The sequence below is a fragment of the Centroberyx affinis genome, unplaced genomic scaffold, assembly GCF_046629955.1.
Source record: "Centroberyx affinis isolate AG114_WGS23_722 - 3 ecotype Tasmania unplaced genomic scaffold, CSIRO-AGI_Caff_v1 ptg001145l_1, whole genome shotgun sequence".
Lineage (NCBI taxonomy): Eukaryota > Metazoa > Chordata > Actinopteri > Beryciformes > Berycidae > Centroberyx > Centroberyx affinis.
Window position 1 is genome coordinate 1 of NW_027279679.1, and position 134054 is coordinate 134054.

At 41.5% G+C, this 134054-nt stretch overlaps 4 protein-coding genes across 5 annotated transcripts; all 4 read left to right on the forward strand.

Moving 5' to 3' along the window:
* Positions 1 to 10116: 10116 nt before the first annotated feature.
* Positions 10117 to 70837, forward strand: LOC139648035 (1,4-alpha-glucan-branching enzyme-like; the record flags this gene model as incomplete). Its single annotated transcript, XM_071524080.1, has 13 exons — positions 10117 to 10242; positions 11626 to 11761; positions 17544 to 17634; positions 21760 to 21969; positions 32896 to 33011; positions 34123 to 34250; positions 35157 to 35255; positions 41195 to 41305; positions 42004 to 42175; positions 46883 to 47067; positions 50383 to 50513; positions 64576 to 64693; positions 70588 to 70837. Coding segments are annotated over 13 exons (1689 nt in total), but the record flags the coding sequence as incomplete, so codon positions are not given.
* Positions 70838 to 72339: 1502 nt separating this feature from the next.
* paxbp1 (PAX3 and PAX7 binding protein 1) lies at positions 72340 to 82092 on the forward strand. 2 transcript variants are annotated; one of them, XM_071524081.1, is made up of 18 exons: positions 72340 to 72752; positions 72962 to 73087; positions 73515 to 73727; positions 74172 to 74396; positions 74510 to 74610; positions 75149 to 75372; positions 75803 to 75992; positions 77201 to 77324; positions 78029 to 78131; positions 78347 to 78462; positions 78615 to 78814; positions 78929 to 79076; positions 79198 to 79319; positions 79516 to 79592; positions 79700 to 79766; positions 79950 to 80096; positions 80730 to 80884; positions 81181 to 82092. In XM_071524081.1, the coding sequence occupies exons 1-18, from the start codon at positions 72446 to 72448 to the stop codon at positions 81299 to 81301; spliced, it is 2766 nt and encodes a 921-aa protein (XP_071380182.1). In that variant the 5' UTR covers positions 72340 to 72445; the 3' UTR covers positions 81302 to 82092. The 2 variants fall into 2 exon arrangements, with proteins under 2 accessions (XP_071380182.1, XP_071380183.1); XM_071524082.1 differs by having other exon boundaries at positions 72965 to 73087.
* Positions 82093 to 93876: 11784 nt separating this feature from the next.
* Positions 93877 to 104582, forward strand: slc7a1a (solute carrier family 7 member 1a). Its single transcript, XM_071524083.1, has 12 exons — positions 93877 to 94087; positions 94944 to 95126; positions 95518 to 95676; positions 96133 to 96307; positions 96481 to 96614; positions 99061 to 99283; positions 99914 to 100053; positions 102137 to 102239; positions 102403 to 102608; positions 103080 to 103231; positions 103332 to 103440; positions 104398 to 104582. The coding sequence occupies exons 1-12, from the start codon at positions 93901 to 93903 to the stop codon at positions 104580 to 104582; spliced, it is 1956 nt and encodes a 651-aa protein (XP_071380184.1). The 5' UTR covers positions 93877 to 93900.
* An 18750-nt stretch (positions 104583 to 123332) lies between these two features.
* Positions 123333 to 131918, forward strand: LOC139648039 (microtubule-associated tumor suppressor candidate 2-like; the record flags this gene model as incomplete). The annotated part of the gene is made up of 3 exons (XM_071524085.1): positions 123333 to 125459; positions 127255 to 127432; positions 131652 to 131918. Coding segments are annotated over exons 1-3 (2572 nt in total), but the record flags the coding sequence as incomplete, so codon positions are not given.
* Positions 131919 to 134054: the final 2136 nt, after the last annotated feature.

Below are 134054 nucleotides of genomic sequence, written 5' to 3' on the forward strand. Positions count from 1 at the left end.
CTCCTCTCCTTCCTCTCTTCCCCCGACTGTCTGTCCATCTCTTCTACATCTGTCTTCTACTTGGACACATGCCTCCTCTGCAGTAGAGATGGGTAAAGGCATTGCTTTGGGCTTCTTCTTACAACTCTGTAATCACCGCTGAAAACATCCTTTTTTACCACTTCCTAGACCAGGAGGTTAAAATAGTGGATGGAGGAAGGAGAAAGAAAAAGAGGGAAAGCGAGAGGAGGTAAAAATGTATTGGACACTAATAGCTTTGAGATAATTTAAATTCGCCTGGAGTGATGGGGAAATGTAGAGATTTGAATGATAATGCAGTGCAACTCTGTTTGGAAGGAGGTTGCCTGCGGTGGATGGTGAACATATGGTTGGGATTTGAAGTGCCACATTGAAATCTTCCCCAACAATCAAATGTTAAACTGCTGTGTGCCAAGTTGTTTTCTAATAGCCAGTGCCTAACCATGAACACAATCTTCACTATATCTGACTTCTTTGTTTACCTAATGTTAAAGAGCGATTAGATGAGATGAGAGGTTGTTGCAGTAGAAAAGAGTAATAGGATGCATCAAAGAAGAAGAGGATATGAATAAGAATAGATGGGGTCAGTGTGTAGGTTGGAGGAGGCTGGGGAGGTTGAGATTAGGATGCTTGGATAGAAGGATAGGAGTGGTGTAGCTGCATCCTTAACATTTGCATACAGCAACTCAAGTGTCTTTTTCAATCAATTTAATTATGGCTCAACACACGCAAGTACTAAGGCCCCCCCAAAAAATTGGCCATTATTTCAGCGTTTTTCACAAAAATTATAAAAATGGAAAATAACCAATGTCCCACTTTGAAAATCAAATATGTTTCCTTTGCAGTAATCTTTGAGGCGATCGCCACCTCTGGTGGGTTTGTTCACTACCTCTATGGCCACTATTGTCTATTGCCCATGTCTAGCCTCTCTGCAATGAACTGGCATAGGGCAGTTGGGGTTGTGGGTGTGGATAGTGTTCTTGTGTGCTCTGCAAGTCTGTCCTTGAGTCGTCTTTTTGTTCTGCCCACATAGAAATGTCCACAGGGACATTCAAAACCATAAACTACAAAGGTTCTATTGCAACTGGCAAAATTTGGGATATTTGGGATCATCATAGAAAATGCACAATTTTTACTTGAAATGTTATTTATCCAACATTGTTGAAATCGTTGTCTTACATTTGTCAACACATTTAGGCATCAGTAAGAAAGTGGTGGGGAATTGCTAAGGGGAAGGACTGTGGGAAATTGAAGAAGTTGCTGGCAAGCCAAAAAAAATAATAAAAAAAACCTTTTACTGGTCAGCTGCAAACTCTGCAAGTGTGTAAAAGGCTGCAGCTAAGTGGACATCGTTCCTGAAGCACATTCAGGATTTCCATGTACAAGATGATCCCCTGTTCCCTGAGTGCCTGCATGGACCTTCCACAGACCTGCAGACCGGTATGCACTGAATTACATAATTCATTTCATGAATTATCTATCCAGCATATGCTTGTATTTCCATTTATATTTTCTTTTTTTTTTTGCATGTTAAAAAAATCTAGCTACCAAGGCTTTCTGTAGTGGAAGTGTTCCCTAGTTTGATCTTTGCGGTTTCCCCGAACAGTGTTGCATTTTCCGACCATGGGATGCTGTGCAGGTAGATTGAAAGAGGTCATAAAATTCTATAATGTTCAATAAACAGTGCTATTCCTTATAAAAAACGGTAACCCTTCATTTTACAGGTCCCTAACAACATATGAACTATTTCTAAGTAGATGTTAACAAAAAAAAACTATTACACAATAACGTGGCTAATAATTACACAACAACATATTTGCGTTCATATATAATTACGTAGTACCTGACCTGTAAAGTGAAGCGTGTCTATTTTCTACAATTCAATAGTAATTCCTATGTATTTACATGGTACCGGACCTGTAAAGTGAAGCGTGTCTTTTTTCTACAATTCAATAGTAATTGCAATGTATTTACATGGTACCGGACCTGTAAAGTGAAGCGTGTCTTTTTTCTACAATTCAATAGTAATTGCAATGTATTTACATGGTACCGGACTTGTAAAGTGAAGCGTGTCTATTTTCTACAATTCAATGGTAATTGCAATGTATTTACATGGTACCGGACCTGTAAAGTGAAGCGGGTGTAATTGGACAATAAATCATACAATTTTTCATACAAACACTTACGGTCTGGTCTGTATGGAATGTAAGCTGCTGTCTGTTTGTACCATTTTCAATAAAGAAAATAAATATGGTCACATTGTATGATTTATTGTCCAATTACACCCGCTTCACTTTACAGATCCGGTACCATGTAAATACATAGGAATTACTTTTGAATTGTAGAAAATAGACACACTTCATTTAACAGGTCCGGTACCATGTAAATACATAGGAATTACTATTGAATTGTAGAAAATAGAGACGCTTCACTTTACAGGTCTGGTAGTACGTAATTATATATGAACGCAAATATGTTGTTGTGTAATAGGTTGTTTGCATATGACGTCACGTCACTGCATTGCTGTGGCGCGAACTGCAGATGGAGGGCAGGAAGTGATTTTCTACATAAGAAGCACTATCACAAGCTCTCAAAATGCCTATGGTTTGCGTCGTTTACGGTTGCTCAAATCGATCAAACCGAGAAACCATGAGGTGCTTTTATCGAGTACCAAAAGTTGTTGTTCATAAGGGGGAAAATGCAACAAATTGACCGAAAAACGCTGGCAAAAATGGCTTGTGAACCTTCGTCTGCGGTCGGGAGGAGCGGAGTCGGATAATGCTCGTGTGTGCAGTGACCACTTCGTCAAAGGTAACGTAACTTATATGGATGTTTCCTTAGTTTGTAATGTTAAAGTTATTGTTTTTTCTTTGCTTTGTTGGAGTTTGTACCCCTGTAACTGAAAAACAATACGTAGCAACGATAACTAAAGCTAGCTAACTACAAAGTGTTTTGCAGGGTGGAACCTTATTGCTAAGCATTTCATTATAACTAAGTTCTTAATGAACTCACCTGGTTAAATACGGTTATAAAAAAATAAGAATCTGCAAATAAACCAGACCAGATAACTAACCTTTGTAAGAATGTTGACAACTAAGAAGATAACTAGACAACAACAATTCACATCATGAATAATTTGGAGAGTAATTTTAATAACTAATCCCTCTCCCTACTGCCATATTGTATGCAGATGCAGGATGCCAGACAGACCTAACCATGGATGACATTGAGAGGATGGAGGATTTTCTGAAGCAAACCACAACAGAGCTGGATGATCTTCGGACTAAAGCACCGGACACACAGTTTAGCCAAGAGTCTTTTCAGAAGAATGAAGACAAGACAAAGTTTTACACTGGGCTCCCCAACTTCTTAGTTTTAATGCAGGTTTTTCAACTGTGTGAGCCTTATATCACCTGTGGCCATTTGTCTGTGCTTTCTAAATTTGAACAAGTAATTTTAGTTTTTCTGAGGTTGAGACTAAATCTTCCTCTGAAAGATTTGGCTTTCAGATTCAACGTCTCTTACTCCACTGTTCCTAGAGTTTGGCACAAGTTAATTGGCATACTTCATGAGAGATTGCCAAACGACAGTCATTGTGGAGCACCTTGGTACCGAGGTCGTGGACCCAACCGCTAACAGAAAAGTTGTATGCCTTTCATTTGTTTTCTTGAGTAGAAGGATGTCTGGAGGACAAGGTAGTTGCTTATATCTACTGCCTCGATAGCAGGCAAGTCTTTCAATTCAGTTGAAAAATCGCTCCTCTTCATAACATAAGGATCACGTCCAACATATGTTGTGAGTTTCTGTTTATACCTTTCTCTCGTAATATCGTCTAAACTCGCACAGTACGGGCTTTCCTCCATCTCATCCATTCTGCTTTTCACTTCCTGCCCTCCATCTGGATTTCGCACGTCATCGGAATCACGTGACTGCAAACAACCTATTATTAGCCATGTTACTGTGTAATAGTTTTTATTAACGTCTACTTAGAAATAGTTCATATGTTGTTAGGGACCTGTAAAATGAAGGGTTATATTTCAGGCTTTACCTGACAGCATTCCACTTCAATGAGAATACAGGACTCCCAAGGATGAACTGCGGTACACAGTCCGCTTCCCCAAGGCCATTGAGCCAGTGAAGAACACCATGTTGTTGTGAGTAGAAATTGTCACATTTTGACTAGATAACTTTCCTTCAAAATGTTGTTTGATTGATTGATTCATTCATTCATTCATTCATTCTAAAAACTTTGACCAAATATTAACTGAATGTACTTACTAGGTTATATTGACAAGCTTCTGAACCTCATCTTCATTAAGACCCTGTTCCCTTTGTGGTGGAGCTGAACCAGTGTAATCACCGTCTCATCAGGATACTCGCACTGGATTCTCAGCATCACACAGGAAGGTAAGAAAACCCTGTTGCGTCTTCCTATCCTAAGTAGCCCCAGCAACAGCTTACTAACTGCCTGTAGGCCAGGTAGCAGGCACGCCTGTAGTAAAACAGTAAATTTTTAATGCTCAAATGTTTTGTGAAAAACTCACAACCAGTTGTCCATCCCTCCCTCTGCTTTTGTCTTAGATTTGTCTTACATTGCTGTCAGAAGAAGGATGAAAGGAGGATGAAGCCCTACTGGTCTGCCCAGCCTCTCTTCAGCTGACAGCCTTTCTACTCTAGATTACATCAAAATGCTTAGTGGGTGAAGCCTCCTTTGCACTATTCAGCTTGTGTTGCAGTCCATCTCCAATGCTGTAAGTAGCTTATTCATTCATTATCTGATCAAATGTTGTGTGAGAAATGCAACACATGTTTTTGACCTGTCTTCCCTCTCTCCCTCTGCTTTTGTCTTAACAGTCAAATACTTAATCGCTGTCAGGAAGAAGTCCCACTGTCACTGTCCTTCACTGGAACCAAGTGATGAGGACTGTAACTCTATGCTTTGATTAAAATAGTCATGGTTAATGTGAAAGTCTCCTTTTCTTCATTCAAAATTGTGTGTTCACACACACTTATTGTTGTTTGTATACACTCAATATTTATTTGACTCTTTTGAACTAATTAAAGACAGTATGAGGGATTTATGTGGGATTTTACACTTTAAATTCTTGGATTTATTAAATTTCTAAATTGCAATGATAAATCAAGAAGGATCTGTGCATGTGCACCTCAATGACAGCTGCCAGTTTTATGAGGATTAGAAAAGCTTTACAATAAAGCAGTAGTTACAGTGGAGATTCAGCATTATGAGTAGCTTTTAATACAAATCAGGTGTCTTTGCTAACATTGTATGTGTATGATTGTTATTGTATCAATGAATGATATGGCTAGTGGCATGTATTGTGTAACTCCCTATTCAGTAAGCATCTGATCGAAGTTGCTGGAGGGAGGATCTCGACCTTGGTCTTTACAACATCTGAATCAGAGGGTTCATAAATATAGTAGGTATGTTTCATAAACGCTGAATCATACCAATTCTCCCTGCTTGTGCCATCTCTCCGGTCTCTGGTGAGATAATTTGTGTGACACAGTTAAGATTGGACAGTGAGATGTCAATCAAGTGTCACTTGACCACGCCCTCACATTCCTGACAAAATGGTCTGATCAGCCAGATGAGCTGTTTTTGCTTAATATGCTCACCTCCCCATCTGATCCAAAACTAGAAACTGGAGAAAAATTCCTTATCTGTAATGTCATAGTAATGTACAGTAAGGAGCTACTCTATTATACAATGAATAAAATATTTTGTGGACTTATGTAATGTTTATCTAAACCTTTACAGACTGTTGAGCTTCATGTAATAGTAGTGCTATCTGACCCTAATTAGACTCCTTATCCAAAGAAAATCATCTCAAGCACTGTCATTATCACATTTAACATATTTTCCAGTTCTTTATCATCTTGTCTCATTGCTGACCATGGGAGACAGTGGGAATGTTAACTAGTAAAAACTTAAAGGAAAAGTCCATACATAATATACTCAACACTGCTGGCGATGCATTGCATTTCTGGGCCCATTTTGTTGTTTGGTGGTGTATTTGTCTTGTTCCTGCGGTTAACTGGCTTTCTAAACAGGTGTCAGTCCCTCAGAACCAGATGAAATCAGCCTAAAATCAAGTGTGATTTTAGGGTGCAAAGGTTAATCACATTCATTTACATTCAGCAAGGTGTCCTGACCACATTTTGCTGGGGAGTTTCACAACTGCAATTCTCCCTAAGCAGCTGCTTTAAACCTTTTAATCAGTCAGGTTTGCAGCGTTTGATTGATACACCTTCTGCCAGCAGCTTTGCCTCATTTGATATTGGATAGCTGTTGTTTCCAATCAGGGATACAATATTTTACTGGTGCGTGCAAGTGGATTTAATACTCAAGATATTCATGAAATGCCTCGTTTAACTAAATCAAATTTGATTGAAAAACAACATGAAGTATATTATTCTCATCCTTAGAAAGTGTTTATTATAATAAAAATTTATGAAACTTAAACTTACGTTAGGCCTACTAGAAATTGAAAAAGAAAAGTGGGTTTGAACCTCATAAATACAAAATGATGTCAACAGCTATTTGGCCTATTGGATCACAAATATTGGTGATATAAACTATATTTGTTGCTTCATATGACTATATAAGTGGGAACATTTCAGATGAATTCAGAGTAAATTGATTGCTACAGTCGTGGCAACACCTGGGGAACAAGGGATAGGAGTATTCGCCTGATGTGAGCAGTGTTGGGCGGTTATAGTAATGTGATTACTTTTTTCAGTAAGAAATAGTGTAAAGGATTACAATTTCAAATTCAGTAATTACATTACAGTACAAATCGCAGTAACGCTCCGTTACTGCGTTACTTAAACCACAACCACCCCTTCAACCTTTTCTTTTCTCTCTTTTGAAAATTTTGAAATTCCCTGTATGTTTTTTTCCCCCAAAATCCCTGTCTGTGTTTTTTCATCATAGGTACTACGTTAAGGACATGCACGCACAGGTTTACACCGGCTGTTAGCTAAAAAAAAAGATGGTGGGTGAGGGTGAGACGCAAACTTTCAGTAGCTGTAAGTATTTCCATTACTCTGAATTTATCTCAGTCAAGGATGCAAAGGACATCATTGTTCATTGTAACCTTTGTGTGGCAGAAAAACACTTTCCACAGTGAAAAACACATCATCCAATTTATCAAAGCGTCTAACAGCCTATGGCAACACAGCAATGTGAAACTCTACTGCCAACAAAACGTAAAGTAATGTAAGGAGTAATCCACCTAATACTGTTCCTGTTGAGTAATTAGTAAAGCAATGTGATTACTTTTTAAATGAGTAATAAGTAAAGAGTAATTGATTACATTTTCCGACTAACTTGCCCAACACTGGTTGTGAGACTGATGGATGGAAAGATACAGGCAAGGACAGCTAGACTGATGGGTAGGTGTATAGAGAGGTTGATGGATGAAGTGCTGACCTTTTGTGAATGTCAGTAACTATAGGTGTGTAATCCCACCTCTGTTCTCAGCCCTTCATTATGGAGACATTGGCTTTTCTAGATGCCTAGAAAGTGTTTACAAAGATCAAGATAAAGAAGAATTAGAGTGGTGCTGTTTCTGTTACTGACAACCTCATGCTCAGTCAAAGTGCACCGCTACATACATTATCACTGTTTCCAAGCTGCAGCAGACCTTTTATTGGGATTTCAGTGTTCAGGTGTTTATCAAGCCCAATTCCAGAGTCATAACATTTTCTTTTTAATATACTCGCATAGCACAGTACTTGCGAGAGGTCATTTTATACTTGCCAGACATATTCTATGAAATAGTATTGCTTAGCCAGTCTTTCAGATCAGAAGTTATTATTTGAACTCACCCATGGCTGCCCATCGTCACACAGTCGTCACCTTACCCACAACAGAAAATTTGTCCCATACAACAAAAATTCTTCCAGCCTGCATTCCAATAGTTCTCAGTGACATTCATTTTAGTGTGCATTACAAATTTAATTTGATATGATTTCTCATATTGTACTCTCGCATTTTGTTTTGTATGTGTCAATAATAATAGTGTCTGGTGTCTGTGCTGAAAGAGAGAAGCAAGCCATACCTCTTCTCAGACTGGACTCACATTTGTCAGTAGCAGGGGTGCAGTGGAGGGCTATTGCTTAATTTTGGAATGAGCTTGTACTTGGGATGATCAATCTTTTAACAAAATATAGCTGCATAAACCAGAGCATAAATAAGCCGGAGTGGAGGTTCAATATGTACATCCGCACATCCCGTACACACAGAATGAAGGAAAGAAAGAAGATGAGCATGCCTTGCTGTGCACAGGTTATACTTATGTGTTACTGTACAGACATCATCACAGTCTGACTCAACAGTGTGACGCAGTTGCTGCAGATTTTTCTGCGGCACATTCACGCCGACAAAAAACCCAAACCCCGCCCCGCATGGGCAAAGCCACAATGGGTGCTTCCCCATGTCCATAAATGACCCTAGAACAGTGGTCAGCATTGGGGTTGCAAAAGAGCACAGACATGTTTCTCACCTCTCACCATGAAAATTATGAGACAATTGTCTTGCTCTCTTATCTATTTTGTGTAGCAGAAAACCTCCAACTCCCTCACCTGTAATAACTGCCAATTGGTGAGGGAGAGGGATTTCATAATGCATTTCAAAGAATGGCCATGATCCTAAAACAATTTAAAGGCCTTTTAATTATTTTGCATGATTTTCACAACATTTAACTCACAGATTACATCTGCTTGGAGAATAGGCCAAATAGGCCAAAACATACTGTACAATATTTCAAAAGCAGTTGTTGATGTTGGTAACTTCAGCAAATAAGCTGAAGAAAATAAGATTTTTGGTGTTACTGTTTCTCACCTGGTGATAAGCCTGTTGTCTCTGCCTCTCTGCTCCGCCACTGGCCCACTCTCCTCATTTTGCTCTGGCCAATCAGATTGGAAGCCACCTCAGCCACGGATCCAGCAACTCGGAGAGTTGACAGCTACTTCAAGTTATGAAGTGAACAGAAAAATGTTCAAAGGTTTCTTCTTTTCGTCATGGAAGCAGTAGTTTCCTTGGGTTGAAATTGATGAATCAATCCCACGCTGTTTGTACCATTTGTCAGCAATTTCCAAATAAGGCGGATCAAGCTGGCTCATTTTTAAAGGCACCAACAGTTACCATGAACACACACTCCACATAAACAGCTGGCAGCACTTAGCATTTAACTTCGCAAAACGGGTAGATGACAGGTCAGGTCCGATTAATGTATTAGCAAGATGGATGAATGGAGACTTAGTGGCCTCATGAATTTGCCTTCTGGTTTTAGTTTTTTTTTTTTTTCCCATGTTATTGCTGATTACATTTACAGAAAAGCTTCTGTCAGTTAGTTATGAGGGCTCATCTATGAAGACAGTAAGTGCAACATGGGCCATTTTATACTTTGGAATTTTACAGCGTTGTTAAAAATCATAAATGTATTAAAAATCAATAAATTATTTAGTTTTTGTATATTTTTGTGTCATTTTGTCAATATACATCTATAATTCTAAATTTCTGAAAAGTGCATTTGTTTCTTCTTTCCATTTTTGCCTGCTGTGCCAGAGAAAATAAACTAGGAGCAAGTAAAGCAGTGCTCTGACATACTGTCCCGACCAAGCAAGTGGATAACATTCGTAACATCTAACACTGTAAAAACCTTGTGACATCAATTTTGGTGATTTTCATGTTTTATCTTCTTTATCACATGGTCTTCTAGGATGAGAAAATTATTCGACCCTTTGGTTGATGAAACCCTTTCAAAATCATTTGGGTAAACTCAAAAACAGATGGCCATTAAGCCAAAAACAAGGTTTTTCTTCACTACAGAAAAGTTGATATTCTGGAGATACAAGGTTTTTACCGACAGCAGTGTTTTTTAAGATAACTTACTTTAGTTCTCAAATAATCTGAATTTGCCTTATTGCTTCTAAAACACTATTGTGGGATGTGCTGAATCTCTTTCATCGAATACTCCTGTGGATTTGATGTTTTCGTCTAAGCGCTACAGTAAAGGCATTTGTTGCTTTCTTTCTCCCCATCTCTTCCCTCCCTGTGTTTCCCCCTCTCAGCTTGTGGTGGTGACTGCAGAGAAGGAAGAGCTGTTCAGGATCTCTCCCTGGGCCAAATATGTTAACAAGGGGCTAGACTCCAACACCTATGACTGGGTACACTGGGATCCTGTCCAACCATTCCTGGTAGCTATCCAGTTTGTTTGTACTGTATGTATATGAGTGCATGGGCATGCAGGAGGCTCACAGGTGTTGCATCCCTGTGCTTCCCTCGTCAAATGTGTCTCTCCAGAACTTTCTTCTTTCGCTGGACGATATTAACATTTTCTGAAGAGATCCTCTGGGTGGCTGCCACCCACTCTCCCTCTTTTTCTCTCTGTCTCTCTCCAACTGTCTCCTTTACACACACAGATACACTCTATCTCTTTTGTCAGTAAGTGTGTGGGCACAGACAGACATGAGTCACCTAATCAAATTAAACAGTGTCTGACAGCCATGAAAACATGATGACAACAGCAGCTTCTTGATGTTTGTGTTTTTTCCTCAAGGAGAATCTAGTTAACAGTGATGACGTAAAATGGACTAGAATTGGTGATGATAATTATGGTGATGATGATGATGATATTTTGAGTTTATAGATATTATTTTCTGAATTAAGTTATCTGTGTGTTGCAAATTATAAAATTTCAAGTCTGTAATGAAATTTAGTTTTTTGGAGTTTTAATGGCTAGATTTAACTACTTTTAAGTAAACTTGCAATTTCAAAACTACACTGACATACCTCCAGCTTTTGAAGGCACTCAGCATGATGCAAGACTTAACAGTGTGAAATAGACCTAGAAGCAGAATCTAGTTCCCCAGTTCCCAAGCAATATTGAAGTCATGCTTAGAGTAAGCTGCAATGCTGGCCGAAGGCGTGCAGATAAACTCTGTGTGAGTCAATGATCAGTGTTTCTCTCAGCCTTCCTTGTGGTACGTATGAGTGCAGCTAACCACACATTCTGCTCCTGCTTACCTCCACTCCTCCTCACTTTCTCCTCTATGTCTCCTCTCTTTCACACTAACCTTACCTTTTTTCCCCTCAAGTGCTTTTTTTTTTTTTAATCCTCCAGCAAACCTCACTTTCTCCATTGACCTTCATTTTCTCCTAAACCTAACCCCACTTTACCCCTGGTTTATGCTCTTTGTCCTCTAGCTATATAATATCTTCTTTTTTTTCCTGCTGTTTTCTCCCCAGCCTTACTGATCATGCTGTTGGAATGATGTAACATTGCTTGAGGTGTGTAACACAATGTCTTACGGGGGCTGAGAAAGACAAACAAACCTAACCGAATACATTTTTATCATTTTTCCAGGGTTCTCTATCCTTGTATATCCAGCTTGTTCAGCTTAGGAGGCATATGATGGTTTATTGAAGCTAACCTTCTCCATCTCTGCCCTGCTGTTCCCGTCTTTCTCTCCAAACTCTGAGTCATGAGTTCTGAATGTTTAATAGCCTTTCCCACTCTCTCTCCCCAACAAATTTTGAAATTTCTCTTCCCCTTTCCCCACCTCCGGCTTTCTCAACAGCATGAGCACTCTCGTCCAAAGCGTCCTCGCTCCCTGAAAATCTATGAGGCCCACGTTGGCATAGCCTCTCCTGAGGCAAAGATTGCCACCTACGAGAACTTCACCGTCGATGTCTTACCACGCATTAAGGACCTGGGTGAGCAGCTGTGTGTGTGTTGGGAGTCGGGGAAACGCTGGGATTATTCTCATGGCATTTCTACTTTTTTGGACAGCTTAGAGTGAAGAGTGACAGGAAAGATACACAGCACAACTCAAACTCACTACTTCATAAGTAGCATACACTGGTATGGCATGCAAACAATACAGTAGCCCACTACTGAGCACCAAGACTCTGTGTAATGGGCATTTCTGTGTTTATAGTAACAGGTAAAGGTTTGGGCAGGATGAATTTTTGGAAAGAAAGTAGGGCCAAAATAGCTTATTGTCTGCCACAGATTTGGACTAGTGGTAGTCAAGCACTTTATGGAAACAGACTGACAATTAGCCAGTTTGCTGATTGCCAGTTGCAAGGAGACAGACTGTTGACATCCAGTGGGAAAAGGCTCCTCTCTGGGCCCAAGCAACTGAAGACTGTGTGCAATCGCTGCTGGTACACAGCTCTCGTACTCAGAGTATTCTCTATTAACATCAGTGGGGAGGCTTTGTGCTGTGTGCCTTTGTCTCATAACATGGTTGCTCATTCTGCTTGAGCCAGCAGGTCTTTATATTGCAGACTTCCCAACAGTATCTCATCCAGAAGCCTTGTCCATTCTCCAACCCACTTCTTATTGGCCCAGCACAGTGTGGTGCTCGTTTCTCACATAGTTTCCAAAAGTCCAAAGCTGTATCCAGATTATGAAGTTACACATAAGTCTATCATGTAATACATACACATGCTGGCAGTGTATATTCCATCATTCTAACAGTTCTAACATTTTTTCGGGTTGGCAATAGATATTTTGACATTGTTCTTTAATTATTTTTTCTTGTAAGCTGATACCCAACGGGAAACTGCATCTTGCAAAAACAATCCTAGTGAGAGCTGTGCAAGCAACTACTGCACTTTACTAAAATTGCTGACATCACGTCCTGATGTCTCTGCAGGGCGTGGGGATTCAGAGGGATGAGAGGAAACATATAAAGACACTTACATGGCCTCCTGTGCTCCAAGGCGTCGTTCACTGGTAGAGTCTAGTGGATTCAAATTGAGAACCAAAGGATTCACAAAATTTAGGCAGGAGATAATAACTCACATTACATCACATCATTATTCTTCAGCTGGGGTTAGGGTTAGGTCTTCTACAAAGGAAACGTGTCTTATTAAATCAACCCATATTGATAACTTTGTGTGAATGTTAATACAGTCCACTAAGAAGGTCAAAGTTGCAATGTAATCATCATTGGAGTTCCACCGTGCGCAAATGTAAAACAAAATGGCATATCAGTGCAAAAAATATGTACAGTAATTAAGCAATATGTATTATATATTGATGTATTGAATATACTGTAGCTACAGGTCAACCGGGTGGGACAAAATCAATTTTTCTGTGTTCAGTTCTCTTATATAGAAAGCAGCCTCTTCACTTGCTTGAGTAGTTGTTGGAATATTCATAGTTTAGTAGATGAAATTACACAATACACTAGAATTTGGATTCACAAAGCTCAGGTTAATGTGTTTAGTCTTTTTCAAAAAGAAAAGCATTGAACTGAACCCCTCGTTCTGCTGACAGTTGTGATGCTTGCACCTGACATAAATGCTTTTGACTGGCAGGTCAGGCACCAATCTTTAATTCATGATTTGGTGTGTGCATGCATGTGTGAGCTGTTCGCTTTTATGTCGGGTGGTTAAAATACCCTTAAATTAGAAAATTGAGGTTTATTCTCCTGGCCTCATAAAGTAAAGTCTTATTTTTAGGTTTATGGTTAGAATTATGGATATGGGGTTGGGTCCAGGTTAAGGCTAGGGACATTTTACAGTTTTACTTTTTTTTTTAACATTTTACAGCACATTTTACACTTAACTAACACCTGACACTACCTGTAAGACATGCCATGTGTTCAGCACAGTGGATGCAGAGTGCAGGGTGTGAGCAGTGGTACAGAGCTGGACTGTGGCCTAGAGCAGTGATTCTCAACCTTTTTCATATCAAGGACCTCTAATTTAGTTCACATTAGGGCCACGGACCCCCATTTGATGAGATTTTGTCTCTCGGACCTAAATCTGAGAATATCTTCGTTGTTAGATATGATTTTTCCAGAATTCCATGACTAGCTGTATTGTAGATAGCGAGATAACAGTGAAACTATGACCAAAATAGTCATTCTTCTACATTCTCTAATTGTGTTAACTTCTTGTAAAAAGAAATAATGCTTAAAGTTTAACACTTCATCAGTTTGCTGGGGACCCACAGGAACCCCCTCAAGGACCCCTGGTGGTCCCCGGACCCCACGTTGAGAACCACTGGCCTAGAGGTAGGAGTCTGCGCTGCTACTTTTAAGCCTTGTAGGCCAGATCCAGAGAGCAGCAGGATGGCAAAGAGACTAAGGAGACTGTCCTGCAATCTGAGGACCCAGTTTCCACTCTGCTGAAGTGTCATTTAGCAAAATACTAAATCTCTATCAGTTCCTGTGGCGCCGTTCTATAGCTCACCTCCCTGCGCTCTGTGGGGAGTTACATGGGAAACATTTGGAGAGTTTATGACCAGGTGGGCTGGAAGAGTCGCAGGCAGTTGCAGGTGTTGCAGAGAGGACAGGGGGGAGCCAAACCAGCCATGAGCTGCTGTAGTATAGTTGGGAAAGGACGAGAGCTTGAGCAAGGAGCTTGGTCGAGCCGAACCAAGTCCCGGGTGAGGTTAGCTGGAGGACGACATCGTCTGGACAGAGAGGAGTGAGAGGAGTAATCAGCGAGGTTACACAAGTTTGTGGGAGAGTGGAGCGGGATCACGGTTATTTGGGAATAAGTGCTTCAGATGTCATCAACCCTCTTTTCAGACTAGCTGACAAAATACTCTAGTAGATAAAGAGGAGGGAGTGAAGGTGGAGAATAGCTTCCGGAAGGTAGAAGCAGAGGATTGGATTTAAGTGCTAGCCCGAGTTCACCCTAGCAAAGCTTAGGCATGACCATCTTTACTGCTCTATTGTCAACCACTTCAAAGGATCTTAAACTTCCTGGGACATGGCTAGCTATTCCGCATCTCAAAGTATTTACACTGTACAAATTGTCTCAATGTAAGTCCGTGTAATGGGCTGCTGTGGACATGAAATGAGTGCTAAGGAAAAGATGAAGGAAGCTGTAAAGTGGATTTGAGAAAGTGAATGTTCTCAGCATCTGAGGCTTTAGAGGGAGAGAGAGAGAGAGAGAGAGATTTTTTTCCTGTCCTGCTCTCCTCTCTCACTTGCACACTAACATTCAATGGATTATACACTCATTGATAATTGTGATAATAGTGTGTGTTTGCATTGTGCGTGTGTGTGTGTGTGTGTGCGCACGTGAGCATGCACGCACAGTTTTGTAGGCACTTTTCAAAGAGTTTTCAAATTGCTTTGTAGATACACCATAAAAGGAAGACATTACATCAATTGAATAAAAGAAATGGAATTGAATTTAAAAAATGAAAAAAGATAAAAAACGTCACACAAAAAGAACCAGGAAAGCACATTAAAACAATTACTCAAAAAACAAGCCTGTAAAAGTGAGAAACTCTCCAGGCAAGTTCTTCTTCAGACTGCTGCGTCTGCCTCACATCGGGTTAAAAGGTCTGTGATGAGCTAACCATGCCTTTTAAAATGATCAGCAAAATCTTCAAATTAATTCTAAAACTATTTGGTGGCATTGGTAAGGATGCCAAAACTTAGGGGTCAAAACTTAACGTCACTGTTAAAGTTAACCGTTAAATTTCTGACTCTCTATTGATTTACTAGTGTGGCAAACATTGTGGCAGTTTGATGACCAAATAGAGTGACTCAGGGTTTGACTTTATTGAGTTGTGACACATTTTGAGACAGACAGCACTTGATATCTACAAGGCATTTTTTGAACAATATCTTTGGGACACACTGACTTTTAATAATAATAATAACCTTTATTTGTACAGCACCTTTCATACACAACATGCAGCTCAAAGTGCTTTACATCAATAGAAGGCAGATAAAAGACAGATAAAAATTAATATAAAAGAACTTTTGACACGTACTTTGACGTACAGTATCGCCTAAAACCAATGGTAAGATGGATCAAAAATACCTGAATACAGCAGAATTTTTCAAAATAAGAGATAGTTCCCAGACAGGCAGTAGAATGTTCCACCTACAGTTCAACAAAAAATATCAGGTTAAGAAAACCCCCAGAAAATTCTCACACTACTTCTTCAGCAGTATGACTGGGGAGAGCTGCTAGTGTTATTACATCAATTAACACTAGAATTATGACACTCATATTCACTTAAATTAAGATTGTGTGAAATATGGTAAGAAGAGAAAGTGGCGTACTTTCATCTTTAAATGCTTTTTGACATTTCAACATTAGGTCTTTCAAAGCGCCATACACCTGTGGTAAGTCTTCGTTAAAGTGGATAATTCTTAAATTATGAGAAGCAGCCAATCTAGCGTGGTCCAAGAGAGTGACTTGCTGTTCAGCGTGTTTCTGAGATACCTTGCTAGCAATTACACTGGCAGCTGCCATAAAGGTTTCTAAAATATTACTGCTAGAGGTAGAGTCAGGAATATGACAGCAGGCAAATGCACAAAAGGAGAATTGAGGCATTAAATGTTAAAATAAACACCAAACATTATCATTGCCTCCCCCACCTGCCAAAACATGCAGTGCAGTTGATGAAGTTAAATTACTGTGCCTGGGAGAATGTGTGTGTGTGTGTGTGTGTGTCTAGTCTAGTCTAGTCTTGTTTTTATGTATAGCCCCTTATCATAAGCATGTCTCAAAGGGCTTTACATAGCATCATATACAGTATCATACTACATCATATATATATATATATATATCTACACACACCATATAGGTTACATACTTCATATACATACTACACATAATTTTACTAGATTATATACATTATATACGATACTGCACAAACACAGCTTGTCTGTGGACTATGGGAGGAGACCGGAGCACCCGGAGGAAACCCACGCAAACACGGGGAGAACATGCAAACTCCACACAGAAAGGACCTTCTTGCTGTGAGGCAACAGTACTAACCATTGAGCCACCGTTCTGCACAAGAACAGACAGAGAGGTGGATAGTCTATTCTTAATGCACATACATTGGCAGCGCTGTGCATTTTCATCTCAGGCTGGAGTAGGATTTTGGGCTTTGAAATTTGACTTGGCAGCTGCGCTTTGTTTGGTTCTGCTGTGAACATTATGGGCACAGACCAAGCTTAGGCTTCAACTTCAGTTCCGCACAGATCTCCAAAACACGGTGCTGAGAGGTTCATGGACTGTCCTGAGGGGCCCTCTGACAGTAGGTGGAGGAGGGGGGGGGGGGGGGGTGATAGCAGGCTGGAGTGACACCAGGGGCTGATAGCAGGAAAACCACTGACTCTCTACCTCTCTCACACACAAACGTACACACACACATACACACACATATGGTGCTGAAAGGAGGACAAAGCCTGAGGGTCTCAGTGGGGAATCCACTATTGGAAAGATGGATTTCTGAGTGGAGGCACCTCTCTCTCTCCCTCCCTCCCTCCCTCTCTCTCTCTCTCTCTCTCTCTCTCTCTCTCTTTTCCCCTCCCTTATCTCCTCCTCTTTCTTCATCCCTCTCTCAGAGCGCTGCAGGGTGAAAACTTGACCTGCTGCAATCAGGAAGAAATGTCAAATACACACACACACACACACACACACACACACACACACACACACACACACTCTTCTTGCACAAAGTGGATACTCACATGTTCTTTTTGCCAACCTTTCTACCTAGGGTACAACTGTATCCAGTTAATGGCCGTCATGGAGCATGCCTACTATGCCAGTTTTGGCTACCAAGTCACCAACTTTTTTGCTGCATCCAGGTAAAAGACAAGTAATCTAAGGAAATATATGCCTTACTACTATTTCATTTGTATGCACTATATCCACTAATATAGATTTTCTGTGTTTTTATTTTGACTGAGACCGAGGGGTGCGGTGAGAAAATGAAGGGTAGGGTACTTGGAGAGAGAAAGTGAGCAAGAGAGAGACAGAGTTAGGCACACACAGAAAAAGGAAAGAAAACAGGGTCATGTGGAAACTGACCACCAGTTGACCTGTATTTGAACACGTCCTAAGCAGACCTGGCACAAACACAAACACACACCCACACACACCTCTGTGAGACAACCCTAATTATAGCCTTATTGGTATAACAACAACACCAGCAGCTCTCTAATTGCCAATTAACTCAGGGTCACTGCTGTTATCTCTCAATCTCGCCGGCCTCCCTCCTATGGCCCCGACTCTTCCACTAGGAAAAGAGGGAGCTTTATTCCTCCCCTTCCCCATTCCCCCCATGTGTGTAGACCGAAAGCAAAGTGGTGTTTAATTTGTTGTAGTTCTGTTGAAAAGCTGTGCTATAGCAAGGGACATGACAATAAGTAAATGGTTATCGTTTTGCGTTTTACTACAGAATTGTCTGAGCTCCTGCTGCCTCGGCTGGTCTATATTCTGCTCGACTGCTACTAAATCACCTTAACCCTCTCCCAACAACAAACACACATAACCACATATAACATACACATACACACAGTGAGCCACTAAATCACACAAAGCAAATGTGACAGGATAGCTAATCTGACTGTAAACACATTTGCAGTTAATCCTGAAATAGAAAAGGCCCTAGAAAATACATAATAGTTATGGATAGAAAAAAACAAATTCATGTCTAGAGAGACAGAGAGTTTGAGTTGAGAGGATGGACCCGCTGTTTAATCCAAAATAACACAAACTCACATACAGACTCACAAATACACACACACATGCATATTTAAGGGTCTGCATGCCTGTTTGACAAGATATAGAAATGCACCTTACATAGATACGTGCATACACACACAAACCAGCAGTAGTAAGATATGAGCGATGTTCCCACGTGTGTCTGCGTGCACGTGTGCGCATATGTGTGAACGTGCACGTGCCTGTGTGTGTGGGTGGCCTTTTACCATACATTAATTGAAAGCAAGGGGGGCAGGTGAGGACAGCGAGGAAAGAAAAGGAGTGAGGAGGAGGAGAAGAAGAAGAAAAGAAAATAATGAGTTGAGTCTAGGCCATCATATGAGAGTAAAAAATGTCTTAAGGACTAAGCCTAATAAGGAACATAATGGTGAAACAGGCAAACTGCTCAGGGAAGTTTTTTTTTTTCTTTTAAGTTGGCTGCTTAGTATTTCAGAGGGGTCCTTTAAACATCTCCCTGAGAAAAGGAGGAATAGAGGGCAGGGTGGAGGGAGGGATGGGGAGAAGGGGGACCGAGCGAGAAAACCAGGGAGGGTGGAGGATTGGAGCGGACAGGAAAAAGGAGGTATTAGGGCAGTTATATTATGAAATGGCTTGCAGGGTCTTAGCAGTGAGAGGTAATGAGTAAATAGCTCTGTCTATATTAATTTTTCTCTCCCTGTTACTTTTTAAATGCATAAGCACATGGTCTTTTCCTTTGATCAGTGCCACTTGCCAGAAATAGGAAAGGTTAAAAGGATCAGTGGTTTTATAGCTACCCTCTCCATTCCATTACATAAGCTCCGTTTATTACTATCCTGGCTGGCTATCATAGCAAATATGATAGCTGTGATGATAAGGTTTATAAAACCTATATACAGTGTCAAAGTAATGTTCCCGGATCATTGAAATGGTCCCAGTTAGACTCCATGATTTGCCTCCCTGACCTCCAGTTCAAACCTATAGGGCTAGTAATACAATCAAAACACAGCAGGTCATGTGTTTTGCTTTTGTTTAACCAATGCAGTCACATTGAGATGAAAGTCACTTTTTCGGGAAATAGGCCTTCTAATGAAGTCGCGCCAGATTTATGCCAGCCGCACCATTAGAAGGCTGTGAAAAGACAATTGTACAGCATCACACTTGTGAGTTTTCTCACTCTACAGTATTGCTCAACCCACTCAGACTACAAGAGTTTAAATCAAATTGGTTTGATATCCTTGGAAACCCAGTTTGACTGTGTCACTTTCAAACTAAACAAAGATACACACTGAACAGGTGCCGACCATATCTCATTACTATGAAGCCATTAAAACAAGTCTGACTGCACTATAATAGTTTTTTGTCATATTTTGCATCAAACAATGGTTAGACTCCTCTCGAAAGGGTAGTATGAACAGGACTTACAGACCTGCAGCCTGCTGCACCAGTTAAACTTGGTGACACTGGGTTTTTCGGGAATCTAACCTGTGACATTTTGAGAACAGGACACTCCTTCTAGCCACCAGGCCCTAACCTTAATCCAATACATGTGTTTATATCCCACTCATTAAAATAATGGCAGGTAACAGGTGACAAACTGTAAGATGACAAGCTCATATGGAGGGTTGCTCATTTTCAGAATGTTTTTTATTTTTTATTTTTTTAGTTCTAACTGGATAAATTCTTATGTTTTTTTCTTTTCTTTTTTTTTCTTCAAACATCTCCAACAACACCCTAGCTTCCCTCCTGGGGAATGTGTTATATCGCATTGCTTTGTAATTTTGTAAAGAGTTCCATAATATTTACATGATGTGGACAAGAATGTCTGGGTTATGAGTTCTGTGTTTACTTGTGGATTTATGCTTTCATGGGTAATATACAGATCTTCCCTCAAGACATGGCTTTCACAGGAAATGAGATCGTATAACCGCATAACTTCTCTCTGTCTTTACTCTTCTGTCTTTTCTTTATTCTCAAGTGGTGTCAGTACCAATAATAGCCTGTCCAGAATAGATGAAAAAAGAAATGCAGCTGCAGTCCCTGTAGATGAGTAACTTAAAGGAGAATACCACTCCATTGTAGATCTTATATACATTGAGCTCCATAACTATTTGACACATTGAGACACATTGTTTGATGTTTTATAGCCCTGCACTCTTTTTACTTTATATAATAAGTGATATGAAATACACTTAAGTTTGTGTGACATGTGACTTGGTAGCAGTTTGACCTTTGTGTGTCCAGTATTTATTAATTTTACTTCAACAGTGTGAAGTACTAAACACTACATCAAACTTCGATCAAGCAGATCATTGCTAAGCCAGAAGTTGATGAAAGAGCTTATTTGCCAAAATGTCAGTGTATTTTTCTATTAAAACCATATTAAAAAGTGTATTATACAATTAAGTAGTAGTAGTATTTTTCATATGGAGTCAGAAAGCTTCAAACCATCATACTCCTGTTAAAGAGTTTTAAAGATAAGCATGCAATACTTTATTGATATGGAACCCAGGTTATCCAGCTGAAGGGTGTTTTCCGTTACCACTAGGAAACCCAAATAAGCATGAGTGACTAGCAGTGACCAGCTCTTTGGGACACTTGGTAGATGCGTGTAGATGCGCTAACTAAATACTTACGGGGCTCACTGTATGTCATTCCTTCCACTGAAGACATTCCAGTAAGTATCTGTGAACATGAACGGCTCCCTCACAAAGCCAGTAAGGGGCCAAAAGCAGAAGACTCTAATCTGCAATGTCATATCAAAGCGCAGCCTTGAAGCAGCTCCATTGAAAATGAATGAAGCACTGACTTTGTGGACATACAGTACGCTTGTCTAAACTTTTGCCGAATGAGGAATGAGCTTTCGGTCTTTCGGTCTCTCCCTTTCTGTCTCTCTAGTTCTCTCTCTCTCTGTCTCTCTCTCTCTCTCTCTCTCTCTCTCTCTCTCTCTCTCTCTCTCTCTCTCTCTCTCTCCCTCTCTCTCTCTCTCTGTCTGTCTCTCTCTCTTTCTATTTCTGTCTTACTTTCTCACACTCCCTCCTGACTTTGACTGATTTAATTTCTAATTGATTTCAACTCTAAATCTGTCTGCGTGTGAGTCAGCGCTGTCAGCGTTGTCTCACTGTTTCAGTTTGAACGATTGAAACTTTGAATAACTTTGAATCCCATATGCAGCCGCCCCCTACACACATACACACATTCACACACGCTGACACCCACTTATTTCCTCTCTCTCTCTCTTAATTCAGTCGTTTTGGTACCCCGGAAGATCTGAAGAGGCTGATTGATACTGCCCACTCTCTGGGGATCACTGTGCTGTTGGACGTGATCCACAGTCACGCCTCCAGTAACACTGCTGACGGACTAAATCAATTAGATGGCACAGATACCTGCTTCTTCCATGCTGGATCCAGAGGGGAGCACGCTCAGTGGGGCTCCCGTCTCTTCAACTACAACAGGTGACACCCACACACACACACACATGCACACACACACACACACACGCAGAAGCAGCAGTCCCATAAGCCCGGACATGTCTGATCTGAATAACAACAGCTCTAGAGAGATGGTTCCCATGGTTAAGTATTCTGGGTCCCACTGCTCCACATTTGATCGCCACCCTCCGGCCTGATATGAAAGCTAAACATTGGAATTGTTTATGAACAGACTTCTAACAAGCTCCAAACCACAAAGCAAACTGAACACCAAATACCCCCAGTAGCCCCCAGCCTGGCTTAATATGCAGATGCAATGGTCACTCATTTAGATATGCAAATCCTGGTCCGAACCGAACGTGGCCCCTGCAACCCACACATCACAACAATAGCCGTGGATAATGGAGACGTGTTCAAAGCGCTGTCGATATTTGTTCATACATTTAATTTGCGATTCCGGTTTTGATTTATTAATTGCTGTTTTCTGTGTGCGTGGAGGCTTTGTTATTGTTGTTGTCCTTTGGCTGTTTGTCTGGACCAATTATGGCTGATCCTTCCGGGAGCAGACTGGACTCTTCAGATGTCTGCTTATAATCTATTGATTCCTTTCATCTCGGGCTGCTGTTGCTGGTGTGTGTGTGTGTGTGTGTGCATGTATGTGTGTTTATCAAAGACAGATGGGGGGAGGGGTCGTGTCTATGTGTTGGAAATGAGTCGATCTCATTTACACAAGTCTCCTCAGCCGACAGTGGAGAGAGAGTCTGTAGCGCTTTCAATTATTGTCTGTCTTTCTTTCCTCTCTCTTTCTCTCTGTCTGAGTCTGTTTCTCACATATGCACATACACCCTGCTTCACACTCTGCCATTATCATTCTCCCTCTCATTTGTCTCACACTCTTCCCATCTTCCTTTGCCTCCCATCTTTGTGTTATATATCCCTCTCGCCCTCTCCCAGTCTGTCGATCTTTTGCCGTCTACTCATTCACTCTCAATTTCTGTCTTTGACTGTTTTCTATTATTCTGTCTATTTTTATTTCACTATCATTCACTCAGTATCCCTTTTAATCTCTCCCTCAATCACTCCTTTTCTCCATGTGCTTCCTCTCTCTCCATCACCATCTCTTCTTGTTTCTTTCCTTGTCTTTCAAATAGTCTTAATTTAAAATTACACTTGCCAAAATAGCAGGATGTAAAGGGGGGCAATGGATATCAATAAGGAAATTGGGCAATAATGGTCGATTATTAACTTAAAGTACAACAGTTTTAGATATACCTTATGTTATTCCCATGGGGATAAGACAGTCCAGTAAGTAGTTGAGCATATGAACTGCTGTCTCACAAAAACAAAGAACTGCAGAAGTAAGGATTGAATCTTATAGCATAGAGCAGCTCCATTGGAAATTAATACAGAACAGACTTCAATGATTTATACTGTAGAGTTTGTCTGAACTTTGTTTTTGAATGATCTTCATATTCCGAATCTCATGAAACCCTCAATACTATTTTTGATAGCAACTCTGCTGACACGTCAACAAGGGGGGAGGCTGTTGGTGGATAAAGGGCAGGGATTTGTCAAAATTTATGTTTGTGTTTTGCCCAATTTTCATTATAATGTTTTTCTTTTAAATCATCCTCTTTTCAAATGAGGCAGCTGGTCGATCACAAACCTCAGGTTGTCCATCCCTGAGGTACAGTAATGACACAACTTGTTAAAGTAATAATCAACAACATTTTCATACAGATAAATGTCAGTTTTGCATAATGATGCAACACAATTGTGATTCCACCTATACCTGCAGTAAAAGCTTTTAGATTTGCTGTTCTGAACACTGTTCTGATTTCCTCAAATGCTGCAGAACACAGGAAGTCAAAAATGCACTATAATAGGGATAAAACACACGCACACACAGACACACACACACACACACACACAGACACACACACACACACACACAGACACTAGACTAATGGCACTAGAACTGAAAAGTCAAAATGTTTTATGTTATTTCTGGTGTTAAACAAGGCGGTTACAGTGTTGCAGTTTGTGGCTATGTCTGATTAGAGGGGATAATGACAGCTATGGTAATCAGCCATCACATATGCATACACAGACACACACACACCCACACACACACACACACACACACATACACTCACACACAAATGAGCAGATGTACAATCTGCATTCTCTCTCTCTCTCCTCCCCACCTTCTCTATCTCCATATCTGTGTCTCGGTCTGTGTCTGTCTCCTGTGTTTCCGTCGGTATGAGCAGGTCTGATGTGAGTGGATAGATTTTGCTCCTACAGTAAATAGATGATATGACTTGAAGAGATAAGCTCTCAGAGTGGAGGATCAAACGCTGTCTGGTCTCTTTACCATGATCATGATCCCATCACCTCACATTCATTATACAATTTAGAACAGCCATTTCAATCAATCACAACCCATTGTAGCATCACTGTGGCAACCTTGAGGCTTTCAGAGTCTTGGGGCTTTCTAAATAACTGCCTTAGAGAGTGAATAGAGCCTCAATGATTCTGTCTGTCAAACATTTCGCCTCTGCGCTCTCACTCTTCTCCTCTGAGCGCTCAGTCTGGCTCTTCAGACAAAGGGGTTTTGAGCAGTAATTAACGATGAGCTGTGTGTGTCTGTGTGTGTACATGTACATTTGTGTATGTGCACATATGTGTGTGTGTGTGTGTGTGTGTGTATGTGTGTGTGTGCCCTATTATAGTGCATTTTTGACTGCTTTTCTGCTTCAGAGTCGCGACACCTTTATGTCCAGCTAATGCAGGTAATTGGGGTTCCTTTCACAATCCATGTCCATTAATACTACCGTGACAACCAGAGGAGGAAACAGAACATAATAAATTTGAAGTTTGTTTGTTTGTTTCTTTTGCTTTTGTCTCAACTTCAACTTTCTGACTTCCAGTTCAATTAAATTGTGTCCTTGTTTTTTTTTTTTCAAAAAGTTGTAAATTGCAAAGGAGCTGCCTGCTTAGATTTAGTCTTTCTAAAGTTTCAAGTTTAGATAAGGTGTTGTTGTTATTGTTAGACACAGAGCTGCATTAGCAGTAATTGCATTGTTTCACAGAGCTGCCTTAAAAGCAACTGTTTTGTTTCATAATGTTTTAAAGGCAAGCAGAAAGAGAGAGCGAATCAAACACCTTGGGGCAAGGCTTGCTTGTTCAGCAACAACAGCAAAAGGCATTGTGGCAAAGCAAAGCACCATTTCTAGACTGCAATTAGGGAGACTTTAATCACTTCTGACTGCTCACACCAATGAGTGTGTGTGTGTGTGTGTGTGTGTGTATGTGAGTATGTGTGTGTGCTACTTTTCCCACCTGCAATGACAGAGTCGTGTTATGAACAGCAGCATACAACCTCTGTCTTCCTCCTTCTCTTTTTCTTCATCCTGTGTGTGCATCGGTGCATATATACATGCGTGTGTGTGTGTGTGCGTGCCTGTGTGTACTTGTGCTCCCCTGGGCTTTAGGATGCATGGCATTGGGTTGGTAGGATTTTAATTGGAACTTTCTAATGAGGAGGTCATCTCACCCCAGAGAGAGAGAGAGAGAGAGAGAGAGAGAGAGAGAGAGAGACAGAGAGACAGAGACAGAGACAGAGAGAGAACCGTGGTATGATCCACATTTCCACAGACCCCAGGCTATCATTACAGGCCTAGTGACAGCATTGCCCTCAGTAAATGGATCTATGAAGTGGTTACAGTAGTTTTCGTCTGTTAGCAAAGCCTACATTATCACATACATAATCCACAATGACCAAAAATCATGAATCAGGCAGTATGACTTCTCTTTCTCTCTGGAACTTTCCTCCAACTTCTCCAGTGCTTCATCAAATGACAAACAAAACTTTGCTCCTGAGGTGTAGGAGGTGGAAGAAGAGCGTTATGAAAAAAAAAAAAAAAAAAAAAAAAACGGTTGGCAGAGGTGAGCAGTGGAAGAGGAAGTGGAACTGTTCTCTAAGAGAAAGTTGTGTTGTTTTATGGCTCTAGAAGAACAGAGTTTATAAAAATGTCAGCAATTCACTTTCTGAAAAGATTACTTTCTTTTTATTCTCTCTGGGGTTTAAAGCATACTGATGCCCTGAATTGCACATACTGAAAAAAAAAAAAACTTAACCAACTGAAAATCAGTCTAGATTGCTGCAGAATAGAAAGACATGAATTTTTAGTGATATTGTATTGATCCCTCAAGGAGAGATGTGTCCTTTGGCTTTCCCCCTATCTACAGGGAGGTTAAAGCTCAGGGTCAGGACCTGGGAGGGATTCAGGACACTTCAGGAAGGCAGAGGCTTGCTGTTGGGGTAATTGAACCCAGGCTCTCTTGTTGAAGGGCAACTCCCTAATAACTGTACCACTCTGCTGTGCTTGGTCAAATGAAATATTTTTAGAGGAGAAGTTACAGTATAGTATGAGCTGGTGAGCTGGGGACGCAGTTAGTTTGTTGTGCAGCGTGTTGTGCTTGGATTTGTCCCCATGAACTGAAATCCCATTACTTTGACTTCCTGGAAAACAGAGTATCTTTCATGGTGACCTCATGCTGCACTAGTAGGCGTAAATATACATTTCTAACAAATAAAAGCATAAGATTTGTAAACAGTCCTGCCCCTCCGCACCCCTCCCATCAAATATAACTGCCTTTCTCTCCCTGATTCAGTCCATTGGTTTAGACTTTAGACTTTTGAATGATCCCTCACTGCATTATGTCCCGCCCCAACATCCTGTTTCAACAGAAAATACATCAAATCAAGGAAGTAAAGATGCAATTTCATGGGGTCTTTAAGAGACGCCACACACTGGAACGTGGAAGAGAGTAAGCTTATGTTAATTGTCTTTCATATCAAATGCACGGGGTCTGTTGGCTTAAAGAATGTTCTATTTGTGACATTAGATGTAAAAGAAAATGATCCCCATGTTGGGTGAACATAAGTGAGTAAGATAATATCAGAATCCTGGTAATATTGATAGTGCCTCTGCTATTTGCTCTCAAAGTGAATTTTGACCAATTGAGCCAAACTGTGGCGCAGCAGGGCTTCGCTCTGAGTCGTCAGTCAGCTGGGTGCCGATTGCTACTGGCTTGCTGGTTTGCTTGGTAGGGGGGCTAAGTGCGTTAGTCTTCCTGATTCCCTTTTTTTCTTTACAAGACAGTTACACAGTGCAGGATAGATACACTACGTTCAGTACACCAGTGTGGAGGCGTTGCCATAGTCACAGATGAGGTAAAATACAAGTGGAATGACATAGCTAGTTATCCTAAATCGCTTATATCGGCATTGATGTGCAGATTAGCAGTTCAGTTCAGTTGGCACAAACAGGTGGAAGGGTGAAGGGAGGGGGTGTTGGGGAACAGGAAACCCCGGATTCAGCTGTGGTGACGCGTACCAGCCCCGATCCCCACCCACAAATCTTGTTCTACGGCTACAGAGCCGGGAGGCACGGTAGGGAGTCATCCCCTCCCCCAGAGCCATGCTCCACAGACTGGGCCACATGGTAGTTTTATATTTTCGTCTTCCTGCTTTCCTTATACACTCACCGGCCACTTCATTAGGTTCAATTAGGTTCATTAGGTTTGAACAGGTTCAACCTGTTCAACTGCTCGTTAACACAAATATCTAATCAGCCAATCACGTGGCAGCAACTCAATGCATTTAGGCATGTAGACATGGTCAAGACGATCTGCTGAAGTTCAAACCAAGCATCAGAATGGGGAACAAAGGTGATTTAAGTGACTTTGAACGTGGCATGGTTGCTTTGAGTATTTCAGAAACTGCTGATCTACTGGGATTTTCACGCACAACCATCTCTAGGGTTTACAGAGAATGGTCCGAAAAAGAGAAAATATCCAGTGAGTGGCAGTTCTCTGGGCAAAAATGCCTTGTTGATGGCAGAGGTCAGAGGAGAATGGCCAGACTGGTTCGAGCTGATAGAAAGGCAACAGTAACTCAAATAACCACTCGTTACAACCGAGGTCTGCAGAAGAGCATCTCTGAACGCACAACACGTCGAACCTTGAAGCAGATGGGCTGCAGCAGCAGAAGACCACACCGGGTGTCACTCCTGTCTGTCAGCTAAGAACAGGAAACTGAGTCTACAATTTGCACGGGCTCACCAAAATTGGACAATAGAAGATTGGAAAAACGTTGCCTGCTCTGATGAATCTCGATTTCTGCTGCGACATTCAGATGGTAGGGTCAGAATTTGGCGTAAACAACATGAAAGCATGGATCCATCCTGCCTTGTATCAACGGTTCATGCTGGTGGTGTTGGTGTAATGGTGTGGGGGATATTTTCTTGGCACACTTTGGGCCCCTTAGTACCAATTGAGCATTGATTAAACGCCACAGCCTACCTGAGTATTGTTGCTGACCATGTCCATCCCTTTATGACCACAGTGTACCCATCTTCTAATGGCTACTTCCAGCAGGATAACGCGCCATGTCACAAAGCTCAAATCATCTCAAACTGGTTTCTTGAACATGACAATGAGTTCACTGTACTCAAATGGCCTCCACAGTCACCAGATCTCAATCCAATAGAGCACCTTTGGGATGTGGTGGAACGGGAGATTTGCATCATGGATGTGCAGCCGACCAATCTGCAGCAACTGCGTGATGCTATCATGTCAATATGGACCAAAATCTCTGAGGAATGTTTCCAGCTTGATGAATCTATGCCACGAAGAATTAACCGCATTATATACTCCTCCTCCAACCAAACCCATAATCCCCTGTGATCCCCAACACCGTATAGGGAAGTCTCTGTGGAGATAACATCCATCATATTCACTCATTATATTCATTCATCATATATTCATCATACATATCATTTCTTTACTATTTCCTCTCCATTATTTATGTGTATTTGAGCATAGACACATTCTTGTGAACACAACTCAAGGAACAATACATGACATAAGCTTCTTACTTAAACCACAGATTCCCCTATAGAATAGACGATCGGATTAGATTCTGGAGCACCTTGCTGCATAAATTTACATATTAATAAAGAAAAACGGATTTTCCTCCTCCTCTTTAATGCTGTAAGACACGCAGTTCATATTAATACCACCAGCGCCAACACCAAGTATGTTGACGGAAATATTTGCTAAGTAATGCATTAATTATCTTAATGAATTACTATTCACTCATTAGGACAACTGGTTTATATATTGTGGTGATTATGGCGGAACACTAGGCAGCTCAAGAGTCATTTGTTTCTCACATTCCTCCGCTCTTTGTAGTCCTCCCTTCCCTCCCGTCTCTCCCGTCTCCTTCACTCCTTCCGAGGCTTTCTCCTCTTGTCTTTGATAGTCCTTCCTCTCTGTGATTCTGGTCCTCCCTCCATCCCTCCTCCGTCTTATTACAGCTTGGGTTGAGAACTCTGCTGTGGGATAACTTCATTACAAAGCAACCGGGGAAATAGAGAGAGGTAGACAGGGAGGAAGAGGAAGAAAGAGAGATGGAAGAGCTAAGTGGCAGTCTGGTTATAGAGCTGTCTTTCTTTTATGCCTTCATCTCATCCCTCTGCTCTTGTCCTTCACTAATAGAGAGATACTCTGGCATTAAATAAAGAGACACTCACCTCCTCCTGGGTACTACAATGGTAGAAATCTCAGTGCGCTCCTTTCATATAAAGGAACTAGCAGAAATAGGGATGTGAAGTTTTAAACTAAAGTTTTTATTATTATTATTATACTTTATATATGTGCATTTGAGAGAGAGAGAGAGACAGAGAGGAAGAGAGAGAGAGATTTGGGAAGGAGAGTGAGGAAGTAAGGAAGGGGAAAGCAGAAAGCTGGATCTTGAAAAAAGGCATATTTTCCCAAATGCTGAGACGTTGTGAGTGTCTGCCATGTGTGCATGTACGCATGTTTGCGTTTGATATTTCACTTAACCAACATTTGTGTATTTCTGCAATGATGAGATTCAGCCTTGGCTCCCTCAAGGAAAACATGATGCAACCAAAGATCAAATGTTTGTGCTTACTCTATAAAGTTTTTATGTTTTTTTGTTTATGAGCTGTCTACACACCAGTTACAGCATAGAGATGCCAGCTTGTAGTTCTCAAAGTTTAGTTTTCAGCACGTTTGTTTGTCCTTCCTGTGTCCGTCTGTCTCTGTCTTTATGCCCACCCCCCCACCCCTCCACCCTCCCGAGGCGTTGCGTTATTAATGAAAGATAATAGGGTAGAAGAGGAGATGTGTAAAGCTCAGCCCATTAGGCTCTGAAGCAGTCATCCCAGCATCATTTAACTGACTTTAATTGAATCCCAACAGGCAGAAGCAACTCTATGAAGTCAGCCTTTGGTCTGCGTATATGTGTGTGTGTGTGTGTGTGTGTGTGTGTGTGTGTGTGTGTGTGTGTGTCTGTGTGTGTGTGCGCGCGCGCGCACGTGTGTGTGTGCGCGCGCGCACGTGTGTGTGTGTGTGTGCGTGTGCGTGTGCGTGTGCGTGTGTGCGTCTGACAGAGTGAGAGAGAGAGAGCATGCATGTGTCTGTGGGTGCATGCATGTGTGTGTTTATCCTGTAGCTGCAGTGCCATATATATCCCTCTCTGGTTAAGAGTTATTTCTCTCACAAAAACAGGTCCGTAAACAAGAGGAACTCGAAGACAACTTGTTCCAAGGCAGCATGACTATCATCTCCCTCACTTACGTGCACAGTAGTGTTTTGGAGTTGTAGGGGTTATGGTTAAGTCAAGAGTGACAGGGATAGAAGCAAAGGTAGCTGAAGAGAATATAAGGCTTAGATGACCGGACTTACAATGTTAAAGGCAGGGCGTATTTTACCAGCATTAATATTCTTGTTTGATTGCTTTCTTCCTGTGTCATTTCAGAATTACTATTACTGACTTTTGCTGGATTGAGGCAAATTGTGTAACACTTGGGAGTTATTAATTGTGATCAGGCCTTGCATGAATAGGCAAAATGAGGCTATGAATAGCGGTGCACGACTCGCAAATTTCGAGTCTGACTCTGATTCTAATTGTGGCAGTCGCTGGAATTGATTAAAGATATATTAAACCATAGGAAGCTATATTTGACACTGCTGTGTGTGCGGCACCCGAAAGGCTAAACCATGGTAACTCTTTTGTGTGGGAAAGCCTATTTTTAATCCTCTTATACTTGTGCAACCAAGGTGCTATGGTTCTGCACCATGGACAGCGCTGTTATAAACAGAATTGCCATCTGCCTGTCATGTGCAGATAATCTGATGGTTGTGTAGCCTAATTTAGGTTTATGCTATTCTATTCAGGTTTTATTTGCACCAGGGAAATTATCAGTAGGTCTAGACAGGCCATAGGCTACACTCTCTCTCTCTCTGTCTCTCTCTGTCTCTCTCTCTCTCTCTCTCTCTCTCTCTCTCAGGCAAACTTTATTCAAACACATCCTTGGTCTGCATTACGATGTAATATATTTGCCAAAAAAATAAATAAAAAGGCTACGATCAGGGTTTGTGTCATATTCCCAAATTGTTTTGACTTTCAGACTGCCTAAGAAAAAATTGAATTGTGACATTGAGTTTGTTTTCCAAAAGGCATGTGGAGACTGTATGAGCATTCTTGAATTTGCTTGCCAGTTGGAAGAGTCAGGCTGATTGCTTGGAGCTCAGCGAGCTGCAGATATATCCTGACAGTTTTTTTAATGGGAGATTTAGATCAAATTAAAACCCCAGGTACTTTCTTTAGAGTTTTGGGGAGTAAATGAGCTTTTAATGAACATATTGGACATTTGTGTTATTGATCTTACTCTGTGTATTTGATGTCACTTACTTGTTTTGCACTGGTGTGTGTTTTGACGGTGTGAAGTGTCTCCATTTAAGATCAGACCTCAGATTTGTTTCATAAGTTAGATTTTGGTCAAACTTTCAGTGCACTTTGTATCTGCCCTCCCATGCTCTCCGTCTGCCTGTGATATGATCTCCTGTGTGCAGTGGGTTTTTCCAATTTAATTGTGCCTGCTCTCACGAAGGGGAGATGTGGATAGAATTAATGCCCGGGGTATTTTCTTTACAGTCTTGAGGAGTGAATGAGTCTAGAGTGGGTGGATTAGATGCTTTTGTTTTTGAGCCGACATAAATTGTTTAATGTCTCCCTGCAGCTTGGATATGGCTAGGCCATTTTGGACTGTTGTGAGCCCCCATTTTCAATATAGGCTTTATAAGAAGGCCTCAGATATCCTTCATATGTCATTTTTGCATAGTGTTAGAGTTGGAATAATGAGGCAAATATATAAATTAATATACAAATTAAAGAGATTTGGACTGCTTCATGCATCTGTTTTAGGCGATGGAAAGCCTACTCCATGCCAGTGCTGAGTCATTCGAATGACTTACAGGTGGAGCGTCAATGTATCTCATCCGAACAACTTAGTAACTCGTCCAAACGACCTATCCCGTCATCTGCAAATATGGCTGCAAATCTATTTGGCTGCAAATCTATTTTTTTTACGTTGCCTTTCGAGGCTTCCATATAAAACTCACAAACCCCATAGAAAAAAGTACTCAAGTGCTTATTAGCAGCTCTGACTTTGCAGTAATCATGTAGACTTTGGGATCTGTATCCCAAAAGACACTGTGTAAAACTCCTCCATTGCTCATTCAGTCATCAACTATATATACTCAACATTAATGTAATGTTTCGCATCTCCCTAAAATGGTTATTAATGGCATTTACACTAAATAAGGCAAACAGTCCAACAGTGTGCAATTGTGCATACTGCCAGTGGAATAGCAACAAAGAATACCAGGAATACCAGGTAAATATCCACTGCCTATAATATAACAATAATATAGTATTTACAGCACCCTTGGAAGGTGGTAGGGATTCAGTGTCTTGCTCAAGGGCACTTCATCAGGGCAGATGCTTGCTGACAAAGTGGTTATGTATGTTATGTATTCTCCCTCTGTGTCTCCCTGTCTGTGTTTTAGCTGGGAGGTGTTGCGCTTCCTCCTGTCAAACCTGCGCTGGTGGATGGAGGAGTATCGCTTTGATGGCTTCAGATTTGATGGGATCACCTCCATGCTCTATCACCATCATGGCATAGGTAATAAAGATACAGTTAGTTGTCTGGGTTTGTGTGTGTGTACGTGCGTGTGTGTGTGTGTGTGTGTGTGTGTGTGTGTGTGTGTGTGTGGGGGGGGGGGGGTTGGAGTTATATATCCAACCCAAGTAGACTGCACACTTATGGTAGTTTGGATTGATTAAATAGACACGTTGTGAATGTCAGGACACCAAGTTCAGAGCCAGATATCTGCAGAGATTGATTGAGTACAGATGACAGTGAGACGTGGAGTGAGAAAGAGAGAGAAAAGAGAACGACAGAGAATGGTGATGGACTTGCGTAAGAGACCTTGAGAGGAGTAATGAAAACACAGAAAATGTTCTTTATACATCTTGAGTATAAAGATTTGATTAAGCCAAGCCTTCTTTCCCAAGTTCACCTATTACTTGTGTTCTTTGTCTCACTCTGACTGCTGTCACACACTTACCAGTATTTTCTTTAGTAGCTTACGCTCCTATCCTTAAGACGTTTCATCTAGTCCACAAACCCATTTACCCAAGACAAGTCTGTATCTTTATCCACAGGCAATATTTAACAACTGTAATGTTCACACCAGAGTCAGTTCAAGTTGGAGTCAAGTGTGATTTTCCAGGTACGCAATTAAAGTGGAAAATAAGACAAAATATTGAAACTTAATAGAGAAAAAAAAAATAAGTGCGAAACCAGAAGGCAATCAGTAAAGCGCAAAAAGCCTCCGCCAACGCTGAACAATTCTCCTAGCAAAGAAGCTAGCAATGCTGTTTAGCAGCCCACCTGTAAGTCCCAGATGTCGGACATTCCCACCAGGACATGAATGTAGCATAATAGTTATGGATAAAAACCAATAATCGTATAATAAGGTAAATCCCAGATCCAGATCATTGCCAGAATCTAATCCACTGATCCTTGGGCCAAGGGATATCTGTCCAGCCAATTTAATTCCTCCCCCATCCATTTCTCTCAGTTTTGTTGTTGTTTAGTTGTATTTTACCTTCCTTTTCTCAGCCTCATGTTCCTGCACTCCAACCTCTGTGTCCAACGTTGTTTGTCTTTTCCGATCTGTCTCTCTTCTCATCATCGCTCTGTCTGTATCTGTTCTCTTTGTTCTGTCCAGGTGTGTCGTTTTCTGGCAGTTACAGTGACTACTTTGGGATGCACATCGATGAGGACGCCTTTGTCTATCTAATGATATCCAACCACATGCTTCACACCCTCTACCCCGGTTGCATCACCATCGCTGAGGTGACCAAACACGCGCACACACACACACACACACACACCTTTTCACAGTTTTCACCACTCTGCTGTTATTGAGGCAACCACTAATAGCAGATAAAAAATTGCATAAAATCTGACACATTCTGCAATAATAGTCATCTACTTCAGTGTAGGACAACCCAAATAGTTTCCTATCCAATTAGTCCAGTCTCTATAATTCAGTTCTAAATATAAGCCAAGTTGTCTCTTGGATCAAAAAGCATAGCAAGGCCTACGCCCTTTTAAACAGTTGCAGCCTAATTCTTGTGGCACTGTACAGGGAAGGCCTGATGATCAACGATCATCAGGGAAATGAGCACTACTGAGCTTTCTACTGTTCTACTGTTTTTGCTGTCTCTCTCCACTTTCTCTCCTGCTTCCTCACTCTAAGCTCTCTGAGAGTTCACTGAGCTGAGAGGAGGAGGAGAGAGAAGCAGGATAAGAGAGGCGTTAATCAAATACAGGTAATAATGGATAATTGAGACCCAGAGGTCTTGAAGCAGAGAAGGGATGTCCGCAAAGTCCCCCTGCTTTTCTGCTTTATCCCCAAAAGTTCTCACACTCAACCTAACACTCTCACCTCCAAAAGAACAAGGGCATGTTTTTTTTCCCTCCAACCTTTCAGGACGAAGAGCTAATCTCATCCATTATAGCTATTTTTTTCCTTTTATGGCGAGTTCCACGGCCATTTCTCTTCTCTCTTCTATTCTCCTCTCACATTTTTCCCACTTCCGATATATCTCTCCTTCCACATTATTAACATTATATAGAGATTCGCTCAGTTCAAAAGTAGAACAAAATGAAAATATATTGATAGAGAAGTGATTTCATTTTCTTTGTCTCCATCTTTGGCTTCATGTCCATCTCTTTCTCCATTTCTTCCATTTCTAGGATGTTTCTGGCATGCCAGGACTGTGTAAGCCCATCAGGGAGGGAGGAATGGGTTTTGACTACCGCCTGGCCATGGCTGTGCCTGACAAGTGGATCCAGGTGGGTGTGTGTGTGTGTGTGTGTGTGTGTCTGTGTGTGTGTGTGTGTGTGTGTGTGTGTGTGTGTGTGTGCTCGTGTATGTGTGTGTCTGTGAAAGAACAGTCAACACAAGAAGATAACTGCCTCCTTTCTGGAACCCACAGTTTAGTGGATCTATCAAAACCTTGAGCAGTAGAATGAATAAGGAACCACGGGAATGTAAAACATCTCTTATTCATCATCAGAAAATTATAACATTAATAATGATTTATTGTTATTATTAGTAGTGGTAGTAGTAGTAGAGGTGTTATTCCTGTGTATGTGTGTGTCCATTCCCCACCATTCATTGAATGTTGTTGTAGTGAAATTAGCAAAGGAAGAAGAAGAAGAAGCATGAGGCAGAGAATTACATTTTCTTTGTTTTCTCTTAAAAAAAACTTCTGTCCAGCATATCCTTTTAATGAGCGGCTATGAGTGTTGCTCTCCTTCCCATGGCCGTCTAGAGCCTGTTGAGAGGCGGTGGCACTTGAAAAACAGATAGGGCCATTAAGGTGCTTTCATGGTCTCCTCAACCATTATCTTTCTGATGCATATTCAGAGGCAGGTAGCGGCTACAGAATAGCTATGGCTGGGCTAATTCACTTAAGATAATTAACTGGAGTGGCTCTGTTGTGTGTCATTTCTGCTATCCCTCTTCCTCTCCATCCCTCCCTTTGCTGGCCAAACCCTCCAGAGGAACAATTAGGCTGGTGATCCATTGAGCAATACAGACGACATAACCACCCCCCCCCCCCACCCCACCCCCCTCCCCCCTCTGCTTCATTAGGAGAAATTGATGTTGTAGTTGCTTTTTAAATGTCTGAATGAAACTCTATGAGGTTACCATGGAGATAAAAGCTGTACCAGCAGCACATATAGCGTCTATATATGGTCTCTGATCATGAGAGCTGAGTGTGGTAGCATATACCATCGCTGTTTCACTCTTAGCTATGCAGCTGGCTGTATGTATGGCGTTGTTGTCCACTTTGTTATGTAGGCATGGTGCATAGTTTCTATTCTTTCACCCATCCATTCTCCTTCTTCCTCCTCTTTATCTGGGCTAATTCTGCCCCCTACTGGGTCTAGATGTTTTTTTATTTATTTATTTATTTACATTTTTTCCTTTTTTTTTTTTTTACAGCACAATAAGCAGCTGTTCAGTATAGCTTTCAATATGCAACCTTGTCTTTAACAAGAATTCATGTGCTCATCCATAGAGGTGGAGCTGCAGATTGTGCGCACATGATGTTAATAGTGTCCTTTCCTGTGTCAAGCGCAGTCAGGACGTAGCAGTTGTAGCCATCTGTCGGGACTTCACATGCGACGTGATTTCACAGGCTGCTTTTACGGCCTGAAATTATCCTAGCCTTCTCAGCCTGTCTTTATGAGACACACCAAGGACAACCAGCTAGTAAAGTGTAAAGTGTATGTGAATATATGCGTGTGTTTGTGAGGGGGAGATTGTGTGTGTGTATGTGAGAGAGAGAGAGAGAGAGAGAGAGAGAAAGAGAGAGAGAAAGAGAGAGGCCACCTTCTATTGGCCTGTAACAAAGGCTCCTGTTAAATCACCCAGCTGAATACTCATAAACACTGAAATGCATCATTTACAGAGGTGGGAGGGACACACTACCATTAATCCGTTCCAGCTACTTGAGTAGATTTTTCAAATATTTGTCCTCCTCTAAATAGCTGCGCTGGACTGTGGCAAGTGCTTACTCAAGTACATATTGAAATAAATTGTTTTACCATGAATATTTTTCGACAGCGAAATATTATGAATATTACGAATACGAATTCCATTCGTTTCAAAGTCCTTTCCAATCAGATTTTTCTTTTTTTCTGCACATTCTATTTGTCATCATTTTCTCCACTTATCTCTTCTCATGAGATCGAGATCTATCTTTCTTTTGGCACACAATTCTCCTTGCTGTGTTTCACAAGTCTAGCATAGTGATTTTTCATTGTTCATTAATTGTTTTACCTCAGGCCAAAAATATTAAGAATGAAAAACAGGGCACATGAAGTAACATACTACATTTAGTACTCTAAATTAGGGCTGGGCGATATGGTTGAAATCAATATCATGATAATCATAAGGAATTTTGTCAATATCAATATACATCACGACATGGTTCATGTATGTAAAATCATGTTAAATAATCAAATGAATGTTCATCTCATTGAACCGAATGGTAATGTTAGGTGTGATGTCAAACAAAACAGAAATATTCAAATAATATCCCTACCATACCTCGTTTTATGAGAGTTTTTAAGTAAAATTTGCTTGTCATCATCAATTTAGACAGCAGAAATGTGTGTCACGATATTAAAATATCTTCATATCATCACAATATGATTCCACTGAAAGACGATAAACGATATTATTGAATTATTGTCCAGCCCTACTCTAAATGCCTCAGTATACAAGAAGAAAAAGGAAGGAAGTGCTAAAAAGAAGAGAACTGTGGTTGGGTTTGGAGATCATCAGTGGGCTCTATCATCCATGTGTTGAAATCAGTTGCATTGGACACATTGGATATAGTTGGAATCCCAGTTCTGTGTATTCTGGCATTAGCTCTTTCATGGGATAGGATGTCTAGATTTTGACCCTCTGTGTTTTCACATATAGTGATCCTCCGTCCTTCACTACATGTTAAAACACACAGGATCACTTTATTTTCTTTTTTCTTTTTTTTTTAATGGAGAGTGGGCTCTCCTCTCAACTTTCGAATGTTGATTATTTATTGAGGCAGTGCAAAAGCAGTGAGAGACAGACTTACGGCCCTGCTCCACTACAGCCGTCAGCCATCGAATGAATGATTCCTTCACCAGCACTGAAAGATGCTCCACTGCTCGCGTTGCGTTCGTGTTGCGTTGCATCCGATGGCTTTGTCCTAGCTAAAAAATCACTGAGTGTCAATTCTCGATGGCTGAGGCATGCGTTCTCCCTCATTGAAATAAAGTTGAATTGATTGTTTTCTGGTGAATCCATTCAAAAGTCTCCGTGCTCAGTGGAGCAGGGAGAATGTCACGTTGGTGCAACGCTGATGGCGACGTGAAGCGACGCTGGTAGTGGAGCTCTAATGTAACGGACATGCAGGTGAGAAAGCTCTGGCACGACTCATTTCAGACATGTGACTCCAAAGGCAGGAACCACTTGACTGTCTCTGGGCACAAGGGTGCACTTTCAGCACACTTTCTCTTCTCTAAAATTAGAATGGATTGGAAGAAATTGGACAAAAAAAAAAACAACCAAAATGTGTGCCCTCTTCATTTTTACACAATAGTGATTCAAGGAGGATGATCTATTTTTCTTTTAAAACCCCAGGAGAATCAAGCTAGAATCCATAATGCCATCCATAATTGACAGAGGTATTCTGGAGCAGAGTACACCCTGTCTACACCCTAAAATCCCATTAAAAATTGAATTGAATTGAAGGGACCTGTCTGCTGATAGCTTCACTCTGATAGCAATGCCGCGTTCACATCATATCGGATTTACCATAAATACGAGCTGCCGACTGGGAAAAACTGTTCATGTCAGCCTCCTAGTGGTAATTACAGGTAGGACATGTGGGAATTTCTGTAGGCTCCGATATCTCCCACTTGGCATCACAAACTGCGGAAGCTTGTCAACACAGGTGGCAAACATGGCAACAAATCCATGTCAGCAATCCAAGGTAATAAAAATCAAAATTATCAGTTATATTCACACTAATACAATCAACAGTTAAATGCTTCCAAGTTGTAGCAACGAAGCGTCACCCCATTCTTCTGCTTATTCCTATATGATGTGAGCATAGCATATGGGACAAAGATTTCAGATTTCTATTGTGCAGCAGGGCCGGCCCAGATCAGGCCTGAGGCCAAAGTATTACCCAAAGTAACAGCTGGCCCCAATTGACTTTTTAATTGGGTTGAGTTAACTGTGGGGGAATGAGTTTTACACACCTGATTACATGTTTGATTACCTTGCACACCAAACAAATGAGAAAAGCACCAACCAAACTTTGGTGATATTTTTTTCTCTGCGACTGCCTCTATAATCTACTACAGGGACCGGCAACCATGTACCATGGAGGGACAAAAATATCCAGGTTTTCACTGATTAGCACCTTCAACAAGAGAGGGGGGGAACTAATCAGTGGAATCAGTGGGCATACTGTTGGGTGGGAATGAAAACCTGCATACTTTCGGCCCATCATGACACATGCCCATCCCTGAAACTACCATCCACAAAAAGATGTGACCACATGCAACATGAAAAATGTGCAGAAATGCAGAAAACCACATGGGGGTAAATCCTTTTTTACTGCATTGCATGTCTGGTAAATGTATGTTTATTTTAATTTATATGTTGCTACCTCACATGGGGACATCTTACTTGTTAATTATTACCTTTACAAAAATGCTTCCTGCTGTCTAACCGCAGCAGACGAGGACAGACTGATAGGAGCAGCTTCAGAAAGTGGTGGAAGGAAATGAAAGGTCTTTATCTTACTGTCACCTGACTGTCACAATCACACCTCACTCCTCAGTCAAGTCACACCTCAGACCTGACACCATCAACCTCCAAACACACACCCAAACACACTCACACACTGCTCATGTCACCCTATCTGAGACCATTTCAGTCCTGTCTGCACTGCGGACCCTCGCAGGTCAGAGTAAAACAATCCACAATCACAGTTGAAGCCAAACTTAACTCGCTTATCTGTAGCCTTGTAGCCTTCAGATCGTGCAGAATGTCAGTGGATCAGCTCTGCCAGTTCTTGTTGCAAGCCAACAATTTTGTGGGTGTCAGAGCTTAACCCTCCAACCCTCCCTGTAGATTTTTTTTTTTTAAAGTGTGAAAATAGCAGTCAATTTATATACAATTTAAGGGAGGACGATTCAATAATACAAGAGTATAGCCAATAAACACGGCCTCTTTGATCCAATACTAATCAACCGAATCTTCTGACTCTTCAGCTTGTCCTCTCCTGTTGTTTTCTCCCTGTCACTGCTGCCACTTGTTCCAAAGACAGATACGTCTAATTTCCTCTGCACTGTAGCTTACAGTTCTTCAAATACAGACAAATAACCTGATACAAAGTGGCACATTGTAATGCATGGGACCTTGCTGTTTTACTGACTGTGCGACAAGATGTGCATGAAATTTCCTCTAGTGAAATTGCCATGTAAACTTCTAACTGGGTTATTCTTACTCCAATTATGACCATACTCCAATTAAGACAATCAGATAAAGGCGTTTGCATGGCAGTTTCAATAGTCAGAGTATTGTCGTATTTGGCATACGGTTGAATTGATCAGGGTGCATGTAAACATACTATCAGCCAGTACAATCTATTTCTAAATCTAGACAAGACAAATTTGTTTTTTTTTCCTTTAGGATCAAAAAAGTAGAACGCCATACACTGCCTCTAGTGCTCCCACATTTACTTAATTATTATAAAACGTTTCGACCTGAGGTCTATCTGGAACAGTAAGAAACGGGTGTCCATTTCCGGAGTCAAATTCCTTGTATGTGTACATACTTGGCCAATAAAGCTGATTCTGATTCTGATTCTGATTTATAGTCAATCAACAGTGATCAATGACATCACTCCCTGACATAGAAAGTTCTTCATATGATTTGATACAAAGAAACAGATTACAATTCACACCATACAATCCCAGAATGTATCAGCATTATCCAGTGTAGCGGAGAAATCTTTATTTACTTATTCAGTATTAACCAACATCAACTTTCCATCTACTGAAAATATCATTTCCATGATAATATCCCCTTTTGGTCTTCTCATTTTATTACGTGATACTCTTTTCCCCTCAGTGATTTCTCCTGGCACCGCTTCTCTTTACTCTGTTTACCCAAAGTCTAGCCTACCAACTGTTCATTTCCCATCCCACCCTCTCTTTAGATTCTGAAAGAATGGAAAGACGAGCAATGGGACATGGGTAATATTGTCTACACCCTGACCAACAGGAGACAAGGAGAGGGCGTAATCTGCTATGCAGAGAGCCATGACCAGGTTGGTGCTTTACTGTGTCATTAATTCCTCCCTCTCCCTCTTCCACACACACACACACACACTCTCACTCAGAAAGCACTGCTTGTATCATCCTATCTCAGCCCATCCTTGCCAATAGCAGAGCTGGCATACAGCCATGGTACTGTGTTCTGGTAATACCCAACTAGCTAAAGTGCCAAAGGTGTTTCGACAGATTAGGATTATATTCAATAATGTAGTCATTTTTGTCAGAAGCCTATATTGCAGTAACTTCTAGAAGTCCTCAGTCCATAAACATCAGATTATTTATTTGCTAAGCTCGGCTGCTGGTGGATGCAATTAGCTTTGAAGTAAATAATAACTCAAATAACAAATTTCCTAATGACATAAATCGGCAACAGTTTAGTTGTAATGAATTGTGATGCATTACAAGGAGATTATAAACCCTTTAGAAGCATAGATAAACTTTTCTTACAAAATCATCAGAAAAACATCAGAAAATTAATTAAACTAATTTAATAACATGTCATTAATATAATTGATCCATAAAGAATTCCACTCCCTAATGTTTTTCTTTATGATAGATCTAGCTTGTGAAGAACATTTGAACATTTGAAACCGTCGTTTATCAAAAAAAATGAAGCACTTAGACATAGAAGCTGACAAATATTCGTCATTAAATGCTGGAAACTGTGGAACCCCGTCATGTGTATCTACAGGCCCTGGTGGGAGACAAGTCGCTGGCCTTCTGGCTGATGGATAAAGAGATGTACACCAACATGAGCTGTCTGATCCCGCTGACTCCTGTCATTGACCGGGGCCTTCAGCTCCACAAGATGATCCGACTCATCACGCACGCTCTAGGAGGGGAGGGCTACCTCAACTTCATGGGTGAGTCACTGTGTGTGTGTGTGTCTGAGGCCCGGTGGGTAAGTATTTATTTGTGCCTTTCTTTGTGTGACTACCTCCGCCTTTCATCACTTACCAAAGGACAGACTTAGCGGGCCTGTTTGGGTGGTTCTGCTTTGTGTTTCTGTGTCTGATCTGTCTGGCTCCCAGGAATGAAAAGGCTTTTTCAGGAATGTCCACTGAGGTCCCCCTTAAACACACAACACCTGAAAAACCTCTCTCTTTCTGTCTACTTGTTTCTCCTCTCTCTCTCTCTCTCTCTCTCTCTCTCTCTCTCTCTCTCATCCTGTTTTCTTGGTCTCTGTAAATATCTGTTCAGTCGGACTGTACTTCCTGACCTTGATAGTGAACTCTCCAGCACTGGCTGGGAATTAGAGGTAGCTGTAGAAAAAGAAAAAAAAAGAAAGAAAGAGAGAGACAAAGTTGAATCTCCCGAGTTGAATACTGAGCTGCACGCCAGGCTTAACCAGGGCAAGTGGAGAACGCATGCCACTGTTCAAAAATTCTCCTGACACATTCTCTGTAGTAATCCAACATGCATTTATTACACAAAGCACAACATTTAAAAATGGCATGAAAGAAATTTCCTTGTATGGAAAAACAGACTGCTGTGATCAGAATTAGTGCTCCACTTAACAATGCCAGTACTCACTGTTTGTGATAGATAACACTTGTTTCTCTCTAGTGAATGACAGGCAAAGTCCATGCTTGTCAACCATGCTTCACTGAAGGCGATACAGTAGCAATTATCAACATGACACCAACTTGAACCAGTACAGCAGCAGTTTTCTATTCATCTATGGCACTGTGCCAATGTGTTGCTACAGCAGTTGTTAATAGCAGTGTGCCAACGCGCTAATGTTGTCAAGTGAAATCACCTCAGATTGCAGTAGCTAGCCCACATGTAAATGTGTAAAGAAACGTTTCTGGTGAAACAGTGATGCAGTGTGACCACCTGCTTAGTGTTTAGCCCAGATGCAGCAGGGTCAAGTTAGAATGATTGGTGACATGTTGTCATAGATGGGAAAAGATAAGAATAAAAGCTTCACCCCGGCACTACCCAGAAGCCTTTTGGCTTCCCTGTGGTTCTGACCTGGAGAACAGAGGTGTGTGTGTGTGTGTGTGTGTGTGTGTGTGTGTGTGTGTGTGTGTGTGTGTGTGTACAGTATGTGTGTGTGTGTGTGTGTGTGTGCATTGCTCGACATTCCATCTTAGTGGCACGCATGGTGTACAAGTCATGGAAACACACAAACACAGACTTTAGCTGTGTTTGTGGGCAATCGCTCTATCAATCTAGAGCACATTGAAAACTAATGAACTTCCATCACTCTCCTATTTCACATTATGTCTTCATGCTGTAAGAAAAAGCAGTTATTCCAAGAACGTTGACACCATTTTTCTCAATTTTCATCAATTCACACATATTGCCACCATTTGTAATTTTCAATATTGTCTCCTCTCTCTGCAACTGAAAGATGTAAAGAAAAGAGGAACGCTGTAATCGCATGATGCTAAAGGAGCAAATTAATCTTAGAGTATTCTAGATTTTCTGTTCTCCATTTTCCTTTTTCTCCTGCATATGTGTGATTGAGAAAGAGTGATGCTAGCACAAAGTCGCCCAGCAAACTCCAAAGAGATTTAATGGCTGTGCCGTACGTGCAGGAGGCTCGGGAGAAATCCAACTTATAAAGTAACAGGTCAACGCTGTGGAAGTTGGGCACAATTATAAGGCAGTGTGCTTTGAATTTCTCCTCTCACAACTTTTCCTGACCCTGCTGCAGAAAGTACGATGGGTGTCAAGGAAGTTTCAGGGTAAAGAAAAAAGATTGCTATTTTTATACAGAACTCGTCTTTCTTTAATTGAAGTGGATAAGGAGACCATTTTGGTGTGTGTGTGTGCACACATAAACACATGCATTAGGCGGTCAGTGTTCTTTTGTATAGTTGTTAGTAGGTTAATGATTTTGCCTGTTTATACTTGTTTAGTCTTTTGTAGTTGGTTCTCTGCTTTCTTTCTCTGTTCCGTCTCTCGCTCTCTCTCTCTCTCTCTCTCTCTCTCTCTCTCTCTTTTTCTTTCTCTCTCTCTCTCTCTCTATCTCTCTCTTTCTCTCTCTCTCTCACACACACACACATGCATGCACACACACACACACACACACACACACACACACACACACACACACATACACACACACACACACACACAGCTGCCTATGAATCCCTGGAGACCAATTTGCTCCTGCAGCTGGCATACTGTAGGTGGTACAGGCCATGGGGCATTTACCCATTTACCAAAGTAATGAGGCTTACTACTATTCATGGGTCTCTTACTCCTCCTCCTTAAAAAAACTGAATGCCCCTCCATCTTCTCCCACACACAGGGAAGGAAAGTTTTTTTGTTGACTTAGGCTCAACTTTAGCTGAAGTGTGTCCTATAGCACCTGTCAACCTGGATTGTACTGCAGTTTATCCCTCTTATATCAGCATTCTAACTAGACTTTATTCAGTATTATGAGGTGTCATGATAATACAATCTCAATTCAAAATAGTTTCCCCACCCAGCACCTATACACATTGCTGTCTTTAATGTTAAAATTTCACTGCTCTTAAATGTGGACATCTGCTAACCTAAAATGTGAAGCACAATTGATTATCTTATTATTTTGTCTATAATCCATCTCATAATTTGTCTTTTCTTGTCTGTATGTACTTGTTTTTGGTCAAGTAAAACTGGAATTGATGCTTATAGACTCTGAACATATGGAAGCAAGAAGTGTAGCATCTTCTCTAGCAACTGGGCAGAAAATGAGGAACAGTTCATCAACCAAGGCCATTATGGGGCATGTGCAATAGGGCTGTAGTGATCCTGCGTTTGGCACAAGCACACCTGTATGGAACAAAACAACACCCTCATAAAAGAGGTAGTGCAGCAAATGCATCACCAGGAGGAACGTGTGCCAGTAAGTACTTTCTCAAGCTAAGTAGGGGCAATGGATGAGCTGTGAAAGTGCAGAGAAGAAGCGGTTTGTTGCAGCTGGAAAGAACTTTGTAAGATGGACTCTTTACGTGTTAGGAGAGAGAATCCTATGCATCAAATTAGCTTTATACGTGAATGTGGACAAGTCAGGGAGAATTTATTAATGAGTAGGCGTATGTTGAGGCAGCTAAAGCAGGCTAGGGATTGGGAAATGCATGCAGACATAGGCGAGCAGCTTGCAGTCCTGCCAGAGATAGTCAGCAGCAGATCTGAATGTGCATTATGGCCCAACACTCAGCCGTCTGTTTACTTGGTGGAGCTCACTGTGCAATGGGAAGACACGGCAGATGAGGCCTGATTTCGCTCTGTGGACGCTGGGTGCTGTGGATTTGTAGCCATATTTCTACCAGTTTACTCAGAGAGAAAGAGATTTGTGGTCAGGGCCAGAAAGGCAGCTTCAGAAACAGACAACAAAAGAGCAACCAGTAGCTCTGGCTGAAAGGAAAGGACACCAGCTGGAGTCTAAAATATGGAAATCCATCTCATCACTAAGATAGCAGTTTACATGGTGGCATAGTCACAGAGGCAGGTAGACATATACAATGCTCTCAGCTCCTGGCTAGTATGATTGTTTTATACAGTTAAGCTTACTGTTTTATAATAGAAACAGTAACCCCCCCCCTTCTATCATCCCCTAACATCAAAGCTAGGTTCCTACATAGGCGCTCACCCTAAGTAGCACAAGGGATGGTTACATCAGATTTCATGTATTGGTGATTGGTCATCTGTATGCTTCCTCTCCTCCCTCTGTACATGTTTCGAAAATGTCTGGATGTGAAATTTAACCAGCATAAATTTCCCTCCACAAAGCAAAGTTCAAGTTAGAGCTGTGGGACTAAAAGTTCTCTTTTTTTTTTACTTGAACTCTGGAGATATGTTGAGCTTTATTTTTCTTTTTTTAACTTGTGATTTAACCTTTATTTAAAGAAAGTTTGATTTTTTTCACGGGGAATACCAGAATACTAATTTGAAGAGAGAAAAAAAATGTGACTAGAAGAAGAATGCAAATTAATGGTATCAAGAAGTGAGCAGCCTTGCCTTTTATTTGCCTCTTACACCCTCCTGCGCTCTTCTTTCTGTCATTAATCTTCAGCCAAAAAAAGATTGATAGAATATACAGTGATGAGTAATGCATCTTATAGAGCAGAGGAATGGTGAGAGTGAAGTTGATTAATGATATGTACAATATGTAAACTTTTCTTTTTAGTCTTTTTTTTTTGACATTTGATCAAATGGGAACACCACTCAATTAAAGGATTAATTCCCAAATGCAAAAGTGTGATTTTTAATCAACATCCCCCAGTTATACAGCCCATCTTAATGCCGTTTTCACAGACTAACTGGTATGCCACTTTAATTATTAAGATAATAACTTGCATTGCACTTGCACTGCAGCATTTTTGTTCACCCTACCAGAGTTTGAGCAGAATTAAATAAAAGCAACATGACATTTCTCCATTACATTGCCAAAATGATTCAGCAAGAATCTGTGTCATAAGCTGCGGAGACCATAAAAATTATTTATGCGTGTGCACGTCTGCATGCCATACACATTTAACAGTCTGTTAGTATAATCACGTTGTCTAGCACCTATTTCTTCCATGCTTTGGCAAGCTTTGGGTCTCAGTCTATTGCTCTTTCTCACCCTATAGGTAACGAGTTTGGTCATCCTGAGTGGCTGGACTTTCCTCGCAAAGGCAACAACGAGAGTTACACCTACGCCAGACGGCAGTACAACTTAGTGGACTCGGAGGACCTCAGGTACAGACAGCTGTATGACTTCGATAGAGACATGAACCACACTGAAGACAAGTACGGCTGGCTTTCATCAGTGGGGGTAAGATAAACACACATTCAAAAACACAGGCGTATGTGCTCATATGCACACACTCAACCACATATTTGACAGTTCTTTTCCATCTGACTGAAATCTAAATGATTGGCCCGGAGGACATACTACTGTAGACGCATGAGGGTGAGGGTTAGGAACTACTGTGAGACAAAATTATCTTCATTTGTTTTGGGGCCCAGTTCTAACAGGTGGGTTAGGATGATCACTCAAGGTCACCCAAATGGTCTTGGTGCTCCAAGATGAAGGAAAAAAACGTTTTCTTCTTACTGTGCTGTGTCTGTTTTGTCTCAGTCAATCACAAAAATGCCTTTTGGAAAATAATGTTTTCTCAAAATTGTGATTGGTCTGTTTGATGCACTTGGATGGTATAAAAGTCGAAGACAGCCTTGTGTAGATGTGCAGAGTTGGAGGGTCTAAAACTTTAATACCACCTGACCCAACTAACCACAATTTAGAGAAAAATATCATCAAAATATCCCTGTTTGGTAGCCTACAGATTTTGTTCTCTAGTGGGTAGATAGCAGTGGGGAAAGTGAAATGAGTCAGCCTGTTCTCTCTTTGGGTTAACTTTTTGTAAATTAAAAAATAATAAACTAGAATAAGTAGGTGACCTTCGAAAACAACAGCATAACATTTCAATTAACTGAGGCAGAAAAGAGACTAAATAATGCTTTATTGAGATGCTAGTGCATTTTTTATTTAATTAATTTAAATGTATTAATTAAAATGTTTTAAAATTAATAAGGTGAATAAGCAATAATAGATTACCATAAGATCAAAGAAAAAAGGTTGCTCTCAAATTGCACCTTTTTTTCTCTTCAGGAGAGGATTAGGAACCAACATTTGTTTTTGCCCATCGCATGTATCTCAAAACATGGGACTCAAAGTTACAATAAAGGAAAATACTGTGCTTGGATTCCAGCCTTTATGAATATACCTTCAACACTCAACATCAGCACAGCAAGCACCAGATAAGACCAGTCCATTTGAATGCGTTTTGTCTCATCTAAAAAGTGTCCATATACTGTATGTTTATGGTAGACTTTGGGTTTTTCTGACTAACAGTTTGTAAACCAAACGTTCAGGATCCATGGAAACTATAATAGTGCAGATTAAATGGGGAAAAAAGTGCAGTCAACTTCTCACACCTATAGTGGTGAATACAACTCACGCATGAAACTACAACTCACTGTCCTCTGAATCCTCCTCCATCTCCTCCCTGTCTAAAGCTCCACTGTTGAGTCCTTGGTTGTAATATAGGAAGACCATATAGGCACAGTTTGTTGACGCATTGTTTGATTGGACCATTTTATGCGGAAAAGAGTAATGATTGGCCGGTATTACAACTGCTCTGTTGATTTGGCCATTTCATGTGAGAAAATTGTGGTAATTTTGCAAAATTGCAAGCTCTTGGAAATATTTCAGGGATTGGTTGAATTTCCATTGATTATTGTGATTGCAAAATCACAAATTCCATCTCACTTTTTGTCTGATATGTAGCTCTAAAATGAGAGTCTAAAAAAGAAAATCTGATTTGTTTTTCAAATCTGATATTTGGGGCTCACTGTCCACGATGCAATGTACAAGTGACCAGATTGAATTTGTGTGTTCTAGCAGTGCAATTCTTTACTGCCATATCTACATTGGTTGTCATAGTAACGACATAGGCATCCTTACACAGTATAGTGACATGTTTTAATGTCACCCTCTGAATGCAACAGGCAGCCTATTCTTCAACTTCTTCCAATATAACATGAACACAGCAGAAAACAGCAAAGTAAAGAAAGAATTGTGTGAGCAGTGCCAAAAAGTATCCAATGGACTATTATAACTGAAATGTTGTGTGTAAATTGTGTTCAATCAGCTATTTTTAGATGTGTTACTGCAGTGTGATTGTTATTGTATTGAAAGGTTGTATGTTTTTTTGGGTTTGATTGTTAGAGTTTTTTTCCTTTGTCCCATTGGATTGTATTGGAGAGCAGCACTCCCTTCAAACCGAGAGGTACGTACGTCTACAGTGAAGTAGATGACACAATTTTGATCAGAATCGTGATGGCCAAAACTAGGGAAGTAAGGTCCAGATTGAAAATATCTGGAATTGTCCTTTAACTCACTTTTCGTCAACATCAGGCTGGTAGTTTCTGAGATATTGATATAGACAAATCCATTGTCCTGTCTTGTGAGTTCATCAGCTTGAAAGAACACACATAGCTACAGTGTCACTTCTCATCATCATATCATCATCATATCTTCAATTTAACAATCTTGGACATTTCCTAAAAGGACTATAGCAACTATCATGTTAACAGATTTAAAGGTCCCATATTATAAGAATTAAAAATGTAATCTCTTTATATACATATATGAACAAAGCTGTTTAATGAAGACATTATTAAAATTTAAGTGGTTGAATTTCAAGTTACTACATTTTAAAAAAATCCATCCTTTCTTCCAGGCAGTTTCAGACTCACTCACCCTGAAATCCTTCCCATCAGGCCAGTTTGCAGCATGTGAACTGGAAAGCCTCCAATCAGCAGGTTTACCTCATTTGAACCAGAGAAGCTGCCGCTGTCGGCCAATCGGGGTCCAGCATTGAGACTGTTCTGCCTGTTCATTCAATTTAACTGCTTCAGTTTAACTTTTATTTGCAAAATATCATGAAGGACATTATTGTTATCCTGAGCTATAGTATATTTGAAAACAAAATCATGAAAACATGAATAATATGGGACCTTTAATAGATACATTTTGATTAAATATTAACATAATAAATGAATGGGAAACCAATCAGGGTCAGTTCACAAATCAATGAAGTGTACTTCCTTTTTTCAACTGCAGGAGCTAAATCTATATATGCAAAACTATTTAAGCAATATGTGGAGTTGAATGTGAGTGATCCTCCTCATCAGCGTGTACTGTGTATATGAAGCTACAAGTAATAAATGACTCAGTCCACACCCTTCTGCCCCCTCCTCCTGCGCCTCCTCTCCTCTTTCCTTGTTCATCTCACAGCAGGATGATTATCCATCCTGCAGTATGATGACTAGAGAGAGAGAGAGAGAGAGAGAGAGAGAGAGAGAGAGAGAGAGAAATAATGAACCAGCCTGAAAATAAAAAATCATTATCTTTGAGAAATACCAGCTGAAAAACCTTTTACTCCTTTACTCCTGCAATGTACTCTGCTGAAAAATGGCCTGGATCTAAGACTAAACACTGTGAAATATGGAAAAATCCAAGAATTGACACCTAAGATCTTGCCCTTAACTAAGATATTATCATGCAGTATTCTTCTTTTTATAGGCAGCGGTGACAACTGCTGATGAGAGGGATAAAGTGATAGCGTTTGACAGAGGCAACTTGATGTTTGTTTTCAACTTCCACCCGAGCAACAGCTACACCGACTACCGTGTGGCAACACCTGCACCTGGGAGGTATCCTTTGTCTTTAACCTGTAATACTCTCTTTTTCCCCCCCCTCTCTTTCCGTTTATCGTAACAGAGAGAGAGAAAGAGAGAGGGATGCAATACAACACTGTGTACAATATTAGTTTGAGACTTGAATGACTTTCAGAAGTCATCCTTAAGTGGGATCATCCAAATTTCATGAACTAAGAAACTCTCTCTCCTCTCCACTCTTGTTTTTTTACCCTCTTCCTCTAACCTTTCTTCTCCTCTTCTCCGCTTCTTCTCCCCCTCCATCTCCTCTGCTGCTCTCACGCTGCCTGTGGCCCAGCAGCAGCAACAGCAGCAGCAGCAGTTTGTGTTGCCACAAACAGAGAGCAGGCAGGAGAAACCCACCATGACAGGCAGATAACAATGCTGCAACACCACACTAATTGGCCTGGGGCTTACAGGGAGAGTTCGGTGTTCGGCAGCCTGGTATTTTGGGATGTGAGAGCAGAAGGAGGGTAGGTGGGAAGGAGGGGTGGGGGGGGGAGAGGCAAGTATTGTCAGTTTTGATTATGGATGAGTTGTGCGATGAGTTGAGCTAGGACATGTTATTGGGGAAGTGGAAGGAATTGTTTGTGTGTGTGTGTGTGGGTTGTGTGTGTGCGTCCGTGTATGCATGTGCTTCTGCCGCACCGAGCTCCAATCAGAAGAGACAGATGATGCGATCAAAGGAGATACTCATAAAATATGCTAATACAACCACATGCAGGACTGCAAGTGTTTCATTTACCAGTACATTGTGCTGTTTGGGTGAGCGCCAATGTAAAAACGTAGCTTAGATATTAGAGGAAAAAGTGGGTGGGAGAGAACTGGGGGTTACCGAGCGGCCACCTCACAAATGTTTCATTGATTTTGACATCACCAGGAGGCTTTAACAGTACGCTCTCATTTCCCAGAATCCCCCCCCCCCCCCCCTGCTACACACCCACTCTCAACTTTGATCAAAACTATACCCACCTACACTACCAGTTATCTACTCTAAGGGCTTATACAGGTCACAACATTCTGCCCAATACTTCCGAACCACGCCATTGGATGCAAAATACGGCATAAACTAACAAAACATTTAAGGACTATTCTTCTTAAATGTTTTGTTAGTTCATGGTGTATTTTGCACCCTATGCTTTTATTGTAGTCTGTCTGAAACCAGGTTTTTAATCTCAATGGGACTTCCTGGTCAAGTAAAGGTTAAATAAAATAAATAAAAATTGGTCTCAGTAGGATAAGGATGAAAGCAGCAGTTCAGAAACCAGATTGTACCATCAATCATAGGCTAAAGGGATAGCTGACCTTTCTGACTTGAAACGGCTCACTCAGCAGGTCAGAACTCGAATTGTATCTGCAGACGATAAGCTTACATATGTAGCACAATAATAAACAAGAGCTGAGACTGGTGTGTGGCGGTGTACAATACAGGGTTCAACAATAAGGATTGCTCAATGGCCTGGGGCCAGTGAGACACTGACTTGGGCCAACTGACCGCTCAGTCTCGAAAAGAAGCTTCTGGTCTTCGTATTTCTCACCTGGTGATAAGCCTATTATATTTTACTCTCTGCTCTGCCCCGGGCCTTCTCTCTCTTCTGTTGTGCTTTTTTCTGACCAATCCCATTGGACGCCACCTCAGAGTTTGTCAGGGATCTGGCAACTCAGAGAGTTCTGTGGAGTGTACATGGCAGTTGGTACTTCAAACCATGAAACAAAAGGAGAAAAGGCGGTTTTGTTTGTCAGGGAAGCAACTGTGTCCTTGCGCTAAAAATGCTGAATCATTCCTGCAATGTTTTTACCGTTTCTCAGTGATTTCAAGTAAGGCAGATGAAGCTGGCTCATTTTTATAAGAATCACTGAATACAATATGTACAAGGGCCGATTTATACTTTTAAATTTTACTGAGTTGTTAAAAATCATGCATTTCACATTTATTCACAATCAATCATTTACAGAGTTTTGCTCCTGTATATTATTAGCTGTCAATATCATACATTATATAATAATGAATTCATGAAAGTCATTAGTTTCATTTTACCTGCTGGGCCAGGAAAATATTCTAGGGGCAGGTAGAAAGGGAAACAAAATCTTCTTGTTGAACCCTGAAGTAATGCAACCACATCCATATGGAATGCCATTTTAGTCAATATTAAATAAATAAATAAATACATAAATAAATAAATATGACTATGAAATAAATAAATATGGCTATGAAATAAATCCTGAAATAAATAAATGAGGCAATAAATATATAAATAAATGTAAATATAAATATATAAATATAGTCAATATAGTTCAATAAATAAATAAATAGGTTTTTGTTTCAAAATGACGTTTTTCAAAGGACTACTTTTATTTATTTCAGGGGACTTTTATTTCATAATTCCACATTTATTTATTTCAAGGGACTTTTATTTCATAATGCCACATTTATTTCCCAGCTCTTTTTATTTCCATCTGTTATATTCAAATGAATGGGGCGTGGTTATCTCACAGACTCAGACCAAAGCAACAGCACCAGAACAGCACTGAATCACTGAATATCCGTTTGTTACACCAAACCCTGTTGTCTGTAGCGTAACGTAGCATGGAAAAATGTCCAGAAAACAATCAACTGCACCTGAAAGATGGATCTATCCTAACTGGACGTGATCAATCGGTAAGTGTCGCCACTTTGTGATTATATTTACAGTTTATTCCAAGTACAGTCAGCTGGGCTTGAGAACATGTCGAGGTTTGCTAACGTGTGTAAAGCTAGGTTCCATTTGCTTGTTTGCGACATTGTGCTCTTGTTTATTTTACACTCTATGATACTTTGCTGCTAAATCAGTTGCCTTATGTGGAGAGATGTGTCCGCTAACGTAACTTGAGAATGAGAAATGGATACGGTAGTTTATGGTATTTCAGTCCGATTAGCATTGGGTAGCGATTTAGCTCCACTCCTGATGAGACAGAGTTTGATGCGGGCCTGTGAATACGAGGAAGCCTGTTGGCCACAACGACAACAGTTAGCAATAGGGGCAAAAACATGTGCAGCCAGAGTCGCTGTAGGCTACCTCAGCCAGCCAAAACAAGCACCTTGTCTCGTTAACCCGGTGCCGTTAGGACACACATACTATAAACAAGGTTAGGGGCTCGTGCCACGTGCCACTTGCAGCAAGCTAATCTAGCGTTAGCAACGCTAGATTAGCTAGATTTTGTTGTTTTGGTTATCTGGCATGAGGTCAGGTTGTAGTTGGGTGTTTTCCACAAATACATAACAGATAACTGAAAACATCAAATTATAAATCATTTTTGTGATTGATACTGCACTACTTTACTACACACTCACAGATGTAAATTTTGTAACATAACAGCAGCCCATTATGGTCCTGCACAAGCAGTATTATGTTTCTACATGTGCCTTTTTAATGCCTTTTCTATAATAAAATATTTTTATTCTGTAGTAACAGTCAGTGTTGAGGTTACTTTTTGGTTTCACGTTTAACTTACATGGGTGTGTAAAAGGAAAAAAATATATAATCCCACACACACTATCTACACTTGCATGGTGCTTTATTACATTTCAGTCATTGAAATGTAATAAAGCACCATACCAGACGGTGTGTGTGGGATTATATTACTTTTTCAGTAACTTTTGTCCGATGCCCCTGTCACTAAAAGACTTTTAGGTGTGCTAAAGTTGTTTCTCTACATGGAAGTGTAATAAAGTATAACACACAGTTATTTTACACAAATGTATTGTCATGTACAGTATTATACAAAGTCACATGTTGGCCATATTATTTGGCAAATCAATTCATGCACAGAATGCATAAAGTAAACTTACTGCTCTATACCTCTAAGCTGTAAGGGCCCATACTCTGCTTTATAAATGTTCATTACATTCTGTAGTGAGAATACATTCAAACATACAGGCTCCAGACCAGGATGAAGCTGATTCTTTCTTCTGGTAACCTAGGGAATGAGAAAGGGTAACTGTTATTGAATTTTGCAAGCTTTATACGAACATTACACTGACAATTACGTTTATATTATATGTTTATCATTTAGCACAGAAAATTTTGAGTAGATGTGAGTACTGTACAAACTAATGTAACATACGACATAAACAATAAAGGTGTCAACTCTACAAGAGGTAAGATGTTATGTACAGGGGGAATGACCAGCAGGCCTCCATGAGATGCAGTTTTTGAATATTTCAGCTACAGTTCTAAAACTGTTGAGCTAGCGTAATAGCTGAATAACACTGACATAACCATATGTTTGCCGGTGTGACAATATTTGTATCCCCTGAAGATGAGTTATTTTGCGTCTTCACATCAATTTGATGTATTCGAACATAATCACTACATAATGTCTGGTGTGGATTTGTTTCCTATCGCTAGCCAGTTCGGCAATTGTAAGACACTTCATGGAACAACATTACAGCAGCTATCCAAGTAGCCAGCTAAAAGCTACCTACACCTACTGTGTTGACGAGCTTACTAGACAGCCTCAAACCACCGGCACCGGTGAACGTCAGGCTGAAAACGAATCAAACAAACCATACAGTATAGTTACCGTGGGAGACACTCCGGCAGGTAAAGTTAGATATCGTTTGTTTTTATGGGATATAAATTTGTCCGCTATGGCTATCCAGAAACATAACCGACACAACCACATACACACACACGGTGAGAAAGTACGACAACAGTGAAATTTCAACCTACCAGTCAGAGACATCCTGCTGTAACCGTGTCTGTAAAACTTTGGCAGCTGCCTCCTCTTGTTCGGTTGACAGATTCCTTCTCAAACATGTATGGTTTTACATGTTGTGTCACGGAGTTTTCTTCTACAAGGAGCTGCCATATTGGTTTTGGAGTTTTTCCGTGTCTGCACCCAACAGCTTGCATAGTGCTGTTCTGCTGCTGTTGCTTTGGTCTGAGTCTGTGAGATAACCACGCCCCATTCATTTGAATATAACAGATGGAAATAAAAAGAGCTGGGAAATAAATGTGGCATTATGAAATAAAAGTCCCTTGAAATAAATAAATGTGGAATTATGAAATAAAAGTCCCCTGAAATAAATAAAAGTAGTCCTTTGAAAAACGTCATTTTGAAACAAAAACCTATTTATTTATTTATTGAACTATATTGACTATATTTATATATTTATATTTACATTTATTTATACATTTATATATTTATTGCCTCATTTATTTATTTCAGGATTTATTTCATAGCCATATTCTATTTCATAGTCATATTTATTTATTTCATAGGCATATTTATTTATTTATTTATTTATTTAATATTGACTAAAATGGCATTCCATACATCCAAGCCTTCAAGGCTAATGTACGTTTTACTCCAAAAGATGGAGAAGAAAGATATTTAATTGAGATTGGAGTGGTAGACGCAAGACACGGCCTTCAGGGGGGCAAAATTTCATTAACAAGCATCTTCTGAAACACACAGATATATAGGCTGCTTACAGCGGCACAGCACACACAAAACATCCACATTTACTCATTCATCTTTCAAAGACTTTAAATTGAAAAGGACATCATCGCTTCTTACCGCGTTCGATTTCAAAACACCCACAAACACACATTTCCATGCACGTGCACACACATACACACACACACACACACACACATACATACACGCACAATCATACTGGAGGCAGATTAATTGAAAGATAGAGATGCATTCCTTTGTCATGTGGAAAATGGATTCGTCAAAACTGAGTGGAGACAGTGGGAGTGGGAGTAATAGAATTTTAATGGACTCAGTTCTCCCACTACTTATGAAAGTATGTGTGTGTGCATGCATTTTATAAAGAATGCATTATATATATCACCTATTGGGTGGTATATCTATTGTATAACATTAAGCTTATTCACCCCCCAGCCCAGTGTGGAGGGTTGTGGTGCTGTGGGCAGTCAGGAGAGTTGTTGATTTTGAGAAGAATAATAATTTCAGCCATAGGTAACAGATGCAAGTGTTATACACTAAGAAAAACAGGACCCAGATGTTTCGTAGGCGTTACAATATTGTGTTTGAGCTTTTATAACTGTAGAATATACTGTATGCTACAATATATGGCCCAATCATGCAGTATTGCAGTTTATCATTTGGCTTTTTCTTCCTACAAATGGCTTCAAATGACCCCATGAGGTTGTCCCTACCAAGACGAGTCATGGCTTGTCAGAGTTTAGAATGGTCTCTGTATTTTTTCTGGGGAATAAAGTTTCATGATCCTGTCAAAATCCTAAAGGTCAGCAAAGGTCATTCTCATCAATCATGTCAGAGGCCACACGGCATGCAGCAGCCTCCCCAAGACCTTTCACATCATGACACATCTTAGAAACCGCATGAGCCTCTCCGACCCAACCATGCCCTAGTTTTGCTGCTCAGACTGAGCATAGATCTCACTATATGCAGAAATTACAAAAAAAAAGCTCATAATTTGAAAATAGAAAGAAAAAACAAAGCATTTGGGCATAAAAATCGAAAACTACAATGCAGTAACTTGGCTTGTTTGAACCCTTAAAGCCCTATTCGCACGGGACTAGTATTACCTGGGGACCTCATGTGATTTAGAAATCCCCCCCCCCCCACATCTGTGTTTTGTGCGGCGCATTCACACGGGATAAGTGAAGTCTGTATTTTACTCGAATTTACTGACATTATCCCCCGGATATGATGTCAAGGCTCTGCGTATCCTGAACGACAATCTTTTTTATTCAGTTATTTATTTTTATTTTACTTTTTATTCATTTATTAACTAACAGCATGGTAAACAAATAGAAAAAACATAAACAGATAAAGCCAGGAGATCAGAACACTGACAGAAATCATAAATCAGTTCACAAAAATGTTATACAGGGTACATAAATTTATGGTTTTAATAGCTTTCCTATTTTTAGAATATAGGATTGTTGTAATGTATTGTTTGATTTCATTTTCAAAAATTAAAAAAGATGGTTTATGACTGGAAAACTTAGATTTATGAATATGTGATTTTGCAAGTAATAGAATCAAATTGATGATATAGTATTGATTTGCTTTGGTAGAAGTGTAAGTAAAAAAGCCAAACAATACATTTTCATAGGAAAGGGAAAATTCAGAATCAATATATTGGGAAATGAATGTTCAGACATCTTGCCAAAAAATGCAAGAGTGGGGACAAGACCAAAATAAATGACATAAATCTTCTGGTACCAGTTGACAAAATGAGCAGTCCACATCAATCTCCTTTTTATATCTTTGTAGAAATACCTTGGAGGGATAAAAACGATGAATCATTTTAAAAGACACTTCCTTAACCGTATTTATAATCAGATATTTAGAAGGTAAGCACCAGATTTTCTTCCAGTTCAGGTCTGAAGTAAAATTATTCCAGTAAGAGACTACATTTGGAACAGAGACTATTTCTCTTTGAAATAAAGCTCGTATATCACGGTCCTGAACGACAATCTATCTACCAGTCTATCTACCATCGTGATATCACTGCTGCATGGAACCCTGCATAATTCCAACCAGGGAAGAGGGATTGTTAGAGTAAATATCCGACCGAGAGGTCCGACAGCCAGCTTCCTCCTTGCACCCGGGAAGGTCCGATAACGTCATTCTGCATAATAATTAGCCATGTGCTTCTGTTTGTTTGAGAAACGATGGAAGATTTAGTGTGAACAATGGACAGATAAAGAAAGATAAATTTGCCTCAGAGTAGATTCATTTCATTATAATTATTATTTTCGGATGGCTGATGGAGGACAGAGGCAGATTTCCATTTGGCCAATAATATTGCCATTTATTTACAATTAATTCCGATGTGCTGGAGAATGGGTCTCCATGCTGTGTAGCGAGATGAGCCTCTTGAATTTGCACCCAAAATGCTGTCAAAATTTTCATTTATAATTGCCAATGCAGCCTCTGTAATTTTCGACCGGAAAAGAGGCAGAAAAAAGGCGCGGAGAAAACAAAAAGCCTTGAAAAAAAAAAAAAAAAATACGACCCCAAATCATCAAGATGCCCATTCCCACGGGACTAATATTATCACAGGACCTCTGTGTTTGGCGAAATATGGTAGGTAGCCTAATTTGCCTAAGACGACCTCCGCAATTATTACAAATTACTAGAGGTCCCCAGGTAATACTAGTTCCGTGCGAATAGGGCTTTAGATGGCTACGCCCGTCTTCTTTTTTTATTAACCATGCAAGTACAAAGTTTTAAAAATCACAATCTATAATTTACTGCAGATCAATGGTTGATCCAGTGAAATGAAATGCAATGAAAATGGCATTTCTCATACTGTATGTGTATACAGAGTGATATTTTGAATATAAATACATTCACTATTTTAATTTACTTTACTTAGTTAAATTTTGTTATTTAGCGCAATATTGATCTCATATTCCACTCAGCTCACTTGGAGTGTCAGCTGCTACACAACCTTTTGAGATAGCGAATACTGTAAAGTATGTGACAGTGGACGAATTGTGTATTCTCACTGTGTCTTTTTAACGGGGGATCCTTGCTCATTTCATTGATCTGAGCTTTTATTACTATCTTAAATGGCATCAAAGTTTCAAACCACGTCAAGAGTTTGAGAAAAAGAGTGAGAGAGAAGACTGGATTGGGGAGGAGGGGCTGCATGAGGGAGTTGCATCCGTTCCTCCCTTAAAGAGTGTTCCAGGATCCTTTTGGGAAGTGTGAGGCGATCAATAACCTGTCAGATAGAAAGCCTTTTCACTTCTTGGCCCGTCCACCCGCTGCTGCGCAACTCAACTCAATCCAACTCTCTCCTTGTCTTCACTCTTTCTCTCAAACTCTTTTTTTATTACCTTGACTCTATTGACTGGGCCTGCCAGCTCAAAGAAACACTGTCCCCTCTTACGCTGCTCAGACTCTTAATAAAAGAAGGGTCAAGGTGTCAGTGATGCTCAGTAGATTGGCTGCTGGAAAAACTGCACATTACAGGGTATGCAGTTACTCCTGTGAAACCAAAGCCCCACTCCGCAACTGAAGTACCATCCCCTGCTGAAAGACTGTAGCCGCGCTACTGGTTTTGTTTACGTTTTGATTCACTGGATCGAAGACATTTTGTCACCCTCGGACTGATTGACTGAACTTTTGATAGAAGGACTGAAGGTGTCCAACATCTAAACATGAGTTCTACATGTTTTTGTAAGCTGTAAACAGAGTGTGTACTTTGTCAAATTGTCTTTTGGCTTGAGTGACCATGTGAAAGATCATTTTCTGTTAAAAAGCTTTTTAAGAATCTACATGAATGTACCTAAAATGTACGTGTATGCCCAACTAAATTCTAGTTTGGGGCTCTAAGTTCATCCTCAACATCTCAGCTATTGGTCCACGTTAGTTTAAGTATGTCTTTTTAAGCCGTAATAGATCAGTGTGTTCTAATTCATTGCTGTAAGATCTGCTTTGCCTGTTTTAGTTCCCATTCATTAAGGGAGGAAATTGATCTTGTGAATGAGGGCAGTTTTATATTCTCTCGATCAGCTCTAAATGGACTGTCAGAGATCAGGAAGCAAAAGTGTGGAAAAACTACAGTGGACATTGTGCAATGGTTGTCAGTTTTGATCGACTCCTGTTTGCGCACAACATGAGTTCAGGAACAGTAAGTTTCACCCCAAGCCTTGCCATTAATTTTTTTCATATATGTGCACTTGACAGCACTCAGCTAATGTCCTGTTAAGTTGGATTGGATTTTTCAGATTTTTCTGTGAGTTATACTGTCGTATGGTTTTGCTGGATACTTTATATATAAAGTGAGCCCTATAAACCATTGTGCGTTTATAACTGTAATCCAGTGAAAGGCACAAAGATAGCTGCTGCTATTTGCAAATGCTGGTGGTCAAGACTTGGGTCAGAGACACAGTTGATCATTTTGACAGCTTGTTTTGATTTATTTAGTGTGAATTCACTTTTTTCTCAATCCATCTCAAGTCGTGGTGCAATCTGAACCAGAAGATAAAAGCTCTAGAGAGATTTGCCCTGAGGACCAGAAACACCCCTCAGCTCGGGCAATCATCAGCTGTCAATCATCCATCACTCAGAGTCTGTCAGTACAAGCTCATGGCATCACATCATTTAGATGATTGATGACTGGTGGGGTTAAAAAAAAAGTGCTCTTACAATTTATTTCCAACTAAAACATAACAAGGGTGTGCACATGAACGCACAGACATACACACTTGCATGCACACATGCAAATAAATATACATGGATGAGTCTCCTACTATTATGCACTTCTGTGACACAAGGAGGAAAAGGAAGGATAAGAACAATTGGAGTGTTTAGGGAAGAATACGTTAGTGAGGGGGATTTCTGTGAAATCAGCAAACAGAAGAAAATGTTCGAGAGTCGATCAGCAGAGGCAAAGCCACCTGACTCTCCTCTGACCCCTCCCTCTCTTCACTTCATCACAGGCACAAAGAACATTGCATCTAATGGCACCTGCCACTCTTCCCTTAACAGTATCTGTTAATTTCTCTATTTGCTCTCATTTCTCATTTCCCCTTTTCCTCTCTTTGTGTGTTCCCATGCCATGTTCCCCCCATATTACTCTCACTGCCCTACTTCTCTAGCTGTTCTGGCTGTGTACAGTTTCCAGTCAATTACCAGCATCATATTATTAGTGTATCTTTGAGTGATCTCCCATATATTGTGTCGTGTCAACTACTGATGTTCTTTCTTTACATCAGCTGTACCCTAGCTGTAGTTAACCCCCAATCTAATCTTTAAAGTATGCCTTGAACAAACCTTTACTGCTAGTTTACAGGAACATAACATTTCCATTAAGTTATTCCTCACCTTGCCTGTTAGCTTACATAAACACCTGTTCACTAATTCAGACAGATTATATAAATGTTTTACCATCAGGCTGTGTTTACCTTACAGCTTCCACTGATTGCAATACAGTTCAAAAGTGCATTTAAAATCCATTGAAAACACCATTAAGACCCTCCCGTTTGTGTGCAATGATCCCAAACTTACAAAGTAATTCCAATGGTAAAAGCTCAGTCACTGAGTGTTTGCAACATGGTGACTTGCGTTTGTCTGCAGCTAAAGTGGCATCATTATTGATTTGGAATCAGCTTCTGCAAGCATACATCACCTAGTTGGAAATGGGAAAACTGACCTCACAACAGCATTTCCGAGCAATTATTCAGTACAAAGGCAGTGGCGTGATTGTCACCATGATATATAACTTATACAGACGTGAAATTATGTCTCAGGACCGTTTTAAAAGCAGTTTGGAGCCACTGGGAACTGTTATGTAATGTAAGTCACACTCAGTTCAGAATTGCTGTTGAGCTTGCGGATGAAAGTAAAGTTGCAGGTAAATAGAAATTAATGTGTTTGGAGACAGTCCATTTGTTAATGGTAGGGAGACATCCTGGCTCTAACACTGGTAAGCTACAGTGTGAAGCCCACATATCCCAAAACCTGTTCTGTCTGTCTGAGACACTCGCTGCAGAGGGGAGAGATAAACAGTCGGTGAGTTCCCCTCAAAAACAAAACACTTAGATGCTGCGGGAAACAAGTTTTCTTATGGGCTCAAAGGACTGGAGATAAACAGACAACCTGTACACACACACATCATCTGTCTCTCCGTCTGCCTGTCTGTCTGTCTATTTGTCTGTCTGTCTGTCCTTATATTGGTTTTCATTACACTTGTCCAACATGTTCATTCTACTTTTTTTCTTGTGGAAAGATTGCAGGAACACTATAAAAGTGGAAGGATAATTATGTCTTCCTCAAAAGGCTCCCACTATGGGATTTTTTTCCCTGACAGAGCTCTCATGTCTCGTTTGATCCACATGATTAGACACGACCTAGACTAGACATTTCAAGCTACTAGTCTCTCTCAATGAATATATAGTATGCAGGTTGTGTGTCTACACACGTACGCAAGTGTATGCACTCGCAGTCAGCTGAATTTCCTCCCAAATTCCTTAGCTTTAAACTAAACCAGAGAGAGTGTAGCATCATCAGTGCCAGTGCCTCACTACCTGATAGAGTGCACCCAGAGCATCTTATCCATCCAACATCACCTGGACATTCTGCATAAATTAAGTAAATAAATAAATATTTCATGGCACTGGAATGCAAATGGTGTAAATAATGTAGGCTACAAATTATGTAACATTCGCATAAGATAGTTAGTTACCAGAAACTTTGATGAAGTTAGCTGGATTCCCTACATTAGCCAAATATGTAAATCTACTTCTCAACTCCAGTTCATCATCTATTTTCCCATGTAAAATAAAAAAAAAAGTTAAGAAATATGTGTTTGAAGGTCAACAAATAAGACACAAAGCATAAGAACTGTGAACACCAGGAAAACAAAATCCATCATCAATGCATTGTCGACCCATGTGAGGAAAGAGCCAGTCTACTTATTTTTATAATTATTAGGCCCTATCCGTTCTATTGGTTTATATATAATTTATTGATCAAATCACTGGAAACTTTTTTTTTTGTGTGTGGTTAAAGAGGCTTGAACCATAATCTCACAGTTTGACATCAGTATAGGCTATAGACTAGATGCTGTATATATTAGAACCAATGTGTTCTAGGCAGTTTTTTATTACTCCCATTTATAAAGAGTGAATGCCAAGCACAGCCATTGGGTCAAAGCCAATCTTGATGCTGGAGGTTCTTGGGAGGCTGCCATTGGACACAATGCAATGCAGCTGGTGCAGCAGGGTCAACCGACTTTAAAGGGAGCTCACTCGTCGCCAAATGGCAACGTCTGACGCCCGGCGGCTTCACTGTAGCGAGGCTGTTCCACCCAAATATATCATGATTCTTTAGATTTTTATGTACTATGTGTGATGACTTACATAACGTGCATTCATTTGTCATACACTAATAGCCACACTTCGCACCTGACATACATTTATGATAGCCTGTCGATACATACCGCTTAACATCATCTAATATATTACACACACACACTCACATACACCTATAAAAGGTGAGTGTTAAGCCAGGCACGCTCCTTTATCGACCCACACAATATGCCTGAAAGCGCATTGACCATGGTATCCCAGTGGGACTCGAGAGTCAATATACACCAACAGGAGCGATGATTGATTGATCCCCTGCTACCCTACTCTCCTTCACTCCTCCACCTCATCATGCCCTCCTTCCATGCCCCACCTCCCTCCTCTCTCCAGACTCCATTTCTCTGCCCATCCTATCAAATCCCAGAGTGCCATCTCACTGAACCACCTCTAACCCCTCCCTCTGCTACAGCTTCCCCACATTTTAGGGGTAAGCAACTGCACCGCCGGTACAGGATTGCACCTTTATTTATGGAGTATGGAAGGCGCAGTGAATTAGTGCGGGGTGCGGATGGTTAAACATTTACCATTTGAATACCAATGAGTCGTATGCAGTTCTCACCTGGTCATTATTTTATGTTTGGGGAACAGAATGATGTGCGCGTGTTTGAATGGGACTAAGGTAGGAATTGTGGTTTACAGCGAACTCCCATCTGGAGCCTTTATTAGGGCCCATATTTTAATGAGCCAAACACAGAAAGAGAGAGAGGAAGAGAGGTCAGCTTTAAACACAGTGATTAGCAGTTCAAAGAGAACAACTGGGGCTTCATCTATCCTCTCCTCCTCTTGGCCATCCCTCCCCTGACACTCATCCCTCTCATCTTCAAACAGCCTGGGTGCAGGGCGGAGGGTGAGGGATGGCCTCTCCTGGGTCGACCTACAGGGAGCATTGATGGCAGGAGGATGGAGGGCTGGAGGGCAGCTTTGTTGCCTGCCTGGCCTCTCCCCTTGCTGGGCAGTGATTAAATCGAGGCCCTGGTGTGAGGCCTTCTGCTGGGGCAGCGGTGCGCTTTTACCCCTGGTGGGCCTGGATGTGTCCCAGAGTGGAGATGTTGCTTGTTTTCACAATTTGTGCTAAATTCCCTGACAGGATTCTCTTTCTTCCTGCCACAGTTCAAAAATACACCTCTCATAGACATCCCATACCTGCTGCCATCTCCTAATGTTGTTACTCTTAACCTGCTGGATGTCAGATATAAGATCAAGCTGGATTCTGATGCTCTGCAATATGGCGGCCATGGGAGACTGGACCTGGACACTGAGTTCTTCACAGAGGCCATGGCCTTCAAGGGCAGGACACACTCCATAAAGGTGAGGGGAAAACAAAATGTTAATTGAGCAGAGTCAAAGACTGGGTTGAAAATCTTCTGATTACTATTGCTATACTATTGCTTTTATACACTTTTACACACGCTTTTGTGTGCACACACAAAAACATACACACACACACACACCAGTGTTAATGAAGAAATTAACCAATTTTAACCTCTGTTTTTATAGACTGAGCCTTGAAAATGTATAATTAAAAATAAGTAAAGGTTAGAGAAGTGGGCTTTGAGCACAAGGTTTCCATTTTGAATCCAGGGGCCGGGTGGGGAAATCTGGGTTAGAAGGGTAAATGAGTTCTCCCTCTACAGCTATCACTGAAGTACCCATGAGCAAGGCATTGAATCCCCAGTTGTTCCAGTGGAGCTGCTCAGTGGCCAACAGCTCAATGCAGTTGCACTGGGCAGGTGTGAATGTGTATATGTAACTGTATGAATGTGACAAAGTTTGCTGCTGAAAAACGGCATGCTTAGCCAAATGGATAAATAAAGATTAAAAAAGTTAACTGCTAAGAAAAAGAAGCTTTTTATTTTTATGTGTAAACTTTTGAGAGATTCTCACTCCCACCTGCAGAGCTGCAGTGAGTGATTGCTATGCCCCAGGTCCTGTTCCCGACGGCTTGACAGAAAGAGGGGCGGGGGGGGGGGTTGCATTCAGGGAGAGTCATCATTTATCCTTATGTAATTACTTTGAAATCAAGGTGCTGAAATATCTGTACTCTGGCTGACGGAAGAGAAAAAACCCCTGAAGGACTTTCTGAAACATGCGCTGTCAAGGAAATGAAGAGACGGGGAAGAGAGGCATACTGGGGAAAGAAACGTTGTGAGATAAAGGGATGAGATAGAAAAAAAGTCAATAAAAGGTCAAGCAGGTATAAGAGAGATGGTCTAATGAGGAGTCAGATACAATGATTAATCAGCAGAGTGGGATGGAGAGTTGAAAAAATAGTGTGTGTACATGCCCACATCTTGTGTGGGAGCTAGACCTTGGTCAAATAGTATTTTTATGAATAATCCTTTGTTTTAACATGTATGGAGTACTAAATAAATCTGATTGCCTGCATAAGAACGTCAGATAAGTCTTTACTTTTCTGTAACTGTCCAAACTTAATCATTGTATTGCATTTGTTGTACTATTTGGTCCCAGGTCTGGTGGGAACATGTTGAAAGAGTGTATGTCTCTGAATGTGTGCGCTGTGTACAATGACATTCTTATTACTTCAGTTGATACTAAAGCGTTGTTGATTTTCCTCTCTGAATTAGCTCCCCTTTCATCTTTTAAACATCCCCATTGAAAATTCTCTCTTTTCATTTTTTCCCGCAGTAATTCTCCCAAACAAACTGTCTCCTCACCCTCCCTCTCTGCCAAATGAGAAGTTTAGTTAACACGTCCAGCACTAATCTCAGGACCATTATGAGCATGGAAGGGATGAAAGAATAGTAAGGGAGGGGATGAAAAGCGGGGAAGGCTTTCTCTTCTTCTCTGCTTAGCTGTCCGCTGATGTGTGGGTTTGGAGAATGTTTGAATTGATCTTTAGAAAGCAAATCCTCTTCTCTTCTCTTCTCTTCTCTTCTCTTCTCTTCTCTTCTCTTCTCTTCTCTTCTCTTCTCTTCTCCCCTCTCTCCTCTCCTCTCTTCTCCTCTCCTCCTCAGCCTTTTGTGAGCATCGCCTCTCAGCATCGTGAGCCAGCACACGCAACATCTTTCTCATTCACTGTGCGTCTTTCACACACACACACACACACACACACACACACACACGTATACACGCGCACAAGCGTGTGACTATGACAGGAAATGAATATTTAAGTATTGAGCCGCAGGTGTAGGAGCAGCAGCCATTTCTTGAGTCTTCTTGAGCACATAATTTATTTACCGGTTTGAGGCTTCAAAGTGGGTTTAAACATCGTCATTTTTCTGCCTGTGTTCTTTTTAATCAGGCACATCGTCTCCTCCACCTCCTTTCTCAGCCTTCGTTTCCATCTCCGTCGCTCACAGGTGGCGTGGGGAAGCTCTCGTCGGGGAAAAAACTATGAAAGCGTGTTTCCCTTCATCTCTTGACGGGGGTTATGGATCAGGGCGCATTCGTTTATCCTAAATCCTCAATATGAGTCCAGTACCCTAAGAGGCTCACTGAGGGAGTTCAGTCCACCCACACACACACACACACACGCACACACACACACAGACGCGCACAAAGGAAGAGAGAAAGTGTCAGAAGAGGGACAGTCTTTGAGATGCATGCAAAGAGAGAGGGAATATGTGCGTGTGTGTGTTCGCAGTCCTGATAGTCTCCTTGCCTGGGCAGGATGTCTAACTATGGTGAAGTCTCCCAGTGATTAGGCTTTGATGTTACCTTGAGTGATAGATGAGAGAGGAGGAGGAGGATGGTTGGAGGAGAGGAAAGGTGATGTTGCTGACACAGTAGTTTGAGAGAACTTTCTACCTCTTACTTTAAAAAAAAAAAAAAGAAAAAGAAAAAACGTCTTTGCCACTTTTCTATCTGCACTCCTAAAACTCGGCACAAAACAACCGCCTGGCTTAGAAGAGAGGGAGAGTATAGACTGGAAGGGGGCACAAGCCGGAGGGAAGGAGTTGAGTGGAGGTGTGTGGAACAGGTAATGGCGAATTTTATTCTAATGCGTGAAGGAGGCAGTTGGAGGTCAGCGCCAGTTTAGTATTCACCAACAAGAGACAAGGGGAGTTACCAACACACACAGAGACACACAGAGACACACAGAGTCACACACACACTATAATCAACCCTCAGATCATCACTGGATGAGCACAGCGATGTGACACAAGCAGAGAAGGCAGAGGAGAAATACACAGATACTCCTTCATTCACACACACACACACACAACACGTTAATCACTAGGAAATGCAGCAAGAGAAAGTAGTACTTTTCATTTATCAAAACACTTCCTCTCTCGCTGAAGAACTCTGCGGAACCAGACATTCGACTTTTACTGAATATATGTGTTTTGTGTATGAATGTGTGTGTTTGTGTGTTTCTGCCACTGGTTGTGTGCCTGTTTGTGTTCAAATAGCTTGCGTCCCTGGAATTCAAAAGAGGCTATTGGTTTACTTTATTTCTCCTTGGTGACTGATAGTAAGGATCTCTGGGATACCGTGGCATATGCACTTTTTATTCCTCCTTTTTATTCCTCCTCTGCCCGCGCTGTCGTCCGGCTCATACAAAGCACACAGTGAGTCTAAGTAGAAATTATACCGCGCTGAATCCTGATCCCCTATTAGAGATAACTATAATTAGTTATCCGTAGCACTCCTCATTTCAGCCTTATACACATGTGATTCTATCACAGCACCAATCTCCTGTGTTCAAAAGACACAATTACCTGAGAGCAGAGGGACACATGAAGAGTTCATTCCAAAATGAGATATCTGACATTTGAGAAAATTGACTCCCACTATTACAAAATGATTGCAGCCATGAAAGTAAAAAGCACATGAGTTACTATTTTGAGTTCATGATTCATCTACAGTCATGCTTTTGAGGATGGAATCATGGGTTTTTTAAATTTTGACTGGTAAATTTGAGGTATTAATTTTGTTTTCCTCCCTAGACTAATATATACATAACATCATGGAACGAAACCCTTCAGCAAGAGGTGGGAGGTGTAGATCCTCTTGCCCTTCCGTTACAGCGCTTCTCTTCTTCTTTTATTCTCATTCCATCTTCATTACCCCTTGACACACACACACACACAGTGTATTTAATAAGCCAGGTTATTCAACCCTGATGTTTGTTTCATCAGTGCAAATGAAACCTTGGCTGCCATAACTTTGCTTTTAGACTTAGCATATCCTGAGGGGGCAATTTAGACCGGCATCCCTCCTGCTGCACTGATATACAGTCAGTGTCTATTTAAAGAAAGACACACACTATGCTCTCTTTTAACCCCCCCACCCCACTGCCCTCTCCCCCAAAACACACACACACACACACACACACACACATACACACTCTTGCATGCATATATTACTATGAATAAACCAATAAAAATGATTGATGTCTCACAAATATTAAGTTGGTTTCCTCATCAAATCATCACTTGAAATGGCCACATAAAGACATTCTCCTCTCAGTGATGGGAGTAAAGATTTGATGATCCTTATGACCCTTGGAATAACAGTATGCATGTCATTTATATTCATGTTGGCTTTGTTCAGATACACACACTAGATCAAGAAAATGTCATTGTATTGCGTTAGCATTTATAAATTGAGGGAACTGTGAGCGTACCTTAGCCACAAACAAGAAACAGCGTTTTACAGAGGCCTACAGTGACCCCAAGTGGCTTTTAGTTGCATTTCAGCATCATGATGCCCCTGTGGTGTGCGTTGATTTTTCCTCTTTCTGTTGACCCATCAGGCAACAATTTAATATGTCCAATTTGTGTGTGTGTGTGTTGGGTGGGGTGGGGCTGGGGGTCTGCCTCAAAATGTGGTGTCATTCCCTGCTGGACCAAGACTAGGTCCCTACCGTCTCCCCATTTACCTGGTTTCACCCGGATTAAATCACCAAATCTATACTCACCATCCAGCACTTTCTACACTATCAAGTCACCAGAGCAACAGTATCAAACAGTAAATCAACACTAAATGACATCGGGCAGAAAATTACTGCTGCACTGCTTTCTATGGGTTGAAACTTTAATGCATTTTGCTCTTCTGGTCACACTCCAATCAGTGATGTCCCAAAACGTAGCAAACAGAAAGGTTAAAAGGAAAGGTAGCACTTTGAACATTCTGTTGCAAAGCTTTTGTTATTATTACGGGTTATTATTGGTTGAGACGGCAATGTGTGATAGCCGTTTGTATGTAGGATACCTAATGAAAATGCAGAATCACAAGGTCAAACGTACCTTTTTTGGGTTTTTTTTATTATCATCATCATCAGCATCAGATATACAAAATTACAGAACAGCAACAAAGAATAACAAACATACAAATATACAACCTCAGGGGATACAAACAAAGCTTGACACAAACAAATACAAAATTAAAATGGTGCAGTAAAAATTATATTAAGATGTTAAATATGGAGCACAAATTTAAGGTTTTCACAGCTTTTCTATTGCATGAGGTAGATAATGTTCTCATGTAGGACTTCCTTTTTAAAGGTACAAAAAAATGGTTTAGTTTTTAACACCTTACATTTATGGATATAAAACTTGGCCAGCAATATGATGAGATTACACAGAAAACAATCATTTTCTAATCCTTTCCTATAATTTGTAAATCCAAACAATACATCCATCAAGCAAAGTACAAAAGCATCATAGATAGAATCCAGTATAAAAGGACAGATGCCTTGCCACATACTTCGAGTGTGATCACAAGACTAAAACAAATGGATGACAGTCTCTGGGTGCAGGTTACAAAAAGTGCAGGTTTGTTTTCCATCAGCTGTCAAAGGCAAAATACCTGCTTTGACATCACAGATTGGGCAGAACTGGGACGCCAGTTTGAGCCTGGAGATGTACATGACCTTCCCTCTGTACAGTTTGCACAGTAACAGTGACAGCAGAATTTAGAGTAGTCTAAACCTCGCAATCCAGAGCAAACTTGTTACATTCTGTCTCCCAGTTAGTGTTACAGCTGCATTTGCATGTGTTTGCATGCCGTGGCCTTTCCTTTGACAGTGTTAAGTGTTGCTGTCAAACTGTTTTCAATAGTACAGAATCTCCTCGAGATCATGTTGCTACATGAAAATTATATTCTACTAGATAAAGTCCATCATTCAGACCACGATAGTCTCTGTCAGCATCCATTGCCTATAATAGCTTATCTTGCAGTATATTATGGAACGCTGCAATGCTTTTCTTTCCGTCTGACTCTTTTTTTCTTTTTAGGTCTATATTCCTTGCCGGACAGCGTTGGTTCTGGCCAATGAGGAGATGCATGGAGTAGAGACATGAAAATGCCTTTCTCAACCAAACAACAGCAGGAACCTGGCATGTATGTTGATGTTACTACAGAAGACTCTGCAACCTAAGGCTCCAACCCCGCATATATCATATATCATTTGCAAATAATGGTATACCTGTCTTTTGCATCACAGTATGACAATAAAGTGTTCAGACAATAAAGCTTTGCATCTGCAAACCCTACTCTTCAAGCATCAATGTGTATGTGCACATATTATGCAAAAGCAAAAAAAAAAAAAAAAAAGTTGGGGGGAATTTTAAAACTAAACTACTGCCATTAACAGGGTGATATTTATCTCCAATTATGATTTTAATAGCCAAATGTCATTCTTAATGTTAATTAATCACAGCGTATCACTCAAACTTCATCTGTGGTGACACTTTAATTTCAGCATTTATTATCACCACTACTGCATAGATTTCACTGTGTCAAGTAATGGCCCTGTAATTACCCTTACAAAATGCAGCTCACATCTCTGTCATTTATTAAAGGAACTGAGCTATTATCAAAGTACAGAATACATATTATCCATCTTTATCTAGCTTGTCTATCCTTTTTTTTAATCAGGAGAGACATACATGTACTTTTCTTAACTAGGCCTACTCCATGGTTCATACTGTATTTAGCATATAGCATACATACTGTAACATTATGTTGCAATTTAAGAAATATGTATTTGGATCTTTCATCTTCTCCCCAGAAAGCTGTGATCACATAGGTAAGTAGGTAAGTGAAGGAAATTGAGATAATGAGGGACGAATGAAAGAGGGCTAAAATGAAAGAAGACCATTTTTGAAGGAAAGGAAAGACTATGTGAGGCATATGGGAAGGGGGAAGGTCATTTGGTTGAGAGAGCCTATACAATAAGCCTTGGTAGTTTGTGAAGGCATCATAAGATCAGGAGGAGAGATGTTAATAATAATGTTAAAGAAGAGCTGGGCTATGTGGAGTCCTATCTATCTAGCTATCTGTACATCTATATATCTATATATAGCCTACATCTACTGTATCTATCTGTCTCTGTGTCTGTCTGTCTATCACTTAAACATATATAGTACATTATTATTTGAACATATATAAATGTTAACTGTAAATGTAAACCCTGGGGTCGATGAGTCACTTCCTGTAAAACAGATGCTTCCAAATTGGCCAAATTATTTTCATCGACTGAAAAGTAATTGTAACAAGTCAGAGTACTAGAATTGAAATTGAGATCTTTGATTTATGTGGAAGAAGGTGGGTAATTTCATGTGGTGGAGGAAGTCTAGATGAGTGATAGTGTGCTAGTGATAGTGAAAACATATGGATATTGGATGGGAAGGGATCCTCAGGAAATGCTGAGACAGAGTTTCTATTGTCTCAGACCCAAAGATCTAGACAATAATATGAGGTTTAATTGATTTGTATGAATGAAGGCACTGAGATGTGAGTCTGTAGGCCTACAGAATTTATACTGAACATTATTAGGGGTTTCATCAATTTCTTTGAAGGCTTTGCTTGGTCGAAACAAGAACAACCAGTTAACTTAAACAAAGTTTTTGGTTATTTTGCACAAAACTGGTTTGTGTCATAAAGTGCGCATAATAGTTTTGATCGGTAGAGGGCAGTAATGCGTCATTCCCGCGTCTGCTCTGCCGCAAATTTTAAAGACGAAGAAGAAGAAACATCGACTGACAGAAAATGGCTGACAGTGAATGCGGGGACGATTTCTTGCAGCTCCATAGACAATTTTGACGTGTCCTACATCGGTAAATGCATCGTTACATTTAGCAGAGAAGCAGAATGTTTAAAAAGGCGAAAAGAGTTAACCTTCGACGGAGAAATGAGTCTGACGAAGACGAGCCGGAGGACAATCAGCAGCCGCCGCTGGCGCCGCCAATGTGTGGGCCTGTTGTGGAGGAGATCCCGTTCATGGAAACCTCCAACAGCCTCGCCGGGGTCCGCAGCAGTGTGGACATCCACCACGGCAACGGCCTCCAGGCGAACAGCTTAAGAGCTGTCAAGAAAGAAAAGAAAACCAAAGAACCAGCCATGGCGCCAGTAATGTTTGCCCCGAAAGCCAGTTTGCTGAGTTTCGACGATGAAGAAGGTAACTTGCTTAGCTAACTAACGTTAGCTAGCTAGCTAACTGAATAACACGCATGCTTATTGCAGGTCTAAGTATTTAACATTTATTTGACTCTCACATATGATAGATAAATGAAATCTTACATGGGGAATCATTCACATTAAGCAACGACTGCTCTAGATGTGCATGATTGAGTTGATGGTAATTTTCTTCCGTGATCTGTCTGTGAGCAGAGGGATCAGAGGTGTTCAGAGTGAAGAAATCCAATCACAGCAAGAAGATTGTCAAACAGCTGAAGAAGGAATACAAGGAGGATTTGGAGAAGACTGGCTATGTCAAACATGAAGTCAACACAGGTGGGATGGCCTCTTCTCACATATGACAATATATTTATGTTGTTAAATGGACTTTCAATGCATCCCATCTTCTCAAATAGGCATTGTTTGGGGGGGTAAAATTTTATACTATAATTTTGCCACAAGAGGGAGGCAGATGTTTGAGGAAAGGAGAAGATTTTCATATTTTCATCGGCATTAAAGTTAAAGCCACAAGTTTTATAAGTTGACATTTCGTTTGAATTCAGCAGAAGTAATTCTCACGTTGGGTCAATGTGAATGAGTATGATAAGTTGTACTCATATACTTTTGGTGAACCTCAGGTCACAGGATCATCCCCATCCAAGTCATCCCTACAATCTGCTAAATGACCAAAATATAAAGGTAACATGTTTGATGCGTCAGTTATCCCCTTGACTCGACTTTGTCTGCATCTTACTTCCATTAGATGCTCCATCCCAGCCTATGGTCACCATCAAAGAGGAAGCCAGTAGCAGAGCGGGCAGCGAGCAAGGGGAGGAAGAGATGGAGGTGGACAGTGCCGACGACCAGGAGGAGGAGCAGAGGAGTCAGACTGGCCAGGCACATGGTCAAGTCTCCAAGAGCAACAGCACTGCTGGAAACTTCAACACGCTCTCCTCCCTCAGCAGCCTTAGACCTGGTATCACACACAAACATAAATTTACTTATGTGTTCAATGTAGTATCAATGGACCATCGTCATATAAACGGTTTAGTTAAAAAATGGGCACAACTCCAGGTTCATGTTGATTGTTCTGTACTTTGTCGGTCTGTTATATTACAGGTAATATGAGTATAATTTATGTCATCATTTGTTAAATCTATTTCAGATTATTTGTGCACCAATCAGTCTGTACAACAGCTGTGGAAGTGCTTTTATTTCTTTACAGTACAACTTATTTTGAACATTGTAGCTACAAACTTGAAAAGAAGTCTATAAAGAAAGACAAATCATCTATCATGAAGCTCTTGACTCAGCAAGGGCTTATTCAAACACTTCCCTGTTATATTCCCCACACCTCTCTATATTTTTGGGAATTGTGCACACAATACCTAGATCTAGCTCTGTTTCTGTCCTGCTCTAGGTGAGATCCCTGACGCAGCATTCATCCACGCTGCCAGGAAGCGCCGGCAAATGGCAAGGGAGCTGGGGGGCGACACGCCCCTGGTAGAGACAGAGGCTCCCAAGAAACGACTGGTACGAGAGGAAGAGCAGGATGTCAGCGATGATGAAGACGAGGAAGAGAAGAGGATCAGCTTCAGTGGAGTCAGGAGCAAAAGCCAGCGGCAGAAGATCGCTGAAGAGATAGGTAGGGTGCAAAATTATGGTGCACAGACTGTCCATTGATCATTGTGTGCTATAGTCTTATCAGTTTGTATCCAGTATGGGACAATGAGAAACATCCCCTTTGTCCCTTCACAGGTATCGAGGGCAGTGATGACGAGGGGTTGGACGCAGGTCATGATGAGGAGCTGAGCCGCTGGGAGCAGGAGCAGATCAGGAAGGGAATCAGCATACCCCAGGTGAGCTTTACCAACAGTCTGAATGACTGTAAAATATTTATCTTTCAAACACGACTTCTGACTATGGTAGAGCTAGGGCTGCAACTAACGATTATTTTCATTGTCGATTATTTTCTCGATTAATCGATTAGTTGTTTGGTCTATAAAATGTCAGAAAATGGTGAAAAATGTCGATCAGTGTTTCCCAAAGCCCAAGATGACGTCCTCAAATGTCTTGTTTTGTCCACAACCCAAAGATATTCAGTTTACTGTCATAGATGAGTAAAGAAACCAGAAAATTTTCACATTTAAGAAGCTGGAATCAGAGAATTTTGACTTATTTTTCTTAAAAAATTACTCAAACCGATTAATCGATTATCAAAATAGTTGGCGATTAATTTAATAGTTGACAACTAATCGATTAATCGTTGCAGCTCTAGGTAGAGCGTTGTTTTGCACATTTACTGTGCTGTTCACTGTTGGCGTTATTTCCCGTAGATGGTTGCTAGTTATACACCTAGTCAGTGCTGATTATGTTGTCATTTTGTCTGTCTACCAGGTCCAAAGCAGCCAGCCGGAGGACAGTGCGGTCTATTACCAGAACAGCTACGAGAGCCAGCCCTACAGCTCAACGTACAGCATGCCTTACACCTACAGTGCTGTGGCCCCACAGAGCAGCAAGCCACCTGGCCGAACAGACAATGGCTCAGTCCCCTATAGAGCCCCTAGTGGTGACCTAACCCCAGTCTCCACTGATCTGGTAAAGAAACGCCTGCGGGACAGGTAGGTCCAGTGGAAGACTGCACCAACCCACTCCAATGTCAGTCCTCAGCTCCACTGCAGCTGTCTCTATGTGCTGTGGTCCTGGAGACCCAACACGGCCACCTGCAAATCCAGTCTATAATCGCTATGGGCCAGAGAAGGGATGTGTGGGTCAGAAGGGGGGGTTACCTTAGTCCTCCTAAGGATTACTGTGATTATCGTATCACCCTGTCCCGGGAGTTCAATGCCATAATTTGTCTCCTTGTCTCCTGTCTGTATCAATTCCATATTTTTACCATGTTAATGAGAAGGAGTCATGCTAATTTAGTCAGTCCACACTACATGTTGTCTATTCTATGTCAGTAACTAAGATAAGACTAATTCTCTTCTCAGTCCTCACCCCTACCCAACTCATTCCCAGTGTCTTTCCCTGTATGTCATGTGTCTGTAGGCTCAGCCAAATGCATGCAGGCCATGAAGCAAACACCAAGCGTTACGAACAGATCCAAGACGAGCTAGCCACCTCCGAGAGCACCATACAGCGGCTGGAGGGCTCATCCAATGACAATGCAGATCAATATAAATTCTTGCAAGAGATGCGAGGGTATGTTGGAGACTTGCTTGAGTGTTTCGGTGAAAAGGTAAGGGAGAAATTATCTGCTGTCTGACTTGCTGTTTTCTGTTTTGTGTCTGTGTGATTTCTGACCACAAATTGTGGATTTTAAGGGGATAGGATTTTAAGAAGCCCATGTAATTAATCATGAACTGAAAGTCCTTAAAGCTTATTTCCAGTGTTTGGATTTTTTTATTTTACCAAGTTTTAAAATTTGTTAGCAGTGCTGGCAGAAGCAAATGCGGCTGTAAAAAAAATATATATATCTGGAGGATCACTTCCAGCACATTCCATATCATTTCCCAACTGTTTCATAAGATAAATTGTTAGATTGAATTGTGTGAATATAATTTTACCAACAATCAACTTTTGCCAGCTTTGCTTTCATTTTTGTAAGAAATTTGTTGTGATATAACAGTGTATCTTGTAGGAAAGAGGCTGAGAACAACATTTGTATGAATATATATAAAGAAATGATGTCTCTTGCACTCAAACTATTTAAGGTGTATTTGTCCACCCATAGATGAATACCTAATGCATGTTAAGTTTATATATGCTTTTTATGAGAGCCTCTCAGAGTATTGCTCATCTAACAGCCCTTGGTCCTCCAGCAGTCGAGTAGCAGCTACCTGTAAAAAAAGAGAGGAGCTTCCTGCTAGTTGCCAACATGTATGGCCTCAACCTCATTAATGTCCATTTTAATCCTGTTTAGGAGACCAGAGAGGAACCATGCATTATAGTCAGTGGAGTCTCTTTGGTGTTCAGGTCACAGAGCATTGTGATGGAAAACTCACGACACCAATCGTTACTTACCAGCATTATTTAACATGGAGTCAGAGTACAGAGAAGAAACAATGAGACTGAACTAGTCGTTACTATCGGGTGAAAACCTCAATTTTTGTGATTTTCATGTTTTAACCTCAATTGAAGGGTTACATGCTCCTCTATGGGTTGAGGAAAGTCTATGACCCTTGGGTTTATGAAAACTTTTCAAAACCCCATTGGATAAACTGAAAATTGCATGGTTGTTGAGCTGAAAGCAGGGCTGTTTTTCTTTGTTCCTGAACAGTTCACATTTGATATAAGGTTTTCACCCAACAACAGTGATATATTGGTTCCAGTATTATGGTATTCTCCATCATGCCACTCTTGTGCCTTCACCAATCAGACGTCCCTGTGACTCGGAGTCCCAACTTTGTTGGGGTCAGAGGTCACAGAAGGCATCATATCTTTCAGGTGCCTGCTATCCTGGAGCTGGAGGCTGCCATGCACCAGTTACTAAGGCAACGGGCCTCACGACTCGTCCAAAGAAGACAGGATGATATTAAAGATGAATCGTCGGAGTTTGCAAGCCTTTCAAGTCAGTCCATCTTGAAGGTTTTTATTATTTATTTGAACGGCCTCGTTGGTTCTCTGTATGCTTGTGTGGGTGTGTGAGGTGATCACATTCTTGTTTCCCACTATCCCTCTTATGTTTCCCTCATGAGTGTGATGTAAGCTTGGTTGAGGCGTGGCTTTGAGCGTATGTGAGTGGGTACATACATGCAAGATGTGTAGTGGAGGAGCTGTTTCAGCTACTCCCTCCCTTGCGGCTGTGTCTCACACTCAGCTGGGTGGTTGTAGCTCAGCTCAGTTGGTGGCGATCAGTCACTAAGTAAAGATGACAAAAGAATGATCTGTTTGTGACTTGTCATCACTGTCACATTAACTGTAACGTGTAGCAAGCTGCAGCCAGGTAAGTGACTTGAAAACAAATGATGCCTCAAATATCATAATTATTTGTAACAAAGACGGTATGACTTATTGCTGGGGGTATTTACTAGATTACCAAGTTCAGGTTTAGATATAGGCTATATTTTAACGTGTGACAGGTTGAAAACAATTAGCCTATCTCTAGCAAATCTAAATTAATATTAAGCATTTTGGTTTATTCTAAATTGAAATACTTGTGCACTAATTGTGTGCACCAATTCTGTGAGATGTTGTGTGCCCAGAATAGGAATGAGGTAGTGGGCTGTGTCAGCTGTTTATTACCCATTCTAACATTGCACCTGTCTCTTCCAGATAAGGCTGTCATGGCTCCTAATCTGGACTCGTTTGGTCGAGACCGCACAGCCTACCAGGAGCACAGTCGCCAGAGGAGGATAGCAGAGAGAGAGGCACGACGGTACGAAACTCAAACTCATGGTCATATTTCCAGGTTTTGTCTTTGTAGGCTGTATTTCTCAGTAACCCAACATCATTACTGTATAATTTGCTAATTTTCTGGATATACTGAGTAATTGTTAATGTGAGATTGGCATAGTAGTTTTACTTTACTAGTTTTTTAGAAATAGTTTTTACATTTTTTTAACTGGCTGCCTTGTTTGCGGGTGGGAGCAGAACTCGGCGGCGTCAAGCCAGAGAGCAGAATGGAAAGCGAGCTGAGCATAGAGAAGGCCTGTCGTCCGATGACGAGGAGACCTCCACTGACATCACCAGCTTCAACATGGAGAGAGGTGCATGACATCACTGAACTGCTGCAAAATTGACAGGGTGTTAAATTTGGTGATCAAACATTTTTGACACAGATCTGCCACACTTAGAAGCGGGAGCACACACACACTGTCTTATTGAACAGTCAATAATTAAAGCCTGTCTTCCCATCCAGATCGTGTCATCAGGGAATATAAGAAGGTATTTGAGGACGTGGTGGAGGACTTTCATTCTCTTGACTGCATCAAATCTCATTTTGAGGTGTGGAGGAGAGACTACGCCGACTGTTACAGAGATGCTTACATAGGCTTGTGCCTGCCCAAACTCTTTAACCCCCTGGTCCGTCTGCAGCTCATCACATGGAGCCCTCTGGAGGTAGGGGATGTGTGTATTTGTGTGTGCGTTTTCAGTATTATCCAACATTGTCTTTTTTGAATCGATGGGGGGAAAAAAACACTCAAACCTCCCTTGCCTTTTGTCCCTGACCAGGCAGAGTGTGCCAACTTTGAGTACATGCTCTGGTTTGAGTCGCTGCTGTTCTACGGCTGTGAGGAGCGCAGCAGGCTGAAGAAAGGAGATGTGGATATCAACTTGCTGCCTGCTATAGTGGAGAAGGTCGTCCTCTCCAAACTGGCAGGTAAAGAAACCCACACAGCCACACCTGGTGTACTTAAGTCAATCAGTAAGAAAGATTTGCTTCATGTAAGAATATAGGCGAGCATGAAAATTGTAATCGTGTTTGTGTTTGTGTGTGTCAGTGTTGGCAGAGCAAGTGTGGGACCCACTGTCCAGCAGCCAAACAGCCAGGCTGGTGGGCTTCATCCACAGACTAATGAAGGGTTACCCCACTGTGCTGCATGGGGAAAACCGATACACACAGGTACTGTCTGCTCTCCTCCTACCTACATGCACATAATGCACTACCTCCGCAGATTAACAGAGCTGACTGTGGTATCCAGATTAGATCGGCTTTTCATGGCTTTTGTGCCCAAATCAGCTTCTCAATGACAAGAGATGGTAGAATTATTATGCTCATCTTTATTTTCCTTCTTTGTTTTTTTTGTTGTCCCTTCCAGGAGCTATTGAAAACAATTGTCTTTCGGACCAGGAGGACGCTGGATGAAGATGTGTTCCTACCACTCTACCCGAAAAAGTGAGTTATCCAGTCAAAATGGGAAGTAGTTAAGTTATAATGTTGTGAGTCTGTGCCATTGGCTCTTACTGACTGATTATTAACGGTGTTTATGCTTATGTTCACAGTGTGTTGGAGAACAAGAACAGTGGTCCCTACTTATTCTACCAGAGGCAATTCTGGTCCTGTGTCAAGGTATGGATGTGAAGTTTTTTGTTTTTGTAGTTCATATAGTAACCATTAATGGAATTATTCACATCTTTGACAAATAGGATCAATAAATGAATAGCTACTTGGATATTCAACAGTGTGCCTTTATGTCTGCTATCCTGAGCCTCCTGGAATAGAGTCTGACTCTCTTGTTCCCTCTGTCCATAGCTGTTGGGCAACATCCTGCAGTGGGAAGGTATCCTGTCCGGCTCCTGTCTGAGGGAGCTGGCTCTGGACAGCACTCTCAACAGATACATCCTCTCTGCGCTCCAGACCACGGACGCTGCGGAGGACAATGTTCAGAAGTGCCAGCAGGTAGGAGACACACCAATCATTAGGCAACCAAACAAATAACACCACGTTGTGCAAACAATGTATTGGCCCTGTCCATGTTGTACAGGGCCAATTGTACCAGACTAAACAGAAAGGCACTGCCAGTCAAAATGATGTAATTTTGGCAAAAACGACAGGGCCAATTTAGGAGTCGCACATCACCTGATATGTGAAATGACATGGACAGTTCCACAATTACGTAAACACACCTCCATCCAGGATTGGCTGAACAAAGACAAACCAGAAGTCCTGATTCCAGTGGGGGGTTTTTTTGTCTTATTGGGAGATGTGGAGAGCTAAATTTTCCTACAGCGCCATTAAAGTACTGGAGTTTTTCAGCACACTGTCGTCATGAGAAGCATGACGGGAAATGTATGCTGATTGTCAACAGCGCTTCTGCATTCATACAGCTCTCCTGCGTGTCCTTCCACACAGAAAGCATGAGCCAAGCGCAGTGGCTCCCTATTCTTTCCTGTGCCTTTTTAGAGATGATGGCCTTTACTGTACAAATGCATACTGTACCTTTTTGACGTTTTGGTTAAGTGTGACCCACTAAACAAAGGGACATTATGCTAGTTGGTAACTCTTCCCTGTCCTTTCTTGTTCCTTCCTCAGGTGGTGGAGTGTTTCCCATTGCAGTGGTTCTCCGGGCTGAAGGGCCAGCAGACTTTGCCTCAGTTGGAGCCATTCTGTCGCTACCTCACCCACCTGGCCAACTCATTGTACCGCTGCAGCGTGGGCGGGTCCGATGTTGAACGCCGCACCGCCAAGTCAGTGGCTCTACTAGACTGCATAGACTGCTTTAGAGAAGTTTAATTTTATGAGAGGAATTTTAGTTCCTTTTTAGCGCCCTCTACTGGGATAGTATGGAAGGATGAAATGGATAGTTGCAGTGACAGGGTTTCTTTTTTTATTTTATTTTTTTTATTTGTTATTTTAAATAATTGAGTATAAATCATGTGTAGTAAGTTGACTTGCTTGATCAATGCCATAAGCTAGGCTCTGAAGTGTTTAGATTTGGGTGTCTGTCCTGCTCCTAATATCTATATATCATCTGTGTCAATAGGGAGCAGATCAAAGAGGTTGTGAAGCTGTTGGGACACATGAACGCCCTGGACCACATCATCACCGTGGCAGCAGAGCACGGCATTAAAGACATCAAACCGCTCTTGGAGGCCAAGTCATAGGAGACGACAACAACTTGCCATTCATCAGACTTTGAGTGCAGCACATTTGACGGCATGGGAATGCTGAATTTGGTTTCCCGAAAAGAAAGTGTGTATTAAAACTCAAAAAGAACAATTATTACAGTGACTGAAAGGAGATGGCAAACACACCTCTGTGTAAATACTGTGAATAATGTACATTGTATGAAAGTGTGTGCTTGTGCACCTGTAGAAAGACGAAAAGCAAGTCTTCAAGTGTCATGTCAAGGAGTACTCGATTGTATAACATGCTGTCAATATGGGAAATGTACACAACAATGTCTCCTACAGTAGGAATTGGGAATGTTGGCATGTTGACTGTACTAGGAGTAAACGTAATCTGTTGACATGGATTACGGTCAACATTTGTTGACATTTGTTGACATGGATTATTGGCATCTGTCTTGAATACTTTAGACCTGTAAAATCATACTATACTCACCTAACTGGGCTAGTGGTAAAAACAGTAATAACTCACTTTTTTTCTCACCCACTCACTCCCGTTTCTGTGTGTGCCAAAAGAGCTTTCCAGTTAGCCAACAGGTAGAAATTGCGCATCGACAAAGACTGAAGACCAGCTTTCCTGCTTACAGTCTGAAGGGAGAATGTTGCTATGGTTACTGTCCCCTGATCCCCACTGGATCCTACAGTACTCATCCTCCTCCACCCATGAACTGTCTTGATGACCCTACCAGAGTGAAGAACTTTGTATTCAAAATTTGTAAGACTTTTGTTGAAATATTTTATTTGCCTGTGAATAAAATGTGGTTATGGAAGATGGCTTAACGTTTTGACTTTGGATTTTGCTTTCTTGATGGAATCAAGGAAGAACTGCAACTAATGAGTCTTATTACATATTCTGACCTTGAATGGAAAATTCACCAAATGTCTTAGGGTCATCAGTTTTAAATTTGAACTACTCTCCCATAGACTGACAGACAACCAAGACTAAACTACATCATGACATTCAAAATTCATTCTGGACACACAAACTCTTCTAGACTAGAAAGCCAGCCTCAAATGTATTATCAATGGAGCAGCTCCAAAAAGTGCCACTTGTTGACACTGCATGTTAAAGTTTTGTCTCTCTTCTGAATAGATTTAAAGATTGGCTTTTTCACGTGCAAAAGTCTTAACTTAGCTGTTGACGTGAATTGTGCTTTATGGTGGTTTTATTAGCTTGAACCTCCTGCCATTTGAGGCGTAGTTACTGATGTAACTTCAGGCTGTTGTACTTACTGTAATAGTAATGAGCGGGCGGGGCTGGAGGTTTTCCTCTGCCCCCTCCTCCACCAAAACGCGCTCAAGAGCAACCCGACCCGAACCCCTAAATTTACCCTCACCACCTGTAAGGAAAGCTACATAACCGACCGTCGTGTACTGGCACAGTCAGCCTGTTCTGTTAACCAAGTATTCGCTTTTGTTCAACCTTCCAAGGGAATTGTTATTATCCTGGATCCCCGCTTCATGCGCTCACTCAGGGTCTGCAAGGTAAAAGTACTACTATATTGACTTCTAACTTCTGTGACTATTAAATGCATCTCGTTAATGAAGTCTGCTAACCTACTAATAGTCTACATAGGCTAGATACATTTCAGGCTACAGATACTTGCCGTGCGTAAAAGGCGCTTTGGAAAAACGTTAAACATTGCCTGGCGTAAAGTTCAATCAGTTCAGTGTGAGCCCATGCTGCAAAGCACATGCTCGTTTCCTTAAGACCCCATTTTAACTGCTTCCCGGTCAGCCGCTGCCCCCATGTAAGTCCAAACACTAGGCTATGTGTTTGAGGCTTTGTGGAGGAAAACGTGTAAAAAAAAAAAAAAAAAGTAGTGCATTTTTTCTCATGGAACTTGGAGTCGTGACGGGTGGGCGATTCAACTGGGAGGACACGTTGGGAATTGATGTTGTTGTGTGTGTGTTCTCTGTAACCAAGGTAAATGTAAACCACAAGAGGGAAGTCTCGGTGATAGTGAGGGACCAGGTACAGACGATGGAGTGTGTGTTAGTGTCAAAGGCTGCAGTTTACCCAAGGAGGAGGGAAATGCATCTGAGGGAAGGAGCTCACTGGTGATTTTGAGGAGGGCTGTGTCTGCCGTGTTGTGATCTGAAATCGGACTGAAACCAGGATAGTTAAGGGCTTTGTAAAGGTCTGTAGTTTTTTGGGGGATGGTAGGGTCGAAGCTTGGGTTTTGAGGACGGGAGTGAAAACAGCAAATGGCCATTTAGGCACTGAACAGGCACTGATTTCCAGAGCGACTAATTGCACTAGTAGATAAGTAGCCAAGCAGCAAAAAAAAAAAAAAAAAAACGAGTGCAAGGGCCAAATCAACTGTGCTCAGAAAGTAGAATTAAGTAAAAACGTGCAATAACAATAAGAAGTGTTAGTTGTTGAAATATAAGCCAAGAATGTTTTGTTGGTTTGTTTCTTTTTGGTGAGAGATGGAAAGTTATAGCGAGATCAGGTGCAGTAGAGAGTGGAACAGGAGGAACTGATAACAGTAGTGATGATGAATGGACTGGCATGATTTGACAAAAGTGGAGGGGATAAGGTCAGAGGCACAGGTTGGTGTCTTGGCGGGGTCAGATCGGGTGACTTTGAAGAACAGAGAAACCTGTCAGAGGTGGGAGTGAGGAGCTGATGAGCAGATGCTTGTAAATTGAATCAAGTTTTGATTTGGAAAGCGACAGGAAGGAATGCAATATTAGCTGCCACTGGAGCAGAGAGGTTTGGAGTGTGCAGAAAGGATCAAAGAAGTACAAATAACAGCAAGAAATTTAAGGACTGGTGCAAGAAATGAGGCTCCAAATAAAGCAATAGATGAAGGCTTCACAAATAAGTTATCAATAAATTACACGTAAACTTTAAGAATTGTTTGCTATTGTCTGAATTGACAGCAGTGGAACCAATTTAAGGATGCCTTTCTTCAAGTTTGTCCATTTACTCTTCAGAAAAAAATGGTGTGGAAACTTCAAAGCAATAGCTTGAAATTCATCTCACAAAGACACATTGATACAGAAGAGGAGAATACTTTTACTTCTCCACACATCCCACCAGTTGTATAGCACACCAGTGAGAGGAAGTGGAAAACTCAGTGAGACATGCAAGCGTTTTGCTGGCCCCTGGACCTAATGGCGTCCCCGATCAACAATGTGAAAGTACACCAGATGTTCTTTAATATTCATGAGGTTTAATGAAAGTAACATGGGACAAGCTCTGTATTATATTGAGCAGGGAGCGTTCTGCAACAGAGAAGGTCTGCAGATATCAGTTTCAGCCTGCATGCCTTCTAATGTCAAAGGAAAGACCTTTAGTGTGGGAGCACAGAAGATGACAAGCTACTTAGAAAACAACATCATAACTGACAGTGCAGAATGCAGGACGATGGGGTTTAGGTAGTGAACATTAAAAATCCAGGGGGACATTATTGTCATTGTCCCTGACTGTCTTGGCTGTGTCAGTCTGTATGGGAGGGGGGGTCCTAGAGTTATACCTTTATAGACTCAAAGAGGAATTTTGCTGCACATAATGTGACTGGAGGCGACGCAGATTGAAAAGACACAACATTAAGAAATGCAGCTACACTAGCAGCTGGGCTGAAATGGCCCCATAAGAGGTAGTGGAGCAAGGACAATGTGCAAGTAGACAAGAGGGATATTGCAGGGCTTTGCTCTCGATACAAGCTAACCTGTCTGGAGCAAAGCATCCAAATGATTTTGACTTTGTAGGTCAAGTTTATTTATATAGCTCTTTATTACAAGTAGGCCGAAGTCTCAAAGGACTTTACAGAGAACGAGTCTACCTAGATCTAACTGATCAACAATCACTCACAGAACAGAATGATACAATACAGTATTCAACAAAATAAAACACAAGGAAACAAAATAAAGCACAAGACATTAAATAGCATGTTGGAAAGACATTACAGGCCTACCTAGTCTAGCCTACCTGGCACCACCAACTTTAGACCCTCAGGAAAAACTCCCATGAAAAACCTTATAGGAAAAAGAAATGGAAGAAATCATGGGTGGGCCAATTCGCAGAGGGATCCCCCACCAGGATAGTTGAAAGTGCAGTAGGTGCCGGGACAAAACAGTAAAATTGATTTTGTATACATTTCCAGGGTCACAGTAAGTAGTACAACAAAAGAAAGGAGTCTGTAATTCAGAAAGTCTCTGCAACACAGAGGCCTTTTAAAGTTCCCACTTGGATTCCCCATGTTGACCAGACTAGACATTCTTCACTGAATGCCTTGTCTGAATGAGAGAGAGAGGGATGGAGAGAGAGCTACATCTAAACAGTATATAGTAATCTCCAGGAGAGCTGAGTCACAGCATTACAGCCTTCCTTCCTACACTAAACTGGCACTTGGCTCTTTGTCCTGCAACAAAGGGCTCATTTTGGTCCATGGCTGAGCTGTAAAGCTCTGCAATGCCCTGCTCTTTCCATGAAATACGACTGAGCAGGTGAATCCAGGTGAAGGCTATGATCCCCTACTGATTTCACATATTAAATCCACATCAGTCATGAAGGGCAGATGAAGTTGAGGAGACAGGCTAAAAAGGGTTTTTAGTCCTATTATCAAGACATGGGTTGTGCACGATAAGGTGAAACCCGTGTGTGTGTGTGTGTGTGTGTGTGTGTGTATGCGTGACTGTGGTGAAAATTATCAGGATAAGAGGTAGTGTTATTTTTGACAATTCCTGTTTTGTTCATCCCCAGCTAGCAGCCAGTGCAAATTGTTAGCAAAAGAGGAATATGAGTAGACAGACATCATTTCCATGACACATTTTGGCAGTGACATATAGACCTATTTAATGAGCACTTATTTGAATCTGATCTCAGCTTTGTGGCTCCTCAGGTGATCAGCTGGCTTAATTTCAATTATGGAGAATACAGTAACGTTTTGCTATTTGCTTTGCTAGTGAAAAGAAAAATCCACTTTAAAACACTTAAACACTGTTGAAACAGCTATTGGTGACAAACCTTGCATTTCTAGGGCCATTTTGTTGTTTGGTGGTGTATTTTTATTTTTTTCCCTCATGTGGAGCTTATTTCAGCTTCACGTTTTGGTGTCAGTTCAAGAGCTTGAAGGGCTTCTTTCGAGACTCACCATTTTGCACCGATGTTCAACAATCATACTAGGTGAAATCCATTGTAGAAGAGGCAGAGAGACCAATTTCTTCACCGACTATTGCCTCAATAGACCAGAATGCAATGCAGCCACAAGACATGTTGCATTTTGAGTGAGGGGCACAACTCTCACTTTTTCTCCCAACTGGAAAAACCTGCTCTCTTGCTCTTAGTATGCTATCACTAGCTCCACTGCTCTCCACCAACATGTATAATCCACAGCTGAATGGAACAAGTTCATGCAGGTTTTCTGGGGGTTGTCAAGGCTTTCTGAGAAATGCCTTTTTGTGAAGCACGTTGTAACCCTTGGTTTCGGTGCTATAGGCTAAATAAAGTCTTACTTACTTATGAAATTCATTTGCATAGCAGAAGAGGATTATGGGAGTTGTTTGAAAAATTGCAGCTGAAATGTAAAGAATAAGTTAGGGTTTTACAAGTTTTCACAATAATACAAAATTTTACTTTATTAGTTAGATACTGCTCATTAAGGAACAGACTTGATTTATAGATAATGGACCTCATTCACTAAACTTTTCTTACATTTTCATTATTTTTGTTCTTAAGAAACATGACTATGAAAAACCAATGTGGGATTCATGAAAATGCACAGACTCTCGACTTTGCGTTGTGTATCTGATGATGAATGTCAAAATGTTTGTGGAAACATTCATTTCTGGGTGACATTTGTTGATCAAAACGCGTTCTCAGAATGGCTGTTATATCTCATGGTGTCCTGTAACATACCGTACACTATCTTTCACTTTTCTGTATGAAACTGAGATCTTTCTCTTCTACTAGCATGTTTCAAAATTGTTGATACCTTACAGTGATCAGTATGCAGTATGCAGAGGCAATGTTGCTCGTGAATTTTACTGGAAAGGAGCAACACTTGTCTCAGCAATAACTTGTGAGCAAAAATACTGCAAAATTGCCAGAATTTGAGACTCTATGGCAGGCATTTGGAGTATTTCAGTTAAACCATCATTTCATTTTGTTAAATGATGGTTTAACTGAAAGAAAACTGCACATCGCATGGATTAACTTTTTATTACTTGTGCAAATTGAAAAGGAAATACAAACAAATCCGATTCTGAATAGTCATTAATGACTTTAAAAGTGCAACAGAAGTCTTTAATGACTTTAAAAGCATAATTGCTGAGTTGATGTTGTGTCTTTGTTGTGTCACACAGAGCAGGTATTGTTTTGGAAAGGAAAAAATAAGTTTCAAGGTAAATTGTAAGGCCACATTTCACCATATTTATGACTTGTATATGACCCAGTAACAAGAGCAGGTCAGATTTATCTATTTTTATTTTCCCACCTGTAGATCGTAGCAGCAATGAGAGCAGCAGTGCAGACTTGGAATTAAATGCTGTATCATATTTATTTCTAGTCAGCCTAACTTTTGCTCGTCTGAATGTGGGTCAACAGCGTAACAAATTCAAGTAGCTGACTGCAGGGTTGGGGGGGAAGAAGTACTGTATGTGGTCTTGGTCTATACGTGTATCACTGAAGGTCCTGTGTGGAGGCTTTCCAGGTTCACTGAGATGCTGAAGATGGTTTGGCAGCATGCTAGAGGTTCATATTTCTTTGTTCCCTCGCCAGGCTAAAAGGTTGGATGCCTTTGTGCTCAGTAATGTTGGCTTAAACCTCATTCTCCGAGCTGTTTAGGGATTTGGCTTTTGTTTGGGCTTGTGGTTCAGACTGAACAAGTTGTGGTTGGTGGCTTGTGATTTTGACTCACCAAAGGAGCATGTAGGCGATTAAAGGCCTAGCTGTAGTTGTAGTAAATAGATTAGAGTGTACATAACATGGATCAGGGGCTTATTACGATGTTTTGTAATAATAATGGTGCCATGCATACAACGTTGATTTATGTTTGCGGAAGTGATTACCTGGTGAGATAGAAACAAATTCAATGTGTGTGTGTGTTGTGTGAGACAGTCAGAGAGAGAGAGAAAGAGATGTACACATTCATAGACATAATACAGTACACAACAATATCATAGAGTGCAAATGTACAGAAATACAGAACATTGTAATACACACAAGAACATTTCCATTTGTAGTTCTGTTGTACTACTATTACAAAAGTTAAACTGTTTCTAAATCTTCTTGTTTTTATTTTGCAGTAATAGTTCTTCGCTAAGATGAGCTTAAATCTGGAAACAGGGTGTCAAAGATCCTCTGATTTTTTTCCATGGTCCTGTTTTGGTATATTTTCTGGTAACTTCCTGGATGTCTGGGATCTTTGGGATGTACAGATGGTTAGTCCAGCCCAATGATCTTCAGCTCAGCCTTTACAATCCTCTGAAAAACTCATCACATTATGATGCTTTCCATCGTCATACACCTGTAGATGTTTTTCAGCATTGATACATTCATCTCAAATTTCTTAAGCTGTCATAAATTCTTAGTTACACGGAAACAGAGTAGCCTAGCCCAAAAGCTTGCAATTTTGTATTAGGTTTGTTGGGGAAGTTAGATTATAATCCATTAATTCTATCATAAGTATTGAGTTTAACTAGATGCCAATGGTCCATGCAAGACATACCAAACTAAAAATTTGTATCTGTGGTGCTCAATGATGCTTTCGACTAAAGCATTGGCTTGAAAGCTGAAATGCTGGAAATCTATGTGAAATGTATTTACTTTCTCTATATTGTGGAATGACCCGCCTGAGGAACTCATGCTCGCTAAATCTGTATAACCTTTTAAATATCTTCTTAACACTAATTTCTATAGACTGGCTTTATAATAATTTATCTTTCTGTTTCATTTCTGTTTATAGATTAGTGCCATATAAATACAGTTCATTAGTATTTGTATTAATATTGAAAAGGGCTATTTATTTCAGCCATTAGTTCAACTTGCCTTCCTAAGTTACAGGTTGAATCTAATGTCTCTACAAATTGTCTCACACTCATGGTCTGCTGTGATTGGTGCGTGGGGTTCACACCCCCTTTCTGTCCACCCCGCCTGTCTGACTTTGCAGCGGGGGCTGCCTCTGCTCTCTTCACACCTCATATACTATTAGGGCTGCAACTAACGATTATTTTCATTGTTGATTATTGTCGATTATTTTCTCGATTAATCAATTAATTGTTTGGTCTATAAAATGGCAGAAAATGGTGAAAAATGTCGAACAGTGTTTCCCAAAGCCCAAGATGACGTCCTCAAATGTCTTGTTTTGTCCACAACCCAAAGATATTCAGTTTACTGTCATAGAGGAGTAAAGAAACCAGAAAATATTCACATTTAAGAAGCTGGAATCAGAGAATTTTGACTTGTTTTTCTTAAAAAAATTACTCAAACCGATGAATTAATTATCAAAATAGTTGGTGATTAATTTAATAGTTGACAACTAATCGATGAATCGATGAATCATTGCAGCTCTATATACTATCCCTTTCTCTTATCATTTTTTTAAGCTAACAAATTTGTGTGTGTTTGTGTGTGTGTTTACAAGGTGTGGCAGAGACAATAGGGTTTTAAGATTAAGGATACAAAAAGGTGGCAGCTTAAATTTGTAACCTTTTTGTAACCGTAATCCTTAGACACTATTGATCATTTGATATTTGCATCCTGTATACATTTTAATTTAATTCAGTGAATACAAATAAAGCATTAAAAGTGTGTGTGTGTGTGTGTGTCTGTGTGTGTGTGTCCGAGACAAAGTTGGTGCGTCAGGTTTAGTCAGTGTGTTTGCTTGTGGGCAGGTGCACAACTTGTGATTTATAGAAGAGATTGGAGGCATCCCCAGTCCAGACAGACTGTATTTCGACTGTCAACCACAAGTTTTGACAGCGTGTGTATGTGCGCACGCGCGTGTGTGTGTGTGTGTGTGTATGTGTGTGTGTGTATGTGGGTGTGTAAGCACTGAGCGCCCAGTAGCAGAGAGAAGCTGCTTGGAATAGCCAAGCCATGTGATTCCTCTAGATTCTATTTCAGAACGGCCGTCGTCAAACGGGATGCACTTAACACAGCAGTCGGAAGAATAGTTAACAAATGCGTCTCTTAATCCCTCCATCTTCTTTCAAACTCTCCACTCTGTGTTCTGCGCAGGCAAAGCTTATCTGTGGCTGGTTTTGAGTAAGTATGTATTTGCATATTCCTCAATGAGAGAACAGGTTATTGCCCTGCTTTTTGTATATTCCTCTGCAGTGATGACAATGCATGAGACATTAATAACTTGTATTTAAATATGGAGCTAGTGGTTGATTTGTATTGTCAAATTTGTTAATTTTAGTGTCATCATTTGGTCCACTAAACTATAGTGATAGAATTCAATTGCATAAGTCTCAGTGCATGTACAGGTCAGTGCAGGGTCATGTGGTTCATATAGGCAAGTGGTATGGTATATGGTCAGTGAATGCATGTCATTTTTTTTGCTTTCGGTTTGTGTGTGTGTGTGTGTGTGCGTGTGCGTGTGTGTGTGTTCCCTTAAGAGCTTTATGATTACCCCTGGATATTTGAAGAGTATTTTCACTCTAAGCTGTTTTTAATTAACCTCCCAGGCAATACAATAAGGTGCCACATGAGCCAATGTAATAATCACCTACTCATTTGACTGGGCAGAATAATACAATAAGCATGAGCTCAACAGTCTTACTGCCATTGGTTTAATTCAGTAATTCAATGGATTATTTGTGTAATGATAGCTGTCTTCATTCACAGGAATTGTCCAGAAATGCATGGAAGTTGGACATGTTTTTTTTTTTTTATACTTTATCCAGAAAAGAGTTTTGCAGCAGAGCATGTCTGCACTTTTTGTTTTGCACCATCCGACTTTCCATTCATACATTGACATACAGACATGTGCGAGCGGCCCTGCTCAGCCAGTCTTCTGCTGGAGTAATTGGGAGTTAAAGTGATGTTGAACTTTGGTAGTACCTTGGTTGGCCATGATAAAACCCCAAAATCGGCAATTCTCTGTTATCTGTTGCTCCGGTAGAGGCGACAAGAGAATTGCATTTTTTTCCTCTCTCAATTCACTGCCATTGTGTGGTGAAACAGGTCTCAAAATCACATTTCTAGCACACAAACGAAGTGAACGAAGCAGATTCTGACAATATATAAAAAAACTATTCTGCTGAATATTTTTTTATGCGAACCACTTTCTTTATGTTAATTAAACCTGTGTAGTGTAACACCGAAATCTGGTCAAGAATTTCAGTCACAACCCCATGTTTCTAACTTTTCTTGTGGTGGTCTGATGGCTCAAGTAGGCTAACAAAGTTCTGACTCTAAGTTCTGACTCTAAGTTGTGACTCTAAGTTCTGACTCTAAGTTCTAACTCTAAGTTCTGCCTCTGCTGCTGCCAAGCTCTGCTGCCTGGTTGTGCCATACGGTACACCTGATAGCCTGAATGCTTTCTGAATTAAAAACAAAAAAAGAAAACGCTAAAAGGTCATCACCCCCTAAGCCACCGTCTGTGGAACTTTCCGTGAGGTGTGGTGGACTGGCATGACCGTTGTCCTGTTCAAATAGCCTTCTTTGGGTTCACGTCCTCATTGGCGGCAGTGGGTTATGGAGAAGTTCCATAGCCAGAAATGGGTCATGCTATTGTATGTCATTCACTCAATCAGCAGCCCCTCTCTCCCATGGCACATACCACTGGACCTCTGCCAGGCAACTTTAGTCATGTTGCTGCAGGACATTGTTTATACCCCCCTCCCATTTTTTTTCCTTTCCGCTATCCATCTATCCGCCCCCTCCTCTTTTCTTTCTGTCCAAATCTCAAGTGTTGCCCCTCGCTATATGTGAGCTCATCACTGGGGAATGTGTGTCAGATGTTGGTCAGTCTACTGACCCACAGAATCCTCTGAACAGCCACTTATGAGAGGCGTCTTACAGCTGCTTTTGGCCTCCAGAGGTAGAGACAGTTTCCAAACTGTGTTGGCTGCTCTCTCCATCCCCTCTTTTTTATATTTATCATGAGGACAGTCCGTCTCATTTTGCTTTTTGATTTTTGTGTGTGTGTGTGTGTGTTTGCGTGTATGCGCACGTGTGTGTGAGTGGGGTTAAGTCGGAAAATAGCCTGTTGCCAAAGAAAGACAAACCTGTTAGGGTGTGCATGCGTGTGCATGTGTGTGCGTGCATGTTGGGGGTCTTTGCACTGCTTCCAAAGCAGTCTTGCGCAGTCTTGCTTTTTTTTTTTTTTCTTTTTAGTTTAACTTTATTTCACCTATATATGGAAATCTTAGTGAGAAGCAAAATGGAAATGTATTCTTTAAATATGATCTATTATCTCTTGTCACTGTAGACTCTATTTCTGTCTCCCGAGGTATCTTACTTGCAAACTAGGGATGAAGACATGTAATTTAGTAACAGAGTACTCGTTTTCTGTAATCAAATAATATGTTTACATCCCTACTGTAAATGTTTTGTTGTTCATCCCTGTTTACTTTGAGCATAGAACCTAATGGCTAATTTCCCCTGTTCGTACTGTGCTTTCATCCCAACCATAGGCAACCTCTTTCCTTTCAATACTAGCTGTCTTACCAGGTCGTAAACGTTACTTCTACTATGTGTAGGAGTAACACAACGTGATGAAGCCCCTTTGCATATTTCAAGAAAGTGTTTTTGTGTCTTGATTTATGATTCCTGCCTCTTTTGTTGTGTGGAACAGTCCATCGGAGGGCTTTGCCTCCTCTCCTGTGAGTTGTGTTATGTAACATATGTCTGCAGCGTATCCAGCAGTAAGATGGATTATCCCTATGGGCCCCTGGTTCTTCTGGCCAGCCGTCACACATTGTGGATTTGGGTTGCGTTATGTAACACCTCAGGAAACCGTGTGCTACTGAAAACAAGTTTGTGGTTCGAACGAACCCCTTACTCAGTCTGTAACACTTAACCTCTGTGTGACCCAGATTTACAGATGTGCTTGTAAATGTGACACATAGATCCATATGTACACTTCACACAAAGACACATGTGGTGTCATTCCTAAGACGCTAGGACTTGAAGAGTGTACAGACTACTGTTGGTGTATGTTTGTTCTAGTAGTAATACTGTAAGTAATTGCTTCCTCACTGAAATCTTATTCCTGTGGTGCTGTGTTCTCTGTTACAGTCTGTTTGATTTGGTTACTTGCAGTTCTCCTCTTTGAGAACATCAGTTACCTAAAATGATATTTAAGTAAACGACAATATAATATTTTGGAGAAAATATCTGTATAAATATCTGTAACAGAGGGGTGTTTTTAGTGCAACATACCGTGCTGACTAACAGCAAAATGAAAAAGTATCTGCGCTGATGCTAAAGCTCACCAGCCAAGACACAGGAACATGCTTTGTTCAAGTCAGTATAATTACCATAACTGCCATCTTCCCTCTCCTCTCTGTCCTGGTCAGGTGTGTGTGACATCTCCCCCTCTCCCCTGTGGCCTCTGATCCCCGATTGCCCCCCCCCCCGCCCCTCCCCCACCCCCGAGGCCCGACTGTGATCCATGGCGCTGGAGAAGCTGCTGGGTTTTGGGAAGCAGCTGCTGAGGGTGAAGGTGGTGAACTGTAACTCGGAGGAGTCCCGTCTGTCCAGATGCCTCAACACCTTCGACCTGGTGGCGCTGGGCGTGGGCAGCACGCTGGGCGCCGGCGTCTACGTGCTGGCTGGTGCCGTCGCACGAGAGAATTCAGGTATGCTGCCGGGAACAGAGTTAGACTAGATGAAAACTAGGATTAGACTGATGGATTGGTTTGCTGATATATTGGGCCGATATTGGCCTTAAATATGGACCTCCCTGACCACAGCTACATAAAAACAGTCTGTAAAATCTGCGATGAAATTATATTGTCTATGTATTTGATTGATTAATTTAATTGCTCAATAATGGTTTTAGTAAATAGATTTTTTGAATAGGTGGGATGGGTTTCCATGTGTTAAGGAGCTGCTAACCGAACTATAGATGATTTTCATTTGTGTCGCTTTTAGTGGAGAGTTTTAGTGTCCCATGATTTAAATGCTGTTTCAGAGGCTGTTTCAGTTTCCACACAATAATACAATTCTGGCAGGGATACCGGAAATGGTCAAATATAAAAGTATTGCATATTGGCACAAAATATCAGCAATCAGCAACTTTAGTCTAAAAATATCAGTATCCGTATCGCCCTTCAAAACCCATTTCAGTTGAATCCTAGACTAAACTACATTCTTCATGAAGTGAATTTTAAATTTGACTCTCACTCTGATGTGAGTGAAAAATGATCCTGTCCTTAAAGTGGCGTTTCAGAAACAAACCGAGTGAATGTTGAGAATACATTGGTGTCGATGACAAAATTACCTTTTTACCCCTTGTTTCTGAGTTTTTCATGACAAGGGCAATAGGATAATTAGTGTGACGCGGTGTGCCAGTTCTTGTGATAAATGGGGATTGATTGAAGGGATTTATTCTGGAAGGATTCAGGTCATGTTATTTCAAATGATTATGAGATGTATTAAAGCCTAGCAGAAATAGCACAAGTCTCTTATGATGTGATCTCCATTTTCCTCCAGGTCCTGCCATTGTGCTGTGTTTCCTGATAGCAGCCTTAGCCTCAGTGCTGGCTGGTCTGTGCTATGCCGAGTTTGGAGCCCGTGTTCCCAAGACAGGCTCAGCCTATCTGTACTCCTACGTCACTGTGGGGGAACTGTGGGCCTTCATCACCGGATGGAACCTCATCCTCTCCTACATCATCGGTAAAGATGAAGCGACACACAGTTCCTACTATGTTGTTTTAGTTCAATGATAAAAACACAGAAAAGTCAGAGACTACAAGAGATCCAAGAGTCACACTTGGGTAAAAGGTGACTTATTTTTTACCCATTTCTATAAAAGTACCCTCCCTCATGATGCCCATCATGCTCTTTACATGTTAGTGCTCTGTACAGTTTTTACCATTGTGTTTTTATATTTCATCCCTGTGTTTGCATTTTATATCTCTGTTTCTACCATTGTATTTTTGTATTTTATCTTTCTTTATTCTGGGAAGCACTTTGTGCTCTATGCTTGAAAGGTGCTATACAAATAAATGTATTATTATTATTATTTCACCCCCTCTCCCTCTCTCTCCCTCTCTCTCCCTCTCAGGTACCTCCAGTGTGGCCCGGGCATGGAGTGCTACATTTGATGAGTTGATAGGGAAGCACATAGAGCATTTCTGCAGACAGTATATGTCTATGAACGCACCGGGTATATTGGCAGAATACCCCGACATGTTTGCTGTTCTCATCATAATCACCCTCACAGGTAGGAAATGTCTGTCTCTCTCTCTCTCTCTCCCTCTCTCTCACTCTCACTCTCACTCTCTCACACACACACACACACACACACAATCTATTTGACCGCTGGGAATATCACTGTGACAAAAAGCCAGTTGCACATACTCTGGCACACATAAATGCATTATCACTTTTGCATCACAGCTCTGTCAGCATGACAAACTGCACTTTGAACACACCAAATGTGCACTGCCCCATCCCCCTACCCCTGAAACACATACACTCACAACAGTTGAGATTGCTGCAGGGGCGCATATCCAGTCCTGATAGTTACCGTACAAATTTGAGTGTGCAGAGCTGGTGTAACAAGTTAAATTTATTCACCAGTCTTCCCCTCCACCCCTCTCTTTCATTGTTGCCTCTCCTCCTCCACTCACTACTTTCCTTTTCTTTCCCGACTTCTCTTCTTCTCTCCTCCTGTCAGGTCTGCTGGCATTTGGAGTGAAAGAGTCAGCAATGGTGAACAAGGTGTTTACGTGCATCAACATCCTGGTCTTGTTGTTCATGGTGGTCTCTGGACTGGTTAAAGGCACTATGAAGAACTGGCAGCTAGACCCTGAACAGATTCTACATGCCAATAACACCAGTAACTCCAGCAAGTAAGCACTGGATCATACATACTCAACTTGTTTCACTTGTTGAGCACAAATGTAGCTGTTCTATAAGACATTTGTTATTTGACCCTTTGTAGCCTATAAATAATTCATCCGTAACAGGTCAGATTTTGTGTCAATGCATGTTTTTAAATACTCTTTCACCCCTGTTGTCTCAGTGTAACAGAGTTCCTGCCAACCAAGGAGAGTTTGGGAGTGGGCGGGTTCATGCCGTTTGGTTTCACAGGCGTCCTATCGGGCGCTGCCACCTGTTTCTACGCCTTTGTGGGGTTTGACTGCATCGCCACCACAGGTCAGTGTGGGACAAAGCCAGAAAACGTTTATTGGCCACCTTTATTGGCCCTATTCCACTCCTGCTCCACATCTGATACCCCCTTCATTGCCTTGTGGTTGAGTTTCAGTTTGGGGGGTTGTGTAATTGGATCTGGGGTTGGGATCATTTCTATCCCAAGCTTGTCTAAACATCCAGGAGTATTACATAAGAGGGCAGGGTATAGAGAGAAAAGATGGAGTTTGGTGTGTTTGGCCCAGATCTGCTCCTGGCGCAGCGCCAAGCCCTGTGACGCAAGTCAGAGGGGTAAATAATGATGTGGGGCTGAGGGGTAAGTTGTTCCCCATGTTTTTCCACACTGCGCTGATCTGAACTCAGTGTGTGTGTGTGTGTGTGTGTGTGTGTGTGTGTGTGTGTGTGTGTGTGTGTGTGTGTGTGTGTGTGTGGATTGATCAGAGGTTTGAAGTAGTCTCTGATCTGTTAACTCTGCTCAAGGCCTTTGAGTTGCAATAGAGGGAAAGTTTACAAAACCCTCTCCAGCTTTCCTCCTCTCAGGTCCCTTGCCTTTTCCCACCCCTCCATTTCCTGAATTGTAATTGGTTGGAGTGATATTCACCCTGGGCAATTGCTTGGGCTTGTGGGGGCATGTTTCACACACACTCAGACAGCCCCAAGCCACTATATCATCGGTGTGTGTGTATTCTGGATTGCAGTTGTAGTTGGCGTGAAGCCATTATTCCCCCCCTTCCAACCCACATCTTGATCCTCCATGTATGCATGGTTTATTGGGTATTCAATAAAAACCTCTGCCAATACAGTGGCAGAACCCCCCCCCCCCACCCCCCACCCCCACCCCACCCCACCCCACACACACACACCTCTCACGCCTTTTATGTTTCTGACTCCTGGCCTTCTAATCAACATGTAGCTATCACTGTCATGTATAGTGGTGCAGGACAGGATCCAGACAGCTTTATATACACCCCATCATCACTATGTGATTTCACTGCCGAACAAGACCTGAGTGTTCTCATAAGGAGAGCTGTTGCATAATCGCCTGCAGCTGAATAGTTGGCTGTTTCAGTCTTCTGGGAGTACAGGAAAAATAAGCTCCTTGTTGAATTTGTTGCAAAATACCACACAAAATATTTCTTAATACATCTATTTGTACAGTTTTCCACATTTGCTGCTGACATTCTGCCTGTGGCACCATAAAATAGGAACAATGTGTATAATGTGGAATCTGCTCAAGCCTTGTGTTAAAAATGTGTATATTTATCACCAAACAGAGGTGCATAGCAACTAATCACAAATACTGTTGTTGCTGTATTTGAATAGATTATGATTATTTAGAAAAAAATATGAACTTTTGTTCATATGAGTGTTTATTGAGTGTTGAATTTGCTCCCACTTGGGTAAACATAATTTGCAGGTAACAAATATCAATCTAGCCTTTAACTCCAAGAGTTGATACTAAAGCTGTTGATACAACAGCAAAAATAGTTTTCACTTGAGCAGTTTTAACGTTTAAGTGCTTCTCCTAGCCACCAAACAGTGCTACTGATCTGTGATGCTGGAAGTAATTTGCCTTGACGACCTGGGTATGTGTAGTTTTGAGAGACCAAGCTTCATCTTTACCCGTCTGAAATACAAGGCCAGCAGCCTGTATACATTCAATCTAATTAACAACATACGTCTCAGTCCAAAGTCTAATTCCAAGACTATTGCTTGTAAGACCATTAAAGTGTGTGTGTGTGTGTGCAACCAGCAGGAACTGGAACACCATTGACAAGTCTCACAATCCACATCACATTTTCACAGTAGAAATGAGAAAGCTAGCTAATTAGAGCAGGGATCCAAAAGACATTTGCTTTTTTGGTGTGAGAACAGAATGTCTTGCAGCGCCAGTCCCTTGCTGGTGGCACTGCCTTCCATTTTTGAGCAGTTGATGATGCGAGTAGGTGGGAAGAGGAGATTGAGAGTGTCTTGAAATTGCAGTGGGTGGGGAGTTTTTGTTCCAAAGCAGATTATAGGCCAGAAAGTGAGTTGTGAAAGCCAGAAATCTCAGCATCTGGTGAAGTAATCACTGATTCATCGGTATTGATCACCCCTTGATATATTCTGGTCATTGTGTGCTGCAAGGCAGTAGAAACCTTATTTACTGCAAAAACATGACAAACTTGTTAAGTTATTTCACCTTGTATCCAGACTTACCAAGCTTATTTTTTGTGTGAAATTATCTTACTGCATTGGCAGATCATTTTACCGGTTTCAACAAATTTGACTGTTTTTTTTTTTTTTCAGGATAATGTAACTTGTTTCAGGACATTTACTTGGTAAAAGATTATCTGCCAGTGCGGTGAGATAATTTGACTAAAAATATTATGAAATAAGCTTGATAGGTCTGGAAACAAGTTAAAACCACTTGACAACTTTAACACCACTGTCTCTGTCCTCTGTCCCACAGGTGAAGAGGTGAAGAACCCCCAGAGAGCCATCCCTATTGGCATCGTTTCCTCTCTACTCATCTGCTTTGTGGCCTACTTTGGCGTTTCTGCTGCCCTCACCCTCATGATGCCATACTACTTGCTGGACAGCAACAGCCCTCTGCCTGTAGCTTTCAAATATGTAGGCTGGGGAGGAGCCAAATATGCGGTGGCTGTAGGCTCACTCTGCGCTCTGTCTACTAGGTAAGCACATATACACACTCACATGCACTCACATGCACTATGTACAGCCTTAACCTTAGTCTTACCTGCATGCTCATACATATACACATGCACATGTGCTCTCTTGCCTACGTGCGTGTGTGTGTGTGTGTGTGTGTGCGTGCGTGTATGTGAGTGTATATTTAACTCAGGAAGGCATTTGATCCTCTGCCTAAAATATGAGCAGACATTTCTAAGAATACATTGCACCATCAATCTGTGCCATTCTTATGTAACACCGACTCACGCCACCAGAAGCTGTGTCTTTTTTTTTTATTTTATTTTTTTTATCATCTGACACCATGTTTTTAATGGTTCTGAATTATAAACATAATAAATTTAGCGCTCAGTTGTTGTGATGCAGATATATATGAATACATATTGCCATTCTGGTTGATGTGTGCTATTTTGAACTTGTTTGTGCATGGCATAATAATAATAATAATAATTCTTATTTTGTATGTATGCTATGCCCAATGTATGTTACATGTGATCTGGTGTCTGTTTTCACATGTTTGTGCTCACTGTATATCCTGGTGGGTGTAAGTGTATGCTGGTGTTCATGTTTAAGTGTTTGTGCATACTACATATCCTGGTCTTCCGCCCTGGTAGCCTGCTGGGTGCTATGTTCCCCATGCCCCGTGTGATCTGGGCTATGGCCGACGATGGGCTGCTATTCAAGTTCATGGCCGAGATCAGCCCCCGCACCAAAACCCCGCTAACCGCAACCCTCACCTCTGGCATGGTGGCAGGTGAGACACTAACACGCATGTTAAAAAGCGTCCTCGTTCACTAAAGCTTCTTTTCACACTGCTGGGCTGAGCTGTGCTGGGTTGAGACACTCTCGCCTGCCAATTGAATTGTGTTTGAAAGAACCCGCCAGAAATCAGCACACAAGTGTGCAAAGGGCATCGCTAAATGGTCATAATGTCAGAATGGACTGAAGTAATGGGTGTTGGCGGTGTAATATAAGACTTTGATCTTCTCTTACATGGCCAGTGCACATTTCAGTTGGTTTAGTTCTGGCAGTCCAGATTAAAACTGGACTTTGTCATCCTTCTAACCTGGGTCAGTGGCTTAACATTCTTCTTTAATAAACTTTAAGAGACCTCAGGGCATGGTGGTTTAGAGAGGGATATAGTTACCAAACTAAAATGCATGGTCCAGGGTCAGTCAATGTTGTGCCCTCTTTGCAGAGCTGAAGTCATGTTTTACACCCTGCATTGGAACAGAGACTAACAGCATGTGGAGCACCATATTTGCCATTGAAGGGGGAGAGTTGTGAAGTAGTGAAGTTTTGCATGCTGGCATCAGAAAAGCCTAACCTGGGTTTAACACTACGCCCCTGGTGTTCTACAGTACAACCAGTCTGATATCCCCATTCACTTTCTTTAGCCCCAACTCTGAAACCCCTATCTTGCTGATCATATTCGTCCCCTTCTCTAATTTTCCCTTTTCTCCCTTACTGACCCCTTTCCGTTTCCGTGTCCTCTCCCCTTGTACTTTACCCTGCACCTACCAATCACCCCAACTTGATGTTCCCTTCCCTGCGCCACCCCCAGTCTGTTGGGTTCCATGTTCCCCCTCCCCCGTATCATCTTTGCCATGGCGCGGGATGGCCTGCTCTTCTCCTTCCTGGCCCGCGTCAGCGAGAGGAAGGCCCCCATAACCTCCACTATGGCCGCCGGGGTTATGTCTGGTAAGAAGCACAAGAGCGTGAAAAATGGGGATGGGGAGGGAGATGGAAAGAGACGAGAGAGGCATGTATTTGGGGAGAGAGAGGAAGGAGGAAAAGTGATGGAGAAGAGGAAAAGGAGAAAGGATATGCATGAGATGATGTGCATGTGGTATATTTATATATACTGTATATTACCCAATGGTTTTTTTTCACAGCGGTATTTTTTGACTAAATTTGCTTGGTAGTTTATAAACATAGCATGGTCTTTTAGTGATTTTTGAAAAAAAATAAAACAAAATATGAGTAGGAATACAAACACAGCAGACATCAATGGATGCTAAAAAAAACATCTACAACAGCAATGTCGCAACCATGACCTGTGACCTGTGCTTTCCAAACGTGTATTCAACTCTTAATATTACTTGCTTCCCCTAGAATAGGGTTGTTTTTGTAGCAGATGCAGTTCTGTGATGACTACCAAAAATTTAGCATAGCGTTCGTTCAGGCAGGTCTATGCATTCAATTGGCAAATCTCATACAGGGTGCTGCTTCAGTCTGCCTGCCATTGCTGCTTCCTCTGCAAGCCGCTTGCAACCTGCTTCCACCCCCACCTTACATGCTGTGTCTGACTTAAACAATGTCATTTCTGTTGTCATTGTTGCCTGCTCTGTTATGTACGGGGGGTCTTTGCTGCTGCTCTCCGGGCAGGGAGCTCCCAGAACAGAGCCTGCAAATGGCAATAAAGGTTTTCTTTTGACTAAAGTGGTCCTGACTGAACACATATTTTTTATGTTTGTTGGGAAGGACTGTATGTGCCTTATGTGTTATTATTGCATATTGATATATTTGTGTCATATCCATGACGAGAAGATAAAAACATATTGGTGGGCTTCATCAACCCAGAAATGCTTGCTATTTGAAAGACCATTTTATTACTTAAATACTTCAAACTAATACCTGGTTGTTTGGAGGACACAAAAACAGCTAACACACACTAGACCTAGATTCCAGAAATGTGTATGTAAAATCAGAGGGGCATCTTCAAAACACATTGATACTTTTCTAATAAGTTTATAATGAAGGTTCTTTGAGTTTCAAGGTCAACAAATACTCTCTCATCTCTCTCTCTCTGTTTCCCTCTCTCTCCCCTTCTGAAGCTATCATGGCTTTTCTGTTTGACCTGAAGGACCTGGTGGACCTGATGTCAATTGGGACTCTGCTGGCCTACACATTAGTGGCTGCGTGCGTCCTGGTGCTCAGGTCAGTGGGGAAACACACATAAGCATAGGGACTGACATAATGTCCTGCTCCTACACCTAGCAACCGGGCCATCAAAAAACAGCATTGTACTGTGGTACACGCAGAGTAAGGAATAAGTGTGAAAACAGCTTGGTGTGTGTGTGTGTTTCCTTGTTTGTGTCAGGTACCAGCCGGAGCAGCCCAGTCTGGACTATCAGATGGCCAGTACGCAGGAGGAGGTGGAGCTGAGCGACGGCATCAGCGTCCCCAGTATGGGCATCCTGCCCGGCGTGGAGGAGAGGTTCAGCTTCAAGACCCTCCTGTTCCCCGACAACCTCGAGCCGTCTGCACGGTCCGGCTTCACTGTCAACATCTGTGCATCTGCCCTGGGTAAGTGATCATGCCTAGTATCTGCAAATAACAGTGATAAAATACAATTATTAAAAAAATAATAAGATTCAAGCAATAATCTGTGCCAAAATAAAAAGGTAATACCAAGATAAGGCACAACTGCATTGGATAACAGAATCCAAAGACAGAAACATAGGACAGAAGCTGAAAATAGAACAACAGTAAGATCCATTAGATGACAAGGGCAATGGAAATAAATTAACATGGTTCTCATGAGTGTATGTGGGTGTGAAAGAGAGAGAGAGAGGCAGTGTGAGAGTGTTAGTGCATTAGTGTGATAGAGAGTGTGTTAGTGCAGGGAAGGGAAATCGTTAATAGATGTAGATTCAGTAGAGATATTAGAAATGGCACAGCACTTGAGCAGAATTACACTTGAGATAATCCAAAAAATCAACCCCTCACTGAATTCGCCCCTTCCTGTCCTCTTCGATCCCTCTCTCCGTCCTGCAGGACTGTTGATCCTGGTGTTCAGTGTGATGGCGGTGCAGGGAGGCTCTGCAGTGTGGAACGTCGCGGCTCTCAGCATCATCTTCATGGTGTGTCTGCTGCTCACCTTTATCATCGGGAGACAGCCTGAGAGCAAGACCAAGCTCTCCTTCAAGGTGTGATTCCTCTTGCGTACAGAAACTCACTCCGGGTGGAATAAAAGTAGTAGTTTTTGAGGTTTCCTTTATCTTAACCTTTGCCTATTTGGCCCTTTAGGTTCCCCTGCTGCCCTTCATCCCAGTGATCAGTATGTTTGTCAACGTCTACCTGATGATGCAGCTGGACAGAGGCACTTGGATACGATTTGCAGTCTGGATGGCAATTGGTAAGTACTCCATTTCTATGTGGCATGTGTTGTTTTTCCAGGGTTTATCCGTGTTGCCATTCCACCATGTTTCGTTTTTTTTTTACGAAACTGTACTGATCCCTAAAGGGGAAATACTCTTTTGACTCGACCCACTCCCCAAGGAGACCAGAGCACAGGGAGTATTTTTATTGTTAGATATGATTTTGTCCAGAATTCCAAGACTATCTGTAGAGAGATAACAGTGGCCAAAATAGTCATAGTGTTCATAGTTTAACAATTCATCATTTGCTGGGGACCCCCTGGTACCCCCTCAAGGACCCCTGGTGGTCCCCGGACCCCACGTTGAGAACCACTGCACTACACAACATGACTCATGGACACTTAAGCAGGGCAGGTGCCTGCTGACATGGGGGCTTGAACCCGTCTGGCTGAATGATGTTTGGTCTCCCTACTCATTACACCACCCTGCTGCCCTCAGACTAATGACACACAATTGGCAGTGTCATTGTTAGTTTGGATATCAGTTGGATCTGGTCTGTTAATAACCTGGCCAAGTTGATTAGACCACAGCTGACCGGCTATGGTTCATAACCTGGCCAAACCTGACTCGAGTTGGCTATACACTATACTATTATTCTCACACACTAGTGCTGAAAATTAATAGTGATTTTAAGTTGAAGATTCTGACTTGCCTGCAATACTGACATTGTTTGCCTTGCTGGGTAATCAATCGAGATTCAAGCCCATTCATACCAAGTCATAACTAGGCTGCAGCCAGTTGAACAGAGCTAGTGGGGATGAGACTTTACATACAGATTTATATACAGTAGGTTGTATATCTTCTCTGGCTTTGATAACCAGAGCCCAAGTCATAGCTTCACTCCTTAGTACTTTAACAATAGAGTGATGTGGATTTTTTTGAAAACAATGACGGCAGTTACAAATGATTATGTTCTCTGTTACTCTGTTTTCCAGGTTTAGTGATCTACTTCTGCTATGGTATCCACCACAGCACTGAGGCGGCTCTGGCCCGCTCGTCTCCTGACACGGAGATGAACGGCTTCAAGCCTTCACACAACCACGACGGAGAGGCCATGTCCCCAGAAAAGGAGGCCTTCCTCCACAATGGCCTGGAGGCCAGGGAAGATGACGACTTTTAGAAACCATTAGAACATGCTGCACACATTTCAACCCCACCCGACCCCCAGTCTCTCTATATCACATAATTTTTGACAGGACCACTCCCAGTCCCTCACTTGCATTACTCCCTTTTGGGAGTTTCTGAGAAGGTAATGATAAATAACTCGGATCTGAAATTCACAAACTCTTGGATGTTTTTTCCCCTTCAGGTGCTGGGTAAAACACAGACAATTGGTGATAATACCCATACAATGATATGAGTTGTGAAACCATAATTGACATCTTCCAATATTTCATTATTTTCCAATGAGCTCCTTACTTGCCCAGTGCTTGGCCTTGAGCCCTAAACCCCTCTTTATCACTTGGCTGTACCAGAGGGAAGGGGTAACATTGGAGACATGACAAAGCTCAGAGATGCTGGGAGGCCATAAGTGTTTTTTCCATGTTTGGTCTTAGCTGCCAATTTGGAGAGGGGCTGGGTTGCAAGTAGTGTTGAAGTTCACCAACAATAATACAATGACATTTTTTTCCTTTATTGACAAACCTCAACACCATTTTTCGCTGTTTTTTCCTGTTACATTTTGAGATAAATTAGTCACAGCATAATTCTAAAAATCAGGTAACCCAGTCAGTATCAATGTTGATTGGTACCAGTAGCTACAAGTGTGGCTCTTATGCCAAGTGTGTGAATACTTGCACACAGTTATGTAACTGAGCCTGAAATGCTGCACTAACCTCTCTGACCAGCGGGAGCTTGCGCAACAGACTGCAACACTCTTGGCCTGTCTGTGATATAATTACTGTCGTTCACCAACACAAGGGGGCACCAGGCTCACTGGCTGCAGATGCAAGTGGGCCGACAGGGAGCTGCAGCTTACAGAGGTTTCCATGTGTCTGATGTTCAGCCTAAGGAATGCATTAATGTAATCTGGGGCCCCGGGCTTTTACATGCAAAAGGGAAAGCTTGGTGACTCATTTTGCCAATGTGGCTGTAATGAAAGTCAGGAAAAAAGCATGTATATGTTGGCAAGAAGCAGTACAGGCCATGGGGTTGACTGAATGTTGCAGAAACCGCTGCAACAAGACATCCTGTTGAAGAACTCCATACACTAAACAGGATGTCCTGGTGAACAGTTCCTTACTCTTGACCTGAAGTCTAGAGCTTCAGAGGAGGTGATTAGGCGTAAAGACTAACAGGAAAACATACTGTAAGTGAAACTGGCACACTGTGCAGTTGTTATCGATTCATTAACACACCTAGAAGCATAACAGCAGAGAGACCCTGTGAGTTAATGGTTGATAACAGATATCTGATTATACACCATTATACACCTCCATCACAGGATTGTCTATATGAATACAGGTATTTTTATAGTTACTTAGTCATTGGAATATGTTGGAAGAATATTAATACCTTGTTGGGGATATTTAATACCACAGGTAAACATTTGAAATCTGATTTGTGAATCCCGATATATGTTGAACATCAGGTGAAGACAGTGACAGTTTCTGAATGTCAGTTAATGCCACATAACATTAGTGATGATGGTCAGTGGATTTTCACAGTGCTGGCTGCTGTGTCTTATTGCATCTGTAGCTCCTAGCTTTTTGTTTCTCCTCTAAAACAGATAGTACAGGATTTTTTTTTTTTTTCGGTGAATATTGAATTTGGTCTTGGTAATGTTTGTGTGTTTTGAGCTTTTTATGGTGTTTATTTGTGTCAGCATTATCTTTAAGCCTTTCTATTAAACACATGGTCATCTTTTTTTCAGATTCTGAATCAGAATCACCTTTTTATTTCCCAAGTACAATTACTTAAAAAAAAGAGTGCTAAGAATTTGCTCTGGTGGAATTGTGCCACACTTATAACACACAGTTGCAATGTAAATTTACTTTCTACCCATTATATTTTTCATAAAAATATCTAATATTTTAATCTTTTCATAGCTTAAACTAAATTGACAAATGTAAACTGTCGAGTAATCATTGAAGTGTAACTATTAATTGTTAAAAGTTTAGATTGTCAGTTTTCTCTTGTCAATTTAAACCTGTCAGTTTTAACCCATGAATACATTTACTGTGGTTTTTAAGCAAGAAGTAGCTGTGTGTAATTAGCAATATGCATAATCAGTTTTCTGTAAATAAGATATTGTTTATATTTCTTGCAGTAAATTATTTGTAAATTGGAGAAACAGCTTTTTTTTTTTATTTTGGAAGCCTAATGAGTTTTGTGCATATGTGATCATCTCTTTGTGGGTATTTGGTACCGTTAAAGTAAAGATAGCCCTCTAAGTGTCTAATGTTATGTTGCTTCTACTGTGTCTACATGATCAGTGCAACTCTAAACCTTTATATTCTCAGGGTTGGCAAAATTCACCTTATTTGGTTAAAAAAGTGCAATTATTGAACTAGACATATATGATTGCATGGCAGCATCAGGTTCCTGGGAGCTAATAAGCATAGCATTTTTTACATGTGGGCCCAGTTCTCATTCACTGAAAGCCCCCTGTACAGTAAGTGTAACCTATTTAAAGAGTCACTCAAATCTGTGTAAAGCCTGCTACTAATGGTGAAAAGCATGCTGCTGAAATTGCCATCTGCTATTGGCCGATCTTTGGTGCTAGATGTACACATTTACACAGATTTGGGTTTGGATTTGGTGTTAAATACTCTTTAAAACTTTGACCCTTGCTGTTGTGGAAAAAGTAACATCAGTCTAAAGGAAAATGCATACAGTTCTTAAAATTTTGATTACTTTGACCACCTATGCTATGATTGACTTTTGCAGGGCTTTTGGTAATTTCTGTATTTAATGCTACATTAATGAGCCTAACTGTTGTGATGTGATGTGATGTTGGGATGCAGACAGAGCATCACACATGCTCCATCAGTGCTTCTTCGACAAAGCCTCATGTCTTCTATCCATTCTTCTCATGAAACAAAAGGTTGGTTACCACTTTGTAACGTCTGACAAACCGTGACTGATCTGCATCTGAAAGATCTCTGTTAGGGCAGTTATACTGCCAATATACTTTTTCAAGCTCAAATATTAAGAAGTTGCGCAGGTAAGCAAAATACATGAAAAGTCACATTTCCCATAATCCTATTTTTTTTCAAGCACATCTAACTAATCACAGTTTATTGTTTTTGTAATTTACACCCCAAGCATTTATTGCGGTTCAGTAAGAGTATACATGTTTTAGTGAAGACAACTTTAGGTTGTGGAGCACGCTCTCCTTGTTAGGAGTGAATATCATAGACCTTGATGATGATTGTTTCGAGATGTTTGTGTTTAATGTATACTGTTCAGGGCTTCCTGTGTATTTCTCTCTTCAGATGCTGCTTTGGGCCATGATGGAGCAACTTATGGCAAAGAGAATTGGACCCTATGACTTTAGCCTTGCCTTCACATAAAATGTGGCACTTGAGGTGTTTAAAATACAGCACCAGTGTTTCTGACAGATAGGTTCATGATCATGTCATTCTTGTTTTGATTGGACCTAGTTTTTTTTTTTTTTTTTGGCAGCCTGGCTCATTGTTTGCTTCCAGTGTGTCTGAAAATGTCATTTAAATGGCTTGAAAAAGCACAAAATCTTTTTTTTTTTTATAAGAAAGTGCTATGCTAAATGGGTCACTTCTTGAAAAGTTGTACCATTGTTTCATTCAGTGTTGCCTTAGAGCAACATCCTGCTGTATAAATGCTGCATTGAAGTACAATGATGCAACTTCAGAAAAATGTGACTTCATTAATGTTAGCATAGTATTTTCACAAAATGTGATTTTCTGGTGTCAAATCCATATTTTCAGCTGTAGCCTATGGATGTAATAGGGCAGCATAAACCAAATAACCTACCAAATATCTCAGTATAAAGATGCTAAACAATTGTCTGACATTTACCTAACAATATGTCCAAAACACTGGTATTGTTTTTTAAGGTAAATGTTCTGATTAAAGCCAGGGACAATATTTAAATATGACATAATGAATCCCAAATATAAAACATACCAATAATGACCTGATGCATTAACTCCCTTCAAGGCAAGAATGGCCCATGAATGAGACCCATGTCAAAACTGATGATGTTGTCTTTTAATTTACTATTATCTACCATCTAACCCAAGTTCATTACCACCTTTGATTCAAGTGCCTTAATGTTTTTGTGGCCCTGTCTGCTGTTTCCCCTTTGTTCATATTTCTTTAAGTGTAATGTCCCATTTTCATATCTGTATCATCGTATGTGCTGCTGTAAATAAAACGAGCTTTTCAAAATCCTGACTCTGCTAATTTCTTTTTCTTTCCAAATGGCACATTTTTTTCTATCTTTAAATCTACTGAGTTGAAGTTTTGTGTTCCTAGCGTAAGCGTTTTGTATTACTTCTTACATCCAACAGAGTGCGCAAATGTGTTGACATAAAGGAAATAGGAGTAGGACTGGTGGCCTGAACATAAGGATGCTCAGCCATGTGTCGGCTGCAGCATCAGCACCGCGCCGCCGCCGCCCCCTCCTCCTCCTCCTCCTCCTCCTCCCTCCTGTCCGCAGCATCTCTCTCATTTCATTCCTGCTCCCAGTCAGTCAGAGAGAGGAGAGAAGAGAGAGAGAGAGAGAGAGAAGGAGGGACGCTTGCGTTTCGTTTCGCAACTCCTGCATAAGCGAAATAAGAAATTCTTCAATGAACAAACAACGGGATAGCCTAACGGTAAGTCGTAGAATTGAAAACATCCGGTAGTTATTTTTGCACCATGCAGCGCTTAGCGGGTGGCAGCATTGTGGCCTGAAAAAGTGTCGCATGTGGTGATTTGGTCGCAGGCTTGGGTTCTTGATGCTGATTGGGCTCGTTAAGCGCTTTCAGCTAAAAACGTAATATATCTCATGTTTTATCTGCGCAGGCCTAATGCTTTGTGTAGAGTGTGTAGAGTGCAATTTGTGAGTGGCGAATTTGACAGTTTGTTTCTTCACAAAACTTAGTAATACGCATTTTTAAACAAATGTTATCTAGCCTACTATAATATGGAACTTGACCCGACCCGCAGACCGGACTGTAACTGGAGTAAAAGTAGTAAATGGAGGGCATCAGGTCGGAGTGTGAGGTCAGAGAAGAGGGGGATGATGTGATGAATGGAGGAGGTCAAGTCTCTGTGGGTGATGCTAATGATCAGACATAGATTATCTAGGCTTTAGACCCGACTCCAATCATGATCCACTGCACTGAGACATGTCAGCCCATCAGAGAAGATGCAAGGGATGTTCTCAAAAACATATCAGGGAGATGCTGTGTGCCTATCGTGGTTAAGTGGGGTATTTACTCAGAAGTTTTTACAAAAAAGAAAAATTGGTGGATACTTGATTTACAAACATTTGCATAGGGGGGTAGCATTTATCAGCAATTGTTTTACAGTATGTTTTTGTTGGCATGAAATGCTCTATTGTTTTCAATTTTGTCAAATTAAAAAAAATATATATATATATATCATGGCTATATCAACAGAGACAGATTGAGCATAATGACTTCTAGACATGTAAACTAAAACTAAATGCATGGTAATTGTATTTATGAAAATATTCAATAGCTCAGTCTTAATTTTACAATTTTCCTTGTATGTCAAAATCTGAGATGCCCATAGTTGTATGTTGAAGTCCACTTATTAATAATTAGGCTACATTGTACATAGAACCTTTGCACTCACCGGCATGGGTTATTAAGGATTTGGACACTGTGTCAATCATAAAGTCATTAATCTAAACAACACTTCAGAGTACTATTCTGCTGAATCATGCAGACATTTGCTTAAAGAAGTGCATTTTGAAGTAATATGAGAGGAACATGCATGGAGCGAATTAGAAACAAGCTTTTGTCGGAGACTGATCAAACCTTCAAAGAAACCTTTTGCAAGAGTCATAGCTTAAGGCAGGATGAGAGAGGCTGTCCTGCTACACACTCCTGCAGCTACACACATCGACACCTTGCTGCTCAGTATAAGTGTCATATAACTCTTGGCCAATGTGCAGCTCCATTGGCGCACATATGAGGGTTAAGAGCCTTACTCAAAGGCACATCGGCAGTAATTATATGTGCGTAAGTGGCTTTTGCAACACTTCAACTGCCATGTTCTCGCTCCATGCCTGTACTTAACGGGGGGTGAAACGAGAGAAAAGACTGGAAGAGATGGATTAGAGGAGGGTGAAAAGATGAGAGAGGGCATGTCTTTCACACTCAGCTGTCTCTCGTCCTGATTGATTGGTGTCTGCTGGTCTGGGCGTCCTTGAGAATGTGGGGCGCCACTTGCCTCTCTGTTGGTATGTGTGTGTGTGTGTGTGTGTATGAGTGTACCCATATGTACCAGCAAGTTCTTATGTTTACCCTCTAAAATGATTGGACTTGTTTCTAATAGTTTTAGCATTGCTTTTGCGTAAAGATTCACATTGTTTAGCATTTGGTGTGATGCCATGCTGGTTGATGTGTCCCTGTCATGTTACTATGGAGGTTGACGCTGCATCAAAGCGGGGCAGCAGAGCCTTTGGCCTCGGCTTGTACAGTGCGCTGTCTGCTGTAGCTGCTGGTTTAGATGCTGATGTGTGTGTGATTGATTCATTACGTCTGACCTCTGCAATGTCTGAACAAGTAAGATCAATTCAGCAGATCTCTGCCAGGAAAACCACCCTCAGCAGTGTGTGTGTGTGTTAGAGCGTGCATGCCCATGTGTGCATGCAGGCGTGTGTTTCCGCAGGTAAGACAGAGTGTTACAAAGCCCATGAGTGTAGCGCACCGGTCCGACCTTCAAGGTCATGATATAGGACAGATCAGAGGAGGAGGAGGAGAAAAAGGGAGGGAAGGAGAAAAAAGGAAATAGAGCCAATAAAGGAGAGAGGAGGAGGTGAGTGAGAGAAGTATGTCAGTATGCCGCTCTCATTGTGTGTGAGTTTATGTGTTAGTTCAACAATGCAGGTATGGGATGCTTCTGTGTTGAATTTGTATATTTGTGTAGCATTGCCATCTGTAACCCTTCATCTTTACCTCTTTCTACATGTATCATTTTTATCTTCTATTCTCTCCTCTTTCCAAACGCTCTTACATTGAAAGAGGAGAGCAAAATTAGGGAAGAGCAGTGATCGTATTGACCAATGCAGTGATATTTGATCATTTAACAATTTCAGTCCTCAGTATGAAGATGTGTGTGTGTGTGTGAATTCAGTGTGAATGAAGTGTCATCACACAAATGCAGACACACACACTCACACACACACTCATTCACACCTCCTTTGTTTGGAGGTGGCGATGAGGTTGTCGTAGCTCCTCCCCTGCAGTCACAGGCAGCACATCAGAGACTGAACACAGAGGCACACCCCCAATGATGGCACACACACACCCACACACACACGGACACACACACACACACACACAGCGTGCCCTGTCCCTTGGGGAGTCAACATGAAAGACCTTTTCACATCTTAGAATGGATATGTGTGTGTGTGTGTGTGTGTGTGTATATGTGTGTGTGATTTGCTCTATCTGTTAAAGAGATGTGCTACTGATTTTCTGTTTTTTCACCTGTGTCCTAGGTCACTTTGTCACTGTAAGTCAGCATTTTCTGTTGTACCTAATTACATTGATGAACGCTCCTCCAGAAATTAACTAAAAAGATTAAACGTCTAACTGTGAGCAGCCTGAGTGCTTCTCTCAGTATACAGCTACAATTTCTAGTTCAGAACCATACAGACTGCACCTCATTTGGTTGTAAAAGGCAACACAAAAATTCAACGAGCCGACATCATTTATTTTTTATGGCACAGCTCCAGACTGTACATCTGGATTCTCTTTTTTTTGAGAGAGAGAGAGTTGTTCATTTTCAGAAAAACAGACTCATTCGCTTTTTAAGCCGCAAGAGCAACATATGCGAATTCTTAAACAGAGTGGCATTCCTCTTTAATTTCCCAAAGGAGGTCTCCTACCTCTCCTTGTCCAATGCATATCAACGCGGTCACAGGCAAACGCACCCGCACCTCCCTACTTACAGTCTCGCTAATGCAACTTGTGCAACAGACAGGACACTACCCCCACCCACCCCCACCCCCTCTCCTCTCTTCTCTTACAGGAGAAAATAAGAGCAAAATAAGCCTTAAAATCAAACCGTTACCGTATCATTCTGAACATCCTCACCCTCCCAAACCCTCGTACCTCACTCTACTTCGCTCACCTCTCACTGAACCCTTTGCCAACTCTCCTCCCCCCACACCCCTAAGGCTCTGCCTCTGACACATTATACATGCATACACACACTTACACATTACACTGCTAACTAGATTCTCACATCCCCATCCTTTTCCACCCCCACTTCTCGCTCTCTGCTGCATCATTTGTTTCTATTATCTTTTTTTTTTTTTTCTCTTAAAATATCGGGGACTGAGTCAGCCCATCTAACTCTCATTCACATTCTCTTTGTCTGGTCTGTCTCAGCTTGTCAGCTGTGTGTGTGCGGTGTGTGTGTGTGTGTGTGTGTGTGTCCATGTGTGTGTGTGAGCATGTGTTTTACTGTGGCTACTTCCTCATGGTCCCACAAAGAACTCCACTATCATGGCATGCTTTGTGTGGAACAGCTTTGCATTGTAAGTGAGGAGAGACCAGCAGTCATTTACTCTCCTCTCCTCTCCTCTCCACTCCTCTCCTCTCCTCTCCTCTCCTCTCCTCTCCTCTCCTCTCCTCTCCTCCTGCTTTGTCCTATTGTACCGTTTTTCCCCCCCACCAGCCGTGTAAGAGTTAACAATTTTCTCTGCGACAGGAGTGAGGCTGGTGGGTGGAGGGGCTTAGCTAATAACAATGCAGTGCTACCAGCAACCAGCGTGGACGGACAGCCTTTTTCTCCTCGCCGCCCCGTCTTCTCACCCAGTCCTCATTTTCACTGCACACACCGGATCTGTCCGCCTGCCTCTCTGTCTGCCTGTGTTTCAGCTGTGTTTCCGCTTAATGAACCAATAAAGACAAGCCTCACATTTCTGTTTCCACTGTGTGACTTCCTCCCTCTCCCTCTCTCCTCCAGACCGTATCAATCTATTTCTAACCACGTTAATCTCTCTACCCATTCCTCTTTGTTTGCTGTAACTTATCATATTCCCGTTAACTCCTCGATTTTTCTCTTCATTCCCCCATCCCTACCACATTCCTATATCCTTTATGCATCTCTCCTACAATCCATCATTACAGGATGCACAGCGAAGCCAGACAGAGAAACAGGACCATCCAAGATTTAGTAGAGAGTGGCTCCCAGTAGACACCAAAAGCAGTGCTGGGTGTCAGAGAAAATGACAACAAAGAGATATTAGATTTCAGCCATAGGACAAGACCATGGAATAACATGTATGTATGTGTGTGTGTGTGTGTGTGTGTGTGTGTGTGTGTGCTTGTGTGGGTGAAAGACCACTATTTCATAAGCCACATTTTCTCACAGTGAGAGGCTGTCCCTTTGTCTCTGCTCTTGCTGCAGTATTACTGATAGTCATTCCCTGAGTGTGTGTGTAGCTGGTGCTTGCGTGTGTGTGTGAGTGCATGTCTGTGTGGGTGTGTGTATGTCATGTCTGCTTATCAGACTCTGGTTCAAGTTGGAAAGTGACACTTCTAGTTGTTTCGGTTGCTATATGTGTTTTTTCTTAATGTGTCTCCTCTTTGTTTCAGTAATGTTTGGTTTTAATAGCATCTTGCTGGCAGTGTGAGACACAAGAAAGAAAGAAGATGAAAGGGAGAAAGAGACACAAGGAAATGTGTGTACGTGCCTGCATGTGTGTATGTTTTGTGGGTGTGTGTGTGCGTGCGTGCGTGCGTGCATGTGGGCGTTATTCATTTTGCTCCGGTTAATAAATCCTATTATTGGCATATTGTTATTCTCTGACTATTTCATAGCTAGGTGGCAAGCAGCTATCTGCCTGTGTGCAATAAGGAAATGGCAGGGAAATCATCAGTTTTTATTGCAGATGATCTGATTGTCTCACTCTCCTTATTCTGTTGAGTGTGACCGCCCGCTCTGACCTGAGATCCTGTGGAAATCCTGTTACAGTTTCCTTCGCAATGTACGACGAATCCCCCGGGGCAGAAAAAGGCATCCAACTGTGTGTGTTTAAGTGTGTGTGTGTGTGTGTGTGTGTGTGTGTGGAGAGACAGAAAGAGAATTATTTGGGCACATGCATTCTGCTGCTGTCTGTAAAGAAGAAAATGGGATGGATCACCTTGCCCTGCTCTCATTAACTGTGTATTATTAAGGTGAACAAGGGAATGGAGGGAGGGAAAGTTACACAAGATATATGGAGGAGAGGAGGAGGAGAAAAAGATATGAAACAATATTCAGAGAAAGGGATGAGACAGATGGGAATCGATGAAGGGAAATAGCTTAATTGAATACAAGATTATGAGCTAGCCTATATTGTGATCCAAAGTACCTCGAGGCAAAGATTGTTGACAAGGAGGGTTCAATGTTGTTTCGTAACACACACCTATACAGAGGATCGGTGCAGAACAACAACCAAGCACTGGAGGCTATTTCTGGATACTTCCCAGTAATGCCACACTTTTCTGTGTGATGGTAATCCCTTTACTGCGTATAGTGGGTTATCTCCTGGTTCACACACACACACACACACACACACACAAACTCACACACACTGTCGTGAATCATCAGTTACAGCAGGCTATCTACAGGGTGCCTATTGTGTCCTTTGTGAGAGTGGAGCGTTTAGCTTATTTCACTGCTATTTCTGCTTGTGTTATGTTTCTCCGTTGACTGAGATGGGAGGAGAAGGGATGGCTGCTAAAGCCGGGCTTACCGTTATTTCTGAATAGACTTTCTCACTAAGCTTTATCCTGCCTGATTGTAACTGTGAATGAAATACAAAGTACAAGGAGTGAGGAATTCTATTTTGGTTTTAAAAATGGATAGGATTGATGAGAATAAGAGGGATGGTGTGTGTGTGTGTGTGTGTGTTTGCGTGTGCATCTTTCGCTGGTTTATTTTTGAAAGTGTGAAATCACTGAATAAATCGACATGTCTGTGGAGGGTAGGTGCCACATGTTCACAAGCTTCCACACACACACTCACACTACAGATGCACACCAGCTCTGAGAAAGCTTACAAGGACATGCAAGGATGATGTCATTAGAGATTAATTACATGCATGCAGAGACACAGCATATATTAGAGGAATGGAGCTTAATCTTCAGGATCACCGCTACACTGTGTATTAATGTGAATCCTATGGTAAATCTAATTATATCATGTGCTAGCACTCAAGAGTCATAAATTATGGTTACACACACGTCACTCTGCGTGTTTGCATTCACTTCTTTCCTCTTGATTCTGTTTTGGTGTATTGGAATGCATCTGTGTGTGTGTACTGTATGTATGTGAGAGGGAGCAGGGATGGGATGGGGTGGGGGGGGTTCCCCTGGGACCGCAGGGCTATAAAACCTGTCTGCTCTCTAGTGGGGGAGGAGAGGAATAAAGGAAAGTGCCAGAGACAAATGGCTTCTGTAATAACCACATGTGCTGCTGGACCGACAACAAAGACGCTCAGGAAAGGCATGCGAGCATGCGTGCATGAGTGGATGTGTGTGTCTGTGCAGGTGGAATGTGTTGTGTGTGTATGCATGTGTTCATATGCATTTACAATCTTTGCCTTATCACGTGTGTGCATGTGTTTCTGCGAACACAAACACACACCAGCATGGCACAAAAAAGGAGCTGCATGTTACACTTCTTACCTGGCTTCACTCTGAAGGCCCTTGTTATTCCAAGAAGAGGAAGAGAAACCTAGGATGTCATTTAATAAAAAATAAAATAAGCACTTAACTTGGATCCACTATATGGAAATTAGATCCAGAATCCCTCCATTCCTACAACAAGCCCCTCCCACATTTTTGATTCTCTCTCATTACTATGGAAACCTCAGGGGGATTCAAATCAACCAGCATGAATAGTGTGCTGTCAAATGTGTCAAGGATGGGATAGTCCACTTATAAGTCATTAGAATCTTGTAGTTGCTGGGCTTACTGCAGTTATGAGATTTGCTTATGTCTTCTTGCAGAACAGAAAATAATTTCATAGCTGGGAAATGTGTGTTTCATCAATAGGAGCTATTTAGTACTGATTAGGACTTGAATATTTTGTAAATGGATTTCCAATGCACAGAGCTTCAGGAGCGGCACTCTCACTGTAGATATGATGAAGTACTTCCCTGTATTCCCGTCCATCAGCCTAATTAGAAGCCTCAGCTCTCCATCAACACCTCTCTTCCTTTCTGTATCTGTCTGCATGCCTCATCTCTCTCTCTCTCTCTCTCTCTCTCTCTCTCTCTCTCTCTCTCTCTCTCTCTCTCTCTCTCTCTCTCTCTCTCTCACACACACACACACACACACACACACACACACACACACACACACACACACACACACACACACACACACACACAGACAGACACAATCACCCACAGCCATACGCTGATTCCTGCTCAGGTTCAGAGAAGTAAAGTGAGGAGACTGAGGGAAGCCTCTCTCTTCTCCCACTCTATTCCACTGTAATTCAGTCCTCCATCTTAGATTGTTTATCCCTCCTTTCTGAGAGAGTCTCCGTTCTCATTCCACCTCTCTCTGCCTCAGCTCATTACAACTCTGCCTTCTGAGGCAGCCATCTGAGGTTAAATGCGGCATTTGATAGGTTAGAAATGAGAACCATATTTATTTCCCAGATTTGTCATACCATCTCTTCTGATCCATTTGCACAAATCCCTTTTCTTCACTGAATTTGATCAGTGCTGCTGAGATATAGTCTCTGCAACATGATTTCATCAGCTATCCATCCCTCCACCCCACATCCAGCTATGATTGCTCCTAGATAAATAATAAGTACCTAATGGGAAAAAGCCCTGGCCTTCACTCAGCTATTTTCAGCACCATGAGATGGATGCATATGTGTGTATTTTGTGTGCTTGTGTGTTTTCATATGTGTGTGTGTATCTTTATTCATGGCCATGCATAAGTGCGTGCAAGCTAGCGTGTGTGAATGAGTGTGTGTTTCCATGTTTCTTTGCACTATAGTGTGTATGTGAGAGTATAAGCATGCACCTGACCTTCACAACAACCCCTCTCTTTCTAGTGTTGACCTTTTTCCCTGATGAAAGATGTATGGGTCAGGACGTATCTTTGCAGATTCCCAGGAATATGGCATTGCCATGACAACAGAAGCAGGATTGTTCCATTTTTTCCCCTGTTTCACACCCTGCTGTGTTCCCAGGAGAGAACTGGGACTGGGGTCACCTCAACTTGTGTGTCTGACCAGACTTGAAACATAGCCTGCCTTCATTACATATTCTAGCCCCTGTCACCTCAACAGCCATGTAGGAGCTGATATTATTCCCATCTATGTAACATGCAGTGGCCTTGTCCAGTGTATTGGATGCTACCAATTAACTGTAGACATTCAGTACCAACTTGGCTTTAATTCTCAAAGAAATGAGTATATCATCAAAGAAATTCATCTTATTGAGACTACGCACACTGTCAGTGTTGTTTCAGCTTTACTTGTGATTGGCAAAGCAATCATGTGAGTTATATACTCACCGAACACTTTATTAGGAACACCTGTACACCTGTTTATTCATGCAATTATCCATTCAGCCAATCATGTGGCAACAGTGCAATGCATAAGATCATGCAGATACAGGTCAGCAGCTTCAGTTAATGTTCACATCAAGCATCAGAATGGGGAAAAAATGTGATCTCAGTGACTTTGACCGTGGCAGACGGGCTGCTTTGAATATTTCTGAAACTGCTGATCTCCTGGGATTTTCACACACAACAGTCTCTAGAGTTTACACAGAATGGTGCAAAAACAAAAAACATCCAGTGAGCGGCAGTTCTGCGGACGGAAACGCCTTGTTGATGAGAGAGGTCAGAGGAGAATGGCCAGTTGGTTGGAGCTGACAGAAAGGCGACAGTAACTCAGATAACCTCTTTACAACTGTGGTGAGCAGAATAGCATCTCAGAATGCACAATACGTCGAACCTTGAGGCGGACGGCACTTTGGTAGCTGGTTGACATTGAGCTGAAAGCTGATACCTACCCAGTATTAGTATGGTGTTCCTAATAAAGTGCTCGGTGAGTGTATATTTGTATATACATGGAGAACTGCTCTCAGTGTGTGCTCTCTGATTTGCAGTGTCTTCCATGGCTCAAAGACAAGGGACTAGACTCTCAAAGCTCTAGTAGTTTGACATTACAATTAAACGGACATCTGTTTAAAAAAAGACTGTAGTCAAAAACTGACCAGAAGCCAGAAATCTCAACACTTGGCAAAGTAATCCATGAGTCCCTGGTATTGAGCAGCAACCATATCAACCCCCTGCAGATATATTCTGGTTATTGTGTGCTATGGGGTAGTAAAAATCTTACTAAATGCACCTTTAACAGACTCCAGCCAAGCAAAATGCCACCGATGTGATGCAATATTGAAAGAATCTACTCAACTGCAGACAGCAATGGCCACAAGTGCTCTTGAATGTACCAAAATGTTAACCTTAGCTTAGTCTCACGTAGCTACACCTTTATCCACACTTTATTGCACTTTGCATAATTCATATTGTAGTCAAAGCCCAGCCTCTCACCAACATCAGTTCAGTCTTGCCTCCCCCACTCTGTCCCATGTGATCCTCTTCACTCTTAGCAGCTCCTATAATCCAGATACATACAGATACATCTCAGTGCTTTGTCTGGATGTTAGATAGATATATAGATAGATAGATAGATAGATAGATAGATAGATAGATAGATAGATAGAGAATGAGTGGGTTAGGTGTCAGTGGGTCAGGGGTTTTAAAACCTGTTTTTCTTCTCTGTCTTGCTAGATGAGTTTTGTTTAGGTTTTGCCAGATTGGTTTTGCCCACCTCAGTGTGAGGCGATGTGTATCTCATGGTTCAGCCTGTGTGACCAGGCTCAGCTCTCAGCCTCCCAGGACTGCTGTCATCAGCACAACCTCCAGCTCTACATCAGTGCCGTAACCAATCTGCCACCGTGTCCTCTCACTGAATTTTTCTCTCTCTCTCTCTCTTGCTCTCCCTCTCTCTCTCCCTCTCGCCCCCTCTCTTTTAATTTTGTCTGTGTGTTCTCTAATTAGCTAATTGTTGGTGTGTGTGTGTGTGTGTACCAGCTGAGGGTAAATATTAGCTGTGTGTGCAGAGGCCGAGTGCAACAGACAAGAACAATGGATTAGCCCACATTTCATTTTGTCTGTATGTGTGTCTGCCACATTGAATTCTCCGTCTGTCTCTCTCTCCGTCTCTGTGCGTCTCTCTCTCCCTCACAAACAAACCCACACTGTAACTCTTTGCCATCTGACTAACAGCAACACACCCCCTCATCCCAACAAACAGAATATATAGTAGCTCGGAGAGATGGGAGAGGAGGGGCGGTGGTGGGAAGAAAGGGTGAGCAGCAGTGAAAATTAGATTATAAAAGAAAGGAGAAGGGAAGAGGGGAGAAGGTGACTGAGAACGCAACTAATTTATTGAAGATATTTTTGTTATATTTTATATTTTGACAGCTAAACATGTATTTTAGAGTATTAAAAGGGTTGCTCACATTTGTAAACCCTTGAGTAAAACAAGCCTGTTTTTAATCAAAGTTAACAAAAGCTCATGCTCCTTTGATAAAAAAAGAGAATATGTATCCAAATGTTCGATGGTCTTAAGAATTCTGGATTACATCCCTAAATGTTTTCCTCCCAGTGCGTTTACACAACATTTAGCTTTAACCCGAATACAGCAGCGTCAAATGTCCCACAGGCAAAGGGAGCAGCCGTGTGAGCCGTGCTCTCAGTTCACTGGTATCACTGCCAGGGGCAACATGGAGCATGCACCTGCTAATGAGAGCACAGACCCCCGCTGCTCACATAATTAGGGGGCGGGAGCTCTATTTGAACTTTGAGATTTGGAAACTAATCTAATATTCAGTATGATGGTTTGAGTGACATTTATTTGGTCATATCATGAGATTTTGAACATTGTGGCATTCGTTTGAAATGTTGAATAGTTGAATAAAATATGCTAGTGTGTATAGCCTAGAATCGTTGATAAGCAGGTGGTGAGGGTTTTTCATTCTCCATGACATCCATCTTTATGAGGTTTGAAACACAGTAGGCCAATGGGACAATGGCGTGTCTTATGGCACAAACCTCAGGTGTTAATGCGTTTTCCCCGGAGTGCCATCTCTGACTGTGTTGGCCATGAACTTATATACAGTAAATTGTGTTCTTTATTTTCCCTCCTTTTTCTGTCCTGTTTGCTGCTCAGTTAATACTCTTTGACATATTCAATCAACTGGACTGTATGGAGAAAGAGAGGTGATTGAATACAACATTCACTTGACTGCCAATATGATAACGTGTGATTGCAATGCATATTGAGTAAACTGCAATCAATATGAGCTTTGTGTATGAGGTTAGAAATAGATAGGCTACAATATCTCATAAACATGAAAAGTAAACACATGACCGATACTCTCACTGCTGGGCAAATGAAATTGACTCCATTAATATTCTGTGGTTTTAATGCTTCTGGTTCAAGGCTAGAGGAGAATTCCTCACAGTGCTGCTGCATAATTGTGGAGAGGTTCAGTTGGTAAACGGACAGTCAGGAGCCTTTCCTCATTGTGAGAGCAAAAACGTGACAGTGTCGCTCTGTGTCACCCAAGTCAGTAGCATTCTGTGGGTGTGTGTTGGTGTGCTTGCTTGTGTGCGTATTTGTGTGTATGTGTTAATTATGCTGTTGTAATGTATAACCATCCTTAATTGACATGTTGTGACATTTGCCCTCCCTGCCACCTGCTCATCTATTGACTGTACACATTTCAATCAATCACACCACCTAGGTTTCTTTGAAAATTAATTATATATTGTCTATTGAGAGCTACATGACAATATTACCAACTCTTGTCTATGCTCTGTTTATGATCACAGTTTTCTGTGCATCTTGTAGTGTGTTGCATTGCTTCTCTCAGATGAGGTAGGCTGCACTGTTCTTGTGTGCGATCGAATCATGGCATCGGTGTAATCAGCCATATGGTGTGTTAGAGGAGGCATGTTGAGAGAGGAGTGTTAGCCTTCCTGTACTGAACAGATTTATCTATGGATTTATCCCCCCTGAGCTGGTGTCCCTATGCCTCTCCTACACAGGAGAATTGCAGCTATTGATGAACGCCTGCACTTTTTGATTTTCTTTGTTTGTGTCATGTACACGCATACACTCATCCATGTAAAGGACATATCCATGCATGCATGCACACGTGCCCATGCAAAGTACAGTATGTTTTATCATACCAGAATAGGTTGGAAAGTACCTTTGTTGCAGGTGTTTTCACCCAATCCTTATTCTGCCTTTTTATTTTTCAATGTCTCTTGAGGAGGAAAGCTCATTACAAAACACTTCTCACCCTTTCCTTCCTTCCTCTCAGCCTGTCTTCGTCAGCCATCCCCAGGGTGATGCCTTCACTCACAGGGAAACAGTCTGTAGCCTCAGCTCTCTTCCTCTCCTCTCTTCACTTATCTCTTTGCTTTCTGCCCCACAGTGAACATCCATCATCATTTGGTAATTGTGTTTCCCATTATTGCTGCTGTACTACTCTTGGTGGTTATGACATCAACATTATTACTCCCTGAGTGTATTTAGCCACCTGCCACATAACATACTTCAACATTTAATGCCAAGCCCTTTCTACCCAGTACATACTAAAAGAGAATGCAAAAAGCCACACATCTAAAATAGAAACAAGGTAGTCAGAGTGCGGTAGCATCCTGAGATCCCACCAATGCCTTTTTGTCCTATGGGTACCCAGTGAATTCTGTTTTCTTTTGAATGGCTCTACCTGAATAATAATGAAGATATCTTGTAGATGGACACACACATAAACAAACACGTAACAAACACTGTGATAAATGCCCAATCGATTTCACAATTTGTTACAGCCCACATTGGTGGGCAGAGCACCTAAAGCAGCTCTATGGGTAAAAAAAAAAAGTGGACATGTTTTTGGCATGCTGCACCACTGAGCAAAATGCATAAAAGGCATCAAACAGTGAAGTTCAAAGTGAACCATTAATGTTTTACAGTATATGAGTTACATGTCCAAAAATAAAGATATAAAGATTTCTTATGGAGACATGCAAGCTACTCTGCAAAGGCTGATAAAGGGTGCAGGGAAAGATACAAGAAAAGAAGACAAGATCAAACCATGGTGTGTAGCAGAGAGGTGTTAGATGGGATTGGAGCTTAACAGAAAACCAGAGTTTGTTTGGGCATGGTCCCTGGTGGACTGAACTACAGTGTTGTTATGTGGTTGGTATTGTTGTTGCTTATGTTGTTGCTTAAAGGTTGATCTGGTTAAGTTTGTGATGAGAATAATACGTCTTTGTTGTCTATGTTGTCTTTTTTGTTGTCTTACAATATCTTTTGTTGTCTTTTATTTCAGATCGAAGGGACCTGTACGTATCTCCCCGAAGAGCCATCAAAGAGATCTTTGTGAACTCAATACAACGCTAGATAAAGAAAGTGGGGTTGAAAACGAATACATGAGATGACATTTCACCCTTTGACTAGTCAATTGAAGCACCATCATCTCAGAGACCCTGAGAGGGAAAGGCAGGGAGAGAAGAAACAGAAGAAGAAGAAGACAGTTGTAACTTCATAAATGGCCTCAGGACTCCACAGGTGTCTTTGAGCGTGCCAGAAGAATCAGTCTAACATGAGTATCCCAACTAGTTTCCAGGGGCTGAGGGTCAATGTTACCGGGGGAGAGATGAAGACGAACAAAACTCAGATCCAGCTCCCCCAACCTGGGGATGATAATGCTAATCAGCTGACTCAGGGAGAGGGAGGAATGGTGGGGGACACTGGGTACAGCACCAGCTCCCTCCCCCCCTTGGTTTCTCAGAGTGATGCCCAGGACAAGCTACTTATCTGGGGCTCTGAGCAACGATGCATGGACCCTGAGCTCCAGGAGTTTGAGCTATTGGAGTGTCATGAGATACATACCTTCCTGGGAAAGAGGGATCAGGAGGAGGGGGAGGATGAGGAGGAGGATGGAGGAAGTGTTAGAGATGGAAAAGATGAGGGTCTCATGTCCATATCCTCCAGTTCAACTGCCAGCTCCGCTTCGGTCGGCGTGAGGAGAAACGACAACGACAGCAACAAAGTGGAGAGCAGAATACACGGGGGTAAAGAGATGCAGAGAAGGATGGCCTGTCATAGCTCTGAAGACCTAGACGCGTATGTGACAAGCTCTGCAGAGAAGGGGGACACCAGGTCAGGCAGAGGAAGAGACAGGGAGAGACGGAAGGGAGGTCTGAAGGAGTCCAAGTCTGAAACAAATGTGTTTGTCTCCAGTCTGTCAGCCATTTCCCTGAGTGGGAGCCTGGCCAGTGCTTTGGATAGTAGTGGAGAGGCCCAGTCCCTCATCTCTCTGTCCAACCCCAAGACCAACCCGTACCCCAACGCCAACACCACTACCTCAGCCCAGACCAGAAGAAGGGCACCCCCTGTAGATGCCAACCAGAACTCCCCACCTTTGCATCCTCAGGAGAAACATGACCTAGAAGGGCATGCTCAATGCTACAGCCAGGATCAGAGACAGGAGGATGGAGGTCACCATAGAAATGGATTGTCCTCTGATGGGGGGCTGGGCCAAAGGAGAAAGGCGGGGTTTGAGGAGAGGGTGCTACCACCACGACGACAACAACTAGTCAGACCCCTCTGTCAGACTGAGATGGGAAGAGGGAGGAGCTTACCAGAGCCACTGATCAATCCTCATCAGACAGAGACAGTGCAAACCTCTTCCCCTGCCCCCTCTCCAGATTCACAGAGTCATGGGACCAACAGAAGGTGCACAAGATCGTCCTTACGTGAACCATCAGATGTCTCCCACCTGTACAGCACAGCTGGAGCCTCCCAGCCCAGACTGCCCAGCCAGGCAGCCCAGAGAGAGGCGCAGCCCCTGGATATGCAGCCAGCTACCGCACGGCGTACTTCCAGTCCCTCCAACCCCTCCAACTTAGAGAAGATACCCCAGACCCAACTCACATACAGAAGAAACTGCTCCAGTCCCAACAGGACTGGGATTGTATCCAGTGGATCCAGGGCATCCACTCCTCCCCACTCCCCTCTCAGGACGCCCCAGGGCTCTCCACGTAGGCAACCCTCCATGTACCTCGCTTCCAGGAATGTTGCTGGGGTGGTTAGGCACCCCCAGCCAGGATGCAGCCCTGCCGTACAGACACCCCCTCAGGGCTACAGCAACAGTGGCTTGAGACCACCAGTCAAAACTAATATAAGCACAACTGGAATCCCCAAAGCGCCTCTTAACAACCAGCAGAGCCCCCCCAACTCTAACCATAGCTCCAGCCCCAAGGATAGATCCCTTTCGCCTAAATACACCACAAAACCTAAAGGCGTTCGTCCCAAAATCATTACCTATGTCAGGAAGAATCCTCAATTCAAGCCCCAGGCTGTTGACGGGCCTTATCAGGTGTCCTCTCTGCCGTCCAGGCTCTCAGCCTACACACACAGCCAAACAAACCCACCCAACACACCTAGAGACCCCTCCAAACCTGGGGTGGAACCCAGAGGAGCCCCAGTCCTGAGTGCCTCCAACCTTCTTTATGACAAGTACCGCCAAGAGATGCAGACAAACATGTTCCCATCAGGAATGCTGAGCAGGAATATCAGGCCCCCTGGACACACACACACTGTTCCCCCTGTACACACACACACCGCTCCACACACACACACCCACAGCCACACAGCACCCCCGAAACTGGGCAGCAAGGCAGACAACTTCTACGGCGCAATTACTGACAAGTACATGCCATCAGAGGTTAGTAATTTGTACTATAATGTATGTTTACTGTTTGATTCCTATAGTTTTTATGAGTGCCAACTACTGTGATGGCCGTCTTTATTATAGATTTTCTCTGCAGGAAAAAAGCTTGCATTGTGATTGCTACTGTGGATTGGTATTACACTGATTCTCATTTCACTGGCTAGAATAAAGGATTTGTTATGCTGAGATCCAGCACTATGCATGATCACACACATTCATTGAAAGGGTGAAGATGGGATGAATTCAATTATGACACAGTTCCTGTATTAATTAGCAGCAGGTGTCTTCAGCAGAGAATTACTTTACGATATAATGTATGACATACTGTATGTTCAGCACAAAGACAAACCTCACAGCAACATCTCCTTCTTGTCTTCTTCTCTGATTTGTTGTCTCCTATTATATTTGTATATTTGTTTGACTCAGCATATCAATTTCCCTAGCCAAATTTGTTGACTCTGAATGTCAATACATTCTCTCCCACATTAAACTATGTATAATTGATTAAACATTTTCTCAATTTTACCTCCACTCTTACTAGAGCTGCTCATCATTGCTTTCAAATGGTTCCTTATTGACTCTGATTAAATTGCTTAATTTGGCATTCATGTTCATACTGCAGTCAAACATCAAAATATGCAAGTATGTAGTTGATGCATGCTGAAACATGAAGCCCACAGAGGCAAGATGTTTTTCAACAGCTTTATCATCGTATGTTAACATTTTGCCCAGAATAGGGAATAGTGCCCATGAGGGACGACTCTGACTCTTTAATGATGCTGGTAACAAGAAACATTTCACATTTCTGAATCCAAACTCTCCAGCTCTATGTTAGATTTCTTTTTAGACTTAGTAATGTGAGATTTCCTTTGTTACATTTTTCATCAGACTCCCTTGTTTATTACTTTTACTCTCATAGCATGTAAAACATGCAAGTGAGTCATTGTGGAACAAAGAAAAAAATTAACTGGGCCCACATTCAAACAGTGGAGTGCATTGACTGTTCTAACAGACAAGATACTCACTGGTAGATTTCTTTGTTATCAAATACCTACCTAGTATATATTGTACATGACTATTATATTGTTCAGCCCAAAACTATAATATTGTGTTGTTGCTTACTTTGTTAGTTTGAAAAGAAACTAAACCTCACAAAGTATGGCAAAGTGTTTATGGATGCTTGTGATTATGGATGCACCGGATATAGATGCATTTAGTAGGCAGTTTAGATTTCAAGGGCATCAAATGTTATGCTGCCTTCTATGTCCACTATATACCAGGCACACAAAGCCAAAAATGTCATGGCAATTAGAGCAACGCATTAGCATACTAGTTGGAAATACCAGCAGAAAATGTAGATAGAGAATTATACATGACAGTACAGTTTGACATTAACGAAAGCTTAAATTTCATTTGATTCAAAATAGCAAAAACATGTATATATATATAATATATATATATATATATATATATATATATATATATATATATAAACATATATATATTTGATGTACTATAATTTTTGAAATGCTCATACAAAATGTCATATAATTATGTCATATTAAATTTGACCTTTTGGTTGAAATAAATAAATACATCTCTTAGAGGGTTTTCTTTTTTGATGAATCACATCAATTTAGGAAATGTCATGGTCTGGGGTCCTAGAGTGGTTTATGTAAACAAAGTTATATATTTGAAATACACAAAATGTTATAAAAAAATAAAAACACCTGCTGGAATTTCTAATATCACATCAACTGGACAATTAAGCCAATTATTTGTTTCCTAGATGGGAAGAACTGCCAGCTTTGGAGGGAGTTGTGCTGACGACCTGTCGCGCCCCAGGACCGCTGCCCAGGCTGGAGGCAGCGGCAGTCTGCTGCGCTCTGGCAGAGGGCTGCGCCTGGGCCTGGGAGCTGTGACCAGGACGGCCACAGGCTCAGCCAAGGCCAGAGGACCTGGTCAAGGTCAGAGGTCAACACTGGTCTTCAGCCAGCCAGTCCAGCCTGTCAGCCCAGCGACCAATCAGAAAAGCCAAGATAACACAGGTAAATAAACTGTTTCTCATATCAAATCTGCCTTTTACATTTTAGTGAGTTTAGTTTGACCATACAGAGTATTAGGGAGCAGGTTTCACTTTCTTTGTTTAATCTTCACAGCAGAAAACATGCAGAACGCCAGATTGGGTCTGACTTCTGCTGAGCTCAGTGTCAGATTTTATTTCAGCGGGCCAACATTTGACACATTAGAAGGATGCCTTATCTTTCTTCTCCTTTGGAGCAGTGAGCAGTTGTGGGACTGTTTTCCTGTTCAAATTGGCCTGAGATGAAGGCAGCTCATTAAAATGCATGTCTCTGAAATTAATTTTGGCTGATCTGATTGGGAGGCTTTAAGAAACACTCCAAGGGGGCTTTTCCTGCTCCAGAAAACTGCATCTAACAGAAAGAAAAAGACAGAGGGATGAGGGGTTGAGAGTAAGATGGTTACTTGTGTTGGTAAGCATACAATGCTCCTTGCTCCTTCTCTCCAGAACCTGTCAACCCATTAACACACATCAGATTTCCTAGGGGGTTGCTGAAAAACACAACACAAATCATGCAGATGCCAGTTCTAACTGCTGAAGTCAGGTTTACATTACAGCTTAACTGTCACTGGAGTATGGAAGAGTGAAATTTGCTCATCACTCTGCACACAGCTAGAAGGCAATGCCATTAATCACTTCCATGCATATTTGATCTGTGCACTCTCCCAGGGTATGATAACCCGGACAGAAGTGTGCACATACAGATTCACACACACACACACACACACACACGCACACGTACAGTATGTGCACGCATACAGTACACACACACACACAACTCCCAACTGCACATGCAGAATTGATCAGCCTGGTGTTATTTTGTGCCAAGCTTCCTTATCATAATCCCTATTAATACATATGTATGGTGTCTCAGTGCTGCTTGGCCCTCGGGGGAGCTCCAGCCTTTGAAGTGCAAAGCAATTAACGCTTAAGTAATGTCAGTATCTTCCTGCTGGCATCTTCTCTCATCCCTGCTGTAGCCTGCACTACACATATTGCATGGATAAACACACCCAGTCATCACCAGCAAAAAACACATTACACGTAGCATTGGTCAGCATTGCGTGTGCATGTGTGTCTGAGGGACTTTTGTTGTGTTTTTCTCAGCATTTTCTGGGGAAATCCGGTCCGTACCCATCACAACATGCCAATAAGTGTCTCTTTATTCTTCTTTGCTCTCTTCATCAGTGTGAGCCCTTTCTTAGAGGAAATCCCTACATCTTCATTGCACACTATAGCAATTATATAGCAATTGTATAGCAGTCCAAGTACTGTAACTACTCATATAATTACCATGTAAGGAGTATCATTCACTTACAGGACAAGACAGGTATTTTCTGTACTCATCTTGAAGCTACCTGCCACTTCCAAAAATTGTCTCGATAGTCCAGTCCTCCCTTCTTCACTGCAGTGAAGCCTGTGCTTTTGCTTTTGAGTGAATCTATAGGGATTACAATGCTCTGCAGTAGCAGATTTAATAACATGCAATTTAACGCTTTATGGGAGAAATCAATGCAGGTTGTCGCCAGTCACCTTGGTCTGTAATTAAAATAGGTTAGTCTTTTTTTCATTATTGCATATCCCAGCAGTCCCATTATCTTTTCTGTGCCCAATTTGCCTAATGCATCTCAGAGTTAGGATGCTCTTAGCTTCATAGAAAGCCAATGGATGAAGCTGTTTTCAGTTCTCAGGGGCTGTTGAGGAACGGGTCCCAGTGTGAGTCAGGCAGGCAAGTCAGGCAGTTTCACTCAGATCCTTGGAATGGCTGTCGGAGGGGAGGAAACTGCAATCCAGGAAAACACCCAGACTGTTATGTTTAATGGTGCATTTCCAAATTCACCATTTTCATAAAGTTAAAGCTAAATTTGCAGCTGCATTTGAAAAGAGAGAGGCAGGCAAAAACAAAAAGCCAATGAAACGGAAGGACAGGGCTGAGAGAGTAGAATACAGAAAGAGAGGGGAAGAGAAAAGACAGTCAGAGGCAGATTTCTATTATATATTTTATCTCCTTCCTCTTGGCTTTATAATTTGTTATGAATAATGCGTAGTTTCATTTAGCGGGAGCATGGGTCTGTGACATCTAGGCTGGAGTGGATGTTTGCGAGGCCCGCTCCACTCCCTCGTCTCTCAGAGGGGATGAATGCAGCGGGGGAAGGAGGGAGCTGAGGACATTTATCTTTAATGATCCTGACCTTCTCACTCAGGAGGAGCGAGCTCCAATTTAATAAACGGACCGCATGGCACAGAGGTAGAGATGGTGGAAGGGGGGAAGAGATGATAAGTGTGGACAGGGGCACTGGTGATGGGTTTTGATGCTGAGGGGTATTTCACCGGAGACATCATTTGAGAGAGACCTCTTTCTTTCTGCTTCTATCTCTCTCTCACTCTGTCTCTGCCTCACTCTGCCTCTCTCTATCACCTGGCTTGCTCTCTTTTTCTCAAAGTAGAAAGTCTCTGACACCATTCCCCCCCAGTATGGATGCTGTGGTTAGCCTATAGCATGCACTGGAGCACACAGCTATGCCAAATGGAGAGGAAAGGAGGGCTGCCTACCTTATCTCTCCAGCCAGCAGGGGATAATGCTCTTCCTCTGCCCAGGATCAAGTCCTTGTGCTGGGGGCTTGGGTAGCCAAGATGGAGGGTCTACCCAAGACCTGGGGATTTACCCGCTGCCCACTGTGTGTGTGTGTGTGTGTGTGTGTGTGTGTGTGTGTGTGTGTTTGTGTGCCACATTGGTTGTTCATGCCTGCACATTTCATCTGTTTTGCTGTTGGAAACAGTAGATTAGTGAGAAGGAGGATTTCTGCCCACTGCTCACTGACAATGGCTGTCACTATGGAGCTTTGATTACTTTTTTTTTTACACCCTCCATTTCTCTTTCTCACTCTCTCTAACTCTCTTTCCTCTCCTTCTCTCTTCTAATCAACCTTTACTTTCAAGTTTTGGTTTGTGCTCAGGAAACCTAGACTGTACCAGGACCACTGCTTTTAGGGGGTTTTGTTAGCAAACTGGAATCCAAAGCTGCTCTAATGCAACAGTGCTATGTTTACTGAAGAGCTACTGATAGAGACTGGCTGAAAGACAGGGGGCAAAACTTGGTGAAGCAGGGGTGCAAAACGTGTCATTCGCTCCATTGTTTTTACTTGCTGAAATGAGTATATAATAAATGAGTTAAGACAAATCAGCCTATGAGTTTTTAGTGTGCTGCAAAGCTAATCTCCTATAGGCTATACTTCTGTATTTTGCCAGTCCAAGCTGTGTAGGGGTCACTTTACTTTTTTGCTGTCTGAAAGACTATTTGTCTTGCAACAAAGAGTGGCACGCTGTCTGTATTGGGAATTCAAATGGGGATCATCCCTGCCTACACCTGTAGTCCCTTAACCTCAATTGTGGGATTCATATTCAATGCCATAATAGTGTTGGCAGCAGAGAAGCGGCTGGCTGCCAGCCCAGCCTGTATGTGTGACCAGACTGAGCTAAAAGCAGTTGTTTGCAAGTCGTTGTGTGTGTAATTGTTGTAGTTGATTGCTGTTGCAGTCAAACTTCCTGCTGCCCACTGAGAGCTTAGTCAACACAGGATGTTGAATGATTCACAGGGGAAATAAGCATTATGGTTATGCTGAAGCTGCTTCATTCCTCTGGTATGTGAGCAGTGGATAATGAGTTTACTGTAGTCACTCAAACACACGCACACCAGCATCCAACAGCCCTGCTTCTCATATTTGCGGTGCTGTCCATTCAGCACCACATGCTGCAGGATAACAGCTCACACAAACTGAGCATTGATGTAGCTGATTACCAGACAAGATGAACTGCAGCGAATGGTGGGTTGCTTTGTTTACCACTGTCTGTATACTCTATACCGTCTGGCTCTTGACTATGTAGTTTGTCTGGCTAATATTGGTTCAGCTGAGGACACCCCATGTAGACTCTGAAACAATATTGCTGCACTACTTGAATTCAGAGGTGGTAGAAGTACACAAATTCCTTACTCAAGTAAAAGTGCAAATACTCATCTAAAGATATACTCTGGTAAAAACTTTTTGCATTATTGTCAGATAAAAAACATCCAAATCACTCTTCATTCTCTGCTCTTCCAACAGAGGACCAGGTTTTCACCACTGCTGCTCCCGCTCCTCCTCCTGCCCCGGCTACAGCTGCAGCCCAGCCCCAAGCCGCAGCCTCCAGGTCCCTGCTCCCCAAAGCGAGCCAGTCCCAGTCCGGCCTGCGGCCCCCGGGCTTCAGCTCCAGCCGCCTCCCCCCGGGCCGCCTGGCAGCCTTCGGCTTCGTCAGGAGCTCTAGCGTGTCCTCGGTCTCCTCGGCCCACTCTGCTGACAGCACGCAGAGCGACCCCTGCAGGACGACCCACCGTGAGTCGCCGCTTAACACCCGTTCTACTATATGTAACACTCAGTCACAGTTGTTTCCCCTATTTCTGTTTTCAGTGTTTCCTGTATTTTCTGTCCTCCTCTCTTTATTCAAAATGTGTCGCTATCTCTGTCTGTTTATCTCTATCTGATAACTTCACATATAGCTACACTACCAGTCAAAAGTTTTGACACACCACATTTTTCTTTATTTTTACTATTTTCCACATTTTAAAATAATAGTAAAGACATCAAAACTATGAAATAACACAAATTGAATTATGAAGTGACCAAAAAAAGTGTTAAACAAATCAATCTTATATTTTAGATTCTTTAAAGCAGCCATCCTTTGCCTTGAAGGAAAGACAACATATATAGGCATCAACTTAACTATTTATATTTGTCTAAGAAACAAATTTCGAGCATTTAAGCATAAGCCTTTAGATCAAAATGGCTTTAAGATAATGAAAAACATAGTACATTCAATCAGGTGTGTCCAGTGTACTTTGTTGTGACTACACCATGAGTACCCCATCATCATCTACTGTACATACTGTTTTTATTACCTTCTTCTTCTACGTATTCCCCTCATGACCATAGTTTGCATAAACAGCCCCCACCCCATGTTTCCCACATTCATTATGATGCAGTTTGCTTTCTCTCCTGAGCTCCACCCTCCTTAAGATTTATTCTTCCCAGTGTATTTTTATTCACACGCTTCCATAATAGGCACTGTCTTTACTCAAAGTCAGAATTGCAGTTTAGCAAAACACATTTTCTGAGTCACAATGGCATGCAACATGAGGGGCAATTCTTTCATGACCTAGACAGGCAATAAACTTGGCCATTCTCCTTGTCTTCTGTTTAGGAATACCATCTGTTTTGTAAGCATTCATGTTATCAGCGCACTACTTGCTCATTAGACGGAAGATAGTTTTAGAAGTTTAGATATAGGCTTAATTTAGGTATTGACATCTATTATTCCTCTCTTCCAGCACAGATCAATAATTACATAGAAACACAAGCAACTCAGAAAGCAGGAAACCAAAAGTCTAATCTGTGTTGTTACCAGGATGTTCAACCTGGTGCTGTTCTTTTAACAATGAACACAAGGCTGCCTTTGTTTGTGCTTTTACACCCTAATGAGCTCTGTTTTGTGGTAATGATCTGAACCTGAAAATATACACGCACCCTGAGAAATTCCTTTCAATACTGTGAAAATCAACTTTTCCTTCATTATCCCCTAGAATAAAACTGGAGGGAGGACTATGAATCAGTCTCCTTCCATTTGTTCATTCATCTGTCCATCGCACATGATCACTCAGACACTGCTGATTGGATTTTGATGAAACTTAGATGAATGATGCATCTCCCCACTGTGTGTTGCCATTTTCAAAATTACACTGATTGGACCAAAGGAGCAACACATACATCATTAATTTGTTCGTACATGTGTCACAAACGATTGACCCAAGGGAGGGGTGCTAAAATTAGATAATTGAAATGATTATTATTAAGACTATAGGTCAAAACAAGGTGACATACTTGTTACTGATTGGCCTAAGGGGGGCTGCATCATTTGTGATGGGCGACCTCCTTGCCTTGTTTGAATTTGGTGTGACATCACAGATAAGGATGCAGGATTGACTCTCATTTCTGGGTAAAGGAAAAGTAGAAAAAGTAACACAATTTACTACAATTTACTGCAACAATGATAATTCACTGATTTGCACGCTCACATGTTCCAAGGCACAGCAGATATCATGACGTTTAGTGGTTTCCCCTTTAAGAGCTTGTAACCAGGCCTTAAAAGTATGTCAAAATAACACAGAATAATTGCATTTTCTCATCATTTCCCAAACTAGTCCAATCAGTATTTTATTAGGACTCTCATCTGGGCCTGTGCTAACTCAGTCTGGATGAGTGGAGTTTTACGTTTTACTTTTTAATGCTGTTGACGGAACCCTGTGGATAGCTTTATTTTCTCAGTCTCAGAGAACTGGGAGTGCACTCACAACTGTGCTTTCAATGCTGCTTGGCAGGCTGGCTGGTCGGCTGGCTGAATATGTGGTAGCTGCATGTGTTTTTAATGTGACCTACATAGGTAATGCTTGCTCTTCTTCTCCCGGTTACAGTTGA

What these genes read in the sequence shown, in the direction of transcription:
- paxbp1 (XM_071524081.1), top strand. Translation starts at nt 72,446, where the DNA reads ATGTTTAAAAAGGCGAAAAGAGTTAACCTTCGACGGAGAAATGAGTCT. An exon ending in CAAACATGAAGTCAACACAG is followed by an intron (nt 73,088 to 73,514) that starts GTGGGATGGCCT and finishes TACTTCCATTAG; the next exon opens with ATGCTCCATCCCAGCCTATG. An exon ending in GGAGTTTGCAAGCCTTTCAA is followed by an intron (nt 77,325 to 78,028) that starts GTCAGTCCATCT and finishes TGTCTCTTCCAG; the next exon opens with ATAAGGCTGTCATGGCTCCT.
- slc7a1a (XM_071524083.1), top strand. Translation starts at nt 93,901, where the DNA reads ATGGCGCTGGAGAAGCTGCTGGGTTTTGGGAAGCAGCTGCTGAGGGTG. An exon ending in CGTCGCACGAGAGAATTCAG is followed by an intron (nt 94,088 to 94,943) that starts GTATGCTGCCGG and finishes ATTTTCCTCCAG; the next exon opens with GTCCTGCCATTGTGCTGTGT. An exon ending in CTCTGCGCTCTGTCTACTAG is followed by an intron (nt 99,284 to 99,913) that starts GTAAGCACATAT and finishes CCGCCCTGGTAG; the next exon opens with CCTGCTGGGTGCTATGTTCC.